The 125687-nt window shown below is 35.7% G+C and overlaps 2 protein-coding genes and 1 non-coding gene across 16 annotated transcripts; 2 read left to right on the top strand and 1 right to left on the bottom strand.

Annotated features, from left to right (window-relative positions):
- The first annotated feature begins 13199 nt into the window (after positions 1 to 13199).
- Positions 13200 to 52039, top strand: LOC113504164 (serine proteinase stubble-like). Its single transcript, XM_026886329.1, has 9 exons — positions 13200 to 13224; positions 26102 to 27397; positions 34865 to 35272; positions 35686 to 35754; positions 42801 to 42984; positions 45757 to 45909; positions 49510 to 49625; positions 50048 to 50203; positions 51145 to 52039. Exons 1-9 carry the CDS (start codon positions 13209 to 13211, stop codon positions 51306 to 51308), a joined length of 2562 nt encoding a protein of 853 aa, XP_026742130.1. The 5' UTR covers positions 13200 to 13208; the 3' UTR covers positions 51309 to 52039.
- A 1013-nt stretch (positions 52040 to 53052) lies between these two features.
- On the top strand, positions 53053 to 53159 carry LOC113504352. The gene has a single exon (XR_003401562.1). It is a non-coding gene; the product is annotated as a U6 spliceosomal RNA (small nuclear RNA).
- A 3141-nt stretch (positions 53160 to 56300) lies between these two features.
- LOC113504252 (bromodomain adjacent to zinc finger domain protein 2B-like) lies at positions 56301 to 119248 on the bottom strand. 14 transcript variants are annotated; one of them, XM_026886456.1, is made up of 51 exons: positions 119029 to 119244; positions 104432 to 104523; positions 97643 to 97813; positions 96695 to 96875; positions 96085 to 96176; positions 95281 to 95427; positions 94761 to 94897; positions 94161 to 94261; positions 93713 to 93730; positions 93536 to 93632; positions 92833 to 92949; positions 91960 to 92074; positions 91542 to 91637; positions 90567 to 90683; positions 89842 to 89925; positions 89314 to 89409; positions 88549 to 88706; positions 87878 to 88016; positions 87122 to 87246; positions 86295 to 86434; positions 85836 to 85965; positions 85214 to 85288; positions 83585 to 84295; positions 81750 to 81815; positions 81165 to 81209; positions 78415 to 78584; positions 77718 to 77866; positions 77186 to 77302; positions 76393 to 76539; positions 75762 to 75902; positions 75024 to 75201; positions 74374 to 74510; positions 73710 to 74026; positions 73029 to 73162; positions 72329 to 72486; positions 71713 to 71898; positions 70578 to 71317; positions 69863 to 70107; positions 69186 to 69315; positions 68510 to 68659; positions 67816 to 67997; positions 67210 to 67304; positions 66608 to 66759; positions 65172 to 65293; positions 63945 to 64089; positions 61313 to 61437; positions 60644 to 60786; positions 59977 to 60075; positions 59479 to 59575; positions 58908 to 59063; positions 56301 to 58288 (listed from the first exon to the last, which is right to left on the bottom strand). In XM_026886456.1, exons 2-51 carry the CDS (start codon positions 104514 to 104516, stop codon positions 58147 to 58149), a joined length of 7800 nt encoding a protein of 2599 aa, XP_026742257.1. In that variant the 5' UTR covers positions 104517 to 104523; positions 119029 to 119244; the 3' UTR covers positions 56301 to 58146. The 14 variants fall into 14 exon arrangements, 13 of the variants coding, with proteins under 13 accessions (XP_026742257.1, XP_026742258.1, XP_026742262.1 ...); XM_026886457.1 differs by having other exon boundaries at positions 66608 to 66756; XM_026886461.1 differs by having other exon boundaries at positions 67825 to 67997.
- Between the last annotated feature and the right edge of the window lie 6439 nt (positions 119249 to 125687).

Here is a 125687-nt window from a genome sequence, read left to right as displayed (position 1 = left end):
ACCTTCTATTACAAAAAAACTTGGTTTTATTATTCAGGATGAGTTTATTGCTGGTTTATTGCTACACTTGTGCTACAAAAATGCTTTCAAGTTATGTGATTTTAACTGCTCACATCAATTTATAGAAGCCACTCATTCGTGAGCGACCGGAGAAATGTTGCTAGTGACATCATCTTAGTCTTTTCCCAACTATGTTGGGGTCGGCTTCCAGTCTAACCGGATTCAGCTAAGTACCAGTGTTTTACAAGGAGCGACTGCCTATCTGACCTCCTCAACCCAGTTGCCTGGGCAACACGATAATACCCCTTAGTTAGACTGGTTGTACCTGTAACGAATGTCAAGGATGTATGAATAACAGCCGGGACCCACAATTTAACGTGCTTTACGAAACACGGAGGCACTCATAATGACAAAGATGGTCACCTATGTACGGATCAACCCCGTCAAGCTTAGCTTAAACTGTGATTGATCCACTTATGCAGCTATAGCTTAGCCACGAGCCAAATGTTACTAGTCTACAACCAATTAATTCTTATGTGAAATAATTACATTATCAATAGTTTAAATCAGCATTTTGGGTGAGTAACATACAGGATATTCGCGTGCCTACTAAATATAACTTTTGCATACTAAACGTCTTATTTGCACACAATAGAATTATTTAGCAGTACCTAACTTTTGTAGCTTGGTTAAAAATAACTGTAATTACGTTGTTTATTTCCATTTTGTTGCAATTATAGTTCAATGTTTTACCGTGTGTTGGCTTTTGAACTTTGGTTCGAGCATAAAAGACTGCATGTATTTTTCAACTGCATTCTTTATGATTACTATAATGCTATTTTGTTTAGGTTCGACGAAAATAAAAACTGTTTTTAGTTGTAGTCCAGATGTTTTGATTGAATGTATTTTAAATAATAATAAAAATTTTACCCATAAGCTGTTAAAGACTACATGACTGTTTTTTTAGCTTTCGTTATTAATGTGTTTATGATTTGTATTGGACTTTTTTCGTTCGCACCAGTAGAACCCCATAGTTCCACAATAATTTCAGTTCTATTTTAACCGATTAATAAGTTCACAATTCAGCTGGTGTGCTTTTTTCTTACAATTGAAATAGTCATCATTATTGGCCACAGAATCTTTAATAGAATACGATTGTTGTCGCACCTGTTAATTAAATTACTTCAGATTCTATATATACATTATGCCCAGATATCTATAGGTATAGATATATATCTTTTTAATGTTACGAGTCTAAGAAAACGCTTGTCAATCTGAAACCTAAAGACTTAATACCAAGATGCTAATCGGAAGGAACATCAAAATTAACATGTTCGTCATGCGAATTCGAATTTTAATGACAAACGCATAAGACAGGTTTTAAATTGTATGTTTTTGGGTCAGGTCGCTGACCTAACCGATCGAGTTTAGATTTGCGATTTCCGATTCTGATAAGTTTTGATCGATTTGATCGATTTTAATAAGGACAGTTTTAGAGGCTCTATTTCTAAACGGTAGTGAGTTAAAGTCACTCTACTGCATTTGTTACTATACGAATAATATTACGGCATCACTTAACATAGTATCGTCCCCATGCTGGCATCATTATCATCATCCTAGCTTTTCGATGTTGGGGTCAGCAGCCACTTCAACCAGATGCAGCTAAGTAGATACTAGGGCAACAGGATACTCTTTAATCAGACAAGTTGTTAGACTTTCTTGTAAATGACAGCCGAGACCCACAATTCACCCTTAAATAAAGGGTTTATTGTGTCTTTCAAAAACATGGAGGAACTTGTTCACATGGTTTATGATGTGGGTAGAGAGAGTGGGTACAGAGTTTAGGTTATAATGTAATCAATTAATTATAACTCAAACTCTACTTTTTCTAAAGATGTATGACTTCACATTGCTCTGAAAAGCACTTGAACTATAGTTAAAATAATTTAATGTAAATAAAAAATATAAATATGAGTCTGTAGCTCTTAACATCTACCGTCCAGGAGTACTGAGTACTATAAATCATATTTAAAATGAAACAAATTAAGTTGCTGTTTCCGACCCGGTATCGCCACGGGAATCTATCTAAGTGGTTATGGCTGTGTATAAATTAGACGAACTATACATATAAGGCGAGGCAGGCCAACAAATGTTTGTGAAACCCACCGCAACACAAGGGTGAAATTTGTAAACGCAAGAGTCGTTTAAAAAAGAAACAGCTTTTTATTTCTTCACAAGTTAATTTTGTTCATAAGCTTAATCATGTGTTAGAATAACAAACTCTTTTCTTTAAGGAGTTTCTTGCCCGTTCTTCTCCATAGGAATGACATTGTGGAACCGAGCACCTAAACCTGTTACGTTATAAGAGTGCCAGGAAAACAGTCTATTTCAATAAAAAAAAAAAGTCTTTGATTCTCTTCTACTCTTTTCTTTAATTATATTTGTGATTTCTGGTCAAAAATTAAGCTTGTCTGTTTATTGTGACTGCGGATACAGACTGGACTATGAAGTAGCAGCCTGAGTCTTCATATTCCTGAAATTTAACATTATGTTATAATGGCTATAGACATGAATCAAACATGAACAATATTACAAAAATAAAGTTCAAAAATATTTGTCTCCAGATCAAATAAACTGCATCCACAAGTTTAGTACCTATATATACTCAACGGCTCTACATTACTATATTTACCTCCAGTAATATCACATTGTACTCAATGACACTTAAAGTGGCGCTCTACAGAGTGTGCATACTCGAAGGTGTGGACAATTGCTATCGCATTGAGCATCTTGAAACGACCGTATCCGTGTAAGTTCTAAATCAAAGTCGCCGACTGGATATCGACTGATAAAACTGCTCCTATGTGTATGCGTTGTTCGATAATATAGAGAATAGTCAGCTAGTAGTTTTGGTATGTACATTTGCGTACATGCAGTGGAAAAACAGATAGCTGTATACAAGTGTTCTGAATGGGAGTTCTAGTTGGTAAGAAAGCATTATACAAAAGTTTTAAGCTTAGAACTGATTTAGCTAGAGAAATTGTAGAGTCGCCAAAAGGACTAAGAATGAAATGTTCTTTTGAACTACGATTTAAATTTATATACTCTATTGATTCTGTGACTCGGAACTCAAGTGAAAAACGAGTCGTTTCCACTGTAAGTGAGATTAGTATCCACACTGCGTTCAACGCCGTTTAATAACGTAAACAAAAATGTACATGAAGTATGGTATTATAACTTAATTTTAATAAATAAAGAAACTATCAAAAGACAATATAAAAATGCCCATTGAAAACTAATTTCTAGGCTACTAAGCCTGCTTCGATACAAACGTAATAATAATGTTTAAAAAGCAAATGATACGGTTTGAAGAAGAATGACCCAGACTGTCAACGCCTTAGTGCCCTACAAAAAGGTTTTGTCACCCAAAAAATTACCAAAAACATAATAATTGTTGAGTCGGACTGTAGACCTGACGTATGACATAGCAACTCCAAATTTAATACTATTCTAATCACTCAGTAGGTGATAATAAAGTCACACATGCCGACAAAAATTCACAGCTCTTATGTGTATTGAAATAAGGGTGGTATTAGCGTGTATGGTTAATGTATGTCAGTCGCTCGGGGTCCCGTTAGGCGGTTCGGCTAAGGTTAGAGCCGAAGTGTGAAAGTTGATGTAGGTGGGTCTGCTGGCTTTGGTGTTTACGTGCAAAATTGTAGGTGTCGTTTTATTTAAAAAAATAAACTATATTATAATCTTGATAAAAGGCGTATGTGGTAAGATTTGGAAGTAGATATCAATACGTAAGGCAGAAAAATGCTTTGTCGATTAAACTTTAAAAAAATTGAGTTGCTTTTTTAAAGAGTTTATTCGTTAATATAAATTACTCCCAAATACGTTGTTTAGAACTGTCTATTTCAAAAATAACATTATTTTTCCGTTTAAGCTGCTGTTTTAACACTCGGAAAACCGCATAGACCTTATACGAGCACTTTGTTATAAGTTCTAATATTATAATCAAATATTAAATATTAAAAAAGTATAATTTATATCACAGCCTTACGAGTCAACGACCGAACTCAAATTCTCAAGGCTGCAACTTAATTTGTATCACAAAACGTTGACAAAATGAGTTCGAACCCACAACACGTTCCTTCATACCGACCTCATACCAAACTATGCACGTTAATTCAACACTGAATTTTAATATGATTACGCGGTACACCAGTAGTTTAGGTGCACCACAACTATCACTGCGCGACGGTCTGTGGGTTCGGTACCTGCTTCGACGAAAAATCATGTGTGAGATACAATTTTGGATATTCTGAGGTGATTGGTTAAAAATATGTAGAATTAATAGTAAGTTTATTAAATAGACACCCAATTTCATGCTATCGTAGTCACTTTAGGATAAAATGTTTTCAATTATTTTAGTGGTTAAGGTCACCAAGCCAATCCCACTGAGCGTCGTTTCGCGGGTTCAATTCCCACGTAAGACAAGCATTTGTGCGATCCCCGAATGCTTGTCCTGAGTCTGGGTATCTTTGTGCATGTGACTTGAATGTTTGCACAGCTCCCCGCGACACAAATGTTAAATTCCTTAATGCGGGAGTGTTTTATTTTAGCAATAAAACGTATAAACAATGCTTCTGCATTTTGTAACTGTGCCCCCGCTTTTAACTTTTAAAAAGGGATCGGGTGCTTTCCCATGTTTTCATCCCGTGAATCAATTGCACGCTACTGACGATTGCTGGCAGGATACAAGCAGACAAAAGTGTCACATACATAATTATATTAAGAGATAATAAGCTATTTTGTAAATCAGCAAAATTTTAGCTAAAGTTCTACTCAGTTATATCGCTCAGCTTAACTCTCAGTATTGCCTGTTTAATAGCCATTTCTTTTAAAAGAGAGACACGCATCAATGACCGTGCTAATCTATTAAGAGAGGTATGGTTAGACAACTTTCTCCATTGTACATACTCGAGACAAACATAGAAAAACTCTTTGTGAACTGTTTATTACTTCCTTTAACCCTATTGAGATGTTCTAGATTTTTAATAGGTTTAAAAGGAGACGCTACAAATTTTCAAGAGGTAAAGTAAAGAAGTTTTAAGTATAAAATGACATTGGCCTGATTTTTCAATCGTTGGATAACTATTTTCTGAGGAATAAATATGGCCTTTTGATATATTTTCTATACAAAAGCTGTCAAAACGTCAAACATATTCGTCGAATAAAAGTTATCTGACGATTGAAAAATCGGGTCTAAGTAATATACTTACGCTTATGGGTGAATTTCAACAGGTCCCAAAAAAATCTTCATTTCCGTGGATTTTTTATTCTTCAACTTTAGAACAATAAAAAATAGTGTTTTCTCAAGTTTTCGATCAGATATGCAGTTTTGCTTAATATCTAGCAGATAGCTTAAAAAACTAACGAGATATACAAGATTGAAAATTCCGTGCCACGGCGATGAAACATGCATGCACGGCAATGAAACAGGCGTCCATGGCAATGAAATGTTATTATAGTGTACAAGAATATTTAAATGATAAAGTTAATCATTGAAACAAAAATAAATACTATTAATTTATACGCAATAATAATAGAATATAATGTGTAAAAATCCAGTCACACATGATATTATTTTTATAATATAACTATAAATAGATACATTCCTGTCTAGTGGCGAAACAAACATAAGTCACGGAAATGAAACACGTGGCCACGGCAATGAAAGGAAACTGTTTTACAAGGCACGGCGATGATATTTTTTTCATTCCCGTGTATTTTTTTTCATTGCCATAGCAAATTTTGTCCACGGAAACCACGGAAATGAGAGCACGGCGATGAAAATCAAGGGGTATAATTCAATTTACTAAAAAACTGGTAATAATTCACAGTAATGAACACTTTACAAATAAGCTAAATATAAATGGCATTGTATTGAATGCTCAATCGAGATTAAAAACTTATTGAAATAGAAGTTAGACCTATCCACGGCGATGAAAGAAAAAATGTCCAGTACCAAAAAAATTGAATACTTTTAATTATAGCTCGAAAACGCAGGCACGTACACACGTCGTTCCTTGTCTAGCCTTTCGACGTTACTTATATGCAACGTTTAACGCAAAACGGGAGCGACGCAAAACGTTAGAATATGCAATATTCTCAAATATGTTTAGGACATGGCGATGAAAGGTAGTTCTGGGACAAATGGTTTTTTATTAACCATACGTTGTATTGTGTAAATATTTGAATAAATGTAGTCCGAGTCAATACTCTAACTATTCACGAACCAAATAAAACTAAGTTTTAATATAAATAACGATACATTTTCGATCAATGATGACTTTAATACATCAAGGTGAGTCGTGGACAAACACGGCGATGAAAAGATTACGTGGTTTAACTTTTTTTTTTGGAAAACCTATTAATTATATTAATAAAATATTAGTGCTACAGATAGATTTTTATGTCATCTACCTAAAAAAAAATGTTAGAACATTATAACAATGCTTTTTAGTACCGATTTCATCGATGCCACGCAATTTTTGGGTCCGGGAAATTCACCCTTATATTCATTAAAGTACTACTTAAAATAAACCAAACGAGCCCAAACTTGATAGAGTTTTGTAGTTTAATTGTGGAGCTAAAATGGCCATTTTAAAGCTCTTGAATTTAATTAGCTCCATGTGATCATAATTTAGAATACTGCATTGTCAAGCTATATGCAATGCATAAAAATTGCAGATCAATTTGAAAACGGGAAATGAATCAAATTATACTTATTTTAAAAACGATTTATTTACAGACTAAGGGATAAGTGAAATTAAATAATAAAGTAATAAATAAACCATTTAAGTTCTTATGTATGTACATTTATTTAGCCATATAGCTAATAGCTAAAACTAATTATTTTCCATTTCTAGGTAAATCTCATTGAGTTCACTTTTATGGGCCGGTAATGTACTACTTGTAGATGTAGCGTAGGTCGTCATAACTCATAGTAATTGAAAAATAACTTATTATTATTATTTAAATAGCCTGTGCTTTTTCTCAAGTCATCTTAAGGTCGGCTTCCAGTCTCACCGGATTTAGCTGAAGCGATTGCTGATCTGTCCTCCATAATATAAACCACATTACCTGATAGTACATATTCCAAAGTAATGATGTTAGAAGGTTGTTATATATTTTTTTATTTTAAATCGGTTTATCTATGCACTAAGACATAATTTTCAATATTTCATCAAAATTAAATAAATCATATAAGAACAGCGCGTTGATGTCTTTTGTTCGAAAACAATTTTCATACTAAATTACTACAATAACTCATCAATTATTTTGATTAATAGCTATAATTAAACACTATAGACCTAAATATAAATGAATATATAATTGTTTAATAACTACAGTTACATAATTTGATTAACAAATTGACAGACAAATAATAACCATCGATTTATGTAAGTGTCAAAGTTATAGTGTTTCATTTATTATTTAAATAATGTTTTGATTGATTATACAACTATTATGTAAGGTTTTATTAATATAAATATTTAAGTGAAGGGTCTTTTATGTGATAAATGAAGTACTGTTTGACGACTAAGCTTCATTGCGTGTTGTCCGATTTGTAGAGTCACGATGATGGCAATCTTTAACCGAATAATACGGACAGAAACTGTCCTCTTCTTTTTTGAGGTTCCGTATGCGAAGGGTGATTATCCCTATTAGTGAGACTCTGCTGTTTGTACGTCCTTCCGGCACCACGCTGTGTTATCTCATGAACCATGATAGCAAGACAGTTGGAATTTTCGCAAATGATGTATTTTGTTAGTAAATTAAAGAGCAAGTAATTAGCATCGCACTTGGTAATGTCAGAGCCTAATCTGAAGAAATTGCACCCTTTAAAAACAAATCATGTACATTTTACATGTTATTTACTGTATCAAATGTTTTCTTTTAATGTGCAATAAAGTGGATTTGTATTGTATTGCATTGTATCATGCAAACATAATAACTGAATTTATATTCTTGAAAATCAATCCACATGATATGTTTAAAATAGACGACATGTTTCTTAAATTGATCCATTGGATAATTCCTCCAAGCTTCCAAAACAAACAATAAACTAAAACCTCCTTTTCAAAGTCATTTAAAAACCAGCTCAATTAATTGTTAATCATGACGGAAATGCGCTAATCACCAGTTGCTCTACCGCTAAGAAAATAGCCAAGTTACCGTTAGCCACTCACGGCTAGCTGTGTCAATTATCTACCTTGCAATATGACTAGACCTTATTCTTGCTAAACCGTAATAGTTAAACCACTTTTTCAAGTGAATACTAGCTGAACTTTGCGGTTTTATGCGATTCTTCTTGTAAAAAAAATGTTTTAATACCCTGAAAACTGTTTCAGGCTAACTGGATTTATAATAATTATCCTGTCTACCTATTCTCGTTCGACTAATATTTTTTAAGAAAATTTAGTGAAAAAGTTGAAATAATAATAATGATTTAAAATAAAGGTTTTGAACAAATCAGTTTGTAACAGCTAAAATAATAAATTAAATATAATATAGCGTCTTTGTAAGACTGGTTGTGTGCTTAGCTGTAGTTTTGATACAGATTTTATTGACAAATTGAATTGTTAAAATGTAAAAAATTGTTTTCAATTTTATAGTGTATAGCCAATATAGGAAATACATAGTGCATTATACAATACTTTAAACGCGATATCTTCAAGCTTAAAGTTTCAAAGTATTCTGTTCTTTGCAGGCTAGTAGAGGTCTTATATCATCCCATTTGGCATTATTACATATTTGTGTGTTTTCCTGATCGTAGTTATTTGACTTTACTTTTAATAACCTCCTCAGTTCTTCAGAACTTCGTCAACCACGAACATAGTTTAGTAAATTACAGCTCAAACAAAAAACCACCTCTATATCCAACAATTAAGGTCCTTATTTCTAACTCTCTCTTACATATGACGGTACCCATCGGCTGCTTTTATGTTTAACTGACCGTTATGGTTCAACCAACATTCGAGTCTACAAGAAAGAGAAAGTTTTTAATAAACAAGCTTCATTAATTAATTTTTTACTGTCTTTCAAATTGAGGTTTTTTAATTGTATGTCGTTTTTTGTTGTCGTATTGATCGGGTTACATTGTGGAATTGAATTATTATTTACTTTGATTAAATTCATGTTTCACACGCTTAGGCAAACAGTATTGCATCAGATTTTAGGTTTTCAATGAAAATATCACAGACATACCTACAAAATTACGGTAGCATTTATTAAACATATTAGGTATATAGTTTAGGCGCAATACAGACAAAACCGAATAAAACCAGTAAAATTAAGCATATATATATATATATATATCTTAACTAACTAAAAGGCAAAAGTATTTTTGTATTGCTTACGTTGTTTGCCAACGTTTAAAAAGTTTGATCATTTTCAAATTCGCTTCTTTAACTCTACAATGTCCATTTCCAGCCCTGTTCCATTCGTCCAAATCCTTCTAGATTTAGTGCCCTCCTTTTTGGGATGAGCCTACATATCTCATGATTCTCATGCCTCCTAAAACCAGCACATTCGAACGTTTTATTACAAGTAGGTACTTTTAAAACGTTCCGGTAATGACTCTACGTACACGGTTCCAAAATGTTATTCCTATGGAGTAGAACAGCAAGGAACTCCACAAGTAACTCTTTTATAAATATATTATTATATTATTTATCAGCCATCTTTGTATCAAGTCAAAAAGATTACATGTAAACATCACCATAAGTTAGATAATGTAGAGACAGCGCGTCGAACCCGCGACCCTTCTCTGTAGCACTGGGCGCAGGGTTATAACTGTACCTGCGCCGTTTGTTGACCGCGACCAAGTGTATGAGAGAGAGCCAAGGACAGGACCGGGGGGTTTTTAGACGGACAGTCCAATATCCCCTGCTGCCGAGCCTTGAGCACTTGAGCACGTGGTTTTTAAAATTTAATCAGGTGGTCTAGAGGATTGGAGCTCTGACTTCTTTACCGGACAATGAAGGACTTATTTTTATTTTTAATCAATAGCAAACAAGGGTAGTTCTACATCACAGTCGAGTAAAGCTTGGTTTGTTATGAAGGAACCTTCGCTCATAATAGCTGTTTATTATTTAATTTAGCAAAGCAGAATTCTCAGATTAGATCAAGCAAAGAACGTGCAAATATTGGCCATCTCCGTTCACTGGATCATTTTCGGCGTATCCAATTGGAAACTTTTCCTTCAAACCTATTATTTAAGCAGCCTTTAACCCTAGAAAGATAGTCTGCGTAAAATTGACGCATGCATTCTTGAAATATTGCTCTCTCTTTCTAAATAGCGCGAATCCGTCGCTGTGCGTTTAGGACATCTCAGTCGCCGCTTGGAGCTCCCGTGAGGCGTGCTTGTCAATGCGGTAAGTGTCACTGATTTTGAACTATAACGACCGCGTGAGTCAAAATGACGCATGATTATCTTTTACGTGACTTTTAAGATTTAACTCATACGATAATTATATTGTTATTTCATGTTCTACTTACGTGATAACTTATTATATATATATTTTCTTGTTATAGATATCGTGACTAATATATAATAAAATGGGTAGTTCTTTAGACGATGAGCATATCCTCTCTGCTCTTCTGCAAAGCGATGACGAGCTTGTTGGTGAGGATTCTGACAGTGAAATATCAGATCACGTAAGTGAAGATGACGTCCAGAGCGATACAGAAGAAGCGTTTATAGATGAGGTACATGAAGTGCAGCCAACGTCAAGCGGTAGTGAAATATTAGACGAACAAAATGTTATTGAACAACCAGGTTCTTCATTGGCTTCTAACAAAATCTTGACCTTGCCACAGAGGACTATTAGAGGTAAGAATAAACATTGTTGGTCAACTTCAAAGTCCACGAGGCGTAGCCGAGTCTCTGCACTGAACATTGTCAGATCTCAAAGAGGTCCGACGCGTATGTGCCGCAATATATATGACCCACTTTTATGCTTCAAACTATTTTTTACTGATGAGATAATTTCGGAAATTGTAAAATGGACAAATGCTGAGATATCATTGAAACGTCGGGAATCTATGACAGGTGCTACATTTCGTGACACGAATGAAGATGAAATCTATGCTTTCTTTGGTATTCTGGTAATGACAGCAGTGAGAAAAGATAACCACATGTCCACAGATGACCTCTTTGATCGATCTTTGTCAATGGTGTACGTCTCTGTAATGAGTCGTGATCGTTTTGATTTTTTGATACGATGTCTTAGAATGGATGACAAAAGTATACGGCCCACACTTCGAGAAAACGATGTATTTACTCCTGTTAGAAAAATATGGGATCTCTTTATCCATCAGTGCATACAAAATTACACTCCAGGGGCTCATTTGACCATAGATGAACAGTTACTTGGTTTTAGAGGACGGTGTCCGTTTAGGATGTATATCCCAAACAAGCCAAGTAAGTATGGAATAAAAATCCTCATGATGTGTGACAGTGGTACAAAGTATATGATAAATGGAATGCCTTATTTGGGAAGAGGAACACAGACCAACGGAGTACCACTCGGTGAATACTACGTGAAGGAGTTATCAAAGCCTGTGCACGGTAGTTGTCGTAATATTACGTGTGACAATTGGTTCACCTCAATCCCTTTGGCAAAAAACTTACTACAAGAACCGTATAAGTTAACCATTGTGGGAACCGTGCGATCAAACAAACGCGAGATACCGGAAGTACTGAAAAACAGTCGCTCCAGGCCAGTGGGAACATCGATGTTTTGTTTTGACGGACCCCTTACTCTCGTCTCATATAAACCGAAGCCAGCTAAGATGGTATACTTATTATCATCTTGTGATGAGGATGCTTCTATCAACGAAAGTACCGGTAAACCGCAAATGGTTATGTATTATAATCAAACTAAAGGCGGAGTGGACACGCTAGACCAAATGTGTTCTGTGATGACCTGCAGTAGGAAGACGAATAGGTGGCCTATGGCATTATTGTACGGAATGATAAACATTGCCTGCATAAATTCTTTTATTATATACAGCCATAATGTCAGTAGCAAGGGAGAAAAGGTTCAAAGTCGCAAAAAATTTATGAGAAACCTTTACATGAGCCTGACGTCATCGTTTATGCGTAAGCGTTTAGAAGCTCCTACTTTGAAGAGATATTTGCGCGATAATATCTCTAATATTTTGCCAAATGAAGTGCCTGGTACATCAGATGACAGTACTGAAGAGCCAGTAACGAAAAAACGTACTTACTGTACTTACTGCCCCTCTAAAATAAGGCGAAAGGCAAATGCATCGTGCAAAAAATGCAAAAAAGTTATTTGTCGAGAGCATAATATTGATATGTGCCAAAGTTGTTTCTGACTGACTAATAAGTATAATTTGTTTCTATTATGTATAAGTTAAGCTAATTACTTATTTTATAATACAACATGACTGTTTTTAAAGTACAAAATAAGTTTATTTTTGTAAAGAGAGAATGTTTAAAAGTTTTGTTACTTTATAGAAGAAATTTTGAGTTTTTGTTTTTTTTAATAAATAAATAAACATAAATAAATAGTTTGTTGAATTTATTATTAGTATGTAAGTGTAAATATAATAAAACTTAATATCTATTCAAATTAATAAATAAACCTCGATATACAGACCGATAAAACACATGCGTCAATTTTACGCATGATTATCTTTAACGTACGTCACAATATGATTATCTTTCTAGGGTTAAATATAATATAAAATATTCCCACCGCTGACACATATGATGTGACGCAACCACATAACATTTCTTTCCTTATACATGTATACGCATGAGTAGGTAAACTGCTCTTAAATTATAAATTAGCTTTACAAAACTTACTATAATAATTTCTCCCTTTGTTACAGATCCAAAATCATCATACAACAAACATGCAACAGTCATAGCGTCAAGCAAACAAACAAACAAATGGGTCCACCTTTGAGCACGTGGCCGTAAGCCATACCATACAAGCCGTGGCGGGTCGGAAAGTGAGAAAACAAGTGACGATGTACATAAAAATGCTTTTTATTCGTTCTATCGACAATTTTCGCGTGTTATGTTTAAATTTACTTTTGCTCTGGTTTTTGTTCAATTGCTGTGAGTTTGAGCTCGTTCGAGCGGGTCTGTTATTCTCAACATGGATTATTCACAAGGTAATTCCGTACATTTCTTGTGTTATTTACTACCGTACTAGTGTTATTTTCCCCGGTGTTAAAGTTTTAAACCACCCGTAGTTGTGATTCTGCTTCGTCTACAAATGTGGTAAAATTTATTGATGGTTTTCGTATCGTGCTTAATATATCAATAGTCGTAGATTCCAATTCCAGATAATATGACAAAGTGTAATATTTTGCGATTTTAATGAATGAGTGTGAAAATGCTATATAAAATATTTGAATCCGTACTTCTAATTATACTGTAAAGAATAATTAATTAAAAGTTATTACAGAAATGTTCCAAATACGAAACAATTTTTACTAGGTAGAGTCATACGTATAATCCTACTAATATTATTAAAGCACTCTTTCAAAAACCACTGAAAGGATTCCGACGATTTTAAGCGTTATTGTTGTAAGTTAATAACCATTTATAGCTGGCGAATATATTTTGATTCATATATCATTTAAAAACGTAGAGACTATAGCCAAGTCCTCTAACAGTCCTAACAGACAAAACCTTTTCAAAATATCGACAATACTATCATCTAACAATAGATAAGAAAGCAGAAAAAAAGTGCGAGTGTAAATAATTGTAAGCCACGTAAGTAAAAATGTACCTTATGTGGTTGTCATAGAGACTACTTTGTTTTCAATATTTTACAAATGTGTGGCGTGTAGTACGTGACAAATTGAAGTTTCGGTAAAAGTGAAATAAATATTTTAAATAGCGTCGAGGCTGTGTTTAGTCATTTCTCTTTTTTCACTTGTTAAGAAGTTTTAGTCAGAGTCTTTTATGAGTCTGTTACTAACCAGTCTAGTTAAATGAAATTTCTCCAAGCGCTCTCTGTTTTGAATTGAAGTCAAAATCACAGTACTCAAAGTGTGATAGGACTCCAGAAAAAGAGAGTCCCGTACAAATAGGAGACACAAACAAATTGAACGAAATAACCGAAGCGTAACCCTGATCTTTACTTATAATTATATCAATATTAGCTGTGCCTATGACATATCATTTTGCATAAAATGTCCAATAATCTACACTTCTACACTAATATTATAAAGAGTCCAGGAAAGATTTGTATGTTTGTAATAAATACATTCCAAAACTATTGGACCAATTTCGATTTTTTTTTTCACAATTAGAATGTATCATTATCCTACATTAATGTTTGAGGCTATATATATTATATTAAAAAAAATAGGCGTCTTTTTATCTATAAGGCCGAAATCGGGCGGAGTCTAAAAAACTAAACTGATTGGATTAAATTGCTATTCAGCCCTCTTCCTCTCTCTTAAATTTTTGCAACAGGGTCCACATCACATCTTGGAATGCAATAAATAATTGAGTATTGAAATCTGTAAATTACCCATTACAAATCTGATCACTCAATACGAGCAAAGTTTTAACAAGAAAGTTTTCATTCAGCCCCATTCGTGTCGTGTCCTTGGCCTATTTAATTATAATCCACAATTAATAATCAGTTCGACAATACTATAAAATGCACCTTATATAGTATAGGTAGTTAAACATTGGTAGAATAGTATGCTAGAATGTCACAGCTCACAGCTGATGTATCATATACTAGCTGTTGCCCGCGACTTCGTCCGCGTGGTTAGAAGATATAAGTTATGATTTATATCTGCCCTGCTTTTCCACATTTTCTATTGTATCTTCGCTCCTATTAGTAGCAGCGTGATGGTTTATAGTCTAAAGCCTTCCTCAATGAATGGTCTATTAAACACAAAAAGATTTTTTCAATTAGAACAGTAGTTCCTGAGATTAGCGCGTTCAAACAAACAAACAAACAAACTCTTCAGCTTTATATATTAGTAATAGTATAGATTTTTCACTAAACAAAGTGACTGCTAATAGTTGTAATTCTACGGGTATTTGACTAAATCTAAAAGTCTGTTCAGTCCGTCAGACAGATTTTCAAAAAATATTGGATAAGTGTTTTCATAATTTCGTAAAGATTAAAACGATTAAAATTATGGTAGTGGGGTCTAAAAATATCACTTGTTAATAAGAAGGGTACTGGTAAGTGACGTCACACGAGATTTTAAATTACTATGCCCTTCTTCTTTAGTTTACGTGATAAAATAAAAAATAAGTATTTTAATATTTTTTGGATAACTGTCTGACGAACTAAAACAGATTTCTTTTTCAAATACCTCATTAATAGTATTAGTGTCTTACATTATATATTGGGTCTATATCCCATTGCTGGGCACAGACCTCTTCCCATAAAAGTAAGGAGTGATCACCATGCTAGCTCACTGCGAGTTGGGCGATTTTCAGATTCTAATATTACTTACAATATTTTTCTTAACCGTTGGCCAGTGGTGTCTCAGAATAATTATCAAAGTGCATATAATTTTTTAAAAGGAATATTAGTGCTTACCCTGCTTTGAAAAAGAACCTGCACGTCATGCATACAAAAAACATACAGAGATCTGCAAAGCCGTAACAATACAAATATTATTATTAAATGATGACCGGAGTCCTTAATAATGAGCAGACGCGGCGGGACCCAGTTCGACTCGCGATCCCGCCGCGACTGCTCATGATTAAGGACCCCGGTTGGGTCCGAAACTAGTCGGACTACCCTGATAAATACGCGTGCCATTACATCATTTAATAATTAATCATTCTCACGATAGTTATTATCAAAATACGAATATTTCTGTAAAATAATTTGTATTAGTCATTATTACGATATCTATTACGTATTTTAATGACAGCAATAATAGTGTACATTTTGTTATTGTTTTATTTACGAGGATTATGATCTGTCTAGGTGCAGTTAATGTCAACTGTGTAATTAATAAGCGAATAAAGTAACTTTATGATATGTACGTGGATTATAGTTCAATTGATTCTTTAAAATGCCAGGGTTTTTAAACAAACCTTTGTCAATGAGCAAGGATATAGTGACCTTTAGATATTTGCTAGATGATGCCAGCGGCGTCGAGCGCTACAGATCGAATGTAATCCCGCGATCAGAACATAAAGTCGGGATAAAAAACTGTCCTGTGTTATCCTGTAACAACAAATTTCGTCTTGAGAGGCAATATTATAATCAAGTTGAATCCAAAGTTACGAACTTAAGCTTTTTTAATATAAGTAAGATATTTAGGAGACAAACAGTTACATTGAATAGGTTAGAAACATGTTATATTTACTGACAGATGATTAAAAGAATCCACTAATAGAACCAAATTAGTATAGAAGCCTACATTGACTAGGCTGTTGGTCTAGTGGCTAGTGGCCTTGACTGCTATACCCAAGGTCGTGGGTTCGATTCCCAATCAAGACAAATATTTTTGTGATGAGCAAGATCAGTTTTTATATAATTAATATATATTATGTATCTATTTAAAAATAAAAGGTATACACTAGTCCACATAAAACTAGCTTTGCTTATTTTGTGACTAGATGGCGTTGTGTATTTAACAAATTGTAACAAAACTTATAAAAGTGCACTGTGTCTCTCTTCCACAGCGTCAATAATTCCACTTAAGCTTGATACAAACCCAAATATAAAAATAATCTAAATAAATCAACTACAAAAAAATCTGTTGTCAAAAAAAGTTACTTCAAAAAACAATAAATCCTTTTGCTCTGGTTTCAATAACAAACATCAAACAGTTATTATACATCATGTATTCAATATACAATTAAATAAATCTCCTGACAGCAGTCGGCCATTAATTATTGAAACTAGCACAAAAAGGTGTGCGGTATTTCACTGGTTTCTTACTAAATGTATGAGGATATCCTCATTTGTGACTTTGCCCACACTTTCACTTCCTTTGCCGAGGACAAAGTGGGTCGCAAGTGTCCACGTACATTCTAATACTATGAGAAATATGGTTAAAGTATTTTTATTGCTTTAGGCGTTTTTTGGAAAGGAATAAGGATGTTTTTCGCTTGGTCATCCGGGAAATAATCATGGACTTTACACTTTCGGGTGCACTTCTTCAGTCCTGCAACTTTCTCTTGTATTTGAGGCTACGGAATCCCGGGAGGAATTTAAAGTAAAAATATAAAATACTTTATCATTACTTTTTTTATGGAATATGAAACATTTTTTATAAATTATTTGTGAAGGTCAAACTTTAGGTCCTCAAACCCAATTATTTGTTTAAGGTCTTGCTAAAGTAATAATCAGTTGTATTTTTGAAGCATTTCGTGGTAATCTTTGTGGTCCCTATTACTTACTCCGATCTGGTAAAACACTGCACAAAACTAAGCCAAAAATATGCAGTAACATGTTATTAATTAATGTATTTTTAACTAGAGCACCAAATGCCCGAAGCGCGTTTGACTTAAATCTAATAAAACTGTCTGCATTGAATCTATGTGATTGGATCCACATTTAACATTTTGAAGGAGTACAGCTTGTTTAAATCATATTATGCAATAGCAAATTGCAATATGTTGTTCAATCATAACGAGTTTATTCTCCTAACACTCTTCGTCTTCTCTAATAAACCTAATTAGTTGATGTAAAAGTTTACTAAGACATACCGTTGAACAGAGCAACTCGCAACATCGCTGCCGCGTCAGCTCATGATTATGGACTCCGGTTGAGTCCGAAACTAGTCGGGCAATCCTGATAAATACGCGTAAAAAAAACTGTTGCGTCATTTAATAATGAATCAGTCTCACGAAAGTCGAAAAGACATTGATATTTTGTTAGTTAAATTGATTTGAACTATCTTAGTCCCTTAAGTCTTGCCTGTTAATATGAAATATTGTATACGTTTTCAATTTAGGAGCATTTAAAACAATATGTTATTTGCTATTGTATTGTGAAGTTGATTTATGTATACATAAAACTATCTTACACAAAATACTGTCATACAAACAACACAATAAGACTTGTTTTTTTATTACTCTTGAATCTTTATCTTCGGTATTTAGGTCGTCAGCCTTATCCGAGATCTTCCTAATTTTCTGACCTGGTTCCAAGACTCGTTCTATACAAACCGGCTGTAAACTCTATGTAGGATACAAGTATGGTCAGTAGCAGATATCCGTTAATACAATGTATAAAACAACTGTTCATGATCAAATTCACGTGGTTCCTTTGTGCCTCTAGGTAACAAAATAAGCTTGACAAGTTGGCACCACGTATTAACACCATCTTAGCCTTTTCCCAACTATGTTGGGGTCGGCTTCCAGTCTAACTTGATACAGCTAAGTACAAGGAGCGACTACCTATCTGACCTTCTCCTGACCTACCTGGGCAACACGATACTACTTAATTAAACTTGTTATCAGACTTTCTAGCTTCTAACTACCCGTAACGACTGTCAAAGATGTATAAATAACAGCCTGAGTCCAAAATTTAACGTGCCTTCCGAATCCCGGAAGAACTCTTTATGACATAGCTAGTCACCCATGCACGGGCCAATCGAATCAAGTGTAGGATAACCTATGATCGATCATGTAGCTCAAAATTCTGGCACTTTGTTAATCGGAATGTGTCACTCGTCTTTTGTTGCTGGCTGTACCTATCTTGTTCTCATCCTTTTATTGTACAGTTAGTTTCTGGTTTTTATGTAGAGCGACCGTCCTTGCTTTGCGGCGTAAAGATATAAAGGTTGTTATTTACTGCATTGTAGGCTGTAGTATAAGCTATGTGATAGACTACACAAAAGCTCTCCCAAGCATCACTATATAAAATGATTTGATGATCACGGTTACATTGACGTTCGTCCCATTGCAGAATGCAGATATCGGACCTGATACCATCTTTCTTAAAGCATATTTATTTATTTTTACGTCTCTGTACCCAAAGAGTAAAAACGGAACTCTATTAACAAGAGGGCGAAACATTTTAACAGGTACAAATATGTATGTGGGGACCCAACCTAATTTATTTTTGTCACCTAACTGATTTGTTTTTCTTTAGATTATTTCCTAATCCCTTTTCTAATTCAACATGCACCTGGTCGCTTATCGACATAAAAACAGAAGATACTTCATTTTTTTTTTGAGCAAAGAGACAAAATAACATGAATTTTATTTTAATTAATGAGTCCAATAGAACTACATATATTGAACTCATTCAAAATACTATTTCAATCTCATAATAATAATATCCTGTTACTGCATCTTATATGAGATCAATATGTAAAATATCATGAATGTATTATGGTCACAGATTATGGTGGACTAATATCTGGGTCGACGACCTGTCACCTGTGACTCAGATTTTTAAAATATCTTGACATTTAAATGTAAAGGCGATTGCATATTGACAAGTATTTGATGTGGAGAAATGAATATTGTTGTTTTTTCATTCTGCGTACTTGAAATATGTTTTGGTATGAAAGAGATAAAGAACTAAAGAAAGTGTGCATGAACGACACCCGGCCCCAGCATAGGCGAAACTTTAGTTTGGTAATAGTTTGTTTCTGTTTAAGTTAAAGAACGGTTTTGTCGCTCGGCCCCAAACTCCTGAATAAAACAAAGAACAGCACCCAGTCAAAATATGACATAAAGTGCCTTTACGTCTTTTTTATTTTATGTCCGAATTCAGAGAAAAATATCCATTTAAGAAACTACAGAATACGACGATGGTACGAAAAACACGAAAAAAGTACATTAACAGGTGATAGATGCTTTAAAAACTATCATAATAGCAGAATCAAGAAACTGATAAACTTATAGATATCTATAAAAACCATGAAATAATAACTCGCTTTTCTTGGTCATTCCTTTAAACATAGAAAAAACACAATAAGTTCAGATTTATATGGATCAATAATTCACTTGTAGCTTCACTAGATGGCGCTGTGCAGTGACACTTAAATCCTAAATCACGGTCGAGTTTGTTTAAGGGCTAATCACAAGTACTCGTAATTATTAAACTACATCGTTCTTGCTTGAATATTGTGCGGTTTAATTCCACACGATTTTGAGCTTTAACAAAATCAACATAAAGCTTTTTCTTTGTTTTCTATAAACCGGTAAACGAAGAATACTAAACAAGTAGGGAGCAAATCTACTTTTCTGTTGAACAGGCCAGTCCAGAACATCCGCGTGTAACCTGTTTATATTTATTTATAGTCTAAGCTAGGACCTGTAATTATTATTTACTGTTACGACCAGCGGTTAGCAGGAAACGTTTTTAGAGAGCGATAAACTGTGTTGTATTAATGAGGGACTAGCTCTTGAAGTAAGACAGCCTTAGTTGTGGGAGTGAGACAGTGTACTATTTATTGTAGAGCAGCGTCTTCTTTCCACACAATCGTATTTGAAATGATGACAGAGAGTGAATGATGAGAGTGAAAAACTTTCACCCCTACAGTTTTGGTCAAATGGCTTGACAGATTTTTATCAAACATGTTGCAACAGCACTCACACGTTATTCATTTTTAAAACAAACTCAATTAAAGTCGTTGAATCTGTTCGGCAGCTACGATGCTACAGACAGACAGAGAGACACGTCGAACAAAGTAAAGCATAAACAGTAGAGTTATAAACCCTCTCTTCTTTTTGAATCGAGGTTTAAAAATACGCTTCTTATTGAAATAACTTCATTAATGATTCTATTGAATTAAATGATTCTATCAGATATTAAAAAGCTCATTCCTGACAGCGATCCCTTGAAATGCAGTCTGACTAAACTGTTAAGATCAAATCCAGTCTTGCCGGGTTCTCTATCAGTTGGTACTGGTCTTTTTGTAATACAAAGTACTATGTTAAAGAAGTAAGAAAAACTTAAGTAAATAAACAATTTACAATCAGTATTTGTCCTACGAGCGACAATATTATAATGTTTGTTCAAACGTTAGCGTTGAAAGAAATCGCTAAATCGTGTGGAGATTACAAGTCGTACAACTTACGTGATTTATACCTGTGTGTGTGATTTTGAATATAATAACAACGCAATCTAATCTTAAACTAAGCAAAACTTGTATTTTGAGTACTAGACAACTGATAAACATACTTACATATGTATATTTCAAAATACATACATAATGTAGATAAACTACACCCATTCACAGGAACAAATGATCGTGCTCATCACACAAACATTTGTCCTAGGTGGGAATTGAATCCACGACCTCCGGTACCTAAGCGGTCAGGGTCACTAACCACTAGACCAGCAGGCCAGTCAAATTCTAGTAGTTGGAAGGTAACAACGTAAAAAAGAGAAGCTCTTTTTTGTTGTCGATAGAAAATTGTAATATATTAATAAGTAAATTTAAAACCGACTTCAAAACTTCAAAATAGAGGAGGTTCTCAATTTGTCTACATTTTTTCTTTGATTTTTATGTTTGTTACCTCAGGAATAGGGACTGGGTGAACAGTTCTCTTTTAAAAAAATCATCATATTTATACAGAAAAGTTAAGTAAGATTTGTAAGATTAAGTCCACATTCTGCTACGCTTTAATTAGTTACCAGAATGAACATTTAGTCATACAACACAAAGTCCTTGTTATCTCTATATGAATACACCTTTAAGTAAATGTGTTTTTAATGTCGTGCCTGACTAATAAGAGGCGAGTCGAACATTCCGTGAGTCACCACTTTCTTTTCGTTTTACGTATACCGTACGGGAAACCCAGTAAACCAAATATGGAGGCGATATAATATCAAAAGTGGTCTTAAATTTTATGGAAATGATTGTTAAATGTCGATAAAGTTAATTGGTTTTTAAATTTTTCACTTATTTATCAGTGTCTCCTGTGGGTCTTTTTGTTTCTCCCTTTTGGTTGGATAGCGCTAGGTAACTGTAGACAGGTGGCAATGAAGCAATCAATAGTCAAGTGTGTGTAGGTCACCAATGCGTGCAATGTGTTGCGGATTCGAACCCGTGTGGGACAAGTTTAGTGTTTGTGTGATCCATGAATGCTTGTTCTGAGTCTTGTTGTCTTTATGTATGCAATTTGAATGTTTATGAAACCTATCGCACCAACAGGATTACATGCGATAGGTTTCAGAAAAATTCACAAAGACACCTAGACTCAGAGAAGCATTCGTAGATCACAAAAAAGCTTGTTTTACGCGGGGTCGAACCTCGACACGGCTCGCACATTGGGTTTGGCGTAGTCACTACTCGGCTATCTGTGTAGTCAGAGTCACAACGCTATTCTCTCGTATCTAAAGTACAAAAAACATAGGTAACATAAAGCTACGCCTCAAGTCAAAACCCAGGATAAGTTTTTGTCTCACGTGGAACCAAAAAACTGAATTCGCAAGGTTTCGTAAATTATCTCTAGAATAATTACATAAAATCTTTTGTACTACACTACAAAGGATAATAGAGATTTGATAACACCTATTAATTACACAGAAGCATAATTAGGAAATATATATTCACGGACGATTGTATTAAGACGTAATATTACGACGCATTGTATCTGAAACATAAATACGAGTTCAGTATATTACAAAATCCATAAAAAGATTTAAAGTAGACTTCCTTTGAGTAATTAGCATAATGAACTGTTTTTATAAACACTAACATTGTATTTCATGAACATTGATAGATCATGTATCTCCGTTGCGGATAAAACATGGATAAAAATCGAGGTTAAGCTACATACATATTATTTAAATAACTCTTGAAATAAAAAACTTTTGATCTTGAATTTGAAGGCTCCCCATCTATTACTAAACTACTTTCTTTTTCTTTTGCATATGTGTACAAAAGCTAAAGTGACGAGAGTCCATGCATCACTTGACCAGTTTTTTTAAATTATATAATACTGTCATTAAGACATTTAGTTCATATTTTAATCGTTAATCGAATGTAAAGGAATCCCATAAATTATGTTTTTGATATTTTAACTTAAAAGGGCACTTCCAGACATTTTTATTTCGTGAACAAATAAATACACTACTAACACCAAAACACTCTTGTTATATTATATTCGATGCAACGGTTTACTCGTACGTATTTATCGGGATTACCCTACTATATTCGGACTAAACCGGAGTCCTTAATCATGAACTGATGCATACCACCATCTTTTACAGTATTCCCAACTGTATTTTGATAATATACAGATGGGATATTCCCATCTGATTTCTACAATATACCGTCTACCACAGACCGCAAGAAAGCAATATTATCAATCAATTATAAACTATGTCAGAAGAGTAAGAAATACTTGTTTACAAACGGTACTTCGAGACGAACTCGACCACTGTGCACGTACGGTACAGTAATTCAATTACATTGGTTATATTAGAATTGTATATGGTCAGATTTATATGGTACATAATACGGTTACGTTTATTACATAATATTGAAAATAATGTGGTGATGATCAGTGATCAGTTTTGATCGAAAAATGTTAACGATTTTTGAGGTTTTATTCTGATATTTTTCTGTTATAGGAACAGTTATGTAATTTTTGTATGTAAATTCGTATTTTTGGGGTATTACTGTTGGTTGGCTAAGTTTTCAATAATAGCCGCATCAAAGAACATGTTGTACAACATGACGTTTGATGTTTTGTTGGTAATTCAACCTCTCAATTCAATTCTGATGTTCGCGGCTTTCTAAAAAACGTTTTGATATTGATATTGCAGTGATTTAGCATATAGTAAAAAAAAATCTTCAGGTCTAGGAGTTTCAATTAAATATCTCTGCTTAAACAATTTAGAGTCACTTTAATCCCAAGTACTGAATAAAGTAAAACTACTAAATTCCACATCCATAGTGGCAACGGTTAAACTTGTTTTTGGAGTTAATCTGTCGGTCAAAAATGGTGGAACCCGTTATAAGTTTGAATGGTCAGTGCCGGTACTCGGTAACGAACGGTTTGTGTACACACTTCTACGTAAGGACGAACCCGGTTTTGATGGGTCTGTCTGTTTTGATAGGTCATTTTAGCGAATGTATTGTAAGCATAGTCGAGTGTTTTAGCCCTTATCATTTTTCACTTTTAATATCACTTGGCTGGTTCCATGCGGCCCAGAATAGAGAGTCGTGGAAGGATTTGGGAGAGGCCTTTGCCCAGCAGTGGAACACAGTGGGCTAGAGAAAAAAAAAACACTATTTATAAGGATTGCAAACACCAAAGACAAGGTCCCGTCCATCTCACTGCCTATCTGACAGCAGTTGAAATTTTAGAGACGATTTATTTCTGTTGACGCTATAACAACATATGCTAAACTAAAAACGAAAATCGAGGCTAAGCAGCGCTTATTAAGGTCATAATTTTGTTGTACCTACATTATTGTTGTACATTTGTTGGGTGCAAAATAAACCAAAAGATAACTATCAATTGAATACCATGACTTTAACCACCGTTTACAATGGTATCTGATTTATTTTCGTCAAACTCTATTTTAAGTCCAAGTAAATAAATAGATTTTATTCTTCTTCTTTTACCTTGCATAGAGCTATTCCCCTACAAGTCTGATACTGAGTAGAATAGTAGAGAGAGAGAGAGAGAGAGGTGGGTGCTCTTGTTTTTGATCCCACCCGACCCAGAAAGAAGCACTGACGCTTACACTGGAATTTTGACAAAACCATATAAACTGAAGAATTTATAACCTGACCAACTTGCTAATTATCTAACGTAAAATTCAATTGGTACCGCCATCTATTGATAGCATCTGTTATTCGTTAGAAGGCTACTGTTAGATAAACTTGAGGAAAACTCTGTAGATGTCGCTATTGGTATCGATTTTAAGAATAAAATTTAGTATTTTTTGCCTCCTCGGTTTAATTTAATTTAGATAATTTCATCTGTTTTTGACAAGTTCGTTAGATACTCTTATGTCTTAGCTGGGGTAATAAGAACTGGGGCTCAGAAATAAGAAGTAGTCCTGACACCTTAATAAAAGTCAACCTAGACCTAAATTTTTTTAAGTATTAAAAATTTACAAGGACGTGATTTAGTTTGACGTCAAGAATTCTTTTTATTCTTCCTTTTGGGGCTTCTGGAACTAGAGGGTTGAATAATGACTTTAATTACTAAGGCTCCGCTGTCTGTTCGTCTGTTCATCAGTCTGCCACTACCTGTATCTCATGATTCGTAGTATTTAACCAGAATGAGTAATCACATATACCTCATATGTGATTACTCATTCTGGTTAAAAATCATTATCAAAAAAATGAAATTCGAAGCTAAGCCACCTTTGGTACGGTCATATATTTGATGATTAAATAGTTTCTTTTAAAAAAATGTTTTTTTTTTGTACAGAAAGACTGACTCACATTTTAGTGATTTCTTATTTTTAAAAGCAAAGAACATATGACTCACTTTGTGTCTCACTAACGAAATAAATAGGTTTTTTTTTATAACCAACCTACGCCATTAACAAAGTCAAATAGTAATGATTTGTCATTAATTAACAACGATGGCGCCAAAATTTTAATTTTATTCAATATATTTTTACGACATAAAATCGAAAGGGAATTCGGAATCCGTTACATGAGAATAATAAATACTGTTGAGGTGTAAAAATAACTTAGTAAATTATACACACATTTATTAACTAACTAATTTAGGTATTCAATTAACGCCAAATAAGGCGGAAATTTATAAGCTTAATATGTTGCTGTAGTTGGAAGTAATTTCTAATTACGTGATCTTATCAAAGCGCTACTTTTCTTTAATATTATGGTTTTCTAATACTAAGAATACTATACTTTAAAAGAAATGGTAATTAACAGTCTGGTCTGTTGAACAAGTCTATCGCCAACCTAACCGACTGTTAAAATGGCATTAATTTATACCCGCATCTTAAACAAGTGTGTCCAAATTTGATTATTTATTTTTATCATCTAGGTCAAAAAAACAAAATAAAAAATTACATGAATATTTATCATCTTCACAATATTTTATTGCCGATAACTGAAACATATTAACCTATTTTTTCTATCTCTCCAGGTCCAGTGCCACTAGCTAGAAATATAAGACACTTGCCGTGCATATCAAGAAGAACGGCTCAAGAAGGACTGTGTATGTTCGCCATAGATTGCCTAAAAGCCAATGGTACCCATCTCGGAACCTGCATCGACAGATTCTACTTTGGATCCTGCTGTCAAATACCAGATAAGACCATCCTACCACAGATAATAGGCAATAACATCGATGATAACTCAATAGACAGTGCTAACTTCGTCCATCCACAAATTGAAGACAAAGTTCCGCCTACAGGTAGTAAGATACCAGATATATTCCCTACGAAAACAACGACGGAAAAGATAGAAACTACAGTCACTGAAAAACCTACTTCTGTTCTAGATAGAACAGAATCTATTAGTTTAGAAACTAAATCTGATGAACAAACTACTATTGATAACAAGATAGTTAACGATGAAGTTAAATTGACTACAGTTGCTATCGTTGAAACTACAGTTAAACCTGAGAGTAAAGCTACTGAAACTCCAATAACAGAAATACCTATAAAGCTATCTACATTCCAAACGGTGTCTAGTGATGTTAATAATATAGTTACAGATAAGACTCAATCTGATAGCTATGAGGTTACAAAAGCTACAACAACAGCTAAACCTAAGCCTACACGAAAACCTGTAAGACCTACATTCAGACCGACACATAAGCCATACAACCACACTAGACCTCAATACTCATCCACATACAAACCTAGGCCCGTTAAACCAGTTTACAATACTACTAGGAAACCACCGTACAGACCACCTAGCAAGCGGCCATCAACGAAAATACCTTTACCAATCCCGCCTAGACTAAACATAACTATACTACCTCAATCAACAAGTTCCAAACCTATATTCACTCGTCCATCATCAGTATCTATAACATACATCAACAACACCGCTTCATCGACAACAACTACAACCACAACAACTACTACAACTACTGCTGCACCTACAACTTCAACAACTATCGCACCTGTAACACAAAAAGATATTGAAGTCACAACCACTGAAGCAGCTGTTACTGAAACTGAAAAACCGACTGAGAAAACGACGATTTCTGAAGCAACTGTTGAAACGACGGTTACGGAAGCCGTTAAAGAAACGACAGTTCAAGTTACGGAGACAGCTGAAGCTACTTCTACTACGGAAGCAGAGCAAGTGGTTACGGATACCGAAGCTACTACGTCACCGATTGTGACGTCAGCGTCTACGGAAGGGGCGAAGGTGGAAACGACGTCTGAAGAGGCTGCGAAAGAACCGGAAAGAGTTACTGAAAGTGATGGTAAGTTATTTGAATTTGAACTTATATGTTTTTTAGTATTGCTATTGAGGAGGTTAATCCAAGAATTGTGTGTAGGGATAAATGGTGACACTTTATCATTGAGGTGTTTGTGAAATTGAGGGTAGCTCTTGTAGGATATTTCGGATTGAAAATTTGTTGTGCAGAATCTGATAAGACAAGATTACCCTGTGTCATCTTGGGCAATGGAATTTCTAATCGGAGTCAATGCAACAGGAATATAGGCATTTTCTTTCGATGTCAATTTATGTTTGAGCGATTTGCAAACTTAAATCCTAATACTTTAATGATATCTTGAAGCGGTTCTCATGCACCTTTATGATCCCAATCAAATCCATCTACTTAATGCTTTATCATTATAATTTCATCTTTACACATTGATAAATGAGTAACTAAAGAAATACCGCTTAGAATTTAGTCATCTATGTTTTTGTCACCCACCTACACATTCTGAGAAAAAAGTTCAATGACTCAATGGGTTTGTTTGACGAACAGACCAAAATTTGTTTGTTTACTAATTTATAGCGGTTCTACCTGCTAATATTTGCATTTGCAATGCATAAAGTAGCGAATTCCACACATTTCAATTTAAGTGGGAAAGAATTTGGGGCAACCGCAAATTGGAAAAAGTTAAGTGTGTATCTTTGTAAAGTCGTGATGAACGAAATATGTTTTATTGCCAGCAGTTACATGAACTATAAAATTAGCTAGCCTCATATTGGTCTTACTGAACTGATGTACATTGCAATGCCACGTCCATTTGTCTTTATATTTCTTTTGATTCCTATCCATCTTCCGCTGCAGGTATAATGTTTCTATTCCTCCACTTACTTACCGAATCTCCCTTCGTTCAATTGCATATTATGAGGTTTTGGTACTCCTCCTATTCAATACTTCTTTTCAATTTAATTATGTCCGAAAGACAATATTTTCTTCGACACACCAAACTTAAGCGCGAGATGGTATTCGTTGGTTTTCATTCTAAGTATCTAGATTCTAACTTTATGTTTCAAATTCTTCCATAATTCAATTCCATCCAAAGGTTGTCTGGAAGAGATTGCTTTTTATCGATAAGACCGCCTTTTGTACTCATCATATTTGTTTGTATTGACCTAAATTGTTTTTCCTTATAACAATAAAGAGTATTCTATCTATCTATCTATCTATGGGTAGCTATGACGGGAAAGCAAAAACATTTTTTTGATATGTTTGGTCGAGGTCACCACGACAAACCCACTGTGTGCGACGTTTCGTGGGTTCGATTCCCGCGTACTGTAAACGTTAATGTGATCCACGAATGCTTATCCCGAATCTAGTTTTATTTGTGTACTAGCTGTGCCCGCGACTTCGTTCGCGTGGTTGTTGAGAACAAAACAACGTCGTTTGCGTCTCGATGCTCTCTTGAGACCACCAAGTTGCGGTCCGTGTTCTTTGTGAACTTAAACGTGACTCCCTTTCGGTGAACGTTTCAGATTCACGTGAAAGAGCGATGTGCTCTCGGTTAGCAGATAACCGTGCTTCACGATCTTCTTCCGATTCCTGAGACCTACTAAGTCTCATCCTTTTCGCATTTCGGCTATGCAGCGAAAGGTTAGGTTTTTTCTTTGAGGCATTTTCAAGGAAAATTTAAGCATAAAAAAACCAACAACACTTATGACCGAATAGCCTACAAACGTAAAAGAACGGTGCGTCGAACAGTCTAAAGCCGCGTATGCACGTACGAATAAATTTGTTGAGTTACATGATACGCAACAACTTGGTTCGCACGTGCGTACCACTATCGAACATCGAACACTCTGTTCGTCAAACATGTTCGCGGCGATCCTTGTAGTGTGTTCTGTATGGACGGTGTTCGAAGAGCTTTAATAAATGTTACGCAACAAAACTGTTCGTATACCTAGATCTGGGCGGGGTGCGGGCCCGTTATCGCAGTGCGGATCCATCTAGGATCCGTTTTAGGAAACAACATTTCGTGAATCACTGCGAACATCAAAAAATTCTCCGCTACTTCACAATCGACCACTTCCAGCGGCGCCGTCATGGCTACTAAGATAGAGTTCACGACTGTTGTTCGCGAACTCGACTCGAACTATGTTTGCGTTCGTGTTCGAATATGCCGTCCATACGTACGAACCAAATGTTCGGGTCTGGTGTTTGTGTTCGCTATGTTCGTGGTCGTACGTGCGTACGCGCCTTAAGTATGACAACGAATCGTCTGTTCGTGGTCGTGACTCAACGAATTGGCTAAGTTACTGTAAAACGATTGGCACTATTAGATACAAACTACGAAGTAAATAAAATACTACTTTCCTACTTCAAACCAATGACCAAAGGAAACCAAACAGCCAATACTTATATTTCGACCAATTTAGAACAACGATTATCTTCCAAGCAACCTAAGACCTTTAACGACACACTCCAGAACTTTTAAGACACCAAACGAAACCCAATTTTTCAAGTAAACACGGTCGACGTGATTCTCGCGCGGAATCTCTTAACACCGCGATTCAGAAAATGACGTCATTTGCACAACGCCATCTATCGGATTTGGATTTCAACTATCAACATTAGTTCTATTTTTAGTCTTAAGATGTCGTTGCAAGTACTATACTGAATTGCGTAACGTAATATTTTACTTCTTGAACTCACTAAATTAATCATATCTTTTGATAGAGTGAACCGATTTCGATGAAATAAAAACTAAGTTATACCTCAAGTTGCGTTTAATTTTTGTATATAAACATTGTCTGCATTGAATTCGTAGATTTTACGTGATGCGCGCACAAACAAACAGATAAACAGACAAACAGACAAAAATTTCAAAAATTATGGAAATGGGTTCTGTTACTTATCTTTTCACACGCTGGCTATTTTTTTTTTCAATTTCTTCAATGTACAAAAATTACTTTTCTACAGATTTATTATATGTATAGATGTGTCTTGAATGTTTGTGAAACCTCTCGCGAAACAAGGATTAAATCTTTCGTGGGGGAGTAGTTTAAAAAGAAGATATTCTGAGAGCTTTATCTCATAAAAAAATATTGACAAAGTTTCATCAAAAATTTTTGAATATCAGGTTCAATATGTCGTTTGACTGTCTCTGGATTTGTCGAAGGATTTCAACTGCCTTGAGAAACCCATTATTTTTCAATGCCAAATTAAAATGAGTACTTTTGTAGCTTCCTTTAATAGTTTTTCATTACCTACAAGTACATATATTGACAACGATCATTGCTAGTTATTCAGAAGCACGTCGTACTCACATTTTAAATTGCCAACTATTAAGATATTGTTTTATGGAAGTATTACGTGTGCAGTCTTCACCTTGAATATATACTCTGATAAAGGTTAGGACGGTAATATACTAGAAGAAGTCTAAACTTAAGAAAACAATCTGTATTCTGTTAGAACATTTTTCGGAAGACGTTGGCAAATTGGTATAAAGGATGGTCGTGGTTTTGCAAGACTAATTATGCTTCATTTTCTATGTTCTAATAGACTGCTATTAGTATTATATGATATGATGAATTAGTAGAATTTCTGAACAGTCTATATTTTTTAAAGCTCGAGCTTATTTTATTAAAGGTGCCGCCTTATCATCTTCGAATAAAAATCTTTGCCCAGCAATTATATTTTCACGAAATTTGCTAAATAAATATTTTATAAAACCTGGACCAACACATAGTTAGATCGAACAATAGCTTTATCCTGATTTTATGTTGTCCTGGTATCATTTTCCATTTGTAGTGGGCAGATACAAAAATACGAATCCACAGCAAATCGCCCAGTGTTGGCTAGTTTTAAATATTTTGGCAATTCGTGCCATCAGAGGAAACAGCACAAAAGCAAAGTGTTCCTAATGACATTAGTAACAATAATCTTCCTAGATGCGGTGATATCTGGAATCAAACCGCAGTTTGAGGTCGGTAACCTAAGCTTGACTTATCAACCGCGTCACGTATTCAGGTCAAACTCGCGCCGGGTCAAACACATTGTATTGCCTCAGTGAAATTGTAACCTCACTTTCTTTTTATATCATAGATTTGTGGGAAATAGGCAATCTGTATTACGTTGGTTTTTGTATGTAATTTACTGTAATTTTGAGGATTGGAGACTTACTTACTTTTTGGTTGACAATTCGTTACAATATGGGTTATTATGTTTTGTGCCATTTTTTGGGATTTTCCTCATCATATGTGCAACTTCAGTCGAGTGACATTTGTACAATCAATAACGCCCAAATACATAAAATTTTACAGAGTTAAATATTTACAAGTTAAAAAACAAAAACATATTAAATTAAAGCATCAAAAAATTCATCGGCATCGCTGCCGGCTGGGAGTGTGCCCAAAAGGCTGGCAGCATTGCCACGTTGAATGGCAATGCTAATCCTCTGAGCGAGGTAAAAGCCAGCCTTTGGGTCACGAGAAGTGTCAACGAGACGCTTTGCTAGGTCTTTAAAAAGCGTTTTGGCACTCGGCCCCCACGGCCTAAAAGTTACAAACCCCATGAAAATGACATTTCTATTCGATAAGTCACATGGTTCAGATCTGTCATTTCCATATATACATTAGATTCTAGTCATTAGTTTAGCTAAATCATTCGGCTAAAAAGGCAGCTACGATCAAACACAGCTGGTTAAAAGCTTTCCATCCTCTTTTCAGACAGTTGCTTTTGTCTTATTTGTCTCTCATCCAAGTTTTGTTGATTTTCTTAATGAAGCCATTATCATAAGCACAGGCATTAAAAATGACATTTATATTCTAAAATTTTAAAACCCTTTTAAAGATTGGTCTTACATACCCCGCCAGCAATATTCATCCATTTGTCTATAAACAAAGTATTTCATACACAGAGTTATCAAACCAAACAGATCTAGCATAAAGTTTGTTGTGGGTTTATTGGCTCTCGTCCAAGTCAACGGTACTGGTCCAGCCATCGATCACGACAACTTACTTTCCGTGACCATGGTGTTCCACTTACTATTGTGACTGCACGATACTCGTGAGAAATGGCTAAACCAGGTTTTTGAAAAATATCTTTTAAAATAAACGTTATTTTGAATGTATTTAAGAATAATAGATTTGAAAAATCTAAATTTCCTGCCTTTTTAAATGTCACTCCACACTAATTTTATCAAAATCGGTCCGGCCGTTTTTATAGTTGTAAATTGCACTGTCATTGGATTTTAAGCTACCCTGAAAATTTCACCCTGCTAGCTTATGATAGCATACCATACAAATCACATGCACAATGACACCCAGACTTAGAACAGGCATTTGTGGATCACACAAATACGTGTCCTGCGGATCGAACCTGCGACAGAACGCGTACAGTGGTTTTTTCGTGGTAACCTCAACCATTCGGCTTCATTTCGCCTATCCGTGCAGTCATACAAACAACAAGGAGCTGTATTTGCAAGGGGCAGCTGCTTATCCGACTTCCTCAATCCAATCACCTGGGCAACACTGGTTGCCAGACTGTCTATTTAAAGCCAAATTTCCTTTTAAATCAAAAACGACGAACGCCATCTCAGTCTGCCTGTGACCATGATACCTGCAAAGTTTTCGAAACGTCGGGAACTAAAATCTAAAATTAAACCGCGAAAAAATCCGTAAAAGTAGTTTCATTTCAAAATCAAAAATTTTCAAATTACATAACATTATGCATACAAACCGCCTTATGTTCAAGAATCAGTACCGTAAAATTATGTGTAACGGGTATTTTTAATACTATGATAATGCTACGGGACCTATTGTTAGCAAAGTTTGCCAAATTATACATGTAACTGTTATGTTGCTGTACTGACGGCACGGATAGCCGAGTGGTTGAGATGACCTCGCCAAACCCACTGTGCCCGTCGTGTCGCGGGTTCGATCCCCGCGTAGGACAAGCATTTGTGTGATCCACAAATGCTTGTTCTGAGTCTGGGTGGGTTTTTGTACCCAAACATTAAATGGAACCATGTTACTAAGTCGCTTGTCCATGCGTCTGTCACCACCCTGTATCTAACGATAGCTAGACACTTTACATTTTCACAGATAAGGTATTTCTGTTGCTGATATAATAATGAAAGCAATACTTTACATCGATTAATACATTTAAGTATTTTTAGAAAAGAAGCATTCACAAAGAATAAAATGGTCGCTGTTTTATTCTGTCTCAACTTAACAATGAATTTTAACCTACGTATAGTAAAAAGTGTCTGCCTAATGTTTTTAAACTTCCGCAAATAAACATCAGATTCGTGTCAACCTCTATCTAGAGGTCGTCCTTATCTAAGATGGGTTGCTAAAAGCAAGGTAAATCATTTCGTGCGAATTTCATTACAAAAGCTATTCAGGAGTACTTCTTTAAAGAATTTTAATAAAAGTAATTGAAGAAAAAACTTCAAAACATTTAAATACATGTGTAAAGAAAGAGGTTTTATTTCAGTTATGGTATCTTGATTAAACCAGTAAAGTGTGGGTTGGTTTCGCGATCCTGAGGCCCCTGAGGGTTCCGTTCAACTACATAATCTAAATAAAAAGAACATTTTACAACATCATATTTTTTTAAGAACCAAAACCTACAACTGACTTCGAATAAAAACTACTGAGCAAAACTTGATGAAATTATAATGAAACCGAAATAACAGCTATAAAAACGGATCATCCAGTCCGAAGTTTGAACTTCGGAACCTTCTAAGATTACCAACACAAAAAATATAGAGACAAATTAGGAATTCTTCCTTTTTAAAGTCGACGTTAAAAAAGTGTCCCATCAAATTTATATCCGTACCAACCATTGCTTAACTACCGGTGCCAAGATTTTTTGCCTTCAACATAAGATTATCGTCTGTAAACTGAAAATGAATACATCCTCTTTAAGATAATCTGTTACAACGACTTATTTCCTGTTCATACTAAACACAGGCTAGCAAAAAATAAATTATTACTTACTCCACCATTTTCCTTATGTAAAAACTTAGCGTGAACTATATTATGTAACTGATTTAAGAGTAGAACTTTATGAAGGTGTACTATCCTACTATTATTCATACTATAATTGTCATTCTTTCACGCAACAACTACAGAACGGATTTAGACGAAACTTGGTACACAGATAGTTTATAACTAGGATTAACACATCCAATTATGTTCCCGTATGATCATTTGCGATTTGTAGTGGGCCGTCCCGCGGGCAACAGCTAGTCTATGTATAAAAAAGCTTGTATGTTTGCAATATTGTTATTATATTATGTGTGGTACATGTTGCAAACTTCGTGAGTTTGTTTCGAAGTTTCTTCGGAGGGAGCTAGTTAGGTTATTTGGACTACAGCTAGCTCAAAATATGACATGTAAAAATGACAACATTTCTCCTATTATTAAATGCTGCCACTTGATCCTATTTGCAAAATAAACTATTTCATTTACCTTCGCTTAATTTCATAAATATTAAATGTTTCAGAAAAATGGCAAACTGAAGGCTGGGTATTAATATCAACGATACCACCAAAACCAGAAACAACGACTACTACGACAACAACACCACCACCAACTACAACAACCACAAAAACTACAACAAAAACTACAACATCAACAACAACAACAACAACAGCAGCACCATTAACAACCACATCAACAGCATTACCCGAAACAACTACCACTACAACCGAAGCGCCTACAACTCAACTGTCGTCATCTACAACCACAACTACAACTGAGTTACCGTCGTCTACAACTCAGCGTGCAGAAACAACAGTTGTTACTTCAACTTCAAGTCAAGGATTAACTACTTTCAGTTCTGTTTCCTCTGAAAATGTAACTGAGAGTGATAATGGTACTATAAGTACCACTGAAAGTGCTAAGACTACTGGTAAGTTTCTTTCTTACAAAGTTTTATTTTATTAATCGATTATTTAAACAAAAGCAGCAGAATATGTACAAGGGTGCTGCTTATTACAAAAGAAATCTACCAGCAGACTCGCGATAGGAGAAATAGTTTATATTGGCTATCAACAAGTGTGAGGCTTAATAGATAATGTATTTTTATTTAGATCGAAGCGAGTTACATTAAAACTTTTTTTTTTCTATACCGGTATTTGCAAATAATCCCATTTAAAGCAGCTACTCGGTCTACCTGGCCTATATTACTTATATATTAAAATTATATATTAAAATTATATATTTAATTATATATTAAAATTGGCCTGGCCATTACATTTTCCTCAGCATAATTTTAAAGGTAAAAAAGAGTTTTACTATTATTAAAACGTATTCTCCTTTCAGAGGATATCACAACAACGGTCATCCCGGAAACCACAACAGCCGCTGTCAACATGTCCAACTATAAGAACGGTGAGTTTTCGTCACAATCAGTTTAGTAGTACTCATTACGATGCATTAAATGTAGATATAAAATAAGTCATAATTTAAAACCAAAAGTCAGTAGTTTGTTTTTATAAGTCGTTTATTTATTTGACACGTGTTTGTATAAAAAGACACAGCAAGATTATCTTTTTGTAAGTGCCTAAATAATTGAAATACAGCTACTGTTTTAATAGGGCCTATCTATACTAATATTAAAAAAGAGGAATTCTTTGTATGTTTGTACTGAATAGGCTCAAAAACTACTGGACCGATTTCAAAATTTATTTTACCACTAGCTGTTGCCCGTGACTTCGTTCCCGTGGGTAGAAGATATAAGTTATGATTTATACCTGCCCTGTTTTTTTTCACAATTTCCATTGTATCTTCGCTCCTATTAGTCGCAGCGTGATGGTTTATAGCCTAAAGCCTTCCTCGATGAATGGTCTTTTCAACACAAAAATAATTTTTCAATTTGGACCAGTATTTTCTGAGATTAGCGCGTTCAAACAAACAAACAAACTCTTCAGTTTTATATATTAGTATAGATTACTTAGAGGGATTCTTCCGAATTCGTACAGGCTATAGTATTTCTATCCCGGAAAATAAGCTTAAGAAATAAATGTCCTTACGTGCGAAGCCGGGGCAGGTCGCTAGTAATCAAGTAAAGTTTTTCTTAAAAACTATCCCCAAAAAATCATTCTTCTTTTCATTATCGGTTTGTTTGTCACATACATACGCTCAGAATTTAATCCTTGTATCGGAGGGAGTTTCACAAACATTCAAGTCATGTACAAAGGTCCCATTTTTTCATGTAGAAAGGAAGGTTTTTGGCCTATTATCTTTACTTAACTTATTGTTATAAAAGCAAGGCAAGTGAAACTAAGATATACTATACAACCACTACAATGTTTGGAACCTTGTATTAATCGTTCTTTGAAACAGTAAAACTGTTCAAGTGCGAGTTGGACTTGCGGTATTTAGGGTTCCATACAAATAGACAAAAGAAAAACAAATTTACTAAAGGTTTAAACGGTTTCATAGTTTTGCGGACTTATATTTATCATATCTATACCGACCGTACTAAATATTCCTGAATCTCGATATTTTATAGTGGTTTTTGTAACACGGTGACAGAAGTGAAAAATTCAACTGCATAGCTATTTTAACGACTCCCCCTTAAAGTCCTTGTGTCGCGGGTGGTTTTACACACTTTCAAAACAAGCATTCTTAGATCACTCAAACACTTGTCCTACGCAGGGATCAAACCGAAACACCTCGCGCTAAGTCGGTTTGGCTTGTTTATCTCAACCACTCGGCTATCCGTGCAATCAATATAACACTTATGACAGACGGGTGAAAACAAAACGGGGTCTTAATAACAGCCATAGGGATTCGAGTACAGAACCCTTGTGATTTTTTGTCACAAATAATCATCCTTCGTGATACATATTTACTTATATTTTTCCTATCATTGTGATCACCAATAAATCAAGAAATGACGGAATAATTAAATCATTATTCGGAATTAATCATCATTTAATAATCATTAGCAGTCCTCGATCCAATCTGACGTTAATTAGTTTACCTCGTAATAATTGTTGTATCGACATTTATAGATTTCTAGTAATGTAAGTCAGATGACAAGATAAGTATAGTTTATTAATAGGTTCATGCCTTAATACTGAAGTTTCATTATATTTTGTAACTCTTTATAAGATCGCTGTACTAGCACTTTTAAAGTTAAACGGCTGTAGAAAGATATATTTTTTTTGTTAAAAAAACGACTCTCGCATTTAGGATTTCAATCCTTGCGTCGAGCGGGTTTCACAAAAAAATAAATCATGTGCATAAAGGCACTTAGGCTCAGAAGAAGCGTTCGTGGATCACACAAATGCTTGTCCTACGCGGGGTCGAACCCGCGACACGATGCGCTCAGTGGGTTTGGCGTGGTGACCTCAACCACTCGGCTATCCGTGCGGACAAACGGCATCTCCTTGCAAACCTGATACAATATTTCTTCAAGTAGTAATAAACCTTAACAACATTTAAGTAATATTTTAGCCGTCAGCCAAACCGTCATGAGCATTTTGTTTGGAGTAATAAGAATCACTTGGTGGGGAAGGTTTTGAGCCTGGGTATGGATGGATATTGGGGAAGAGGATCAAAGAAACCATGGATGGATTATGTTTAAGACGATATGGCTGCAAAGAGTGTTTCTTTTGATATTATTTTATTATAAAAAGGTATGGAAGAAGAAGACATGTTGCGCCGATCCCAAATAAAATAATTGGGATAAGGGCAAGGGAATTATGATTTTACCATTCGTAAATCTATCTTTTTTATCAACTCATTTTCTGACAATACTAATAAGACATATTTTAAAAACAAAATAAAACATAGGTTCTCAATACTATTTTTATTATGTATTATTTTCACGTCTTACACAATGTGAACTTAGATGGTAGGTACATAAGGTTTATACACATTAGTTTTGGAGCATTGTGGGCCCGGTCATAAAACCAGGTTATAATTTAATAACCACAAATAGCCCTAACAATAAAATAAGGAAGTAACTGGCATGACGCTAACTAATTGTTTGATAACTACAGTAATTATAAACCTTTGTTGTATGATTGTTTCGGCTGTTAAACTGTGTGCGCACTGACTGACGGTTTAACTGAGGTCGGACAGTTCAAAGTGCTGTGAACCTGATAGACAAAGGTATTGAGGCAATGTGGGTGTTATAATTCTGGGAGGTTTTTCGTAGCACAAAAAATTGCTCGTAAATCCATGGTGTTTTTTAATACATAACTATGTATGCTATGACGCGTCAGCTCATGATTGAGGACTATCCCGATGAATAAGTGTTAATAAGTGAAAACGGTTATTAAATAAATATTTTATTTATTTCAAACAGCATTCTTTACAATTTCATAACAATAGTCGGACGAATAGACGAGTGGTTGAGGTTACCACGACAAACCGTGTCGTGGGTTCGATCCCCGTGTATAACAAATGCATGTTATGCTTGTGATTCGATTCATTCAGAAATGTTTGTCCTGAGTCTGGGTGTCTTTGTGCATGTAACTTGAATGTTTGTGATACCCTCGTGACACAGCAATTAAATTACTTAATGCAGGAGCCATGTCTTAAAAAGAAAAGAACTAACCCATAATATAACCTACTAGCTGTTGCCCGCGACTTCGTCCCCGTGGGTAGAAGATATAAGTTATGATTTATACCTGCCCTGTTTTTTTCACATTTTCCATTGTACCTTCGCTCCTATTAGTCACAGCGTGATGGTTAATAGCCTAAAGCCTTCCGCGATGAATGGTCTATTCAACACAAAAATATTTTTATAAGCGCGTTCAAACAAAGAAACAAACTCTTCAGCTTTATATATTAGTATAGAAGTATAGATAACAGCTAGGCACAGGTCTCTTAAAGTCTCCGTATACAGAAGTATATAATTTCGCAATATTTTTCGCTCGTGCATACCAAACTTAATTATTATCTAATCAATAAATATGTCTCCGGCGTCACGCACGCGTAGATAAGCCTTAATTACAGATTCATTCGAATGCTGATCAGATGAAAATATTAATAGCAGTTGAATGAATGATGGAAAAATATCTGTGGCTACGATAGAACGGTGGCTAACAGTTAAAATACATCTTGAACATGAATGAAATGGTATTTAGAAATAATTTGTTTAACTTAGATGTTAAAATTCAATATTATGGTAATTCGTAAGTGGTAAGTCATATGCCCAAGGTGTTGGTTCGACTCTAACGCAAGAAAAGTACTACTTAATGTGACTTTTTAAAGTTACCTACATGTACTTTCTTAAGACCAAGACACCACTGATAAACGGTGAAGGAAAACATCGTGAGGAAATCTAAAATTGCCAACCTGCAGTGAGCTAGTACGAGTATAGTGATCAAATCGATGCTCAAACCTATCTTATATGAAAATAGGCCAGTGCCCAGCATTTATACATTTATAGGCCGGTATTATAATAGAAAATTTAAAAAAAGGCCTTTACTCAGTAGTAACTGGACTAATATAGGCTGCGTCGATTACAACACTACTAATACAATATGCGCTCAATAAATCTTCCCCTGATCAATTAAACATAGTTAGTAATATATTACAAGCAACATAAAGTGCAGTTGCTGGTACATGGTAATTATGTAGTTAGTGCAATATGATTGCGAATAAATCGTACAACCTTCTGACTTCGCGATAAGCTACAATTAATTCTCTTATGTCTTACTGTCTGTGTTAAAAACTGCAACTGTGACTGTGACTGTGAAAATTGAGTGTACGGAGAGCCGAGTGGTAAGTGTAGGACAAGCATTTGTGTGGCACAGGCTGTATTGCATGAATCGTGTTAGCTAGGCAGTTGAAATTCACAGCTTATGGTTTAACAAATACCTACTCAAAAAAAATTTTGATTCTGAGCATAAGAACAATCAATTTCACCTCATAATTGTGTTTGTTAAGTTTATACGAAACCCTCAGTGTCCCGAGTGCGAAACTTTAAAAACATTTTTATTAAATAAAACGGCTATTTGCCTAATATCTACGATCCATTTTGCTACGACGGAACAAATAAGCATTATAACATTATCCATTATTTTTTTAACCCTTTTTCCTTCTGTTGAATGCAATTTGTAGCTTAGGACTCCAACTAGTAGTTTTTTTAAACACACCTAGAACCAACCGTATCTCAAAAATATTTGAACAAGACTCAAAAGCAAATAAATCCCGCATTCCACCAAAATTCTTCAACTGAGAACATTGTTTTCTTTTTATTATTTACATCTAAGCTAATTGATAACACTGGTTTCACTCTTCTAGCTTTTATCTCAAGGCAAATTACGTAATGCTTGATAGTAATTCAAAAGTAACAAAAATTTTAACATCGTTAAAAAGCAGCACAATTATCAATTTATCATCCATCATACCCAAACAGTTATAGGTACGTAGCAAAGCAATTAAGTTATGGAAAAAAAACAACTACGTAAATTGTACTAGATTTAAAGAGTTTATTTTGAGACTTGTACAAAATAAGTTCATCTGACAGTGTGTTGCTGTGGTTTTTTTGTGCCTTTTTTTCTCTCGTAGCGAGAGCATTTATAAAACGGTGAAGGGTGAGCGAATAGAGACCAAAATAAGATGGATAGATTGCGCTATCAATTGCAAAAAGGTTTTGTCAAATCGGACTAGTATTTTAAAAGAAAAAAGCGGTCGAAGAAACGTCTCCGCTCTATTGCATTAGTAAAAATTATAACATTCAGAAATGTAATTAATACTTGTGAAATGAGTTAAATCTACTAACACACTTGACTTGCAGTTTTTTTTAATAACAAGCCCATCAGGCTAACAAATTAGTTCATTAATTTATTCGCTTATAAACAAAATATAAACGTGATTATATGACTCATCAATGGGTCATTGAATTTCTATTAGCATAAAAAATAACAAAACAAAAACATACTTATTTTAGTTAAGGATTGTATTACCGATATGTTTTATATATTTATATTAAGGATAATTATTATGTTTGTTTGTTTGACTATAAATAATTATAATTAATATTAAATAATTAAACGATTCCCACGATGATATCTGCTGTGTTTGTTGAATTTAGACACAGTTCTATGCTATAGCGACTTATAAATCATTCTCTTTCACTAAATTCTTGAAATAAATATAAAATGTTGAATCAAAAATAACAATTCGAACTCACTGACGTACAAAGAATTAATTAAAACGATAATGCACCAAAAAAGAAGAAAACAAGTTGTTATTAAGTTATTAAAAAGTTAACAACCATCGAAATTAAAGGAAAACCCTCCAACCCTCAACTTTCATTCTTATTTCAAAATTAACAACATAAATAACTACATTCAGGTTAAAGACCTCTGTAGTCCCGACAAAATGTTCTACAGCCAGTGTATAAACAATAATAAAAAAATAAAAAAACTGTTCGACGTTCAAACAAAGAGTAGTGAGATCGCGCGGCGACCGCACGCCACGGCCAAGGCGTTCGCAAGGACGAATCTTGTAACCAAAGCCTGACGTTTAAAAAAAAGACAGAATTTAAATTACGAACGACCAGTGTTTTTAGTTTCAATTGTGATGGTTATTTACTAATTCCATATTTGAGTTGGTTATGGTTTTTCATTCGAAATTTAAAAGTGAAGTTCTTTTTTTAAACTAGTCGTTTCGACGCGTTCGTGGTTGTGTGAAAAATTGTGGCTCTTGAAGATTTTAAGGAAGTCCTTTGGGCTTTGACAGTAATAATGAAAAAAATAAAGAAACCATGGGATTATAAGGATGAATTTCGTCGAGAATTAGTATAGTGCGTTGTGATATAAACAAGTGTCTTTGAATCTTCAAAAGTGCTTAATAATTCCTTATAACAGACTTAATTAACTATTTATATATTAAAATAAATTGTGTATAAAACTTTTTACAGTGTTACAATTACAAAAACTTTAAATTAAATATAATTTGCAACATCAATGAAAACGAACCAAATAATTCTCGAACAGATAAACAACAACAAAAAAAATGGTTTATCGATCTTTTTGTGACCAAAGACTGCGCAAAGATGTATAACTGACCTTGAATTAAAAGCTGCTAGAATATTCCATTGCATCTAGTTTTAGTACCTAGTCATAAACTGTACAGTTTTTATAAGAGTCCAGTAGATAACAATCAGAAACTTTAGTTCATTGCCCTGTGAAAAAACTGGGCCTTTTGATACGACTTTTTGCGTGGTAAACAGTATAGAAAACTTTAAAAAATGATATAAAATATGTGTTTAAATTCAACATAAAATAAAATAAAAATTCTTCAATACATAAGAAAACTAAAACAATAAACAAACATGCATTAAAAATAAATAAAAATATTCAATCAACCCAATAAAAAAAACTAAAAACCCAATAAAAAATTCCTAATCCTAATAAATGCAATAAATTCCACGATGATTCTAAATTCAACGTTATTGGTGCTCGCAGTTTGCGGCAGAAGACTTTGGCAGGCACCACAGGGCCGCATTGTCGGCGGTACGAAGTCTGGCTTCGGACAGTGGCCTTGGCAGATCTCCTTGCGGCAGTATCGGACCTCAACGTACCTGCACAAGTGTGGGGCAGCCCTACTGAACGAAAACTGGGCGATAACAGCAGCGCATTGTGTTGAACAGTAAGTGGTTTTTTATTAACAACTTTAGATATGCGAATTTATGTTTAAAGAACGATCGCACGACTAGTTTCAGACTCAGAGTCATTAATCGTGACTTAACGTGTTAGCTGGTGAGTGAGTCAACTCTGGTTGGGTCCGAAACTAATCGGACGTTCTTGATATATGCGTAAGTAAACCTTCTAGATCTGAATTTTCTAGAGCTCTTAAACTATTATGTAGCTTATTGTTTTCTTTTAATATTTAAGTCTCTGTTTTCATTCACTGGATAACTTCATTGGATAAGGACCGGTCTTTTTTAAGGCGTGACGAGTAGTGGCGTGTAGAGGCCTTTTTGCGGCAAACTATGGCACCTGCCTATCTACCCATGTTAGATACTACCTCTATGTTGGTTCAGAAAGTCCGTTGGTCATCAACAATCAAGATAAAGTTACCTAAATGAAAAATTCAAAACCAAAATCCAGTCACCCAATCCATTTTAGCATATGTCAAATTATTCTTTTACATAGACAGCTCCCTATATCGCCCACCCTTCAAATAATTAGTCTTTTTAGGAGGCCTTCTCTTGCCGTATATTCCTTGATGTTTAAAAAACGTCATTCAAGATCAGCCATTCCATGTCAGCCTATATGCTGCAACTGAAACAGCGAAAGCCACACTCTTCTTTTTTCACCTACTTTTATCCGTTGATCGCGATAATTTCAAATTGCTGGCCATGCTATATGTAAGAGTCAACACAATAATGAGACTATCCGCCATCTTGTCATTCTGTCATTTCAATAACAAAAACGTATACATCCAAGCATCTCTTATAAAATGTTTATATATATTGTGCAATTTGTTACGCAAAAGTTTTTATCAAAGTATTTCAATTGCACAAATCTTAATAATTAATATTGTGTTATTTTATCAATTCAATAAATGTCATACTAACATATTTTTCTGTAATAAACGGTCCAATTAGACTGTTATTGTAATGACTCTACAATTACTTACCACTGTATTGCGAAATTGAAGACTTACAAATACAGATATATCTACCTACTCTATTTTACAATCATCTAATCAGAATGATTCGAGTTATTAAATAGGGAAATTATGAAAGGAAATCTCTTAAGGAAACCATTAGAAACCACCTTCTAATATTTCTTTAATTAATATTTGTATAGTTGTGAAAGAGAAGTGGCTCTACGCCGTGTAATGCACTGTGACGCATCATCATCATCATCAGCCCATATTCGTCCACTGCTGGACATAGGCCAACCTTATTGCACGCCATCAAGACGCTTCCACAACTGAAATTAATATTAGAGGTTGAATTCAATCATCAGAAGTCCCAGATTTTCCTGTTTATTATTCCATTCGAAAATAAAGCTGTTCGTTTCAAACTGAAAAACTAATGAAACCGTACAATTACGAATCGGACTCGAGAGAATAAGGGTTCTGTATAACTAAGCTAGAGATCAACAAATCGGTTTTATATATAAGTTAATAATCTCTCCATCCGTTGCTTAAAACCTATTTTTATTTTCCCTATATCGTTAAAGCAGCAACTGTCTAGTAATCACAGTTCCTAAGGTACAGGTCAACGGACAGATAAGCATGTTCCTCCTCTCTCCTACTTTAGCTGTGCCCGACAGGGTCCATAATTGAGCTGTTAACTTAATCCCACAAAAAACATTCTGTAAGAAACTAGCCAAGTCTCGATGTAGTTGCTTGTTGATCTCTAAAAAGTAATGAGATCCTAGAAAAAGTGTTGCCAAATCCAAGGTATCTTACTGCCCTCTTTCAAGGGTACAGAATTTTTTATAATCAGAACCCTTAGAAGGGTCCTTGCGTACCCTTCAACAGCCAAGTCACAACACTAAATAAAATAATAAAAAATCGTGGCGGAAACTTACACTGCCGTGCCCCAGATTTACCACCTATTTAAAATTATTTTATGCAATAAAGAATTGAATTGCCCTCAATAGCGCATAAAAATGACCAAGCCTACCTATGCACCTCGTGGGGCTACCGTCCGATCTTAAAGTACTATAAAGGTCTAAATATCCCCAATAAGATTTAAAAGTTAATTTACTGAAGCTATATCACAATAACAATACGTACGTACGGACGTATGAACAAAGTTCATGATCAAATTGAATACTTTAATTACACCAACATTCTTGACTCACAACAGTATGATAATTTATTAAATTAAATTGAAGTCATGTTTTTAACCCGCCATGTTTTCCTCAAGATGACCTACGGATTATTGAGAAACCTCAATGTCGTATTAATTTGTAGATTCCCTTATTTACACATGAAACTTCATGTTTCATATAAAGTGTATGAGTTACATGTTTTTTTCTACATGGACTGTTGTGATGTGACTAGATTATCATCTCCATTAATTTCAGTATTTTTTCGTAACTTTCACAAAACGCCATCTAGTTTCAAATTTAGCAAAGCTTGTATTAAGAGTATCGTAAAACGGGATGAATAGAGTTTTAAAGGGTGAATAGCGAATATTGTTATTTCAGGGGGTTTAGCGTTTGCTTAAAAGAAAATGCTTCAATCCTTGTGTCGCGGGGGTTTTTACAAACATACAAATCACATACAAAAAGATACCCAGACTCAAAACAAGCATTCGTGGTTCACACAAATGCTTGTCCTACGCGGGGATCGAACCCGCGGTACGTCGCGTTCAGAGGGTTTGGTGTGGTGACCCTAACCACTCGGCTATCCGTGCTTATTTAATTTTGACTAAAGTTATTCCAATTTCTTCCACAGTGTGCCCCCTTCGGAGTTGCTGGTCAGACTAGGGGAACATGACCTGGCTCAGACAGATGAACCCTATGGATTCGTGGAGCGCCGCGTCCAGATCGTGGCGAGCCATCCGCACTTTGATCCCGCTACCTTCGAATATGATTTGGCCTTGCTTAGGTAAGTTTTTTTTAGATTAAAATGTTTAGACACTTGTCTTGTGATGGATTCCAGTTTTTTTTTTTAAGTCACTGTAATTTAGTCGTCTAATGTCTGCATCCAATATAAGAAGTGAGATTTTCTACTTTGCGTTTTCTGATCTAGTAGATTTCAAAGTTCTTGTGTTAAACTTAGGACATTGCCTAATATTTTCTAAAACAACCTCGATCCAAAAATATATTTACTTTAGGTGTGACATGAATTTATTGTTATAAACAAATGAAGGGAATGTTTGTTATTGAATAATCTATAATATACAATAATAAAATCAGTCCATCGCGATCCAAAGCTAGTTATAGTTAGACTCTGCTACGTTTTCAAGTCAATCATCCATCAAGATACTAGGTCTCTATATTCCAAATAGCATTACATTTGACAATTCGCGGCCTTCATTCAAAAAACTAACGAATGCTCAATAAATCATATAACATATTACATAAATTTTACATAAAACCTTGTTTGTAACAACTCGAAAATAATACAAAGGAAGTTCGCATTCCAAATTAAGATATTTTTATGACAAAACACACATAAATTCATCACACAAGTTAGATTTTTTTGCAAAACTATTCAAATTTGTAGTCAAAAACGTAACATTCCAACTTATGTCATTATTATGAACTAAAACCTCCGCATTCTAAAACAATTTAATTATATTAATCTGTAAAATAAAATAATTAATGTATACTGATCTTAGAAAAGATATGACTTGTTTTAAAAACTGTTAGCACTTCGGTTAACTCGCTCTGGTACCATGTTTAGGGATCCACCCGTTTAATACATGGTTTTCTAATAAAAATAAATCAGTTGCTACATAAGACGTAAATTAATCAAATAAACTAAATAAAGGACAACTTCCGTAACTTGGTAACTTTAAAATATGAAAAATATTTATTCATAATCTGAATTTGGGTATATACATTTTTGAAATGGTCCTTTTAACAAGCTTTTCCATATGTTATCAAAAAAACTGAAAGTCGTCATTATTTTCGAAAATTTATTAGCTGGCTACCATTGTAACAAATGCAACACCTCATAAGTTTAAATCCGCCCCTGCCGTAGACATGCCAAAGAAATCGACATAGCAAGCAGATTTTAAATAAAAAAACCTAAAACTATTTCATTCAATCCATCGATCCCATAAACCTTTGCATAAGCAAAATCAGTAGCAACATAAATATGCGCCATTTAAACGCGAGCTACCTTAAAAAAACAGTATTAAAAGCAAAACAACACATATTTCTTTGACGCGGAACCCGCTAAACTCAATGAATTTTGGCGGTCGTCCGCGTTTTCTGCGATCAGCGGTCACTCACCACTGCACTTGACCTCACAGTTCATACTACGTCATTCACTATTTGTGAAAATGAGTAACAAGCACGGATCATGCGAATAGAGGGAAGAGTGTACGTTGCCAATCCATGTAAGTCTATTGTTTTCATGACGGCGTGTGACGCATCACTCGCTTGGGGCCGGTCGCTGTATAAGATCAGATGGCACTAAGCTATCTGAAACTTGTGTAACCAAACCCACTTATTAGCTGTCCCTCTTTTGTTGCTTTTTATTATCTGCCAAAAGAATCAAATGTCAAAACTATGACTGATTTGATTTAGATGCAAAAACGCGATGATCGTTACATTTAATACAAATTGATCTAAATTGTCAAATTCTTTTATGTGAGGGTTGATCATTATCTCCTAATAGTGGCAATTCCCGCAGAACTTGAGTTCCACTTCCCCCTACTTTTTATTCTATGGCATCAACACAGGCATCAATATTTGTTTATTTGAAATCGGTAGAATATTTCTGTCATATATTTATTTGATGGTTAAAGAAAACGAAATGTTATAGCGGTTCTTGTTTTTGTAAAGTTTACCAACTAATGCAAAAACTATGTGCGAATCGAACTCACGTAACTGCGGGTTCCGTACAGATAATAGTAATAGAAGAAACAGAAATATATCATCAGTGAAAATTTCAACTGTTTAGCTATCATGGTTCATGAGATAGAGCCTGGTGACGGACGGATAATAGACCCTCAGTAATAGGGTTCAATTTTCACCCTTTGGGTACGAAATCCTAAAACTAGGTCACAGGAGCAAAACAAAATATTTATCTGGCTATAAAATATCTAAAACATCACTTCTAGACTATTTTATGACTTATACACGGACATAGGTATCCTAAATGCATAAATTTAAATAATTATACCCATTAATATGTGGAACAAGACAATTATTATGTATAGGACTATGTAAATAAAATTAATTATCTATAAGCACTATATTTATATTAAAAACCCGTAATAGTGTGCCAGTAGCGGTTATTTAATAGGGTGCAACTGTTATTTTTATTATCTGTTACTAAATTAGCTCAGATATCATCTAATAAGGATGCAATAAAATTGTATCTCAGCTTTTTCTTCAAATATTTTCGTTTAGGTTAACCTACGTTAAATTGTGTGTCACTGCCGTTATTCATACATCTTTGACAGTCGTTACAGGTAGTCAGAAGCTTGAAAGTCTGACAACCAGTCTAACTAAGGGGTATCGTGTTGCCCAGGTAACTGGGTTGGGGAGGTCAGGCAGTCGCTCCTTGTAAAACACTGGTACTCAACTGAATCCGGTTAGACTGGAAGCCGAACTCAACATAGTTGGGAAAAAGGCTAGGCCGATGATGATGATTTTAATTTAGGTTATTTTCAACCGGATTCAAAAGAAGGAGGTTCTCAACTCGTCTGTATTTTTTATGTTTTTTACCTCAGAACTTCGAAACATTATTATGACCTAATATTCATTAGATTAACTATAAATAAATAGATATACAATGTAATTCACAACGTTTAAGTTTCGTTATCAATAAAAACTGATATTTGTACAGAACTAGTAAAAATTATAAAGCGACCCATTCAATTATAAAAACGAGGATTTTCTCAATTAAGTTTGTATGTGTTGCATAAACAACAAAGTTAGCAATAAACGCAACTTAGGACCAACTTAAATAATCGTTTAAAGTTAAAACACGTAACCATACAATTTAACATAATGTTCCCACATTTTTGAAATGCATTTTATATGTAAAAAGTGTTATAAATTTATATTTTAACTGCATAACATGTCTGTCGCGTGTCTTTATAGTGTCACTTATAACGATTCATACGGAATACAAATTAAGATATTATTTTGTAATATTTAGTAAGTTATGTTAAAATCGACTTCGATTTTACTGCGTTTCTCGAAGGACCGAGTTTTTGAAAAGATTTTTTAAATGGAAGTTACATGCACAAGATACCGCAGACAAGTATTCGTGGACCACATAAATACTTGTCCTATGTCCTATATTACAGACCTGTCAACTACATTCAAACTGTATTTGAACTGCACTTGAACTGCGATTCGTGGTTGGATTGCAGTTGAAATGCTGTCCGTGTGTCTAGAGCCTAACAATCAAAGCCTGTATTCATCGTAATTTTTTTTACAAATAAGAAATGACCACTCGTTCTGTAGATATCTATATCCTTTAAAATACTAAAACTAATTTCATCTATCATTAAATTTCCAGATTCTACGAGCCAGTAACGTTCCAGCCTAACATTCTGCCTGTGTGTGTGCCTGATGATGACAACGACTACGTCGGCAAGACTGCCTACGTCACGGGCTGGGGAAGACTGTTCGACGGTAAGAAATTATTAAAACAAGATAAACTGTTTTTTATCATACATGTCTAACAAAGTTTGCACTGAAAAAAAATATTGAAATCGCCAACCCAATTGGGAGCCATCCAACGCACAACACACTTTTTGTAAAACTAGTAAAAAAACAGCCCTTATAAAGCTTCAATAGCCCAGTCAGTGAAGCTTATTCCTGCCCAAAAGGACGATTTTTAAAAATAAACTGTTAACACTTACGCAGATCAAGGGAGAAAAAAACTTTAAAATATCTTCCAAAATAATTAATAAACTCGAATATTCACGAAATTTCAGAAAAAAATGCATCATTTAAAAAATCTCGACTAAAATAAAAACCGAAGTTATAGCCTCAACATCGGCTATAACTTCTGCAACATCTATTACCTTACTAATCGTAACATTCAATTCCAGAGGGTCCTCTACCGAGTGTGTTACAAGAGGTGAAGGTCCCCGTTATCAACAACTCGGCGTGTGAGGCTATGTACCAGGCCGCCGGCTATAACGAGCACATACCTAACATATTTATATGTGCGGGACGCAGTAGAGGTGGCGCTGATAGCTGTGAAGGTAAGTTTTAAAATCATCTTTATTTGCCCTTATTCTAATTATTGTATTTGTGTTCGGGGCAATATGTCGTCTTCTTCAATACCTTTCTGACGTCATCTCACAAGCAACACTCTTTGCAGTCATATCGTCTTTTACAAGAAAGTTTTTAAAAATATTTTTTGTTTTGACTACTTTGAATTTACATTGCACGGGTAGCCGACTGTGTAGTTGTTGTTATCATGAGAAAAACGCTATACACGACGTGTGGTGGGTTCGATCCCAGCGTAGGACATATGTTTTTATTATACACGATAGTGTCTTGAATCTGGATGTCTTCGTGCATGTGACTTAAATGTTTGTAAAGCCCTCTATTCAATGACTAGCTGTTGCCCGCGACTTCGTCCCCGTGGGTAGAAGATATAAGTTATAATTTAGGTATACCTGCCCGGTATTTTTCACATTTTCCATTGTATCTTAGCTCCTATTAGTCACAGCGTGATAGTATATAGCCTAAAAGCTTCCTCGATGAATGGTCTATTCAACACAATAATATTTTTTCTATTTGGACCAGTAGTTCCTGAGATTAGCGCGTTCAAACAAACAAACAAACTCTTCAGCTTTATATATTAGTATAGATTAAATTTGCTAGCATAGGCTTTTTTTAGAAATCAAAAATATATTTAGTTCCTCAGTCAGACAACATTTTTGCCTACCATTATTCTTTCATCTTATCATGATTTGTAGATTCAATTCAATTGTGATTAGTATATAAAGACCTCATCGATTGACTAATTTAAATCATGTTACCTTTTTCACCAAACCTAATTTATGTCGCTCTTTAAGTTCTTGCATTTAACTCCGAATACCTAAAAATAAATCTATTCAATTTGTAACTTAAAAATCAATTAAAACATCTTTCACCATTCAGTCCTTATAAACCTACACATTTTTTCCCACTCTAGGTGACAGTGGTGGCCCAATGGTAGTTCGCCGCGATCGCGACGACCGCTTCGTCCTCGGCGGGATCATATCCTGGGGCATCGGATGTGCGGAACCAAACCAGCCCGGGGTCTACACACGGATCTCTGAATTCCGGGATTGGATCAACCAGATATTACTATTTTAGAGGAAAAAAATAAAGGCTATCGAAAATGCAGTGACTGCAGTTTTTATAGCCGGTCTGCAGAATGTTTTTTTATACGTAATATGGATCAGAAATTATTATTCTAGTGAAAGGCTATAGAAATTGTAGGTTCTGCACTTTTATTAGCCGGTCGACAAAACGGCTATTGGAGCGTGTTAAATTTAATCTCATAATAGTGCCAACTTATAAGAATTAAAAAGAACTCAGCATAGATCGTATTTTCTTGTATCAAAATCTGTACATGAATTAATGCCGAATTTGATAGGTAAAATATTGTATATAAATAGCCGTTTTGTAGATCAATATAAAAGAAATAGCCTTGGCTATAATATTGTTAAATGTATTAGGCTGATTTTTCAAAAAATACTATTTTGATTTAAATCTCAGCAGCGATTATATCAAAATACGGCCTTTATAAGAATTATCACTTCTTTACTAAAAAATATTTTTCATTAAAGAAAAAATAACACAAATTATGAATATTATATAAAGAAAGTATTTTCTGAACATCACATGTTAGTAACTGGTGCTTATTGGTCCAAAAATTATGTTTTATTGTAAAAAAAAGTATTTATTCAAAGTATTGGGGAGCGCCTTATGACAAGAATGTCAATTTAAGTCGGCTTGTAGCTGCCAATTTAGTATAAAAATATACTGCAATTCAAATAATAATGGAAAAAAAAACAAAATATACTATGATTTTATTTGCAAAATATGTCCTATCTATAAGTAAACAAAAATATCATTTTATTTTCTTTAAAGTTAAATTTTATTAATTTACAAGAAGTACTGTTTTCATAAAATTTTTAAGTTTGGGTAGATTTTTCTATTATTATTTGAATTTATTTGTAATGAGGCTGATCATTTATTAACCTTCAGAGATCTTTATAATAATGGGTGTATTTTCAACTAAATAAAATACAAAAAGAAAAATTTAACAAAATAGAAATGAGAAAAGGTATTTTTTATTATTTTTCACTTAAAATAAAACTTGAATATTGTTACATAATTTTGGAATTGCTAAAATAAAAACAAAAGTCCTATTTTTAATATGTAAGTTAAGGTCTCTGCTAGGTATTATTGAAATGTTCACTCTCATAAACATAGTTTTTAAATAAATACATGTAGGTAAAATATACGAATTTATATATTAAGTAAAAAATACTTTTGTAAATGTCTTAAACTGCCAAGGGCTATTGATTTTAGGAAAATTAGTTCCAATAATTCAACTAAAATTATTAAAACTAAAGTATTTTTACAATTTAGAAAAATTAAAATAAAATAATTTTAGTTAAAAACGGATTCCGTCCATAATTTATTTTTAGATAAACATTTGTAAATATTTTTCGTTTTTTTTTTATATGAAATGCATTTATTAATTTTATTTAATTAGCCATAATAATGTGACAGAGTTAATCTGGATTCTGATTTTATGAATTTATTAAATCATTTTAAAAAGTTATTTGTATTTTGATTCCATCTCTTAATTACTCATTTAGTAATTTATTAATATTAAATCGTAATTATTTAACTACACTGCAAAATTTTAATACCGCATCCATGTGTTCTACCTTTACTCAATGTTGTGGTAATTACTAGATTCGTCGATAGATGGCGCTGTGACTGCTCCTCATACATTGTAAGCGTTGTCTGTGAAATCCTAAATCGCGCAATCAAAATTGTCACGTTTTGTAGGTATAGTACTAATATTTAGCATATTACATTCGTACTTGCTTCGGCAGTACATATACTAAAATTGGAACGATACAGAGAAGATTAGCATGGCCCCTGCGCAAGGATGACACGCAAAATCGTGAAGCGTTCCACATTTTTGGACAATCTTACCAAAGCCTGAGTCTATTTTTCATAAACAACTGTTACCTAGACACACCTGGCATGTTAATTTGTAATAAGAAGTCAATATATGAGAGTTCTTATTAAGAGAGTTGATAATTCTGTGACATTTTTGATTCTATCTTATCTTTAAATTCCTGAACCGTTAGAAGTGCTAGTTACGAACGGAGCGACTCTCCTATATACGTGCAGTCAATTCTTTAGAAAAAAAGACTGTATTTTTTATCTGTTACAATTTAAAGAAAATCAATCAGTATTTTAAATTTTAACAGCTAAAGAAGTTTCGTTGCATATAAGACAAAAAATAATTAAAATTAAAATTTGGCTGGTGCTGTCCTGCTAAATAACCATTTATTACACAGCCACACAAATGTGTTCTTTAGCCACAATATCCGAAATCACCAATAAACTAGCTGCATTAAACCACAAAAAAGTAAAACAAAAAGGGAGTGCTTCAAAAATTATTTATTTATTCGTATATATAATTTATATATCCATTTTATAGTTAAAATCAACCGATGCACACAACATAAACATCATAATATTCTTCCATACACGCCGGTCGGACGAAAGACCTCCTTCGCGGGAACACGTTTAGGAAAAACAAACTTTATCTCGATGGCAGTAGGTCGAAATCCCTAAAGCATGTTCCCGCCAAGAATTAAGTATACATATTTTTAAAAACTAGATACACCATAATTTATTTCAAAAAGTCCTGTTATGAAGTTCGCTTGTAACTTACAGAAAATTATAATTATAAAAAGCTGATTAAGTATTATCTAAATTAATACTTTTGCTAAAATACTCTGCAGTTATTATAATTATTAAAGTTTCGACATAATGTTGTAGTCACTTATGACGTTTTAGAATCATCGTTGGAAAGAGACAGCGTTATACAGATAGCGCCATCTCTTTCTTAAAACGATGAAATTAAAACTTCATAATAGAGAACGGGTATTTTAAGTTACATTAAAAATGAATGTCTGCATATAAAAATATTTCTACGCTATTTGTCATAAAATTATATTAATAAAATTACTTTTTATTCTAAGAGAGGAGAAACACTTGTTATACTAGAAATGCTATTGAAATAGACACAACAGTATGTCGAAATCATAGGAAAACGGACAAATCATCCAGATACCATAGACCATAGAACAGATAGACATAGACTAACACCCAGAAGCTAGACTTACAAACCGAGATCGAGTGTCGATCGAGCTTCAAATATATTCAATAAATATTGTTAGCTTTCATTTCTAAATGCTTTTATTTTCACAAGCCATGTCTACATTTCTGTGGTCTATGTCAATTAAGTGTAAGTACTATTTTGCAATCGCCAATCTATTAATGTCATTCTGGCTAAAATATATCAATTCAAAAATAAATAATAAATAGAAAAATGAAAATCTATAATACTAACATGACTGTCGCATAAGAATTTTATAAATACAGAGAAATAATCAATCGAGTTTTTTTTTAACTTGCAACACTGAAATTAAAATGTTTACCGCTTAATTTATTGACTACAAGAATTTTTTGACACTAATTAAATTTTTATTTTCGTTTCTTTAATTTCAGTGTTCAAGTGATTTCACGAAAATACGTGTTTCAATAAAACTATGTTGGGAACAAAATGAATATTTCAAACATATTTTAAATTGTACGTCTAAATAATTTCCTAAATTTAAATTAACTTGAGATGTATCAGAAATGTTTCAGACAATTGATTATTCAAAACTCCTACACAAGTTACATTGTTTAAAGCGATGACTGGAATCGTTTAATCTATTTGTTCGGAGCTCCCAGTGTCGCGGGTTCTACTCGCATTTAACTGGTTAAGCAAAAAAACGACTACTATTTTTCATTTTTGAAAAATGACTATTATTTTCGACTAGCGATCGCCCGCGGCTCCATCCGGTAATATCGCTATAAAGCATAATATTTTCTTAGGTTATATAAAACAAACACTATGTCACTTGTAATCCCTTTTATGAATATGTGTGCAAATTTCCATGTTTCTAGGTTAAGTATTCTTTAATTACATTCACTTATAATATTATAAAGTAGGGATCAATTTAGAATCTAGAAAATTCTTTTTTTATTATAATCTTTACAAACATGGGATCGTTGCTTATCCAAGCCAAACATCTCAAGTACATTTAAATTTAGTAGAAATTTCTTAAACCTTTAATTAGACCCACTAAAAGATTAATAATTGTGGAAGGGTGACAGCGCTATATACGACATAGGGCATCTCTCTTCCACAGCTAGCCTTCAATAGTTGGGCGCTTGAGAAAACAGTTATGACGTCATACAATTATTGTTTTATGAAATTACAAAATCCTATTGTCTGTTTTACTTATTATTTATAAACATAGTTTAATTGAAACACGCTTTGAAAGAGAAGAGACTTCACGATCTGCTACGTAATGTAATATATTATTATTTTGTTATAATTAATGTTGGGGGGACCTTATTTGAAGATTAGAATATAAATAGTGTAAAGTAAATATGTTTTTAAGTAGCTTGGGACAGTTCAGACGTAGTTTCTTTAAGTAAGATGGGATAAGTGACTTAATTTTTTGAATATATACAAAATAAATATTTTTAATAAAATGTTAATGAAAGTTTTTTGTAGTTTCTATTTTGGTTATGTAATGTCATTTGTGTCATAAATACAGAAGTAGAAATAGTTATAGCTGTAGTAAATGGAATATTTGATTCAAAATTATAGAATCGATTACCATCTTAATTCCAAATAACATAAGGTTCATTTTACTCCAAAAAAACACAAAAGTAATATACATATAATACTGTTTTTTTCACAATTAAGGCCCCCTCAAATACACAACGCAGTCATAGCGAATAGTTCTCGCATAACTCAATCGTTTCCTACCTTAAAACTAGTCTAGACCTAACTCCGCCTAGTGCACAAATTTAGATAGACAACTAGTAATTTTTACATTCGACAATTGTACACTACGAAAACTGGCCACCGAATCGAAAATTAAGAGTATTATCTGATCTTTGTATTTGATTTTGAATGATTTTTATTACTTTTAAGGATTTTATTTCTGTTTGTAAGTAGGTATATGGACTAAAATTATATGAATTTGGAATTAAATTGCAGGAAAATCAAGCTGGTTTTTAAGTAGGGATTTTTGTTTAATAGATTAAGTTTGATAAGCATTATGAAGGTAAAGGGGAAAATCGGATTTTTGTTAAAAATATTTGATATACATAGCAACTACAGTAATGAATAAAAATGCTAATTGAGAAGTTGAATGAAATGGTTTAAATTAAAAACTAGTCAAACTGGCGAATTAAGTCAACTATAATATTGATTCCAAAATATTTTTTATACAATTCCAAATCACTTTACGAAAATATAAATATCAAATCCCAGATAGACATGAAAGTCAAACCTTTATGTAGTAAGTAGATAAATTTGCCTTACGTCAAGTAAATATCATTCAAAATCAACCACAAGAACGCTAACGAACAATCAAATGCGGAAATCCATAAAAATACTGCTTCGTTGCAAGCTCAAATTACAAAAATAACATTCGAAAAATTCTATTAACTATTTCTTAAAAATATATTTTTATCTATATTTTAAATTAATTTTATCGACTACTATTTACATATTAGTTAAAACAACGTTTGTGTGCGTTGTTTCATAATCACTTGTCGATTTGAGATTCGGGCTGTCAAAGCTTATGGTCGTTGACACATTGTCAAAAAAAGGTAAATTCACAAAAAGGTTTTGACAAAGGGTGTTTTTTTTTGTGAAATATATCTTTTTGTTAAATATGTGTGTAACGGCCAGTCGTATCAATGTTGGAATGTTATCCTAAAGTATCACATTAATGATTCTTGTTTTGATCTTGGAATGAAGGTTTTTTTTTTAATTTTTCGAAATAATTTGCTTGCATTTTGATTATAAGTTTAATTTAAAGTGATTGTGTGTTTATAGTAGTCATTAGAAAAGCTAATAACTTAAAAATATTTTTTGAATGTGACGTAGGTATTTCGCAACCACTTTTGTAGCTACATTTATTACAATAACATAAAAAAAATGTTTTCTGTTTTCTTTTGATACTACTAGAATTATATCGTCACACAGAAAATTACAAGTCTTAAAAAGCAATCAAATCAGATTAATTAAAAACTTACTCATATATCTATCTTTGTCACTCCTACGGTAATGAAAAGAGATATCGCTGATCAAATTGTTAGTTTCTTTATAAAAGAAAATGTTCTGTCCCTTTCTCACTCATGCCCCGAGTATATGGGCGTCCTTTACATATTACAACTAAATTATAATACAACCTTTCATATCACTTCTTTTTTGCCATTCTATTATTATTCCACGATATTCCCTGCCTTTAAAATCCAATAAAAAATCACCTATTCAAGTATGTTTTCACAATTTTAATTACAATTAAAAATCATAGATGGCGCTCTGCTATAATGAAACTTTTCTAAAGTTTGCAACGCCATCTAGTTGGATTTCAATGAACTAACACGAATCATATTGTTACTTTACATGCTCGTAAAATGTCGTATACGGAAAACGGAATTAACTTTATAATTCACGATGCATGTTAATAAACAAGATAAATGCATGTTTCGCGTTAATATTAAGATCATAACCTTACGAAAGTTTGCTTGCTTACATTCATAATCTCGAAAATAAAGAACAAAATTTGCAAGAACTTTGCACAGTTTAGTCATTTCACGAGTGTATATCAACGAACAGTCCAACTGACCAACATTTGTCAGATACAGCAAATAGATTTGCATATTTGAGTTCTAAATTGGCATAGCCAACAACCGTAGTCGCTCTCGAAGAATGTTTGTCAACAAACGTCACCCAACACCAATGTTTGTTCAAACCTTTAGTCCAACAATATTTGTTCAAACTCTTTGCCCATTAATGGTTGGTATTGTCAAGTTGGTGTCAAATCTGTGTCCATCGTTCGTCGAAGAATTGTCTCATGTTGTGTCCCGCGCGTCCAACCGGACTGTCATCCTCGTTGAAAACCTCACAGTTGCTGAATATTAGACGGACGTCAGACGCGAATTCTTCTTTGCATTTGTAACTGAAAATAGAAGGATGTGGTTAGTTTTGTGTACATTTAGTGTGGATTAATTTTAAATTAATGTTTTTCCTTTTTGATATCTAATTAATGGTATTCTTAAGTCTAAATATGGATTTTTGATTCTGCGCAAGCATATAGGTTTCTCCTGCCCCACGTAAAAAGAGCGGTCTTATATTGCATATGGTGGTTAAGTGGATATAAGCTCATATGGTGTGGGTTTTTCTATTTCTTCGTGAGTACTTTAAAGAACTGATATGTTGATAGCGTGCCTTAATTAAGCCTTCGTGTTTAAAAAGTCAAGGGCGTACCTATTTTTAGACAATAAACGTTTTTCATGCAATAATCATGATTAGCTCCGTAACTTAGTTAAAGCAACTGGTGCATTGAAGCACAGGTTATTACAGGTTCTAATCCCTATTTTTCGGATGGAATATCATCAAATAACTCCTTTCGCTTTAGGTTGCGTGGAAGAGTGACAGACTTCTGCGGACTAAATCCCAACCATACTCCTTCCTTTACCCTTCGTGTACCGAAGCCACGGTTGTTTTCAGACAATGCCGCTGTTTCGAATCCTACCTAAGGTATTATTTTCTTCCTCTCATACAAAGTCTTTACTCACATATTATCCTGCAGCTTCCTCTTGATGGTGGACAGGTCCATGGGGCACTTGATGACCTTCTTGTACTGCGGGAACTGCTTGGTGTTGACCGGCAACAGGAACGGCCACGCGTGCTCGTGGCACTCCATCTCGCAGAGCAAGTTCCTTAGCGCCGCGCTGGGGAATAGGTATTGTTCACATTATAGCAGAAGTAAGAAGATAAAATCCTTCTACTATATAATACTATATTTTGCTTTTTAAGAATGATTCCTGAGTAGGAGTTTAATACTTGTGTCGCGGGAATTTCACATATATTCAAGTCACTAACGTGATTAAAGACTCAGAATAAGCATTCGTAGATCATACAAGTACATGTCCTAAGTGGGGATCGAACCCGCGACACGTCGCGCTGGAAATGAATAAACAACCGATTTAAAAAGTTTTGTATTAGTTCATTTTTTAGACCTACCTAGATTGGTCACCTTTATTTAAGTAAGTAAACAAATGGTTGTCTTTGTGCATGTGACACACTATTTAGTCCTCGAGTCGTATGTACAAAAAGAAAAGCACTTCCTAAAAAGTGTTTACTCACTTGCAGAACTGTATCTGCTCTTTCTGTTTCTTGGCGGAGCCCTTTTCCTTCTTGCTCCTGGACACCAGCGGCACGTTCTCCGTGTCTCGGTCTTCGACTGTTAAAACAAAAATTACTCATCTATACAAAATGTTTTCGGTCATTTCCAAAACATTTCCATTGAAAAGGCAAGTTTAAAATTTATAACTCTTTTGTTTTTTTGGTTTTCCGACCCAAAGGGTTCAAAAACCTTATTACTGAGGTATCATTGTCTGATCATCCGTCAACATGGGGCTGTTTATAAATTATTCGATTGAAAGTGTGAGTTTTTTTTTTGCCAATATGATTTTCTTTAGACTACGGATCCCTGTACTGACTCCGACTGGCAGCCGACTGATTATCACTATAAAATCTTAAACACACATTGACCTTCAATATAAACATTCACACAGATCATTCTCATATTCAACTTACATTATAACTGTTTTTTGTAATGCTATGTTTATATGTATATCGTACCGTCCATCTGTGTCTCACTGTCGTCATGTAGCGCCCCGTTCCCGGCGTAGTGTATCGCGCGCCGTTTCTCCGGGGGAGCTTCTTCAGCACTCAGCTCGCCTGGAAACAAATATGGTGGTGTTATAGATAACTGCACGGATAGCCGAGTGGTTGAGGTCACCACGCCAAATACAGTGCGCGACGTATCACAAGTTCGTTCCTCATGTAGAATTCTTTATTGCAGACCACATAATTACATTATTATAAAAAAAAAACGGAATCCTACTTCTAAGACATCGCTGTTAGTCCATCCGTCTGTCATCTGTATCTCATTAACCGTGACAGCTACGTCATTGAAGTTTTCATTGACATTTCTGATGCCGCTATAACTACAAAATACTTGGTGAGTTGGTGGGTGAAATAAAGCCTGAAAAGTCTGACAACCAGTCTAACCGATACCCCTTTATCGTGCTGCCCAGGTAACGGTTGAGGAGGTCAGATAGGCAGACGCTCCTTGTAAAACACTGGTGCTTAGCTAAAACCGGTTAGACTGGTAGCCGACCCCAACATAGTTGGGAAAAGGCTAGGCCAATGATGAGTAACTACTAACCCCCTAAATTACATTCCACCAAATTTGTTTTTCTATAACTTATTTATACAGAACCCAATTACAATGAACCCTTATTACCTGTATGCGAGTGATGGTTGAGTCCGTTCTCGTTATCCGGCAGAGTATCGTCCAGTTTATCATCGTGTTTCTCGGGAGTGTGTAACGCACTGCCCGAGCATTCTTCAGCCGTTGTGGATGTTGAAGCGAGGGACGCTGCAGGACTGGAGAAATCATTTCAAGTTAGTTATTGTTTGTGGTTGTTGTCTGTTAATTGGAGAATAGCTTTTTTGGGTGTAAATGTGGGTCTATGAATTGTTTGCTTATGGACAGATTGGCTTGAACCAAACACTGATTTAACACTGCTAAGAGAAGTTTACTTGAGTATATCGAGGAAAATTATAATTGAATAAGGCGTTGCTGAGTTTATCGAGCACAAACGCACAGACAAATAAAAGTTACGAAAAAATATATTCTTCTTAAACATAAGAATATTCATTGGTTGTCTATTAAGGTTTCAATGTAATAATATCGGTTTGTATGTCCATTTATGATTCAATTCAAACCTTAATTGACGGGACTGATTTCTTAACAGCAACTGAACGGGGGTCACTTTTAATGGGATTACATTTTACGTACAATTATTACTTCTAGAATAAAATATCAATTTCTTAATAATATTTTACTACTTCCTTCCACATTACCTCCGTTGCTCTCAACAGTTTTCATTCTAGAATTACTTATCCATACCTAGGGACCATGGTTTGGTCTAGATCCAAATCTCGATGTTTAGCCTCGCGTTTCTTAGTATTCCGCGGCTTCTTAGGCGGAGCCCGAGAAATACACTGCGAGCAGTACCATTTGCCGCGCGGGTTCTGTACGAAAATGTATAACATTTAATATGATAAATATAAAGGTAACTTTAAAATGGTTGATATGAGAGATTGCGTTAATGAGATGATGAAAATAAGGGGGGGGGAAAAGAAAAATTAAGTGCGTGGAGTCCCTCCGCGCGGTAGAAGTGAAACTTCGTAATGTGGACAGAATATATCGTTGTCTCTTTCTTCCTGGCGGCGTTGAACGTTTAACACAACAGAGCTTTCATACCCCCTCTAGAGAAGCGTTAAACGTTTAAGGCAGCCTTCGTTCTGTTTCTTCCTATACCCAGCGTTGAACGCACAGACATAGATATACAATAGATGACGCAAATTTAAAATGCTTTGCGTGTCTAAACCCCGACCAAGCGTCAAGGTTGGCGGCCGCTACTCACAGCCACGCGCGTCTGTTGTTGTAGCCGGACGACCGCGTAAACTAAAAAAATGCCTCGTTACGTGATAATTAACTGCTATAGCCCAAAATTTTCGAGTACCCCAAAGGCAAGAACATGTTTCCTATCACAGATGAGTAATTTTAAAATTATATTAAACCTAAAAGTCGCTAGGTTCCAATATAAATCGTGATACTTGCGTCATCTATTGTCTATATCTGTGGTTGAACGTTTAACGCAAGAGTGCTTTCGTGTCAGCGTTAGGTGCAGCGCAGAAGACAGACTATCGCGACGCACTTTTTAGTCTGTGAAAAATAGTGAAAATAGAACCTATGCAATTATATGTAGCAACGTACACAACGCGCAAAAAGTCCGGCTGAAATAAAATCCGTGTAATTTGGGCAGATAACATCCGCACAAAAAGTATGTAAAAAAAATTAAACGTTTTCGTCAACTAGCTAACGCAGACAAGCATTCTGTCTCGAGAGTTCTGCCGACAGAATGATCGAAGATGTGCGTCGTGTCCGTTGAGTCTGTGAAAAATCCGCGACCGACTTTTTGCGCGCCATGCAGACTTTTTGAGCGTCACGCAGATCTTTTGAGCGCCACGCAGACTTTTTGTTCGCCGCAGATTCCATCGCACATAACGTCCGTCGTCTGCACTACACCTAAAACGTTTCAGCTTTCGAGTTGACATCAGAGGTTTCACTTCAATGATACCAGAATGATTGTAAACAGACTTACCGCAGTAAGGATGTTGCAGTTGTGGTAATGTGACAGCGCACTACACGGCGTAGGGCGGCGTCTCCCTCCCACAACTGCAACAGCCTTACTTCAAAAGGTAGAGGTTGGCCCCCACGGCCCCCAGGGCAGAGAAAAGTCCTTCAAGCAGAAATAGAGCGTCTAAATTAGATGACATTCAAATTAATCGTGGTTTATACATGACGGTGATTCGGGTTTGTTAGTTAGCAGCGACTGTACAACCCTTAGACGCCTAAATCGGGATAATACTTTTTGAAGAACATCTTCAGACTAATTAAGTGGTAGGTAAGCCGACGTCTATGAAACGGAAGTCTGTTACGGCAATATGGCGTCACGTTTCTATAACATCTGTTTTATTTTTGTCAATAGATTTATAGATAGTTTAAAAACATAAGTTTTCTTCAATCTCGTCAGACGGTTACACGCACGCTTCTTTTTTTTCACGACTCCCGCATTGAGAAATTTAATAATTGTATTGCGGTTGTTTCACAAACATTCAAATGCACAAAGACACTCAAACTCAGGACAATTGGTCTTTAACATTCAACGTTAACGCCAAAGTGTTTACGGGTCACGGTTACTGGTCGAATATTATACGATATTGTTGAGTGACCAGTTACGAGAGACCTGTATAAAATAAATCTGATGTATTGACAGACATCGATCGATATAAGGAGTTTAGGGGTTGTATGGCCCTTGTATTAATTAAATCGTGGAACATACATGGGGTGATATGGGTAAGTTATTAGTATTATCTATTGTTAGTCAAACATTTATATAAAGATTGTCTGTTACTTGTTATAAGGGAGACTTGTTGCGGCCGCGTAGAAACTTCTTGAAGAATTCCTTTGGGTAAGAAATTGTGTTAGTACATATACCTGTTGGAGCGAAGATCATCAGACAAGGTCAGAGGATGGATGGCGTCGAAGAATCCGGATGATGAGATGTCGAAATGAATTGAATGCTTACCTATACAGCTGAGGGTTTGATATTGACAGAATCGAGACCTGTTTCAATCGATTTCAAATCGAGTTGGTGCTTTGGAATCCAATACTTGAGAAAATTCTTGCAGGTCCCTGGTGGAACTGTAAATCATCAGCTAAAAATACTGATAACACTGTATTGCTAGTTGATCTTGGTGAATCGAAAATCGAATCAAACTGTTTTGATATAAACCTCTTTCGTCCAAGATGATGGCTGCATCGGGCAATCGTTCAAATAATAAGATTTCAAACTAAATTACCCACATACTTTGTCTGAAGGTCTCGCTGCTGTAACAAGCGTTGTCTGTTGCCCAGTTGTCCAGCAGTGGGACGTTCCCTGTTGGCTGTAGGCAGTCAGTACATGTAATACCTTGAGTAGCGGCGGGTAATGGCAGTCCTGGTGGTATGCCCGCGAGCACAGCGCGCAGGGGATGGTCCGGGCCCCGGCGTGGGCCCCGCCGCATACGATACAGACACGCTCGCCGCGGGCCTTGTTCACGCACTCCCAGCAGTACCTATACACACCGATACTGTAGAATAACATACATAATAATACTTCCGCCTATCACTGCACGGATAGCAGAGTAGTTGAGGTCACCAAGAAAAAGCTTCTGATGGAACTAGCATTTGTGTAACCCTTTAATGCTTGTTCTAATGTTGATCTTCATATTTTAGTACGTTATTTAAATTTAAGTCACATAAACAAGGGGTATAAGGGGTATCGTGTTGCCCAGGTAACTGGGTTGAGGAGGTCAGATAGGCAGTCGCTCCTTGTAAAACACTGGTACTTAACTGAAACCGGACTGGAAGCCGAACCCAACATAGTTGGGAAAAGGCTAGGCCGATGATGATAAACAATTTCAAGCAAAAGGGATGAATGATAGACAACTGCAGGCAGCAAAGATAAGAATGTTAACACCGTGGCACCGGTTACAGAGAGAGGTGAGGAAGGTACTGAGGACCTAGGAAACGATGGATGGATTGTGTAATGGTATGGCTGCAAAGAGTGATTCTTGTGAGATGACGACAGATAGAAAGGTATGGATGAAGAAGACATGTTTCGGTAACCCCAAATAAAATAATTGCGATAAGGGCAAGAGGATGATGATAGTTAAAGAATTGCACAAATCTATACTAATACATGTATATAAAATATATGTATATAAAGTTAAAGAGTTTGTTTGTTTGTTTGAACGCGCTAATCTCAGGAACTACTAGTTCAAGTCGAAAAATATTTTTTGTGTTGAATAGACCATTCATCGAGGAAGGTTTTAGGCTATATACCATCACGCTGCGACTAATAGGAGCGAAGATACAATGGAAAATGTGGAAAAAACAGGGCAGTTATAAATCATAACTTATATTTTCTAACCACGCGGACGAAGTCGCGGGCAACAGCTAGTAAAATATACTTTTCTTCCAACAAGTCATAATGGTGACACAAAAATAGTACTTATTTGAAATCCGTGTCTACCAGTGCTAGTTATGTTTAAAATGTATAAGATTGGTCGATATTTACACCGCACCCATAGTGGCTCATCGTACTGGCACTTCTTTGGTCGCAAATCACCCTAAATATCATAAGCTTATTACTCACCAGTCACCATCAGGTATCTTATCCATACGAGGCTTGAAGCAGTACGTATGGTAGCCCTTGTCGCAGCCGTCACACAGCAGTAACTGGTCCTCGTTGTCTCCGCACAAGCAAAACTGACAGTTCTGTGTAGATTGACAAGGTACAAATTGTATTGAGAAGACACTTGAGTAGTTAGAACTGTGCCGCGCAAGGGAAAGTGACACTTCTCTTTATAGAGATAAGGTCTCATTTATGTTTTGACAGCTCTGTGTGTAATTGAACCTTTATGCAGTACTAGTATAGCGCCTAACGTATTGATAGAAAACTTTATATTAGTAGTCCTTATGTCCTTGTTTTTCCGTTGAAGCAAAATTTACACTTATTTGTATATAGATAAGGTTCAATTTCTGTTGAGAGACCAAATGGTGTTTGAGAAATATTGGACGCTGTCAATGTCTAAGTCGCTATATGTAGCTGAAATACAGGTAAAGATACAACTTCGGGAAAGCAAGCCAAAACCTTATTCAATAAACTAAACGCTTTATTCTAGAAGCATTTTTATTTTAATGCACAAAAAGGGTGTTGCATAAAGCTAGGCTTTATAGATACACGCTGTATTCAACACGCTATTATCAATATCTATTAAGGCAAGCTGATGCGTAAACTACTGTTAGTAAATCAATAATTACTTAATATCATAAGTTAATATAAAGCAAGAGTGGTACTTTTAATGCCAAATAGTGGGGCTTGACACCCCGGACCATCCCCCTATACAAGACACACTACAAACATTGACGATGACCAAATCACTCAAATGTATGAAAGTGACGTAGTTTCGTGACAGTGATGTAAATAACAAATGGAAAGTCATTTTCATACATTCAGGAGATTCTTTTTCATATCGTTAACGCTTGAAAAGGTCTATAAAATGAGATAAAAATATATAATCAATCTAATTGTACAAAATTTATAGCTTTGTTTTGAATGTCTGTCGTTGTTTCGTGATTTACGTATGCTGCATGTAACTGTCAACATTTTAATTCGTCAACTTTATTACCCAACTAATTAAATATATTATCAAATTAACTGATCACGACATAACTAACGCCCTAGAAAAAAGGAGCGCATATCAACCACAACTTGCAGTTTGAATGCAGTTGAAACGACTGCAAACGAAACATGCAGTCCGATAGCAGTTCAATTTATTTAACGAATGTTTAATATCTTAATACATAAAAAAAAAAAAAAATTTTGTTCTCATCTCATTAGCCGTGTAGTCTGCAAACCACTAGTGCAGTCCGAAAGCAGATCAATTGACTAAACGGATGGATGTATCTTTCAAGTTTTTTATATTTACACAACATTTTATATTTCTATTCTCATCTTTGGCCTTTTAGCCATATGGCCTAAACAGGGGTGGTCCAAAACAATTTAGATTGGGATTGCGGCGTACGTACATGCCTCATACGTACCGCCTTCATGATGCTCTTGTCCCAGGCTACTGCGGCCTCCAGGGCATGGAGTAGCATGGCCAGTTGGGCCGACGTGTTGCAGCGGGAGACGGCCTCGCGCCACGTGGCTAGGCCTCGGGCTATGCCCTTGTTGTCTGCTGGGTAAATGTGTGTGTGATGAAGTTTGTTAAGTTTATATAAAATTTGAAACGTAGGGGTGACTTTAATTATAAAATAGTTTGTGTTATTTATTTTGTCTAATAATAATGTAAAACAATGGTAAAAATACCATTCTTTTTTAAAAATCACAACAAGATTCTCTATTATAAGATTGTTTTCTTTTAAACGCTTAGAGAATTGATGTGTATACGTAAGTTAACTTCAAGTATTTGGTACTTTAATTTCTACAAATTGACTAACTAAGAACATAATTTTAAGTGTCCAAATAATCAATTGTAAAATTCGTTAATAATTGTATACTTTAACAGTGACTAAATATACTTTATATATATTACTGACCTTATTAAGATCAATACCGTTTATAGATTTATAATAGAGCAATAATTTTAGATTGAAAAGCAAATAATGTTATTTGTTTACATATATACCTTTTCCTTCGTTCCCATCAGAGTTCTGCGGTGATGGCGCGGACGCGTTTCCATGTTCCCCTTGCAGGACGGCGCCTAGTGTCGCCTCGGATGTACTGTATACGAACGTACTTAATGTTAATATTAGCTATACGCTGATAGTCACAAATAATTACAGGCAATGTCCGATAAAACTAGTCTTTGTTAGAAAAATCTGAACGAAATCGTGACTGTAAGTGTCATTTTAGATCAGTCTATTGACGTAATTTGAAATGATAAAGCGTTTGGACTAATACAGTTGGTAATTTTTATTTAAAATGTATTTTATTGTATAGTAACCCTGGTCTTGTATAGTGAATTTCGTGGGTTGTTAGTGATTTACTAAAACAGGATTAGATTTGATACATAGGTAAAACATTCTTAATTACAAACCATAGCACAGAATACGACAAACATAATCACTTGTTACCACAACACTCGATCTTTCACAACTTTTAGACCTCACACTAGACGTTAGACGTTACGACAGTAGGCGATCTTTCGCATACATACATACATACTATCATATACTAACTTCACAAGAAAGTTAAGGGTTATAAAGGGTTACAAAGGGCCCGTATACATTACCTAGCGTACCTTTGCACGAGCGGCGGCTTGAGGTACCTCCTCTCGATGTGCGCCTCCAGCGCCTGCAGCTTGTGGCGCGCGCGGGCCACGGGCTCGGCCGGCGCGGGCGACGCCGCGCGCGACGGCCGCCAGCCCTTCACCTGCATGGACGCGGCGGCCACGCGCTCCTCTAGCTGCTCCACCTGCGGAGACCAGTGAGGCTACAGTTATAGGCTACGAAATAAAACTATAGTAAGGCCAACGAGATAGATAAAGAATGTAAACAAATTTTAAGAAAGTAAAACTATTATAAAGTTTGAATTCTGGCAAAAATGAAGGAATAAACTTGTTAACAACATGGTGGACCAAATGTTGACAACTGCCGTACTGACTGCTTTCTTATATATAATAATAATAATAATAATATTTATTTCAGACTTATTTCATCATTATTTATACCACGAAACACATAACACACGCTATATATGCGCGTACGAGTGATAAGGACGGGGATAATAATCCCTCGCTATCGCAATGTAACTCAGTAACGGTCCGCTTGTTTACATTTTTTATCTCGTCTCGTTGGCCTTACTATAAGCCCTGGTGTCTTCCCATGTAGGGTTTTGAGCATTGATCACTACGTTTTTTTTCACCGTTTGTCAGTGGTGTCTTAAAATTAATTAAATATTTACAATTATTTATTGATTCCACTTACCATATTCAGTAACTGCATGTCTAGTCTCCGTTGTGTATGCACGGAGTGTGACGTGTCGAGTGACGGGAAGCCGCCATTTTGTGCGATGACGCGGTCCAGGTGGGAGACACATAGCTCTGTACCCAATATGTCGCCTTTCTCGATGTAAAGCTGTGGGGTAATTGTTATAATTAGATAATAGTTATTATTACGATTTGAGGGGCTCCTGGCTAAGCTATAAACACATAAGTCAATCGATCACAGGTACGCTTGACGCGGTTGGTCCGTAGATGGGACCATATTTGTAATGACGATTTCCTCCGTGTTTCGGACGGCACGTTAAATTGTGGGTCCCGGATGTTATTCATACATCTTTGACAGTCGTTACAGGAAGTCAGAAGATTGAAAGTCTGACAACCAGTCTAATCAAGGGGTATCGTTTTGTCCAGCTATCTGGGTTGAGGAGATCAAATAGGCAGTCGCTCCTTGTAAAACACTGGTACTTAGCTGAATCCGGTTAGACTGAAAGCCGACCCCAACATATTTGGGAAAAGGCTAGGCCCATGATGAGTTATTATTATTTGTACCTTTTTTCTGCCAAGGTATAAGCTTATGTGAAGAGACCCGGTCCTTTTTAAAGGTCTGAACGGGGACACAGGTCCAACATGCAGAGGCTTTGTTGAGAACTTTATTTTACCTTATTATTAACGGTGGGCAGATGGTTGGTGAGAGCAGCATGTAGCTCTCTCTCCCTCACTCCTCGTGGATGCAGCGCGTCCAGCAGCTCGCGGAGTGTTTCCGTCTCTGTCACACGCCACCAGCCGTGTCTGGATACAAGTTAAGTATGTATTAGACTTGAAGAAAGAAAATATGAAAACGCCTGCCTAAATTGGTGTGTGTTTTAAAATCATTTCTGGATATAAAAAATATTGATTGTAAAGTCAAATGAATATTACACATCATAGTGAATTCACATACTACAAATTTTAGTTTCACAAATGTATTTTCAATCGCCCGATAACTTTTATCTGAAGAATATGTTTGAAATATATCAAACGGCCATATTTATTCCTCAAAAAAGTAACTGATGATTAAAAAAAAACGGTTCTTAATCTTATAATATTATCTAACTGTTTAAAACGTCAGATAAATTACAAAAAAAATATATATTAATCATCATTTCTATACATCATTAAAAAATACAAACATATTTTTTTCGTCATATACCCTATTTTAAACACGAATATACACCTAAGTCAAATACAAAACTAAGAACTACATAAATACGGCGCACATTGGGGGAGGCCTATGTCCAGCAGTGGACTACTAAAGACTGATGATGATGATGATGACACAAATACAACAAGTACTGACCTCAACTCCCTAGGCACGTAATTCCCTTCAACCTTCTTCGGGAGCCCATGCACCTTGCAGTGTTCCAACTGCTCCACCTCCTCAGCAGACATCTGTATCGGCGGGGGACTGTCGCAAGTGACATATGTGGACAAAGCGTTGAAGTTCAACAGCCCTAGACTTGTTAGGCTATTAGCTTTGGCCTTCTGGACTAGCAAGTCGTGTTTTAGAGCGTCGGCTTGAAGTTCTTTTTCTAAGTCGTTGTCCTGTGAAAGGTAGGTTTTGTTTTAGACTGAGTTTCTTTAGATTTAAGAAAGAAGTCGTGCATTAAGGGATTTAAGACGTGTGTCGCGAGTTTCACAAATATTCAAGGTCACATGCATAAAGACATCCAGTTTTTTTGGTCATTTCTTATCAGGATAGTCAGATAGCAGATGCCGATTAAAGCTTCTTAGAAAAAATATATCATCACTTTCATGTCATACTTGCAGAATAAATGTTTTTTTTTTTATTATAAAAGTACTTCCGCAATAAGGAATTTAATCCTTGTATCGCGAGAGTTTCACAAACATTCCAGTCACATGCACAAAGACACACCCATCAAAACAAAACACACAAATTCTTTCCTACGCGGGGATCACACAGTGTGTTTGGCGTGGTAACCTCAACCACTCGGCTATCATTGCAAGTCTTGATACTATATAAAACTTATCTTAAATTAAATTTGAGTAATTACCTGTTCTTTATTCTCTTCCTCAACTTCCGTTTCATGAACACTACCATCCTTATTAAAACTATTGTCTATAACCTCTTGCTCCAAACCAGACATAGTCAAACTAGAGTCCGCATAGACATTATTCGACGGTACTTGCACACTAGTAACCATAGAGTTCAGAGTAAACAGACTCGGGTCATTCAAAAGGTGAAGGTTATTCGACACGTCCCACTTATGACCTTGACACAAAATGACCTCGGAACAAGTGTGTTCGTTATCGCAAAACTCAGGCAAATCTTGTTTTTCTATTTCGTTGATGTTATTCAAAAATGAGCTTTCGTGTCTTAATATTGAGAACCATTTTCCGTCTAGCATTTTCGAGTATAGTTGCAAATGAGCGGAGTTTGAGTCTAGGGTTTCGTTCTTGATTTTCTCTTGCTCTTCTTTCTCTGCTTCTTTTTTCGCTGCGTCGAGTTGTATGGAGACAGCTTCGGCCATTTTCCTTAGTTCCTCCAAGTTATTGACCAGTGTGTCTTTGTTTTCTTCGAGGTCATCGTTTTCGGCCTCGCCTTTGACGACGTTCTCCACTTTGACGATTTCCTGTGGTTTGTCCATGGGTTCGGCTTGTGTCGCGAACATTGGCTTGTGCGTCGGTTTCTGTACGAGGAAGGCGGTTGGGATGGAGTCTTCGATGTCCAGCATATCTTGTTCCTCGTTGTTTTTCTGTTGAATGTATTTTTCTTCCATTTTTATTGATGAGCCTGGAAGTGATAAGGCAAAGGTTTTTTTTTAATAGATTTTGAAGTATTTATAAAGGAGTACGCCAGAAAGAGGGTAATTCTGCAATTTTCTTGCTAGCTTTTATTTATGATCTATAACTACTTAGTGCCTTTACGAAATCAATAATTGATTTATATAAGCATAATTGAAACGTAATATAGCAAATATAAGTAATTAACAATGTTTTTCAACTATCATGTTTCTTAATATATGCACATTTCTTTAATTGTCTTCAATCTTTTTTAGTATCTCAACTTTTAACTGATTTTACAACTTAAAAAAACAACACAGTAAACTATACGAATCTAAAAAAAGCCAACTTTTAAATTGACAGAGTCTTTGCCCAGCAGTGGGACATAAACTAACTTTATCTTACCTTCAACCTTACAAGCCCCATGTTTAACATTAGGCTCGTACTTAATGATCTGAGTGTGGTCACTCAAGTTCAACTCAGATTTAATGCTCTTCAACTCCATCTCACTCTTGAGAGCTTCTTCCTTCTTCTGCGCCTCTGTTTCTGGGTTGCTCTTCTCCTCTTGGGATTCCTTTTTCTCTTTTGGTGCTGGAGAGATTAAAAGGATAGGTGAGATTAAAAAAAAATTAAAACACCCAACATTTGTTCTCTAGCAGAATTACAAAGACTGAAATTTAGTAATAAATACTCTCACTTGAAAATCGGATTAAAATATCCCATTTTCCCACAATTTATCATTAAAACGTACTTGAGTATATTTGTAGACATTCAATTATTCTTCCCCAACTTTTCAACGATTAATTATCAAACAAGTCAATCAAGACTCAAAAATACAAGCAAAATTAAAACCGTTCTGGAGGTATGACGCCACAGACGAACACTTAAGCATATAAAACACCACTCTCTTAGGGTAGGCGTTTAAAAAGCGAAAAAAAAAGATTTTTTATTTTGGATTTATTTCAACAATTCTATTACCGGGGCTTGAACAATATGTACATTTCCCCAGCAGTAGACTGACCTTTCTTCTTCTTCTTGCTGCTATCAGGCGGGCTGTTCCCCCGCAGCGCGTTGTTTTCCAGCTGCTGGTGGTACAGCATGATCTCCGGCTGAGCTGACTCCATGCCCTCCACGAAGATCCCGCCGCACTTGCCCAGGGACCAGTAGCGACGCCAGTAACTATAGAGAAAATTATTAAATTTTACTGATGTAAATAGCTTCTTTTCGAACTGGTGCAAGTCGAAAGAGCGGCAGTCGGACTGGCGCGAGTTGAGCTGGCGACACCGCCGCATCATGATCAAGGATTCTGTTTGTGTACGAAACTAGTTGGGCTACAACGATATATACGCGTGAGTTAACCGTTGCATCATTAAATAATGAATCACTCTCACGATAGTTAATATAAATACTGCTGTATTTTTAAGCTGCATATTTTTAATTTTAGCACTATTCTGATGATGTGCAATAAAAAATATAAAAATTATCTATTCTCAATTCAAAACTTTGAAATCACATACCACGGACCATTTTAACAAAAATTCAAAATTGTACACATTATCTTTCTTTTTTTTAAATATTAACGCGATTAATACTCGTAAACAAATTTCATGAGCGGTAACTCACGTAAATAGCAAAATAATCTTATGACACCAAACTAGTCAAGTAGCAATCAAAAATAAACCTTATATATATAAACTAAGAGTAGTTATTCGTGTACTAACCGGTCCTGTCCGTAGCATGTAGCTCTGAGCGCGTGTGACCCCGCGGTCAGCTGTAACAGCTGTTGTTCTGATTGCTTCAGCAACTTCTCCAGCTTCCGAGACAACTCCTCTGATGATAGATTCTTGTCTTCGTCCTGTGAAGAGTTAATTATCATTAGTTATAATGCTACTAGTTTTTGCTAGTGACTTCGGTGTATTGCTGTTTCGATTTAGGTAATGATTTAGAAGTTTTTTAGAAGAATTCGGAACGTAGAATTTGATTTGTTTCATTATTCGTTTGTGTGTTTATCTCACACGAATTCCCATCCCTTATTCTAGAAAACGTTAATAAGGCTGATATTTTCATTGGCTACGAAGTTTTCGTACCTACTGATTTTCCCCATTTGTATCTCATATAAAGTTTCACCCGCTTTATTGAGAGGTTGGGGTCAGATTTCCATTATAATTTTTTTAGATTTTTACCCTGAAAATCGTGGAATGATACCTGCGTATTTCCGACCCCAATCACGTATATTCGGGAAGTCATGTTGGAAAGAGGGAAAAAATAGCCTAAGTCACCGTCTATACCTTTAACTATATCCACTCAAAATATACAACTACACTGCCTAACAGACATTAAAACAAAAAAATATCTACATCTCTATTTTAACAATGTTTTCAAATATGAATTTATTTCCTCACCTCTTCTGGCTGTGTGCCCTCACTCTCCAAATCACTCAAAATAGCATCACAGTCACCCATAACGCTATCCTTGTCAATCTTCGAGTTATCCGCCGGGGAACATTCGTCCTTATTGTTGTTCAACATTTCCTTATTCTTCATACTATTCGAGAGATCCTTTAGAGGCGACAACTCCTTGTCACTTTCCTCTGTGACAGTGTTTTCTTTGTATGGTGATGTGATGTCTGATTGTTTGTCTGTTTCGCTCTCAGGGTGTGGGGAGGATTCTTTTTCTTGCTTTTTAGGTGTTTCTGCTTTTTCTGGTGTTTGTTGATTTTCTGTAGGAAAATGGAAGAATGAAATTTAAATTGATTTTTGAGCGTTACTCAGAGCAAACGCTATATTTTGGTGCTTTAAAATGACATTATAAATGAATTTTGCCTTGCCCTCTCTTTTAGCAGTATTTTTCGACCTAATACTGCCTAAGACACTCACAAATAGCGTAGTAGTAAAAAACAAAGTTAAGGTCATTATAATATTGTTTCCAAACGTTTGAATTTGTTACCGTCAACGTGTGATAAAGCTCAAACTATCTCCATATACTACGAGTGTATCCATGTACTAACTACACAAGTGGGATATTCATAGGCTGGTATCATTATTATAAGAATAGTACTTGACTCACCATCATCATGCAGTTGTGGCGAGGGCGCGAGGTTAGCAGCACTCTCTTCAACAAGCCGTTGCATACGCTCAAGTGCTAAAGCTTGTTGCTTCTCAGTCTGTTCTGCGCGGACTTTACGTTGGTGCAGGACTCGGACCCTATAGACAGAAATTAAGAGGATAAATAAAAATAAATGTAATAAAAGAACTTCCAAACATGTCATAGTATATGCCCTAGTAGACCCTTTCAAGAAATTGCCACCATTTTATAGAGGCCTGTCTGAACCGATTTTCAAGTCAAACGAGCATTACTCATTTATGAATTGAATTTATTTAAATGAATTACTTTCGTACTAAAATGGACAAATGAGTTTGCCGCATCGAGCTTATAATTAAGGACGGGCGGATGCGTACTCGTCGTCTTGAGGTGCATGCATCTGCAGCAAAGAATGAATTTCACCGAATCACTCATGACGGCTATAACTGCCAATCACTGCACTTAGTCCGCCTCGCGCCTCACTTCATACCGCAAAAGGCACACAAAAAACCACTTCTGCGCTGGTGAAGGTCAGCGCTCAAGATCCGTGCCGGTAACTATACACTATTATTTAATAAATAGGTTGAAATCCGCCTCAGAAAAGTTCAAGGAAGTACTAGTATTGTAAAACTCACTTTCTTATCTTCATATCCATAAGATACCGTTCCTTCTTCAGCTGGTTGAGATGTTCGAGGGAGGCGTCCAGCTGCCTCAGTACAGCCTTGTTCTGGAGCAGCTCGTCGCATATGAAGGCTAGGATGCGGGCCTTCATGGTCGCGTTCAGAGCCAGGAATGATTTGTCGCGGAGAGCCTCTGTGGGTGGAAAGGTAAATTGTTTTTGAAGAGAAAACTTTTTTAGCGGCGATGTGCACTTTATTTAGAATGGGTAAAAAAATGTTTAACCTAAGTCAGGACACGTGACCTGATCGAAAATTCGTAAGATTTATGTGTCTAAATATGCAAATCTTTCTGCAGGCATCAACAATAAGGGTTTATTTGCAAAAGTCTCACCAATACCGCGCATGAAACGGGCTAAATTTTTCAAAGCTATGGCATATGTATGTATACTATCTGTTGCCCGCGACTTCGTCCGCGTGGATTTTAGTTCACGGAGACACTTCCGACAGACAGTCGGACTTACAGATTTACTTCTTCATTGACTTCCAGATATAATTTTTATACAAACATTGACACCCCATTACCCGCCCTTAGATACCTTTTTTTTCAGTTAAAAAGTAGAATATGTTCTTTTCAGGCTCTAGACAATTTATGTACCAAATAGCATAGCCATCGGTTCAGTAGAGGCGTAAAAGCGACATAGACAGACGGACAGTGATACTGTCGCATTTACAATATGAGTATGGATGTGTTACCTGACAGTTTATACGTAGCATTAGCATGTAAATGTTCGTAATACGCGGCGTTCCGTGTGCTCACGGCGGTGTGTTGCATTTCAGCGTCGGACTGGTGGTGGTCGGCTACGCGGCGCTCGCGTTCACGTTCCGCTGTTAATCCTGGGAGAAATGGTATTATATAGAAATCGTTGAGAATATTACGTATTGACAAAAAAAAATGATTTAGAGAAATAATCTGACTGTTAAGATCTTAATCACGTCAATATTATAAAAACGAAGTTTTTAAGTGTTTGTGTATAGATTTGTTATACCTATGTTATATTACATTTTATATTACTTATCCAACATCGTCTTAGTCGCATCGAAATGCGGTTGCATGCTAGTAGGTTTAACCGACATCCGCCATTGCTAAATCCGCATATATTAGCTCCATAGTGACTTTTTCAAAGATAAATGTACTTTCTTAATTATTCTAAGACACCAATGACTAATGGTGAAGGGAAACACACTTAGGAAACCTGAATTGCAGATTTGGAATCTAAAATCGTCTACCCACTGTAAGCTAGCATGGTGAACAATGATCAAACCTTCCCTATACGGGAAGAGGCCCAGTTGTGGGACGTTATTAACTAGTTATTATTGTACTCACCTGTAAGAGCCTTGACTTCCCCTGTCGCGTTAGCATACAGGTATATCCGGAGAACCTCGCTCAGGTTGTGTGGCGTGATGTCGCCCATGCGGATGGCGTGTCCCAGCAGCGTCGTGTGGCGCCCAGGGTGGGGGATGCCAGGGTCCTCTGACGGGGTTAGAGAAGTATAAAGAGGGAGGTTATGTAAAGTTGATTAAAAAAGGTGATTTTTTGTTCAACTTAAACATGTTTCTTTGGTTACGTAATTGGTTTAAATGATTTGAGGAATTGTCCGTTTGAAATTAAATTATTTTGTTGAATATGTAGCACGTCAACCAATTACAATTTTTAATGAAAAATAATAAAATGAAACGACTTTTACGGATTTTATCGCGGTTTAATTTTTGGTTTTAGTTCCCGTGGTCTGCCCGTGACCATGATACCTGCAAAGGTGTCGAAACGTCGGGAACTAAAACCAAAAATTAAACCGCGATAAAATCCGTAAAAGTCGTTTCATTTTAATGTCTAACATTCGCGTAAACCTAAGAAACCACTATGAAAAATAATAAATTCTTTGAGTCGAATATATCGTCACTTTCAGATGATTTTTTAGCTCGACATTAACAATTCCTATTTGACTACCCTGAGAAGAATTTGTGCTGCAACATCACTTCCGAATGTCTTTGTGTTTAGATTGACATCGACAATTCCTATCTGTCTTCAATAAGAATATTTTATACTACATATAGAGGCAAATTATACTCTACTTTAGATGTCCTATTGTGGACAGTATTGTATAAAGTTTGTTACACACCTATAGCAGTGATGAGCAGTTGTGTCAGGACCTGCAGCAGTTCCTCTTCGGCCTCCACGCTGCAGTCAGGCAGCAGGGCCATTTGGAACGTGTTCAGGGTTGGGATCGAATCCATGTCTGCAAGAAATGTAAACATTAATAATCGCATATTGCATAAGTGTAAGGATTGTGTTTTTTTATTTTAGAACTTGACACGGATTTAGATTCGTCATCATCATCATCCACAGCCTTTATCCTCCCACTGCTGGGCATAGGTCTCCCCTTTTTCGTGCCAATTTCTACGGTCCTGTGCTAGCCTCATCCAGACTCGACCCGAGACCTTTATAATGTCATCGACCCATCTTGCTCCCGGACGACCGACGCTTCTTTTGCCTTGTCTTGGCCACCATTCTGTCACCGCCTTAGTCCACCTGCCATCATTTTGTCTGGCCAAGTGGCCTGCCCAGCTCCACTTTAGGATTTAGATAATGACATGTTAATTAACGGAATTTTAAAACACATGAACCTGTACCTGTGTGTGTAATAAACTTACCGAAACCGAGTGTTTGTCCGAAGTTATGTATGAACTCGTAGACTTGCAGGATGTCCGCCATGGCCTGTCCGGGCAGCTTGAGGCCCGGGATCCGGCTGAGAACTGGCAGCGGCTTCTGGTCCGAGAGGGACGAGTCTTCTTGTGGCCGTCTAGGAAATAATATATTAAAATAAGTATTTTTTTGCAACGCCATCTAGCCTCAATGAAATGAAATCTTTTATTCTGCAAGTAGAATATATCGCCACCTTTAAATGTCTTTTTTTGAAAACGCTGGAGTCAACATTTCCTATCTGACTACGCTGAGCAGAAATATCGAAACAAACTCAAAATGTCTTCAAAGGAAGCAAGGGTTTTATTATGAGTACTAGACAACTGATATACTGTACATACTTATTTATTTCTAAATACTTGCATAATATAGATAAATTGTAATTAAACCGAGAAACAGAACAAACGCTATTCTCATCACAAATAAAAATGTACCCAGTGGGAATCGAACCCACGACCGTCACTATCAGTCAGTGTCACTAACCAATAGACCACCAAGCATATGAAACTATACTATCCTCATACCGATACATTCTCCAGATAACTTCGTTTACAAAAAGCTTTTAGGTAAAACCAAAGTTTTAGCAGTTTAATTATATTGTTACGTCACATTTAGAACTATTCTCTTTCTCTTCCCATCCTCCCTCACCTGAGTTCGGAGAGCAGTTCCATCTCCTTCCGGCGCTGCTGCAGCTTCTTCTCCTTGACTAAGAGGCGGTCCAGCAGGTTCTGGTGCTTCCTCCGCTCTCTCTCCTCCCATCTCCGCCGCGAGTCCAGCTGCCGGATGAACGTCGTGTGCTGGCGTCTTCGTTCTCTCTCCTAGGAGAAAAGAAATAAGAAGTTGGTAAGAATGTTTTTGAGTAAAGAAATATGTGGGTTATAATCATTGTGCTAAGGTTTTAATTAAGGTCATCTTTAAAGTTCTCAATGTCACCTTTATTTGTAATTATTTGATAATTTTATTTGATCCTAAATCGAGGTTTTTGCATATTTATTTTTCTATGCTTTTATATATTTCTTGATATAAATGTATGTAAAAGCACTCTTTAAATCCATATGTTATAAACAGAACCCAAAATATCTTTTCACTGCACGAAAAACCAAGTTTTAAGGCATCACGTCAAAACCGACGTGTCGCGAGTTCGATCCCCGAATAGGATAAGTTTTTGTGTGATTCACGAATGGTTGTCCTAAGTCTGAGTGTTATATGACTTGTAATGTTTTCGTTTCATACGATTGCCGTGCCAAGGAATTTTGTATCCTTGTGCAACGACACAAGTACTAAATTCCTTGAAATGTAAAAAGAGCTTCTTGAGTTACAAACCTTTCTCAGAACTCACACTAACACTAGAATCAAATTTTACCTTAATGATGACTATAGTAATTCAAAAGCAAAATTTAAAGTACTCAATAATGAGTCTTATTGTCTATCTACTAAAAGTTAGTATACATGCAAGTGTTTCCATTTTACAAAGCAACATGCGAGGCGGAGGTATAGCCGAATTGATACGTTTGCAACACATTCTGATATAATGGGCTTGATTATTTTATTTTATTTATTTAACCATTTATGTATACAGTCAATTTAAATTAAACTTACGAAAGTTGTGTACGAAGGTTATGTGAGAAAAATCAAGAGATTTTTTATGTTGAAGTAAAATGTAGTAATACCAGGCTTTTAATGTTTCAATTCGGGGCACATGGCTTTTGGCATATAGATAAGGTTTGAGCATTTATCTCTATGCTACCTACACGCAGTTGTGTTGGAGATTTCAGATTCCAATAGTTAAAATCAAGGTATTTTCAATAGTCAACGACTTCGGCGAAAGTTCAATTTTGAAGAATTTGTTTTTTTATTTGAGGCAAGATCTATAAAAACTTAAAAAAAATATAATGAACCTAAAAAAGACTTGAGATAGGATTTAAATTAAAATTGCAGGCGTATTGAACAAAGTTTTTCTAAGTAAGCATTAAAAGACGCACCTAATTAACATCTGTGTCTCCACTACCACGGCTTATAATAATATCGTTAGAGTTGTGGAAGCGAGACAGCGCTATTACACGGCGTAGAACGGCTTCTCTCTTTCACACCCTCTATAATATTACTTAAAAACGTGATGGTGGGACCACTCACTATCAAAGCCCTACACCAATTCAATTTTCTAGTTATAACGCTAATAGAGTATTTGACTATGTCTAATATCTAATATAAATCTGTTTATACCGTCAGACAGATTACCAAAAAATATTCAATACGTATTTTTCATTTTATCACATCATTAAAACACATTATGTAACACCTTTTTAACACATGGAGTGCATTAAAAGTATTGAAAAAGTAAAAAGGCTTATTTACAGGATGCGAGAAATGTCATTCAATTTGTAATACATTGCTGGGTGATACGGCAATAGCAACAAAAGTGACTGACCATTGTCGTCAATGTACCGTAACTTGCAGGCTATTTATCGCACCGTCTAAAACGGCTTTAAAGAAGATTAAAAACACTTAAGTATGGTAGTGGGGGCTAGTAACATCACTTGCCAGTAAAAAGCGTACTGGTAAGTGACGTCACACAAGATTTTTTTAACTGTATTCCCTTTTTTATTTGTTTTAGAATAGAATAGAATATTCTTTATTGTACATCATGGAATTGCAGCAGTGATTCATAATACATACAGTGTTAGGGTACAATGACGGTCTTATCGATAAAAAATACTTTTAGATAAAATAAAAAATACGTATCTAAAACTTTTCAGAAATCTGTCTGACGGACTATAATAATGTTATCTAAAAGCTGTTATGTTTGCCTAAGGTATCTACTATCGTTATTACCTCGGTTATATACTTTTGCTGTTGCCCGCGGTGTCCGAACGACGGTTGTAAAAGAGAAACACAAATATTACAAAGACATTTACAAACATTTCGATGTGAGCAACAAATATGAGGTCTTTACTAAGGGATAGGAGCTCGTGGCTAAGCTATAACCGCATAAGTGATTCGATCACAGGTTAAGCTATGCTTGACGCGGTTGGTCCGTAGATGGGTGACCATCCTTGTCATAATAAGTTCCTCCGTGTTTCGGAAGGCAAATTAAATTGTGGGTCCCGGCTGTTATTCCTACATCTTTGACAGTCGTTACAGGTAGTCAGAAGCTTGAAAAAGTCTGACAGCCAGTCTAGCCAAGGGGTATCGTGTTGCCCAGGTAACTGGGTTGAGGAGGTCAGATAGGCAGTCGCTTGGGCTACTTTCGTTAAATAATTTTTAATTAACCCTTACATAGTCTTACACGTGTTTCAATTTCGTTTTTTAAATATAAATATACATAATTGTTGCTTCCATCAAAATACAAACTTAATATTAAACACACACATATTTAAAATATTAAATTAAAAAATAACCTGTTCTTTCAGCAGTATGGCCTGTTGTCTTTTCAGTTCCCTCTCCTGAAACAAGGGTTAATATTACTTACTGATCGTTGGTTAACTGTGGAAGACTGGACTATGGCTCTTATAGAATAGAAATAAAATAATAACGTAATGAAAAATATCTAATCGATCTATACTTGACGAAAAAATCAAGAGAAAGAATACGTCCCACTGCTGGGCACAGGCCTCTTCCCGTATAGGAAAGGTTTTAGCCTTTAACATAAAGTTGATAAAAAACATACACAAAAATATATGTGCGTAAAAATATGTGTGTATATAACCGTCTTTTATAAATTCGGTTACAATCCGACACAGGTATCGTCAATAGCTAATGATAAACTAGCTGTGTCAGTTTTTATTATTTTTTGTTTTTTATATAATATTTGAATTTAAATGAAAATAAAGGCAATTGGGACCAAATAAATGTCTTTTCATAATAAATACAAAATCGCAGTATTTTGCTGTATTAATTGTCCTAAAAATAATAAAAAAAACCTAATGCTGGACCTCATCTGCATTCGCTTTAGCATTTTTCTCCTGAAATATCACCTTACAGACCTGTTGCCTCTTAGCGTGGTCCTCCAACTTCTGTTTCTCTATCTCCTCCTGTTTTCTCCTCTTAGCCTTCAGTAACGTGCGAACAACATCGAAAGCGGTACAGCAAATTATAATTAAACAGCGTTACATGTAACAAAAAATAAAACATTGAACTTAAAAAACTTGTTTTGAATGTTGTTGGGATATAAAAGTTTTAAATTATATTATGAAATTTAAAAACAAATTCTTAATAGAAAGAGACAAAGCTATACAATTATATAGTTCTATCTCTTTCCTAAAGCGAATTTTGAATCATCGTAATATGAATTATTTTTTTCTAGATTTTTTTTTATTCATAAAGTTGCATAATAATTGAAACATTTTCAAGAAAATAAAACCAATTCTCTTTGAACATGTTTGTCAAAACTTTTTACAATCATGACCTCAGTTCTTAGACTGTTTTCTATAAAAAAGGAAATTAAACAAATAATAAAAGAAGAACGATACAAGCATACGGAGATTAAAAGCGTGCAAAAATATAGTTTATACATATTGGGTTAAAATGAAAAGTATAATAGTCAAAACCTCACCTATACTCCATTTGTCTAGATAGTTAAGGAGGTAAACAATCTTGTGTCTTTCTGTCTTAAAACTCAGCTTAAATAGGCAGTTTGTTTGTTTGAACGCGCTAATCTCAGAAACTACTGGTCCAAATTGAAAAATTCTTTTTGTGTTGAATAGACCATTCATCGAGGAAGGCTTTAGGCTGCGACTAATAGGAGCGAAGATACAATGGAAAATGAGAAAAAAACAGGGCAGGTATAAATCATAACTTATATCTTCTACCCACGGGGACAAAGTCGCGGGCAACAGCTAGTAACTAATAAAGATTACCAAATCAAGTATACTACTGAAATATATCAGTTGTTTAAATATGTGTTTGTATAAAAAGACATTAAGATTATTTCTCTTTTTTTAAGTACCTGAACCAATGGAGTATAGATCCGTTAGAAAATAGCTCGCTATTGAAGAAAAAGCCGCAATCTAATTTAGACAATATCCTTTATATATACAATCCTAAGATTTTTCTTAAAAAAAAAAACACCTTTTTAGCATACAGCTAGCTTGAACGTATAATTCGACCGATGTGGGTGTTAAAAAAAAACTAGCTCCCGTCATTAAATATTCTTTGAAGGGTATTCGAATGTCAAAATTATTTTAATGTGCTATTGTTTAGAATTTAGAGGCCGTTATTACAATGTCGATAGTAGGTCCGATTCACACCCCAAGAAAATGTTTGTTCTAGAACACGGACATTTTGTTAATTTTTTTTGTCGTATTATAGCTTTGCTTAGTTTGAGACTAGATGGCTTTGTATGTGAATTGTGGAAAAGTATATTATTCTCTCTCTGTGTAGAGTATATTTTTAATATTAAATACAGTATCTTATAAAAGTGTAGTATAATTCAGGTACATATTTCACTTGAGGGCACGTTTTTCAGATGAGAACGCATAATCGCATTGATGAGAAAAGCTATGCTGGCAATTATATTGAAATTTATTTATACAAACCATCCGTGCCACCATATTATACACGAATTTCAAATTTAATATTAAACCAGCGGTACCTGTTACCAAAGCATTTATCAAAACTAGACCTGGATGAATTAAAAAAGACTCAATTTCATCCTACAATAGTGCTGTACATATTTGTCCTACTAACAACCATCGAATACTAATCCTTCACCTTCTAATATGAAACAGTGTATATACAATCAACTTCAACCATAGCTGATAGTGTCGTGCAAGTTAGTGAAACGTATCCGAAAGTTAGTATTTAGTTTTGAGTCACGTACCGATGATGTCACATCCTTATTTCCAAGGGAATGCACGGATATCGATAAAGCGCCATCTTTGCCGACGTTGAACGTCCCTTTATTAATCTTTTTTGATATAATATCGTTAAGAACATCATCGTCCTCACTGAGATCGATTACTTCTTTTAGAACTGATTTTGGGCTGTCTTTAGGCATTAGCATTAGGTTTTCGGACATGAATTCGTTTTTAGCGTCTAAATATTTTTGTTCTAAAGCTTTCGGGTCTTCAGGCTTTTTGTCACCGTGCAATTTAGACCAGTTGCACCCATTTATAAACTCAGATATTCTAGAATATGATTCGATGAGTTTTTCTAGATTGTTCTCTTTGTCTGGCGTTTTTAGGCGTTTCTCAGCTGATTTTATGAGCGAGAAATCGTATTGTTTGTCTTTCCGTTTCGGAAGATCAAAGGCCGCTTTTTCGGCGAAGTCTTTCATTTTATCTAAAGCATTGTATTCCTCTATTTCTTCCTTCCAACCTGTTTGGTCGAATTTGATTGTTTTTAAAGGGGAATTCTGGTCTTTGGGCCCCGAGACCGGTATGAGCGAGAGACTTATGGGCGGGATAGTGCGGTCCCTGTGCGACTTGGCGGCGGGGCACATCACTATGTCCGGGGTTTTCCACTCGTCGCAACTCTTTGGCATAGTGGGGAGCGGCTCGATCGTCAGCTGCGTACGATTCTTGTTGATATGCTGTTTCGAAGTTTCTCTCGTTATTATATAGATTTTTTCGTTTTTCTTGTCTTTATTATCAATTTGGATTATGACAACATTGTCAAGGTCCCTTTGGCGGTTTCGGTTTTGTGTTACTTATTATACTATCAACCCAAGTAGACAGATTTTTACATAAATATATAGAGAAGTATATAAGTATGTAATATATACCAGATCTAATGCTAAACACACAGCTGAGCTACCAACTAAAAGCTAAGAATTCCAACGCTTCTACTAAAAAGCAAAAAGTAACCAATTTTTCACGTTGGCAACCCCAAAAGGCCCTTTTTGCTTTTGAATATAGAATAAATCTACAAAATACTAATGGTGAGCACAATGTTGCCAAGCATCAAATTGATAATAAAAAAATAAAACAAACACAAGCACATGGTTTTAAAACATAGATACAGACTAGAGACAAAATAGTTCCCGTATTATGTTTTAGTTATTTATCTAGACGCGATTTAGTTTGAAATTTAATATTAGTAACACTACAAATTCTAGTTTATTTTTACTCATTTTATTCATGGTTAATTGCTTTTACAAGTAAAAAATATCGAAGCGACAAATTGAATAGAAAAAAAGATGTTTCAGCACTTTAACAAAAAAAAATCAGAAGAAAATGTATCGTAGCGTAAACTTGAAATAAAATCATTCAAATAATGAAGCATCTAGTAATATTATCAAAACACATACATTTAGAGCACTTTAACTATGTGTGAATCAACGCAGTATTAAATGAACTCTACCAATTAACCCAGAAAACAAAAATATTAATAAAGATCGATCTAACATTAACATGGAATCTATTTCCAAATGAACCAACCACATGATACGGGAACTACAGACAGACAAACATAATATCCCATAGTGTGACACCCATAGTTTATAGTTTACCTCCAGCAGTTGTTGACTGCGCGCTTCCTTCTCCCGCTTAGCTAGTTCTGCTTTCTCTGATCTTTCAAGACGGGCCTGGAAGATTATATACTTAGTAAGTAATGAATTTATGTTATAAATGTTGGGGTTTCGAAATCATTTTTGTTGCCAGTTAGTTTTGTGCCAGAAGTTTTTTTAAGAAGAAAATATTTCTTCAATGCGACGTTCATTGGACATGACTATAGAAAGAGAAGAGGAGAAATCACGTTGTTTGTAACTTAGCTTTAGTAAAAATGTTAAATAGATAACACTAGTCTGACATAACTTGCAAAACCTGTGCGGCTAAAAATATTCCTAGCCCGTAATGCCTCCTAGCGGAACTGAAGCTTGTGATCTCATTGCATATGTTAGATATATGTAAAATACACACCATACTTGTATATGTTAACGGAAAATTACAAGAACCACAACTTTATAAATTTACTGGGTAAAAAACGAGAAAGAGCTAGAGCTTTAAACTTTCGTGCGATTCTAAACGAGATTTCCACAAATAATATATATGTTTGCGACGTCTCGTGGTAAATTTCCTACAATAAGTTGGCGGTTTTTGTATTTTCCCGGCGAGTATGTATGTGTGCCATACCGCAGCAGGGTCCCGGGACCGCCGGGCGTCGCGCGCGGCCTGCTGCAGCCGCGCCAGCTCCATGCGCCGGTCTAGCGGCGGCGGCGTCGGCCGCCCGCCCGCAGCCGCTAACTGGCGGGCTTCTTCTAGCCTAAGGATACAGATAAAAGATGAGGTTTCAGCTCCAGTCATAGATACATATTGACTGGCCTGTTGGTCCAGTGGTTGGTGTGCCTGATTGCTATAGCAGAGTTCGAGGGTTCAATTCTCACTCAGGACAAATGTTTGTGTGATAAACCTGATTATTTGTTCTGTCTCGGCATAATTTATGTAAAATATGTATGTATTTAGAAATATATATGTATGTTTGTCAGTTGTTTAGTACTCATAATACAAGCTTTGTTATTTGAGACTAGATGGCGTTGTCAGAAAGTTGTGGAATATTATTGATATGTATATTGCTTATACTTAAATCCATACCTCTTGTTAATCTCGTTCTCGTTATAGACGAGCGGCTCCCCGCTATCGCCGGCGGGCTGCACGTACTCGCCCAGTACTGTGCGCGCGCTGAAGGTAAAGTTGTCTGCTGACAGCGGCGGGCAGGGACTCGATTCCAGGAACTAGTGAGGAGGAGATGGTAATAATTATATACTAATAATACAATGAAGAATTTTAAAGAGAAGCACGTAGAGAGGCTCTAACAGCACAAGTTGATCGATCACAGGTAAGCTATACTTAACAAGGTCGTTCCTTGGATGGATGACTATGTATGTCATAACGAGTCACTCCGTGATTTGGAAGGCACGTTAAATTGTGGGTCCCAGCTGCTATTAAAAGCTTCTTTAAATAGCAGCTTAATAGTCGTTACGGATAGACAGAAAGCTATAAAGTCTCGAAACCAGTCTGACTAAGGGGTATCATGTTGTGGTTGAGGCCCAGGTAAGTGGGTTAGGGAGGTCAGATAGGCAGTCGCTCCTTGTAAAACACTTTAGCACAAGCCAACATTAACAGTTAGGAAGCCTGCGATGAATACAATGAAAAAAATGAACACCTTAAACAAAACTCGAATAATACAATCTAAGAATGCCATTTTATACTGTTTCACTTACAAGCCGCTAAACCAGAAATTATAGCTCCTTAAAAGCTGTCTTAGGCATATTATAACATTCTCAATCTTACTACGAAAAAGTATTTAAACAATATTCTAACAAATGTTTAGTTAAACACTGTGCAAAGTGCTGAACATTTTTTTTATATGAAAAAATTACTTTGACTATGACCATAAACAACAAATGAAAGTAACTCACATTCTGTATATCGTGCAGGGATCTCATAGTGATCCCCGCGTGTGGTTCCGGCGGGGAGTATGTCACGTCGCCCTTGATGCTGCAGTTGCGGGACAGACCCTTGATCACTGTCACGCGCTTCCAACCTGGGCGGGACAAAGGGATGATGTACTTTGTTGGTTTTTGCATAATTTGTTGTTGAAGCATAGAAAACAAGGTATTGGGGTCTATGACTGGAAATTAGTTTAACTTAAATCTAGAGGTATTAGTCTAGCGCAAATAGAGTCATTGCTATAAAGTTTTTAAAGTACCAGGAAAACTACCTATTTCAAATAAAAATTTCTGATTTTCTCCGGTCAAGTGTGAGTCGGACTTGTAACAATGGGAGTTCCGTAGCAAATGGCAAAATTATTTTCTAATTAAATGGCTTTCAGTATCAGTATTTAATCCATGTAACATGTAACGTTTCACAAACATTCAAGTTACATGCACTGAGATACAGGAGAGTTCGTGTATCACATAAACTCTTGTCTGCGCAGGAATCAAACCCGCGACACGTTCTTGCGTTTTGGCGACCACAATGACTGAGCTATCCGTGCAGTCATTATAATCAAAATCTACATAAATTACATGTTGTTTGTCCGAATTTGCACACCGTTTGCAGCTCGATCTTGAAATATTGGAAAGCTTACATATCAATTTATAGTCGCAATATTATTTTTTGTTTTACAATTATATAATACGTATATATTAAGTTTATAAGTTGACTATACATACCCAGCACAAGCGGCAGTCTAAGCTGTGCATCATTAGGTCGGCGGCTGGTGTCGCTCGCGTCCGAGTCGGACGGACAGCTGTCTGACGGACACTCCGAGTCTGTGCTCGCCGTCTCGCCTAGTAGGGCCTTCAGTTTCTCCTGCGAATGTTAGTTGAAAAGTAAATTGATTTGTAATACACTGTAGTGGTGTGTAAGATAAATTGCTGTTGATCGACACACCAAGAGGTTTAAAAATATTTGAAACAATATTTACTTGTACATATTATAATACGCAATCTTTCGTTTTTCAACAGGTTGCAATGTGCTCTATTTCAAAAGACGGCACTCCAACCATTCCTTATATCATTATTTAAATGTTTTATTGTAATTCATGAAACACATTTTATGCAAGAACTAAAAAGAAACCTCTAAAAGTTTAAGAGGGAGAGAGTTAATCCTTGTGCCACGAAGGCGTCACAAACCTTCAAGTCACATGCACAAGACATCCAGACTCAGGACAAGCATTCGTGGATCACACAAATGCTTATCCTACGCGTGCATCGAACCCACAACAAGATACACTCAATTAGTTTAGCGTTGTACCTCAACCACTGGCTATCTTTATTAATATTGATTAAAAAAATGTTTAAGTAACAAGAAAAAAAACCATTTAGCCTTAATAATGCCTTACCAGATCAGTCTCAGCCAGCAGTTGATGCGCAAGCGCAGGCCGCAGTCCGAGCGCGCGACTCTGCGCCAGCAGTGACGCGACGGTATTCTTCTTGGGCTTGCTGACGCCGCGGCCCAGGTTCCGCGGCCGACCTTCCCGACCCGCCCATCCGGCAACTGCTGTTGGTGGGACATTAGGGTTACGAGATGTCTTGGGTATTGATTTTTAGGTTTGAAAGATTTTTGGTTCCATATAAGATGATTTTTGCCATCATATTCAAGATATGTATTGCCCTCAGATGAAAACTCTCACAAAGAGTTTATTTAAGTCCCATAATGGTTAATTGTATTTAAACCTTTGAATAAGATCTTTAAAAACAGAAAACTAGCAAATTGCAGTCTTCTAAAAAGTGTCCTGTTTATATCATAGCTACAGTGGTAAAGAAAAAAAAATGGTAGTTGTAATATAACAGACATTGAAACAGATTACTTTCAAGTTTAAGAATTAGAACTCCCATACAAATAATATTTGAAGATTAATCGCAACTCTAGCTCATTTCATACAGAGCAAAATTTAAGCATTGAACCACCACCACCATTGAACCAGTGTTTTACAAGGATCGACTGCCTATCTGACCTCCTCAACCCAGTTATAGTTACCGGCACGGATCTGGACACTGGTACTTAGCTGAATCGGTTAGACTGAAAGCCGACCCAAACACAGTTGGGAAAAGGCTAGGCCGATGATGATGTTGTGTGTACATAAGTAATGTAAAGCTATACGTACACTCGCTGTCCTCGCTGCCGGAGGAGCGCGGGCGCGGCGCGTCGGGGCCCAGCTCCGGGGCCACGCGCCGGGGCCGCGCGCCCGGCTTGCGGCGGGCTGGCGGACACATGGCATGTATAGCAATGGGGACTATAAGTCCAAGATGTTCATAAAAAAAAGTTAAGTTTATTCTTATTGTAAAGTATATCTTTATCTTTTTTTTTATGACTCCCGTAGTAAGGAATTTATTCCTTGTGTCGTTGTTCTTTCACAAACCTACAAATCACGTCCACAAAGGTACCGAGACTCAGAACAGGCATTGCACACAAAAGCTTGTCCTACGCGGGGATCGAACCCCGACACGAAGCGGTGTTGTAGCCTCCAACACTGGGCTATCCGTGCAGTCAAAATCCCGATCTTAACTTTGAGTATTGTTACAGTGGTAACAGAAAGAGACATCATTATGTGAAAATTTCAACTGCCTAACTATGACATTTAAAATCGACGAATTTTTGAAATAATTATTATGAAATTAGTGAAATTACTTACATATCCTGTCATGGCTTGAAGACGCATTGAGTGAACTACTCAATGACGTCAGTCTTGATAGTGCGTCTGAAGCTTGCGAACTCGCTGCCAAACAAATACACATTTTAGTAATATTACATTATTTATTTATTTTTTACTTTACACATCACATTGGATATTTATTACCTCCACATTTTAGGTATAGTGATAGCGGGCGTACATAATTCAAAGCCAATGGGGCTACTTAGTACCTACTTTTGATTGTCAAATAACATTGGACAGTACCCAGTGTTAACGCGCATACTATTCGTGCGCGTTTCCGAACGCAATTATCTGGAGAGGGGCGCGTGAAGGCGACGTGTGACTTCCCTTTTCGCCACGACACCGACACAACCACACGTCTTACCATTTTTTTACATATTTTAAAGAATACACGCCTACTTTGTCGTTATTATGTCTTGAAATGAAACTACTTTTACGGACGTTATCGCGGTTTAATTTTAGATTTTAGCTCCCGGCGTTTCGACACCTTTGCAGGTATCATGGCCACGGGCATATAACATTAAACCGCGTTAAAATCCGTAAAATTAGTTTCATTTCAATGTCTAACATTTGCGTAAACCTCAAAAACCACCATTTTATTATGTCTTGTTTTATTCACACCTTGTTTTGCCCCCGACACACACTGACAAAGTGGTACGTAGTTATTGAGATATAGTCGACAAAAACATGATAATAATACTTACCAGGCGTTGGTTTAAGTGAAAGGTTAAGTGGTGCATCATCATCCATCCCTGAAGACTTCACACCCAGGTCCAGGGGAGACTCCTCACCCATCTTCGTGCTCAGGTTGAGGCCAGCATCTGGAATAGATGAGGTGTTAGTATCTTTTCTAGTGGTGCTGGTGGGTGGATGAATGGTTGCCCACTCAAAATTAGGGATATTAAGATATTATCGATCCATAAAATTTTATCAGAAACGGTCAAGCCGTTTCATTATAGTATGCTGTGCTGCTCTTGTGCTCGACTTGCCAGGGAAAGGCTTAAGAAATAAGTAGGACTTCTGCAGTTACAGTTTTATTTACAGCGATCACAGGTTTATAGATTACTTGTGTTATAGTTCAAAAATACTCAAATCACATGCACATTCAGAACACCAAGAATTTGCTTGTGGACCCCACATACAAGTTGTGTATGATGGTAAAACTAAATTTAAAAATAAATCGCGGCAAAAAACAAATTCAAACAACGATAAAGATAACTACCAACCAATCAAAATAAACCACGGATTGCCACTTACATATATATCAATCGATTATTTATTTTATCCATGTTTGTACAAAACTCCACCAAGACAGTTTAAATTTCTTACACAAATCTATACTCTATACTAATATATAAAGCTGAAGAGTTTGTTTGATTGTTTGTTTGAACGCGCTAATCTCAGGAACTACTGGTCCAAATTGAAAAATTCTTCTAATTATATCTTCTACCCACGGGGACGAAGTCGCGGGCAACAGCTAGTGGAATAATATATTGTAATACGTGACGCCGTGCATCGAAGTATCGATGTTTTAGGTCCCCACGTTCTAACTCTTCAACGAAGACATCAATACTACACAGCTATCAAGACAGTGTCTTTTCGCACGACTTCTACTTACTAATCTACAGTCTAGTTGACCTACAAGCACACAACACGTATAATATTGGTATATGACATACAATAATCACCTGTGGAGCCGGCCAGCTGCCGCTCGAGCGCGGCCAGGCTGACGCCGCTCTGACTTGCGATGGTCTGGAGAAGCTCGCGGGATATACCTGGGGAGGAATAGGTTGGTTATATTTTATTGTTTATTTGTTTTATGGGCTAACTAGATTATTTTTTCAAAAAACTTAATTGTTGTTATTCAAACTAGATTATTCATATCACAAATTGTGGGCGGAGAATTTTATATTTCTTTAAGATTTTGTTTTGTCCAGCACTATCATTTGCTTTGAATCCGGTTGTAATTTATCGATTTCAATTAATTATTGGTCGATATCGAACAAATGATTTCGACACCTATGCAGGTATTATGGCGTTCGTGTAACATTCGCGTAAACCTAAGAAGTCACTATGACAACAGCATGTGCAGCCTACCGGCGTAGTCGGTGAGGCTGGGCGGCGGCGTGCCGGCCAGCGGCGCGTGCGCGGCCCGCTCCGGCTTGCTGGGGAGGCGGATCACCTCCACCGACGAGCGGGGGCCGTACTCGTCCTGGAGGGAGATATACATTATATTGAAGGAGAACATATACGTCACTATTTTACAGTAACATAGGATAAGATTTGTTAGAATTTGATTGCTCCAGCTATCCATCATTGGACTAGCCTTTCTCCAACTATGTTGGGGTCGGCTACCAGTCCAACGGGTTTCAGCTAAGTACCAGTGTTTTACAAGGAGCGACTGCCTATCTGACCTCCTCAACCCAGTCACCTGGGCAACACGATACTCCTTGGTTAGACTGGATGTCAGACTTTTCAAGCTTCTGACTAACTTGTAACGAGTGTCAAAGATGTAGGAATAACAGCCGGGACCCACAATTTAACGTGGCTTCCGAAACACGGAAGTATGCCTAGCCATGCCTTGGTTGGTCCAGCTAAAGATGTGTAAAAGCTGCAAGTCACCTTTCAACGAACCATTTTTTAATAAACTCCTACGGGAAGAAAGTAGGTATTTTTAAGTATACTCTAGATGGGACTCGGAGGTAACTAGACGACAGTGCAACGGAAGTACTTCACGGGAATATGGCGTCACGTTAGTTTACTATCCAGTTTTTATATATTTTTTTTTTGTATTGGTCAATACTTAGATGTTTAATAAACAAATGAATAAAAATAAAATAGTAGGAAATATTAAATTGAATAATAACTGCTTCAATCACATATGACGATTCACACTCTTTTTAATTAAATATGCCTTAACCATTGAGCTACATATAGGTATAATGATTGATTAGAGTAAGTTTCCCATACCAGCTTGGGCCTCTTGCTGGGCAGCGGCGCGGCCCTGTCCGCCGGGTGCAGGCTGACGTGCGGCGGGTCCAGCGAGATGGTCTTCTTGCGGCCGCGGGTACTGCTGCCGGACGACTGCTGCGAGGGGGGCAAGAAATGTTTAGTATGTGAATAGTGGATAATGTTAGTCGTGAATTAATTGTAATATAAAGACTTAACGATAAAGCACTTGGGAATCATCTTACATAGAATACAACTTTATAAAAAACAAACGAAATTGTAGTCGCGCAATGCGTGCGGGAGATATGATGCCACAGACAGATAGACAGTTACGTAAAACTTGTAACACCTCTGTTTTTGATAAAATACATGACAAACAGACACGTCAACCTTATAAAACTTATAACACGCCTGTTTCTGCTAAAGTAGATCTATTCTTAGATACTTGAGGCGAAACACATGTATTTGAATCGATTCTGAAATCAGTAACTTTTAATTTCTTTGCTCGAGACTGCGACTGCTAAACTACCTTTTGTTAAACGTTATACTAGGGGACTAGTAATTTCTTCTTCATTTCTATCAGGGAATTAAGAAACGTTACAACCTAAGTCTCTCATCTAAGTTAGGGTATAACACCAAAACCAGTACTAATTTAGTGATATCCCCTAAAACTTAGGACAGAGATAAACAATTAAATGACAAAATGAATAAAAACTTAACTTACATGTGCCTTAACCTTCGGTCCGGCTAAAGATGACGTATACTTAATGATTTCAGTATCGGGAGGCAGTCTTACCCCACCAAGTACTGACGACGGATCACTGCAAGTGTAAAGAGATTTAGTTAAAAAGTAATTAATATCAAATAATAATTAATATTGTAGGTATGTGCTTGTGCTTACCCTCCCTCTAGAGCGGCACTGATGGGACAAAAATTGTACATGTTAATTAAGAAATTAAGATTCAATATTAACATTTAGTATATATAAAAATGTATTATATTGTCAATGTTTTTATGTACTTCCGACTGCGAAAATTTATATGTAGCTTTAATATTTATAATAAAAATAAAGAAATGTTTTTTTCACTATCTAGCAGAGAGAAAACCCGGCTAAGTGCGACTTAGACCGGCAAGGGTTCCGTACAAAAAAAAAACTTATTAAATTGATGACCATAGCAAACATTGCTGGCGTTGCAAGACATAGATGCGTGCCGGGATTTGAACCTACAAACTTTGTCTTAGAACTCCAACGGACATACCACTAGGCTAAAAAACTATGCCGATACTATTAATATTACGTGTGCAATGTGTACGATAGGTGTGACCAAACTAGTATTTTATTAAATTACCTAAGTATGGTATGGGGTAAGCCGGTGAGAGAGTCGATGCCCCCATGCCTTCCATCCTTGTCTGACCCCGGCATGCCGAACGGGTATAGCGGAGACATGTTCTGAAACAAAATTATTATTATTATTCAATTTTATAAAACAGTTTGATTGTCAAAAATAGATGGTCGAGTATGTAGGATTTTTGAACGGAAATAATATTATGATAAGGGCAAATTTAGACGATGCAAGAAATAATCGTGTAGGTTATAATACATTGCTAACCATCATATAATACGTTAGATTTCAGACAGCTGTCAGTTAACAGAAAAGACATGGACAGGAGTCGCTAGTAATAATTACTAAATCAATCTATAGAGCGAACCTACTACTAGGCACAGGCACAGGCCTCCCATATGGGAAAGATTTGATTATAAAATATAAGAAATATAATTATTATATTTAAGGACATTCCGTGTTTCGGAAGGCACGTTCAATTGTGTGTCCCGGATGCTATTCATCATCTTCGACAGTAGTTACGGGTAGCCAGAAGCCTGAAAACCAGTTTAACTAAAGGGTATCACGTTGCCCAGTTAGTTGAAACGTAATGTGAATAGATTGTACCTTCCCCTTGGCGGCGGCGGCCACAGCGGCGTGGTAGGCGCCGTGCGCGGCGGCCTGCGCCAGCATCAGGTCCCCGCGCAGCAGCGCAAGCTCGCGCTCCTTACCCTTGGAGCTGGACGACGAGGATGAAGGCTTCTCTGGAAGATTGAACATAAAAATGATGATATCAAGTCACCTAGAAATATAGTAAGTATGGGGCAAACCGAGAAACAGGGATTACGAGTGACAGTAATCTTTTAAACAATAAAAAGGAACAATAAAAAATGACAGATGAACTTCACTTTTAAGTTTCAAATATTTGAGGGTTTCATTGCTTCAGATAGATAATTCAACAAAAAATATTAGATATTAAATATTATATGCCTCGATCTGAAAGATTATGATTTAGAAAAAAAAACTGATTTTAAGTTTCAGAGACTAGTTTCTGACTCAACTAGAATCCTTGACTAGTCGGGCAATCCCGATACAAACGCATGAGTTAACCTTTCCATCTTTTAATAAAGTTTAATGTGCTACTCACTAGATGGCGGTGGCGTTGGCTTACTGCTGGGCTTGCTCTGGTGGGAGGCCGACACCAGACTGTTGAGAGACGCGAGGCTGGACAGCGACTGTGAGTGGGAGTGCATCGCAGATGGAGAGGACGTCTTCGGGAGACCGTATGATGATCCTGGAAAGAGGATATGGAGTTGAGCTGTTGGTTTTGTATTTGTATTAAATTTGTTCATTTATTTAGATTTGGGGAAAGTTCTCTTCAAGATGGGCAGACGTCGTTGGAGTATAATAGAATTGAGTTGATTTTTTTTTGTATTGATTTAACCATGTATTTCTGTGGGTTTGGGAAAGTTACATAGATCAATTGTCCAGCTGATCTAATTGCAGCTATTCAATTATTATTACTAGTAATTTGTGTACCACTGCAGGACAAAAGCCGTCTTCAAGGCCTTCTTTCATTTGTCTTAGTATATGTCTGACTGCAGAAGAGACGCGACCCTCTTTCTACAATAATATAATATTTGACGAATTTCACACAACACCGTCTACTCTTAAACTAATTAGAGCATGTATTATAACTGATAAACATACGTATAAATTCATGAACACATACATAATATAAATAAATCACACCCAAACACGGAACAAATGATCATACTCACCACAAAAACACTTGTCCTGAGTAGGAATCGAACCCACGACCTCTGGAACAGCAGTCAGGGTCACGAACCACTCGACCAACAATGCCTACAGGCTGTAAGCTTATATTTCTACATAATAAATAGCTATAATACACTACACAACATATATAGTAGTGAATAGAGATACGTGCCCCACTCACTCATGTTCTGCGAGTTGGTGCTGCTTGTTGATGGAGACTTGTCCTTCGTGGACGCGCTCGAGGATGTACTGCTTCTGCCTGACCTGAAGACAGAAGGGAAAATTGAACGATTGTTAGTACAAGGATGATATTTTTGCAGAGCCATAGGCGTACGTATAAGCAATATTGGACTTGGACTGAGATGGTTGTAGAGGAAGATGTCTACCACTTCCCCTCATTCCGTCAATTTTCGGTGATATAGAAAGTTATATCAAAGTCCTTAAATAGGAGATTTCAGACCTTAGCTTTAGACTTGAATCCCCTAACCTGTAAACCTATTAAAATCAAAATTCCTAAAAACCGATGTGTTCGCATTTTATTATTTTAATTAAACAAAATTTTAGCTGTCAATGCAGTAATCCATTCCAAAAGTTTTATATAACTTTTAAAACCCTTACAACCCTTTTTTCAGTCAAAAACCTAGCCTTATATCCTTTCTCAGGCTCTAGACTACCCGAGTACCAAATTTCAATCGGCTCACTAGTTTATGTCTGAAAGTTAGACAGACCAACAGACAAACACAAATACTCTCGCATTTATAACATCAGTCTAGATATCTTACCTCTCATTCCGACTAGACAGTTTCCCAGGTTTGGGCGGTTGCTTGAGCCCTGCTCCACCGCTGAGGGCAGACAGCGCTGCGTAAGGGTCGGCCAGTGGTGGGAAGTTTAGCCCGGATGCCTGCAGGCGGGCTAGGTAGTCCTGGGCCGCTAGGTGTGACGCCATCGACCACCAGGCTGCACCTGTTGAAATTAGTTGATTTTGGTAATGTTTAGTTGGGCTTCGACTGGTGTTGATGGGTGATAGGTCTCTGTTATCTTTGATAACGATCGTGAGGATAGATTTTCTTTTTTGCAATGCCATTAATCTTGTACTTTTTTATTTTAATTATTTTAAGAAGTGATCCGCTTCCAAGCGGAGCCTCATCCGAACCGAAGAGACCCTCAGGGCTAAGGACAATGATGCAAGGAGGAGAGGCCTTCATCTATGACCTCTTCAAAGGTTGTTGCAGTTGTCGAAATGAGACTCGCCATCACAACTGCATGCGATTCATATGGAAATCAATGTTCTTCTAAAACAATTCCTATTTTAGGTGTTTCAAACTACTGCTTTTATCTTTGTCAAAATAAATAAGAGTAAGTAGATATATAATTAAGACCAAAGTTGCACTTTACACCTTTATATTTCAGTGATTATCTAAGGAGGCGAGAAGCAAGGCCAGTTTATATTTTAAAAACAAAATCGCAGACAGACAAAGTCGCAGGCTAGGAGCTAAAGCTAATTCGAATAGAAATATTAGAATAGTCTTATGCTGGGGCCACACTAACGCCTAACCTCAATGCCCAGTAACGCAATATTTATTGCAATAATTTTTTGATGTTACGCCACGTGAGCTTTTGAATAACGCTAAACTCGTAATAAAATCGTGATAATTTATGGCATTTCTCGTTGTGTGGCCCCAGCATTAAAAAGTTAAATAATAAACAAGAGGTCAACAAACCGTGTTTACCTTGGTACTTACTGGCAGCTGGATGCAGACCAAGTGAAGCCGCTTGGTTGGCGGCCACCCCGAGAGTGGTGGGCGGCGGGTAACGGGAGCCGAAACCGAAGAGCGCGGCCTGCGCCTGCGCAGCTTGGGCCGCCGCCGCGCCCCCGCCGCTGCCATCGCGGCCCCAGTATGCTGTGGACGATTTAGAATCATATTAAGTAAGTAATACCTAACATTTCATATGAAGCGGATAGACTTCAAATGTGTTAACCGTTACGTTAATATAGCCAGGTATCTAAGGGCACTACATATACTTGGTGAGTGGTGACCGACATATGTAGAACATGAGACTAAATTCGTCCGTATTTTGTTTTCTCAGTTCGTGACGTGGATGCACCGATTTTGTTGCTTATTTTATCATTTAATGTGAAATTGCTGTCATTTGTTTCCATAACATTTCATCAAGTTTGGCTCAGTAGTTTTGATTTGAAGTAGGTTACGTATATTTTTGTCGTTAAAATATCAATGAAAAAGTCTTGCTTGGTTTAACAAATTTGATCCCATTTCAAATCCCATCCCCTTCCCATTTTAAAGCTGTAATACCGCAGACGTGCTCAAAAACACACTGTACTAACTATCCCACCTCTTTTTTACTTCCAATCATGAGGTCACAACAACCTTTTCTTCATTTTAATATGAAGTAGCTATCATATCCACTCACCTAAGTTAAATCTAAACCGACCGTAACTCTACACTTTCAAAAATACCTAAACCCGCATTAATCTTGGTTCTCACAAGTGCAGTACATTATCTATGGAACAGACATTAATATACTCTACAGAGAGGAGCCATCCACAATCATTACTAATGCGATCGTGATTATTACTTTATAAGCTTTGACACTGTACAGCTAGAAGTCAGAATGTCAACTTTTATCAACCCTTCAAATGTCAGTAAATGTAGGTACTCCCTTAGTTTTGTTCTAGTTTATAGTGCTACCTATTATATTTAAAAGTTTATCCATCCAATCTATCAACTCTTTGGATATGTGTTTAAAGATCGAGTTTAATCTTATTAGACAGTTTTTTTTTTAATAAATGCGGACAACATTACATATGTACATTGATCTGAACCCAAAGTAAGTTGCTAAAGCACTTGTGTTATGGAATTCAGATACAACGAAGGTACCACAAACACCAGGACCCGAGACAATGTAGAAATAAGAATTTTTACATTGACCCGACCGGGGATCGAACCCGGGACCTCAGAGCTAGCGACACCTTGAAACCGGTGCGTACGCCACTCGACCACGGAGGATTAACCTTCTGTGTTACCTACTTGGTGGCTCTCAGACAAGCTAGTCATTCCCATACAGCGATAAATCATAATCATCGCTGTGAGTCACCTCAGTTTTTGAGAAATAACTTAATAATATCGGTATTTGGGTAATGGAGTGGGTTTTACTCTGAGAATCGAAATCAGAAGTCATGTTTTAAGTATTTCCTTTTAAAAGGAATATTCAACCTTATATAACGGGGAGTATGATATGTATTTATATTGCTTACTGTTTAAAAACCCTGTTAGAAAAGTAATGTTTAATTACTTAAATCTTTTTTTTAATCTTTATTAATATTTAAGGAGTTTTTATCCACATGGATACGTCAACCCCATTGTACCTTATACAAAATTTACTTACACACTACTGAAAAGGGAAACACTGATTACACACTCGAACTAGACTACATAGGCGCTTAGCAGTTTTTGAAGCAGGATTTGACAAAAAAAATATAAGAAGACCAACATCCAAAATTTTTAATTTTTAGTTATAGATATCTATTAGTAACGACTAGTCAAGTCAAACTTACGTGTGTTTTCAAAAATCTAAAGACAGAACGAAACTTGAGCATAACTGAAAAGCACCTAACATTTCAGTATTTCACGGAAACTCCCTTAAAAAACAATCCAACCTTTTTAGACGATTACAAAATTAAAAATACAAGCAAACACTTCTACAATGGTTAGGTCACTAACCTGTGTATCATATAAGCACAGTTTTTTAACCATGGCGTCGTTCTGTGCATGGATAGTCACAGTTAGTGTCAAGTCATACGGCTCCCATACAACGAGTTCTAACCACATTCTTGTAAATAACGAATGCGTTCTTTTGTTTTTCATGTATTTTATGTTTAGAACCGTTTTACGTTATACTTTCTTTAGGTGGAGTTGAGTATCCCTACTAATATAATATTATAAATGCGAAAGCAACTCTGTCTGTCTGTCTGTTACGCTTAAACTAAACCTCTGAACTGATTCTAATGAAATTTGGTACAGAGATAGGAGTTGACCTTGAGAAAGAACATAGGATAGTTTTTATCCCGGACTTTTGAAGAGTTCGCTTGGAAACGCGATATAACCGACCTCGACGCGGGCGACAAGCTAGTATGTATAATGTATATACTTACTTAAAAATGTATGCTAATGTATGTGGAAACAAACCAAATAAGGTATAATAAAAATACTCGACGGTAAAACTTGTCACCTCGAAAAATGTTTAAGAGATCAACCGATTTTCATCAATCATTTCTGAGAACACTCGCAGAAAAAGTTCAGACAGACAAACGGACACTTCTAACTAACAACACCTCTCTTTTTGCGTCCTGAGTTCAAAATACTATAAAGTGCTCCTATGTAGCTTAATTTGAATAGATTAATTTCGATTTATCCTTTTTAGCGTTGTTTTGGTGGCTGTATTTCACACTTGTCTTGTCACATCAGTGTTATGATCATACATTATTCTGAATACTATCCCGTCTGGGCGTGTAACCTAACCTCACACCATAATAAATTTTTTATACAAAATAAAATAATAAAAATGTATGTACTTTTGAGTGCCGTTCGCTAAACGTTTATTGTGATATTTTAGCAGCTATAACCAAAATACAGGCGGTTGAAGACGCGCGCAACATCTAGTTAGAAACTAAACATAATATCTACCAAAGTAAACTACCTTGACATTTCTAATCACAAGTCAAAACCTTTCTTAACACCGCATACTACCCTCATTCTCATAAGGGTTTAAAAAATCATTTACACGACACACAACAAAATGAAAACCAACTTAAACTACATTCACATCCCAAGGCGAGCCATTTACAACTCTATTCCTTTACAATAAGAGCGAATAAGACTGCAAAGTTGTTTGTAAAGCAAGAGCGAGGTTGGTGAACCCAACGAGTTCGCTTATATGGTATTATGTCATGCCAAGGGTTGTCACTTGATACTGCACAGTCCTGGGCAGATTGAATGGTAGTTTTTAATTGGGATGAACGATTCTAGCCCTATGTAGTCTGTAGTCCTGGGATAAACGCCTATATGGTCCTATGTTGCGTATTTCATTTATAAGTTATTGTACCAAAAGTGGTCGTTTTTAATCTGTGACCATTTGTAAGTGTCTTAGTGCTTCGGAATGACTTCTTCAATTATTGAGCATTGATTGATCACCACGATTGTGAGAATATTGCCGCGTCACAATATAATTACTTGATATTTTTAATTTTGATTCAGGGTTTGGCCATTTTGGATTTCAAGGCAAAGAGTGTGGTCAAGTTAATTTTTTTGCTTTGAATCCCTTAAAAGTGTGGAACCGACAAGTCAAAACCACTTTTTGAAAAGCACTGCCATCCATCTAAAGTTTGTAATCGAATTAGTTGTAGCAATATTAAGACCCTATGATTCTTGCGGGACACGCTGCGGTTCATTTTTAGTCAGTAAGAGTCTGACGCTACCAGCTTTCTCCCCCGAGGAAATGGGTGTCGAGGAGGATTCCCCCGCTTTACCAAAAAAATAAAGACCCAAAGATTCCAAACAATAATTGAAGTACATTACAACCTTAGAAGAAGAAGTGGGACAGACACGGCTAGAAAGAAAAATCTAGTTGCATTACAGTTGATAGGTTGAGGCCGAACCCACTGAGCATGACGTGTCGCGGGTTCCATCCCCGTGTAGGACAAGCTTTTGTGTCATCCACTAATGCTTGTCCTGGTATCTTTGTGCACGTGACTTAAAAGTTTGTGAACCCCTAGCGACAAGGATTATATACCATAGCGCGGGAGTGGTTTAAAAAAAAATTTTGAAAGTAACCTACATTTTCATGAAGCTAATTAGCTCAAGTCTTGATACAAGCCCTCTTATCTCCAAGCCTTTACTCTCCCACGTAAATAAGACAGTTTTTAGGTCATAACGTAATAAGTTGAAAACCTGGAAGAAGGTTGGGAGAATTATGCAAATGATGGCAAAAGAATTTTGGTTGGAGAAAACTTTAATTATGATCTAATACCTATTCGAATTAGTTAGGTAGGCGAAAAAATGTCGTGACACAAGGTGCAGGTTCGATCCCAACTCGGTACCAATGTGACTAGACATAAAGTTATATGTACCTACTTTCTTAATTATTTTAAGACAAGTAAAACCGCTAGTAAACCTGAATAACAAATATTGTTTTTTTTTTCTACATTAATCCATTGCCGCCTAAAGAAAAGGATTATTGGAGAAATTGTAGTTTATCTTTTGTTGTTCTACTCGTTCTAAGTAGCAAGTCCGACTAGCACTTGTCCAATCTTTTTTTACCAATATACCTCTTCATCCACTTACGAAACGTTACATTAATCATTTTTATTACGCCGTTTCAAAATATCTTCATTAAACTAACGTGCCCACCATCGCAGTAAAATACTCACCAGTCTAAATAATGTCGTTTCGTACCATCACAGTTTGTCGCCACACTTAATACTAGCTGAGACAGATATAAAGATGTTCTCAAGAACCTAATAATCATGAAGTTTGTAAACTTCTCGATTATCATAACTACGAAACAAGCTGATGCTTGAAGTTAAACAATGCATGTTTTAGTGTACATTCAGTCACAACAGCCGTTGGATTAAATTAGATGACCTATTTAACAGATTACTGAATATGTTTACTGATATTACTAGCTACCGCATTAGGTTAAGTAACCTGTAATGGTAGATTAGTGTGATAATTTAATAAATAAAATATTTTTAAACCGATAAGGTACCTAATAATAATCATATTGATTTAATAACAAAAACATACAACTGTTAATAAAAAAGCTACTGAGCCAAACGACGAAATTTTTTGATAAAAATTACTGCTATTTCTCGTTAAACGAAAAAAAAGGATATTAATTTTTTTCCTTAAATTATTTTAATCTGATTGTACATATTAACTTTTGTCGTTGACTGTACGTTCTTATTACGGAGCTTGAGTATGGACATGTGTATGTTCCGAGAAATTCTGTATTTTGGTTACAAACTAGATGACGACTTCAGTTGAGAGTCGGTGATCTTTCCATCTTTAGATCTTTTGACTTACAAATTAAGCTAATACAGTTAAATTAAAAACAGCAGCGATATCTTCACATAAACCATTTTATAGATAAAAATAATTGTGCATTTATTGCATTGTAACTATGTATTCTCAAATACGATACATAATTTACATGGTCAGACCATTAATTCCATAGCAATCGACTATTTCCCATAATTTCCCCATTAATACCCTATTCTACGATGTCAATACACGCTTTTCTCCGAAGCTATGGTAATTACATGGAAAAACCCGGTAATACTATGGTAATAATAAATTCTGGACCTTTACCACGATATATTACTGCAGAACTTTCGTCGTTGTGAAAGCGAGAGAACGCTGTACGCGTATAGCGCGCTTTCTCGCTTTAGCAGCGATAACAGTTTTGGTTTAAGGTATCATGGTAGGGGGTTCAGTACAATGTTCAAGTTGTACCATGAGAACGGGTCTATTGCCAAGGAAGGAAGAATTGTGGGGTTATCCATAGTTGCTAGGTACTTACATCGCATGCTAAGCGAATCGTTTATTGAATTAGTTAGAATTGGTCTAATCAATAATTTGGACGCGATGCGGGTTTTTTCGATTCAGTATTTATTCATTTGGACTTACAAATGAAGTTAGGTTTTTTTCGTGTTGATGTTTTTTTAACTTAGCCTTATATGTATACCTAGTTTTAAGTGTTCTTAGTGTTTAATATAAAGGGTTAAATCAATCAATTATTATATTCATGTATTGCCAAAAATAGCCGCAAGATAATACTGGAATTTTACTTTCATTTTTACATATTTTTTCACATTTCCTTTCTAAAACGGGTTCTCCTAGTATAAGTTTCCTCAAAATATCATATCTTTAGCGATGTGATATGGTAGAAGTTTTTTGCTGGTTCATAGGAATGACAGTTCGGGGCCGTGCACTCTTCATAAAAAAACGGCCTATTTGAAAAAAAAACTTTATTTTCATGTTACTCACACCAATAAGTTCGCGGCATCGAGCAGGATCCGGCTTTATACTGTGCAATTGCAGGTTACGCATATTCGAGTCCTAGCCATGCCAATAATGTTGGACCGCCGATGCGGGTTTTTCGATTCAGTATTTATTCATTTGGACTTACAAATGAAGTTAGGTTTTTTTCGTGTTGATGATGTTCTATATGCATAAGGGTTATCATCATTATTATATTCATGTATTGCCAAAAATAGCCGCAAGATAATACTGGAATTTTACTTTCATTTTTACATATTTTTTCACATTTCCTTTCTAAAACGGGTTCTCCTAGTATAAGTTTCCTCAAAAATTATCATATCTTTAGCGATGTGATATGGTAGAAGTTTTTTGCTGGTTCATAGGAATGACAGTTCGGGGCCGTGCACTCTTCATAAAAAAACGGCCTATTTGAAAAAAAAACTTTATTTTCATGTTACTCACCACCAAATAAGTTCGCGGCATCGAGCAGGCCATCGGGCGGCGCCTTCCCTGCCGCGTCGCCCCCATCCGGCCCTTCCTTATCCATAACACGCCTGCAACAACAATATAGCATGAGGATGTGACGTCATTCAAATTAGTCGTAGTAGGTAATCAAATAGAGACTGCGCAGATAGCCGAGCGGTTGAGCTTAAACGCCAAACTACGCGCGGCGTCTGGTGTGTTCGATCCCCGTGTAGGACAAGCCTAGCGAAATCCTCCGCGTGACAAGTAATAAAGAAACGGGTGCCGGCTGAAGTGAAAAATCATAAAATAAGAATATTACAAACAATATGAAGAATATTCAAAAAGGAAAAAATAATTTACATTTGCAAATCATTCCAATTTCTTTTAGAACAATTCTTTTACATTTCTCTCATTTTCCTTTAAACCTTTTTTACGATATTAAGAAGAGACCTTTCCTTTTACAGGCATACACGGGAACACAGGCACTACATTTCGTTTTTCATACTTATACCCCGTTATCATCTTTCCACACCAGAATCCCCATATTAAAACAAAATCAAAATTTCCGATGTATTTACTGAAATTACAACAACGGGTACGCTACACTTGCGGGGGTGCGTTGATGGGGTGGCGCCCTCTCAATGAAGGTCTATAATGAAACCGTGTGTTCCCACGGCTCAAACAATGGGTTTTGCTATGTTTCATTATTGTACAGTTCGTAGAATTGATGTAGTAGATTATGGTGCTTAAGGGCAGAAAATGTTGGAATGAAATTTATTATTTTTTAAAACAAGCTTTCATGCAAACTAGCAAGATAATATAATAATTTTATTATACCAGTCTATAAATATCCTACTCATGGGGTTGTTGGTTGAGGTTTTCGCGGAATCTATCACCGCTAATGCAAGCATTTGTATCATCACGAATGTGTACACGTGACTTGAATGTTTGTAAAACCTCTCAAAATGAGACTTTAATTCATTAGTGTGAGAGTCGGTTTTTCAAACAACAAAAAAAGCAAAAGAAGTATGATTATACTAGCCTATAAATTTCCCACACACGGGACCCATGCAATGTAGCCTAAAGGCTAGGAGTAACTGTAGTAAGCATTATAATTATATAAAATTGTCTCAACCAGGCTGATACCAACACCAAATATTGTTAAATTCGATTTCATAGTTACAAGTATACTGAGTGACTGTTTCATTCATTTACGTGATAATATCACCACTTTACATGACAGGTAAATTGGAAAAAACATTCCAAACTTACCTCAACAAATAAAGGATAAAATATTTTTTACCCAAGACTGTCTCCCAACTTTTACTATAATTTCATTCAATGCAGCCCCAAGGTTACATACAAGGATAATGCAATAAGGAATCCCCCACCGGGGGTGATTCATGCCCCCTTACCCCGCACAGCTGTTGGTGGGGTACGGAACCACCCACGGGGGGTATTTCGTACTACCAGTATGTCAGTTGACCTAGGTCAGGGGTTTTACGTCAGAATTTCGTTAATTCATGATTTTTTTCGGAGTATATAGCTACCTATGTATGTATAAGGGTAGGAGGAAGAAAGAAATGGATATCTTGCAGACGCACTCAGACTCAAACATACTAGTTTGTGAATCTAAATTAGATTGACTATCACTTAGTATTACGTAAAAGTTGAACAACAGTATTTCAAGAAGGTTGTGGAGCAAAGAGATCTATTTGCGATTGTTATTTGTTTAATGAAAAACGAAGGTGCTTAGATCATTATGAGGTTTAACATTCTTGATAGAACGATTTTTTTAAATTTAATCCTTAAGCCTTGTGAGGAATTCACAAACATTTAAGTCAAATTGACCCAGACTCAGAACAAGCATTCGTGGATCACACAAAAACTACGTCCTATTTTGGGATCGAACCTGCGTCCGTGCGTGCTTTTGCGTGGTGACCTATACCACTATACGTAGAGCAATTTAATAAGAGTTATCGCATCCAAAATGTCACTTGTCAGAACAGGTTGCACCAATAAAACTTTTTGAAAGACAATTTAAAATATAACTTACCCTAGACTTCATATAAAACCTTGATCATGATAATAATAACCTTTATGGCAATTTAAGTACACTCTGTAGTTTATAATATCATAAATGCGAAAGTATCTCTGTCTGTCTATCTGTCACGCGTTCACGCCACTGAATCGATTATTGAAATTTGGTACAAAGATAGTCTAGAGCCTGAAAAGGACATAGCTATAGGCTACTTTAAGCTAGAAATAGGGTTGTTACAAAGGGTAGTGAAGGGTCAAAGTTTATAGTCTTTATAAATGAAAGTTAATTTTGAAATCGGTTTTTGGTCACACGGCTTTTTGGGTATTTTGATTTTAAGGGGGGATACGCTCAAGGCTACATTTTTTGCCAGCATTTCCACGGAAACGGGAACCATGAGGCGCTGTAAATTGAAGTCCACGCGGACGGAGTCGCGAGCAACAGCTAATTCTCTGTAATTCTCAAAAACGAGGACACGGAATCATAAGCAGTTGTTTGTTGACCTAGGTCAGGGTTTTATGCTTTGAAACATTAATATTAATTTGAGCTGAGTTTGTGTAGAAATCTGTCTCAGTTGATCTTGATTTTAATTCAGTATTAGTTAATAGCCTTCGTATTGCATACGATTACGTGATATGCAAACTATTTAGTTTATTTTATGACCTTTAAAATAAACAAAAAATCAAGGTAACTGTTAGGAAACAACTTACATTGAGTGCTTAAATTAACCATTGATTAAATTGTGCTTTGTCGGGACAACGGTCGGGACAAAAATATCCTAGCTTCTGAGATTTTCAGCTGGGTCGATTTTCACGGCTTCGTCTAGCACCCATCTTTCTCTGGTTCCTTCCAAGGTTGATAATTATTGTTTTTTATTTATAATCTTCACTCCAACCTTGAATTCTTAATCTAAGCAACCTTGTCATTCTATGAACGGATTTGTATGCAAGATTAGCAGGCAAGGACCTATGTCACTCTGATTTTTTAATCGACACGGAAATACGTTATTAAATTTACAAATTTAAAAAATAATAATTATATGGATAGATAGGGTATTCTTTATTGCACACCACATAAATACAGGGTTGGATACAAATAAATAGTTATACAGTGCCACAATGGGTTCTCTTGTCGCTATAATATACAGCATAGAAATAATTTGTCTTGATATAACGTTAAACTGTTGCCCATTAGGTCAACAACCTGACAGCAAAATGAAATGTCACATTTATCAAGACTATAATTTCTCGACGCAATTGTCAAGATAGTGAATTTAAAATTTGAAAGTTGGTGAGAGTCACGCAATAAGGCGAGTTATAAAAGGTTGCCGTATAATCAGTATTCAGTATAGCAGGTGACTACTATAACAGTTTATTTAAGATATATGATAGACTAGCTGTTTCCTGCGGGTCCGACCGCTAGAAATCGAAAATGATCATAAAGGTAAATACAATCGGAATCGGGAATCCTATGTGTTAGTTCTGGTTATAAATTATCTGTGTCAATTTTTGTCTAAATCCGTTCAGTGGGTTTCGTGTGAAAGAAGAACAAACATCCATAGGTACTATCCATACGTACACACTTTCTAGACTAGCAGACAATCCGGCTTCACTCATCACTCACAATGAGGAGGAAATGTAACGTCGCATAGAAAGACCTATATGTATAGTTAGCTTTAAACGTTTGGCAATGACATTCCTGCTCGCCATGTGACGTGAATGACTTTTCAGTACAATACATTACAACGGTTTGACCAGCGATAGGTTTTAAGGCAGTGACGGGGCGGCTCAAACTCTGACACCAGAGGTTGTATCATCACGTCTTAAAGGACTTGTGCCCTTGTGCCCCATGTGCCAGGGCATACAGGGCGTAGAGCGTTATCTCTTTTCCACGCCGACAATATTACTAAAATTGTGTTGATAGGCGACTGGTTGTACCCACAATCAAATAAGAAGAAGGTTTTGGCAAAATTAAACTTAAATATAGGTGGTACACTAGATTTCGCGGTTTCTAAGCTGGGAACCAGAAACATTATCTGTACAAATTTGCCTAACACTCCAAATACATTCGTCAAAATACAAGCAAAACCTTATCGCAATTGAACAAGTCAATTTGAAGATTAACCGGAACAAACTTACATAAAAAAAAACTAGTTTGAGTTATTTAATTTGCAAGTTACTAAGTAGATACGGTATACTCTTGGTGTGAATTTACCTATTTAATTATTAATTTTTCGATTGGAAAAGGATCAGTCTTGCAAACATGTCTTTTATAATATAAACTAAAAAAACTGTTAGTGGGAACCATGCATGGTTACGAAAGTCAACTTTTGCGTCATGATTTCTAAGATTCAGACAAATGTTAGATATTGAAATATTAAAGCGAAAATATAATTTTGTCACAACAAACAAACAATCCAATTTTATATTATTTGTAAGTAACAATAGCAGATAAAAGAAATAAAATATGTCGAAACTAGATTGATTGTCATATTCGCTTAGTCGAAACGAATGCCATTCGCAAGTGAAAAGTGAATGGTAACCAACTACCAACACATCTTAAAGACTCTTACAGGAGTGAGATAGCGATCTACATGGTATTGCTCGCTGTCTCGCTTCCACAAATACAACGGTTTTACTTAAAGAGCTAGAGGTTTGATGTAATCATAGGACGATCTTCTTTCGTCACAAGCTAACTGGGTTAGTCATAGCATTCATCGCTTGACAATTGTGAACAATTATCTCAGATTAAATTAATTTGTTAAGTTTGTGATAGAGAAAGTATTGTCGAAATGTTGTAGCGGTAAGAATGAGCGTCAATAATATTGGTAACAAGGTAAACAATCTTGGTGTGTCGTTTTATGCAAACGCATATTAAACAACTAAACGATTGATATAATTCAGTGGTATATTTAATTTCGTAATATTAATTGTTGTTTTTGGCCGTGTTTTATTATTAAACCGACTTTTTATACAAAAAAAACACACTACGGTTGTTTACCTTTTTAATTACCCAATCAAAGAACCATTAAAGATAATAGAACTACAGTAAATATTTAAATGTATAAGTAAGACTTGCTATATATTTAATACAGAACATCTTAGCTGATTTCAGACACAGCTACTTTCATTCAAACCATAAGTATAATATTATACAAGCACATTCTACGTCCTTACACTCATAATCTTCCATACATTGAAATCCATATTTCTATAGACGAAGATCCATAAGTTCTACAATATAGCAATCCATTTGTTCCACGATTTCTCCACAAGAAAGGCACCGTAGTTCTATAGCCATACGGTCAAATGACACTTTTGTGACTGTTCTGTAACGGAGTCGCCCACTCGGTCGAATTTCTCTATACCAAGGCATGCTAACCGAATTTGGTGGCCATTAGTACAAATACGTGTGCAGTACATCTTGTATGACCAAAGATTAAGATTTTCGAACAGATGCGACAAGCCTTTGAATTTGTAAATTGAATTGCCGAAGGGAAAAAATGCGTTTAGAATTTGGATTTGAGAGATGTCTTTTGTTAGGTTACCCGTATTAGGATTATGTTAAATGGTAACTGCATTAAGTCGGACAAATAAGTATTTAATTTGATAGTTAAGTTATTTGTAAGGCTTTCGCCATACAATGCAAGTTTCTAAGATTTAATGGGTCGGTAGGTAAGTCACATTTTTGTGAGCTGTTAACACTAGTTGCTTTCGGAAATGTATGGAAATGTCCTTCCACATATTGACTTGTCTATTCTACGGGTCCTGACTTTTAGTGAACCCAGCGGTTATCGGAATGAAGAGATGAAGTGTGAGACTTATCAGGTATCCTGGATTTGGGTTACCTCGTGTCAATTGTTCTTCCAATGATATAGGTTTCACATCACCTTGGCGTATAGGAGTAAAATGATTTTTATAAAATCCAACCAACTTTAAACCGAGATTTTTTTACTGTCGGCGACAAACTGATACGATGATGACCCTAAAAATAATTAAGAACCTTATTTTTAACCAAATACAGCATACATTGCAATCTTATCATTCTATATTAGCCTTGCGACTTTTTTGTTACCATTAACACGATCATTTGACAAGTACTTCACATTCACACATACTTGCGTCGATAAACGTTTTAGTGTTAAAAGTAAAGTAAACATTATAAAATTGCGTTTGACGAGTCCAGATAGCAACAAATTATTATTATTATTTTGCGAAACGTCTACATTTTACAACCGCCGGAAGAGCTGATGGTTCGATAGATAGCCATATCTGTAAATAAAACTGAAGAAAAAATTGATTGGAATTACCCAAAGTGTCCCACTGCAAGGTAAAAGCCTCCTTTTATTAGTCCCGGTCAATGGTTAACAGAGGAAAGTTTTGCATGAAGAAAGCAGGCTTTTATTGTTTGCTATCCAGTGCGACAGATAATTTTTTTTAGATTTACTTCAAAGTAATTAATTTGACACTTCCTTTTTAGTTAAAGTTATTATACCTGTATCCCATTGAATATTGACACAAATGACTCATATATTTTATCGTTAAATATTTGACTATACTCTCTAACTAGACTATTTTTATCCAACTTATTATTAAATCTAACCAAACATTCTTATGTAAAACCACATTAATTAATACCTTAAAAAAAATAACACCTACTCACAAACACTTCACCAATTTGGCACTGTCACAACCTCCCAACCTCTGGGGCATTTCTACCTACTCTCCCATCTGTTCCCCACATCACATTGGCCGCTGGTTACGCCGGTCGCCAGTTCACCGACCTCTTATTGTCTCAACCCGAGGCGGATCACTCGCGTTTAACATTTAACAACTGGTTAGAATTAGAAAACGATTTAATACGCCCGTGAGAAACATGTAGCGACGGCAAAATATCAGACAGCGATGGTAAAAATATCACCTTATTACTAAGAGATCAAAGACTATTTTCGTGTGAAATTGTAGTTGTATTTTGCGGTTGATATGGAAGGATATGTTTAGTTGTTAGTAAGGTATGTTTGCGTAATATTGCTACAGTTGTAAGTATTAGGACACTTAGATTTAATTTTGTCGCACAGTTGACTTTTGTAACGTTTTACTTGGTAAAGGAAAACATCGGGAGGAAACCAGTACAAATGAGAATTTTTCAGGGGTGTGTTAAATCACTTTATAGGAATAGACGAAATTTCACATGAACTATAAGAAAAGAAGAAGATTGAATTTTAGTTTCCTACTCTTAAACTACTTGTGTTCAAGCTATCCTTATAAACAGTTTTTATCACAATTGATTGAGTGGTTTAGTCAAAAGATACTTTCGCTTTTATAGTGTCAGTTATAACCCTCAATTTTTTTTTATGATACTCGCACTTTTATAGTTCAGTACTTTTTAGGGTCCCGTATTTAGAAAGTAACCGCGGATCCCTAGTACTTAACTCCAACTGACTAACTGACGGTCCAGGTTGTACCTTATGAAATATAACTAGATTTTTGCTGCTTATATCAGTTGTCAATAAAACAAGTTAAAAATAAAATCAAGGTTAAGCAACGTTTAGTACAATCATAAATGTGATAAAATACCATTATTTTTCTCCAGTCTTTTTCTCCAATTTGTACGGAACCGTTGGTGCTGAAAGTCCGACCCACGTTGACAGGTTTTAATTGATACGATTACTGATAAGGGTTAGTTTTAAAAAGTACTGCTATAAAAAACTAGTCGAGAAAAGTTCGTCATCGTAAAAGTTTAAACAAGTTTTTACTTTCGTTTTTTACATCGAATTAAAATGTGAAACAGTTTTTGTAAAGTCACTAACATTTTAACAATACAATGTTAATTATAATTAATTGAATACAATTCTGTCGTATGATTTTTTTGTTTTAAAACCTTTAGGTCAGGCCATTTTTTTTTAACTTTCTATCATAAATTGAACTCTTGCTGTTAAACGGTATGACGCGTAGGTGACCCTAAATTTCACTAACTCTAGAAACAAAAACAAATTTAAAGAAATTCGATTTTATTTGAAGATTTTCTGTTGCATTAAATAACACTTACTTCGACATTCAATTTTCTAACCGTTCAAAAAATTTTATTTATAGAAAATTGTGATTTTTTTTCAAGTGTACTGCTTCTAATTAATATCTCTTTGAACAAAATTCTAAAAATATCAGCGTATGGTCTCTTTCAACGGTATTTTGTCACCCATTTGAACACCACATCCAGCATCCCAGGAAAATTCTAGTTTTTTCCATAACGTTAAACCTTCTTTCATCTAACTGTAGTTAATCGTCCATTAATTACCATCTTGATATTATTAGCTTCGGTAATCAACGGGTCAACAGTCTAAACACCGTTAAGCAATCCGTGTTTGACAGAAAATATGTGAGTACTAGCTATTCGCCCGCGTCGAGCTCGGTTATATCGCTTTTCCAAAAGAACTCTTCAAAAGTCCGGGATAAAAACTATCCTGTGTTCTTTTTCAAGGTCAACTCTATCTCTGTACCAAATTTCATTAAAATCAGTTCAGTGGTTTAGACGTGAAAGCGTAACAGACAGACCGAGTTACTTTCGCATTTATAATATTACTAGGGATTAGGAAATCTAAGAATCAATGAACTTGGAAAATCCATGCATCATGTTATCCGTGTATCTATACAGCTCTTTAAATATGTGACTTATTGTATAGATATGTCATTTACATACACTAATATCAAAATAATATTATAAATGCTAAAGTATGTGGGTATGTTTAGCTGTGTGTGTATGTTTGTTACCTCTTGTAAAAATGGAGTGATTTCGAAATTGATTTCTCGATAAAATTTAGTATGGTAACTGACTTTCCTTGGCTTAACACATTGGTTCTTATCCGACTTCGTTACAGAAGGGTTATGTTATTCAGGAGGGCGAAGCCGCAGGCTGCAACTAGCAACTACTAATATTACAATGACTTAAATGAGTTTGTGACGCGGTGGGGACGGCCTCAAGACCTACTAAACCTATTTTGAACATTATTTTGCCAATAGGAAGCTAAATCAATTTCGAATATCATTTTATATTAAGCCAAAAAACCAGACAACGTACTGAGCAAGGGTCAGTTAGTAGTTCATACTTGAAAAAACGTAATTAAAGACCAAGATTCACTTAAAAGACACTCAATCTTCCCACAGGAACTTAGAAAACTATAAAAAGTCAATCAGAAAGACTTGTCCTTAAATGCGCTGTTAATAACCACCGTTAATTAGCTCCAGCAACTCAATAACAACTATATCCAATCAGGAATAAGGTCGCATTCACAATGAAAGAGTAAACTGGTATTTGCTCTACCTGATTTATTTTCTGTTTCAAAGGTGTAGACCGTCATTGCCTATGTAATATTCAATGCGGTTATTGATTTTACTGGCAACGACTGCTCATTTCTCGTAATACAATTTCAATTATTTTCACGTAAGTTTGTTTATGAAGTGTTTCTTGAAACTGATACTATCGGCTGTATACAACGACGCGTAGGTATAACGTTTTTAAATGTATATTTGTTTTTATATTCAGTAGCAATTAGGTATTTTTAATTAAACTGTCGTTCATTTCTGTGACTAATTAGTTAAGCGTAAAAAATAACATATGTAACAGACTTAATTAGGTATTAAGTTTGTTAAAATTATTTAGTTATAAGATAATAAGAGCGCTATTTTCGCAAACTGTTTTACAATTTGTTTTTTTTTTGTATACATATTTAGGATACTTTTTTTCTGCGCACACAGAGTTTTAAGGAAGCGATGATTGGAGAGAGAATCATGTTTGAATTTCAAGAAGTGAGCCACTAAAACCTGACCTTATCATACTTTGGAAGATGACTAAGAAAAGAATGGATGGGTATCTAAGCCAACAGCTTTTAAATACAATCAATCAATCATTTCAGCTTATTGTGGTCCACATGGAGATAGGCGGGTGGCCTATGTCCATGTTAAGTTGCGTCACAACACCCGATACTCAACTTGCCGCACCCAGTCCGAGCTACCTTTAAACATTTTCTTTCCAGGGTGAAACGCTTATCACTTCAATCCAAGAAGCATGGAGATATGTCGGACTCTCACCGACTAAAAACACCCCGGGCCTCTTCAACTGCCTATGCCAGAGCCACAGGTTCCCTGGCGCGTGCTCTGCGAACTCTGGCCGAACTACCTTTACAAGTAAATACCATACATAAGTCAGAAATAACTTATTGAAGCTATCTTCTATCTCTCTCTTTACATGTACACGTTTAGTTCATTTTGTCACTATGTAAATACATCGGCGACTTCCGCCCACAGTTCGTGACATTCTAATTCTTCTAATTGACCGGCGGATGCCATTAAGAGTCCGCTTTTCCTACTTTTAGCCAAGGTAACCGTGGGTTGAAACAGCGTCATTAAACATATAACCCTTATTGGCCTCTCAAATTCATTTGTGGATAGTAATAATCAATGTTACGTAAAAGTGTGTTGAATGACAATTCTTTACTTTATTAATTTGAGCTCTTGGAATGCTAGACTTCTTACATTGGTCTTATCTATATCTATACTAATATATAAAGCTGAAGAGTTTGTTTGTTTGAACGCGCTAATCTCAGGAACTACTGGTCCAAATTTAAAAAAATCTTTTTGTGTTGAATAGACCATTCATCGAGGAAGGCTTTAGGCTATAAACCATCACGCTGCGACTAATAGGAGCGAAGATACAATGGAAAATGTGAAAAAAACACGGCATGTATAAATCATAACTTATATCTTCTACACACGGGGACGAAGTCGCGGGCAACAGCTAGTTATGAGATAATTTGTAATATGAGTTGTGTATCGTATAATACGGTCAACTGAATTAGGTAACTCTGGAAGCTAAGAATTAAAACGCGCAAAACATCAATGGAGTACAAAAAGCCTGATTCGCCATAATAAGAGTGAAAGCATTTTTAATAATGAAAGTTATAATTTGAGGCCAAATCGAAAACATGACGTGTTCGTGTATTTAATTATATTTTTGTCTGAACAGGAAAATTGCTGTTTTATTATGTTAAACACATAGGGAAACGATCCCAGGGTTCGTGTCAATTTTTTTTTATTATTTTAGGCACATCGACAACATAAACATAAAAATAAACATTTTACGAATCTTAAAACTAGTGTTTACATCAATTATAGACGTCAATTAATCGCGGTAATCCACAATTTAACATGACGTCCAAAAAACGGAAGAACTCCTTATGAGATAAATGATTACTGATCTATAGACAAACCCGAATGAAGTGTAGCTTAAGCTGTGATCGATCAATTTGTGCAGTTTTAATTTAGCCACGAGTTCCTCAACCGAGTTAAACTCAGTGAAGTCGACACATTCAACAATCTCCAAGTATGTAAATTAAGTGACAGTACACAAGACATTCCATGATGTACAACATCAACAGACCCTTTTGTTACTCCGATGATTAGCAATCCATCACTGTCTGCAATATATTATGACTTTAATGCACTTGGCTGCTGAAAACTTATCTTAAGATTTATCGCTGCGATATAAACATTAGATGTATCGTGGGAAAAGGTTTTGCAAAAAGTTTGGTGTTTTTTTGTGTGGAATTTGATATGTGGATGTATGCTTTAAATAATTTAGAGCAGTTTTGAAAAGGATACTTTACTTGTTTTTGGCATTTACCGTTTAAAAGGATGCTCTCAGTAAATGGGTGTATTTTTGCATGTTTCTTGAATGTTTGAGAAACCTACCGTGACACAAGGATTAAAAATTTCAAAAATAAGCAAAACAAAGCTTTACAGGTTATATTACACTAACGACTATTTCCGGAGCATTAGAACAATTCAAATTAATTAAGTTATTAAAGGCTATTAGTTTTATTTAACAAATTTTCAACCGCTCATACTACTTCAATATAAGTCTCTCATTTAAACGCAAGGACCAGAAGATGATAAAAATAAGAAAAACAACAGCCTTTACAAAAGAAGAAATTTAAGCATAAATCATTTAGACCTAAATTCTCCATTATAAAGAGCACACAATTCAACCTTTATTCCCAAAGCTCACGATAAGTCAGATTTAACAGTGATTTAAACAAACTATTACCACACTTTAATGATCTAGTAAACTAGTTTTGTCAAGTCTTTCTTGCAATAACCAGTGCTAATTACCTCAACATCCTGAGCGGATGTTATGATGTCATAGAAGAAAGGAACTGACTAATCTTGGAGACCATAAAGAACTGGTCTATTATAATTGCGAAAGCAACTGTGTTCTTCGCTAAATTTATTTTTTCCTAACTGACCCAGCAAACGTTGTTTTTCCTAATAAATTATTTCTAGTTGTATGTATTTTTAATGCTACATTATAAAAAAATAAAGACAAAAAATTTCATCCATTTTTTTTTCTTTGTGTGAGCAACTCTTAAAATTTAGGGGTATGAAAAATTGATGTTAGTCGATTCTCAGACCTACTGATTACGCATATAAAATTTGGTAGAAATCGGTTAAGAAGTTTCAGAGGAGTAGGTACGGTAACTAACATCGTGACACGGGAATTTTATATATTAGAAGAAGATACTAGATGGCGTAAACTATCCTTAAAATATTCATTGACAGAACAACAATTTGGGCATTGGAATTTTCTAGCAAGACCAAGATAGTAAGAGTCCGTGTTTCGGAAGGCACGTTAAATTGTGGGTCCCGGCTGTTTTTCCTAAATCTTTGACAGTCGTTACAGGTAGTCAGAAACTTGAAAAGTCTGACAACCAGTCTAGCCAAGGGGTATCGTGTTGCCCAGGTAACTGGGTTGAGGAGGTCAGATAGGCAGTCGCTCCTTGTAAAACACTGGTGCTTAGCTGAATCCGGTTAGACTGGAAGCCGACCCCAACATAGTTGGGAAAAGGCTTGGCCTATGATGACCAAGATAGTTAGTGATTGATGGGTAACGCGTGCATTTATGTGGTGTGGAATAAAAAATATTCTATCTACCTAATACCTGGGTTCAGCAATGGACGGCAAAAGATTTAAGATAACGATGACGATTTGGGACCAAATCAACATGAGTCATAATTTTAATGAACATAACTAATTAAACATATCCCTATTACTATAATACAATTTGATACATGTACTACATAACATTTGATATAAGTCTTACCAGTTACCGGTTCTTCGTCATTAAAATGACGCACTTCCTTAATGTTTTGAGCTTAGGAAGTCGCGTTTTTTATTCCTAGAATAATATGCGCTTGCGACATGTTATGTCACTTTTAAATACTGATACATTACAAGTGGAATATTTAGGTAATAGTGATGTTAAACATCCAACGGTTTCAAGCCTTTTTTAAGGATCTATTAACGACAGTGTGGTTATAGTGGAGCAATTATTTCACTGTTTAGTTTTTAACCATTTAATTATTGTAAAAAGAGCATTTCGACATAAGTTTGACTTGGCTTGAACTCAGAGATTTTATATGGTAGTATCGAACAAATAAGTTCTTTTTTTTGTCACCCACCAACAAGTTTATCTCGTTTTTCTTTTTCGTTGTTTAGTGGTAGCAGATAAACATCGTCTGAAAAGTAATTAACTGACCAGCTATCACGGTTCATGAGATATAACCTAGTGACGGATAGAAGAAAAAACTGTTATACCTCAGCAATATTGTACCATTATACCCTGTGGCTACGGAACCCGAAAATACACTGCTGTATTGTCGTCTAATAAAATGCGGACAACATCACATGCATTGTTCTGTAACCCAAAGTAAGTTGCTGAAGCACTTTTGTTATGGAATTCAGATACAACGAAGGTACCACAAACACCCAGACCCGAGACAATGTAGAAATGTGAATTTTTACATTGACCCGACCGGGATCGAACCCGGGACCTCAGAGCTAGCGACACCTTGAAACAGGTGCGTACGCCACTCGACCACGGAGGTCGTCTATGAAACTGTCTCTATGTGTTTTGAGTCTCTTTAAGCTGAACATAACATCAAACTAATATCCAAGCACAGTACACATCTAGTGTAGCGTCCATTTTGCGATAACTTTCTCTCAGGGGATGCTGAAGCAATTTGTTTACGAGTATATGCAAAGTTAGACTGTATTGTATATTGTTAAGGGAAAACCAACCTTATGGAATCTGGTGTAAAGGTGGTTTTCGTTGGGAATAAGGTGTGGAGGTAGGATATTGGTTGATATTCAAATTTGATTTAATGATTTATGAAGGGTTGATATTATATTCTTAACTTTAGGTATAGTTGCTAACTTATAGATCAATTGATGCAATATTTTTAAGTTTAATTCAAGAACTGCAGATACTTTTACTGAAAAAAATGGTATTAATTTCAAATGTATTTAATCGATCTTGCTAAAGCTAAAGAAGTTTATACCATCAATTTTGAACTGAAATCTTTTTAATTATAATGATATGCAAATGCCTTAATGCTTTTAAATTGCATGTTTTGAAGAAATAGAAGGTTCTTCTGTTCCGGTTTGCCCAGCAGTGGGACACCATACGCTAAGAAAGTTTTTTAAAGAATATGGAACAATGAGCTCACCTTCTGCGTCAGCTATCATTCAGAGCCGTGGCTCCGCCTGCCTCACTTCACTCATGACGATCACTGACACATGCCACTACACTACACTACACTGGCACTTTGTCACTTTGTCACTTAGCACATTATTCCCATCCAATGGTTATCTGTAACAAAGATAAGACAGTATTAGTTACAGTTAAAAATACATCCGAATCTTCTCCTTGGTGTAAAATTAAAGGCTTTTTCGTGAAAGAAATTGTCTACAACAATATAGAACATCTTGAGTAATACGGTACGAATTAAATCTTTCGAGTTTTCTTATCCTCAAGCACCTGACAGATGAAAACGTTTAATCCCATTGATAATGATAAACAAAGATATAATAATAATAATAATTAATCAACAGTATTTAGGATACTTATTATAAACATATTGAATTAACTTAGGTACTTGTTTTAAGCACCAATACTAAAATTATCTCAGCTAAATTTTAGCTTCAAAGAAGTATTATATTTTATCTCAGCTATAAAAGTTATTTTGCAAAAACAGTCAACTTATAATAAATAACAGTCGCTCTAAACACGTATTCGAATCCAAAAGAAAACAATTAATTCAGAACAGTTTTAACACAAAACACCTCAAAACGGTTTACCCCAACATAATTCCAAAAAGCGTGAAATAAAACATCAAAACGCGTCACAAAACATAAATTAAAACAATATTCGAAGACCCTCACACATACATACATGAATTAAACACAAAAACACCCTAATAAAATTACCTTTTCTACTTTTCAAGGAAATTATCGTTCACAATGCTAACCACCCTTATTGGGGCCTTCCTCCCCTGCTTTGCCTATCTCTCTCACTCCCTAAGCTTTTGTATCGCTGTCTCTTTCCAACTGACTCCAGAACATTGTCCGACACGTAAATTTGATGTGTTTGTACATGTTTTATAGTTGCGGTGAAAATATGGATGTTTTGCTCCATGAAGAGTTTTTATCTGATTTATATGTTTTCAATATTAGACCTTTAGAGGTGGATTTCTACTCAACCGGTGACTGGTAAAGCGTCCTGTGTAGGTAATTGCATAGGTGTGTTAAAAAGAAATCTTGAAGTAAGTAATTTGATTATTATTGGCGCAACAATCATAGAAGATTGACAAAGATGTTTCCTTTATCAATATTAATGTACTCATCGCTTACTCGCATCGACTATGTATCCCTTTGGCTTGTAGATACTTCAAGCAAAAATCAAAATCTATTCTTCGCATTCATCGGGGGGGGAAGTAGCAATAAATTAACTTCATCTTTATAACTTTCAGGTAACATAAAAAACAAATGTAATACATTTATTACTGACCCTATGTTATCAACCACAAAACACTGTTGCAAAACCAACAGAAAGAAGAAACACAAAACAAGCTTAAGGAGAGAAAAATAGCAACTCACACCAAAAGAAAGTCCATAAGAAGTCTTTAACAAGGAAGTCTTAATTCCCAAAGACTTAAAAATGATATCAATACCATCTGCAGTAAGCTAAATGGGATGAAATTGAATTAGATCTGTCTAAGCTGAACCGTTTGGGAACGACAGACTGACAAACTCGACAACAGCTAAGGCAATCGCGTTACTTGGGATATTGAAATCTAACTTTTGCATTAGCCAGCACTAGCGGACTTGATGAATTAAATAAACTTGACTCCTCAGACCAAGTGTTATTTCTGTAGGCTTTTAGTGATAATTGAAATAGCTTGGGTTAAGTTGACAGTTTGCAGTGTCATGTGACTTAACTTTTGAACTTTCAGAAATTGAATCTACAGCTTATTTAAAGTAATCAAAATATTCAATCGAGGTCTGGTGACCAGAAGTCAACGAGTAATTCAGACAGTAGCTACCTAAAAAAAATGAAACACAATGATAAAAACTATTTTCCTTCTTTTGCAGACGATTATGGCTTCGAATATATCGTTTCATTTAATCCCGTTTAATTCAGAAATCTTCATCAATTCCCAAGCCTCCAAAAACCGATTATTTCTTTCCTTTACATCCAAAAAGCATTCTTCGTCCAAACCTATGCCTAAAAGAACGGACCTATCCTTTCTTTTCTTCCAAAAAGCGATCCTCGTCCAGACTTAGACCTAACTTCATCCAAAACGGTAATTACCCTAACAGAAGCTATCCGTACAACAGCACCACACAATGATCCCATAAAGATGATCTTCACCCCCCCCCCTCCCCGTCTATTATCAATCTGCGGTACACCTATTGATCTTGAAGTTAGGTCAAGTGATATCGAAGGACAGGAAACATGACTAACTTTGACTAAGCCTGAAATTGTGAACTAGACTATAAATGGAGATAGTAAAGGCAGTGCAGTAAGTGTAGACGATCAAAGCCTTTGTTTTGCAGTGGACAGTTCTAGAGAGGATGATGTTATTCAAGAAGTGGTCTAAAATATGGGACTGTGTTGCTTATGATTTGAATGTAAGTGAAGAACTTGCGATACATGCATTTCATTCCTTAAAAACGAATAAAGATCAAAACTTTCTATAGCAAGAATACTAAATCATTAATGGCAAAAATTTATTCTGTAACTACAAGAAAACCAAATCATGAAAGGCGCTCTCGAAGAGTGAAGTGCTCAACAGCATGTTATACAAACCAACTTTCGCATATAAAAGAAATATAGGGCATACGAACAAAGAATATACACACTTTACACTTATGGTCTAAGGAGATATCTTAACCTTATCATATGCAGTGACTTGCAAATTACAGTAACAAGTCAACATTTTTAAAATGACACACTAAGAACTTGCGGATATAATTGACAGCTTTTTCACTATCACTACATAGTAAAAAACAAAGTCGCTTTTTCTGTCATCATGTTGTATGTCCCTATGAACGCTTAAATCTTTAAAACTACGCAACGGATTTTGATGCGGTTTTCAACAATAGATAGAGCAATTCTTGAGGAAGGTTTTAGTGTATAATAAGTTTAGGTTTTGTGTAAACTGACAATATTACAACGATATTAGTTAAACATGTCGGAAAAAATTAAGCCATTCGAGAGCTTTCCTCGAGAACGCTGCCAAAACCTTTTGAGTTACAACAAAACTATGTATGGCGGGTTTGTACCTCTTTAATAAATCTACAAAAAAGTCCGCGGTGGTATATGTCTATCTTCCAAGGATAACCCACAATAACCATTTTTATGTGTTTTCTTAATACAGTAAAATTATGGGTTATTTACGAACCTATTTTTAACAATACAGTATTAATCCTTATCCAAATAAATAAGTTAGATATATTATACATGTAATATAGAACAAAATTGCCTTTTACACTACACCAAAAAAGTGAATAGGTAATGAGTTATCGTAATATTAAAATCTCCGCGCGAGAAATTAAAAATCGATGAAACGTAGCGAAGATATCTTTGGCATCTATATACTAATATACTTATACTAATATATAAAGCTGAAGAGTTTGTTTGTTTGTTTGAACGCGCTAATCTCAGGAACTACTGGTTCAAATTGAAAAAATATTTTTGTGTTGAATAGACCATTCATCGAGAGAGGTTTTAGGCTATATATCATCACGCTGCGACCAATAGGAGCGAAGAAAAAGTCATAACTTATATCTTCTAACCACGCAGACGAACTCGCGGGCAACAGCTAGTATGATGATAAATGAACAAGACATGAAACAGTACATGGTTATTAACTACCATTAGTTAAATAGATACAGCTTACGGAATAGATTTGAGAATTTGGGAGGCTTTGAGTATCGGCAAATAGTTTGATAAGGCAGAGTTGAGGATGCCAGTACAGGTAATGTAAAATTAATACATTTTTAAAACCAAATTAATTAAATATGGATACAAAATAAACAATATCAAAAAAAGACAGCACAGTTTTATTGCATCTTTTGAGCTTATCGAAATGATCAATGTTCAATATTTTTCTAAACGGGAAAAGGTTTTTGTCATAGATGCACGCTGATATTATCATTTCATCATACATATAGCAGGGGACTGACTGTTATTCTGTCATAGTGAAAGACATCTGGTCAGTCATTTTGAAAACAGTGTCAATATATTGAACACTATGTTAGGGTATCAACATCAAAAGTTACAAAAGCCATTGGTTGTAACATCGACATAGGAGGACACAAAGACTCTAATCTCTTTCCGATCATGTCGGATTGCAATCCTATCGGACTATCGTAGAGGGGGAAATACTGCAAATGTGTTTAAAAAACCTTTTGCACTGTTTCATTCCTTGTATTGTTCAGTACAGCATGTATCCTAGATTTTGTGCTGAAAACTATCGAGAATCACACAAAAAGACCGATTTTAGAACTAAATAATGCGTCTAGAATAACTTAATCTCTGATAACCTTGTTTTCTACACTAGATACACACTCATAAAATTGTATAACTCTTCAAAAATATTACACTCAGCACTTCAACTGGTCACTAACACTTCAATCTCACAACTAGCACAAAAAATCTCCAATTCCACATAAAAATCGTCAGAAGCGAAAATATTCAAAGTGCTCGGACGAAAAACATTGATTTATACATTTTATTTACACCACAACTCACTGGACAATAGCTCGCTTCGTAAATGTTACCCGTAAAATCTCGCTCGAATGGGGTGGCTACCCCTTCCCACTGCTGCCAAATTACACCAAATGCTCTGATTCGTAATGATATAGTGTTGTATGATGAAGGTATCATTTGTTTTATTTTAGAATATTTAAGAAGCTTTTGGATCTTTTCATTTAGAAATAAAAAGTAGTGTTAGGTATTCATGATATAGAAATCGATTGCATCTCTTATACTAATATTATCAATGTAGCTTACTTACTGGACTAAGTTTGTATAAATACATTTACAGTAATTATTTATAATCTAATTCAAAATTTTCGAATTGTTCAAATTGTTATTTATTGAATAACAACAAGATCGATCAAATCAAAAATGCTCAAAATATATTCCTTTGGAAACATTGAATTGCACATTACACATGCCCATAATTTTGACCACAAAAATCATGAGCAAATTGGTCAATCACAAGTAAAAAGGTAAATTCGCGTCTCAGAAAAGATAACAAAGGATTTGATGGCAAAAAGGAAAAGGCACATCGACGTGGTAGGCCTCGCAAAGATGGCGGGACCAGTTAGATTTCTTTATGAAGGATTGATCCGTGGCTATAAAAAGCCGCGAATTTCTTGAGATTTGGAGAAATCCTTCGTCGATTGGAAATGATGATCAAAAACTAAACAATTTTGAGGATACATAAGCATTGATAACTGGTTAAGAAGATAAAAGGACAAAATGAATAAATAACAAAACATTACCTTTGTGTGATAAATTAAAGCATAACCAACAACGCAGTGTAGATCAAAATAATAATTATCAGTCGAATATAATTATAATTAAACTCAAAACAACGCAGTCCATTATTCTCCTCTTTAAAACGAAAGCCAACATAACAGAAACAAGACTGATTCAAAGCATCCACTAGCAAAATCCGAAATCCTAGAATTAACATGTGAAAAGCGAACATTGGGTAAAATTTATGTAGACACAGTTCAGGGCACGCGGTCCAGCCACTCACACAAACATAACATTATACCAACACACGCAAAGATGTCTCCAACAAAATAAAACACCGGCCCCTGTCATATGGTATTGATTCCGACCCTTCGATTGCCGTCCCTCTCGCACACCGGTCACTACATAAAGTGGGAGAAGGACAGGTGTAGATACTTTCTTCTTGGCGACTCGGTTTGAGATGCCTGTGTTTACTTGTGTGCAGATTAATAGCCGGGTAACGCCCTGCTTGGGATGATTCTGTATAGCGTTTAGAGTCCCCGACTCCAGTTTGATCGCTTCGAGGAAACCGATGGCTTCAACTAGGACTGCCTATGCGACCTCTTTACTTGGTTTTAACAACTCTTTGTCTACTCTCACCTCACAAACATATACACGGGACATTTAATTAAAATATAATTTAATCAAGTATAAAAAATCTTATCGTTTTAATATTATTGATTAAGAGAGAATAATTAAAACCTCCGGCCATTGCTAAATCATTTGATTGCTATTGTTTTATGAACTTTCCAGACTGTATTCAAAATAGAACTTTAAGTCGGAGGGTTACAAAACATTTTAGCATGTTGTATACCAATACGGGATCACTTGAATATGCGCTAGCAAGATTGTATGTACACGTCTGAACACAGATCGAACCGTCTGGATTTAGATAAAGTGGTTCTACCCACACATGTAGAGAACGGCCGGTATATTTTGACCTGTAGTTGTATATATAATTTTGATGGATCGGAGGGGTGACAACTCGCCCCTAATTTAAGTAAATAGGGTGGTTAGGGTGTGCTATAAAGGGTAGAATTAATCCTTACTTGTGTTTTAGAACTTCTGTTATAATGTAGCTGTATTGTTACTTGATAATTTTATTATGAGAGAGCAGGACTTGTATTGATTTGAGTCACTGTTTTATTTTGACTACAGGCAGTTGATAGACTATAAAATACCAGTATTCAATTGAATTTGAGATACAATAATTTGTGAAAAAGCTTGACGAAATGCGTCGTGTCTTATTAGCAAGTACAAGTTTATTTAAAGTTAATATCTCCTATTTTTAATTCA

This window comes from Trichoplusia ni, chromosome 21 (assembly GCF_003590095.1).
Source record: "Trichoplusia ni isolate ovarian cell line Hi5 chromosome 21, tn1, whole genome shotgun sequence".
NCBI lineage: Eukaryota > Metazoa > Arthropoda > Insecta > Lepidoptera > Noctuidae > Trichoplusia > Trichoplusia ni.
This window is presented reverse-complemented; position numbering and strand designations above follow the sequence as displayed.

Excerpts from the sequence above, each read along its gene's own strand:
- LOC113504164 (XM_026886329.1), top strand. Across the intron at positions 45,910-49,509 it reads TATGATTTGGCCTTGCTTAG|ATTCTACGAGCCAGTAACGT; the intron begins GTAAGTTTTTTT and ends TTAAATTTCCAG. Across the intron at positions 50,204-51,144 it reads TGGCGCTGATAGCTGTGAAG|GTGACAGTGGTGGCCCAATG; the intron begins GTAAGTTTTAAA and ends TTCCCACTCTAG.
- LOC113504252 (XM_026886456.1), bottom strand. The coding sequence starts at position 104,516 with ATGGATAAGGAAGGGCCGGATGGGGGCGACGCGGCAGGGAAGGCGCCG. Across the intron at positions 97,814-104,431 it reads TGCCGCGAACTTATTTGGTG|CATACTGGGGCCGCGATGGC; the intron begins GTGAGTAACATG and ends AATCGTCCACAG. Across the intron at positions 96,177-96,694 it reads CTGTCTAGTCGGAATGAGAG|GTCAGGCAGAAGCAGTACAT; the intron begins GTAAGATATCTA and ends TTCTGTCTTCAG.